General features: G+C 41.4%; 11 protein-coding genes, 3 long non-coding RNA genes and 1 other non-coding gene across 33 annotated transcripts; 5 read left to right on the forward strand and 10 right to left on the reverse strand.

The window, feature by feature from the left end:
* Window positions 1-281: 281 nt before the first annotated feature.
* slc1a4 (solute carrier family 1 member 4) lies at window positions 282-7,469 on the reverse strand. Its single transcript, XM_037271066.1, has 8 exons — window positions 6,936-7,469; window positions 4,935-4,977; window positions 3,964-4,029; window positions 3,705-3,871; window positions 3,353-3,586; window positions 3,078-3,272; window positions 2,866-3,000; window positions 282-2,560 (listed from the first exon to the last, which is right to left on the reverse strand). Exons 1-8 carry the CDS (start codon window positions 7,442-7,444, stop codon window positions 2,311-2,313), a joined length of 1,599 nt encoding a protein of 532 aa, XP_037126961.1. The 5' UTR covers window positions 7,445-7,469; the 3' UTR covers window positions 282-2,310.
* Window positions 7,090-9,398, forward strand: LOC119134439. 2 transcript variants are annotated; one of them, XR_005100333.1, is made up of 3 exons: window positions 7,090-7,231; window positions 7,463-7,639; window positions 9,159-9,398. It is a non-coding gene; the product is annotated as an uncharacterized LOC119134439 (long non-coding RNA). The 2 variants fall into 2 exon arrangements; XR_005100332.1 differs by lacking the exon at window positions 9,159-9,398 and having other exon boundaries at window positions 7,463-7,907.
* A 1,318-nt stretch (window positions 9,399-10,716) lies between these two features.
* sertad2b (SERTA domain containing 2b) lies at window positions 10,717-20,476 on the reverse strand. 3 transcript variants are annotated; one of them, XR_005100322.1, is made up of 3 exons: window positions 20,309-20,468; window positions 12,557-15,251; window positions 10,717-12,474 (listed from the first exon to the last, which is right to left on the reverse strand). XR_005100322.1 is itself a non-coding variant. In XM_037271078.1 (3 exons), exon 3 carries the CDS (start codon window positions 15,245-15,247, stop codon window positions 14,039-14,041), a length of 1,209 nt encoding a protein of 402 aa, XP_037126973.1. In that variant the 5' UTR covers window positions 15,248-15,251; window positions 19,602-19,769; window positions 20,309-20,476; the 3' UTR covers window positions 10,717-14,038. The 3 variants fall into 3 exon arrangements, 2 of the variants coding, with proteins under 2 accessions (XP_037126973.1, XP_037126972.1); XM_037271078.1 differs by adding an exon at window positions 19,602-19,769 and having other exon boundaries at window positions 10,717-15,251; window positions 20,309-20,476; XM_037271077.1 differs by having other exon boundaries at window positions 10,717-15,251.
* Window positions 20,477-28,557: 8,081 nt separating this feature from the next.
* On the forward strand, window positions 28,558-31,884 carry LOC119134408 (alpha-internexin-like). The gene is made up of 5 exons (XM_037271070.1): window positions 28,558-28,857; window positions 28,984-29,214; window positions 29,385-29,912; window positions 30,871-30,995; window positions 31,164-31,884. The coding sequence occupies exons 1-5, from the start codon at window positions 28,558-28,560 to the stop codon at window positions 31,348-31,350; spliced, it is 1,371 nt and encodes a 456-aa protein (XP_037126965.1). The 3' UTR covers window positions 31,351-31,884.
* pcgf6 (polycomb group ring finger 6) lies at window positions 29,478-35,203 on the reverse strand. Of its 3 annotated transcripts, XR_005100323.1 has the most exons (12): window positions 34,914-35,203; window positions 34,762-34,839; window positions 34,572-34,671; window positions 34,350-34,446; window positions 34,189-34,244; window positions 34,008-34,067; window positions 33,805-33,922; window positions 33,483-33,510; window positions 33,099-33,197; window positions 32,693-32,779; window positions 31,192-32,465; window positions 29,478-29,639 (listed from the first exon to the last, which is right to left on the reverse strand). XR_005100323.1 is itself a non-coding variant. In XM_037271102.1 (11 exons), the coding sequence occupies exons 2-11, from the start codon at window positions 34,813-34,815 to the stop codon at window positions 32,415-32,417; spliced, it is 750 nt and encodes a 249-aa protein (XP_037126997.1). In that variant the 5' UTR covers window positions 34,816-34,839; window positions 35,005-35,203; the 3' UTR covers window positions 31,890-32,414. The 3 variants fall into 3 exon arrangements, 2 of the variants coding, with proteins under 2 accessions (XP_037126997.1, XP_037126996.1); XM_037271102.1 differs by lacking the exon at window positions 29,478-29,639 and having other exon boundaries at window positions 31,890-32,465; window positions 35,005-35,203; XM_037271101.1 differs by lacking the exon at window positions 29,478-29,639 and having other exon boundaries at window positions 31,890-32,465; window positions 34,762-34,836; window positions 34,898-35,203.
* Window positions 35,204-35,582: 379 nt separating this feature from the next.
* LOC119134432 (RING finger protein 122-like) lies at window positions 35,583-39,912 on the reverse strand. Of its 3 annotated transcripts, none has more exons than XM_037271112.1 (7): window positions 39,695-39,912; window positions 38,993-39,580; window positions 38,423-38,579; window positions 37,495-37,537; window positions 37,372-37,413; window positions 36,675-36,757; window positions 35,583-36,089 (listed from the first exon to the last, which is right to left on the reverse strand). In XM_037271112.1, the coding sequence occupies exons 2-7, from the start codon at window positions 39,015-39,017 to the stop codon at window positions 35,951-35,953; spliced, it is 489 nt and encodes a 162-aa protein (XP_037127007.1). In that variant the 5' UTR covers window positions 39,018-39,580; window positions 39,695-39,912; the 3' UTR covers window positions 35,583-35,950. The 3 variants fall into 3 exon arrangements, with proteins under 3 accessions (XP_037127007.1, XP_037127006.1, XP_037127005.1); XM_037271111.1 differs by having other exon boundaries at window positions 38,993-39,363; window positions 39,457-39,912; XM_037271110.1 differs by having other exon boundaries at window positions 38,993-39,912.
* Window positions 39,913-40,608: 696 nt separating this feature from the next.
* Window positions 40,609-42,179, reverse strand: LOC119134438. Its single transcript, XR_005100331.1, has 2 exons — window positions 41,834-42,179; window positions 40,609-41,016 (listed from the first exon to the last, which is right to left on the reverse strand). It is a non-coding gene; the product is annotated as an uncharacterized LOC119134438 (long non-coding RNA).
* A 594-nt stretch (window positions 42,180-42,773) lies between these two features.
* On the forward strand, window positions 42,774-55,180 carry xpo1b (exportin 1 (CRM1 homolog, yeast) b). 4 transcript variants are annotated; one of them, XM_037271038.1, is made up of 25 exons: window positions 42,774-42,919; window positions 44,297-44,428; window positions 44,543-44,644; window positions 46,420-46,492; window positions 46,960-47,021; window positions 47,513-47,557; window positions 47,880-48,061; window positions 48,149-48,197; window positions 48,267-48,386; window positions 48,457-48,585; window positions 48,664-48,822; window positions 48,911-49,108; window positions 49,263-49,401; window positions 49,491-49,672; window positions 49,775-49,931; window positions 50,013-50,176; window positions 50,247-50,381; window positions 50,657-50,849; window positions 51,597-51,703; window positions 51,878-52,072; window positions 52,201-52,369; window positions 52,536-52,670; window positions 53,043-53,202; window positions 53,283-53,379; window positions 53,906-55,180. In XM_037271038.1, exons 2-25 carry the CDS (start codon window positions 44,303-44,305, stop codon window positions 54,050-54,052), a joined length of 3,225 nt encoding a protein of 1,074 aa, XP_037126933.1. In that variant the 5' UTR covers window positions 42,774-42,919; window positions 44,297-44,302; the 3' UTR covers window positions 54,053-55,180. The 4 variants fall into 4 exon arrangements, with proteins under 4 accessions (XP_037126933.1, XP_037126931.1, XP_037126934.1 ...); XM_037271036.1 differs by having other exon boundaries at window positions 42,778-43,173; XM_037271039.1 differs by having other exon boundaries at window positions 42,778-42,933.
* Window positions 47,868-50,107, reverse strand: LOC119134444. The gene is made up of 2 exons (XR_005100338.1): window positions 49,990-50,107; window positions 47,868-49,707 (listed from the first exon to the last, which is right to left on the reverse strand). It is a non-coding gene; the product is annotated as an uncharacterized LOC119134444 (long non-coding RNA).
* Window positions 55,181-55,531: 351 nt separating the features above from the next.
* Window positions 55,532-61,679, reverse strand: kiaa1841 (KIAA1841 ortholog). 4 transcript variants are annotated; one of them, XM_037271054.1, is made up of 20 exons: window positions 61,498-61,674; window positions 61,078-61,229; window positions 60,851-61,010; window positions 60,643-60,739; window positions 60,311-60,537; window positions 60,126-60,184; window positions 59,812-59,972; window positions 59,598-59,684; window positions 59,404-59,514; window positions 59,186-59,309; window positions 58,973-59,125; window positions 58,633-58,875; window positions 58,519-58,551; window positions 58,153-58,252; window positions 57,911-57,996; window positions 57,765-57,787; window positions 56,555-56,628; window positions 56,391-56,479; window positions 55,991-56,073; window positions 55,532-55,890 (listed from the first exon to the last, which is right to left on the reverse strand). In XM_037271054.1, exons 2-20 carry the CDS (start codon window positions 61,225-61,227, stop codon window positions 55,845-55,847), a joined length of 2,106 nt encoding a protein of 701 aa, XP_037126949.1. In that variant the 5' UTR covers window positions 61,228-61,229; window positions 61,498-61,674; the 3' UTR covers window positions 55,532-55,844. The 4 variants fall into 4 exon arrangements, with proteins under 4 accessions (XP_037126949.1, XP_037126948.1, XP_037126951.1 ...); XM_037271053.1 differs by having other exon boundaries at window positions 57,765-57,793; XM_037271056.1 differs by lacking the exon at window positions 59,186-59,309 and having other exon boundaries at window positions 57,765-57,793; window positions 59,358-59,514; window positions 61,498-61,679.
* Window positions 61,680-62,174: 495 nt separating this feature from the next.
* pex13 (peroxisomal biogenesis factor 13) lies at window positions 62,175-64,569 on the reverse strand. Its single transcript, XM_037271068.1, has 4 exons — window positions 64,412-64,569; window positions 63,227-63,924; window positions 63,035-63,157; window positions 62,175-62,872 (listed from the first exon to the last, which is right to left on the reverse strand). Exons 1-4 carry the CDS (start codon window positions 64,483-64,485, stop codon window positions 62,571-62,573), a joined length of 1,197 nt encoding a protein of 398 aa, XP_037126963.1. The 5' UTR covers window positions 64,486-64,569; the 3' UTR covers window positions 62,175-62,570.
* Window positions 64,570-71,009: 6,440 nt separating this feature from the next.
* rel (v-rel avian reticuloendotheliosis viral oncogene homolog) lies at window positions 71,010-80,493 on the reverse strand. The gene is given in 12 exon segments (XM_037271060.1): window positions 71,010-71,881; window positions 72,820-72,891; window positions 72,996-73,044; window positions 73,046-73,062; window positions 73,154-73,372; window positions 73,511-73,615; window positions 74,402-74,542; window positions 77,141-77,232; window positions 78,040-78,188; window positions 78,297-78,436; window positions 80,007-80,045; window positions 80,379-80,493. Coding segments are annotated over 12 exon segments (1,881 nt in total). The 5' UTR covers window positions 80,395-80,493; the 3' UTR covers window positions 71,010-71,039.
* A 675-nt stretch (window positions 80,494-81,168) lies between these two features.
* Window positions 81,169-92,324, reverse strand: papolg (poly(A) polymerase gamma). 5 transcript variants are annotated; one of them, XM_037271049.1, is made up of 24 exons: window positions 92,055-92,324; window positions 91,048-91,209; window positions 90,813-90,879; window positions 90,305-90,386; window positions 89,999-90,108; window positions 89,540-89,593; window positions 88,924-89,035; window positions 88,495-88,584; window positions 88,204-88,342; window positions 87,831-87,903; window positions 86,792-86,912; window positions 86,616-86,700; window positions 86,329-86,382; window positions 85,952-86,071; window positions 85,676-85,785; window positions 85,245-85,366; window positions 85,004-85,161; window positions 84,767-84,867; window positions 84,452-84,615; window positions 84,307-84,387; window positions 84,165-84,224; window positions 83,979-84,085; window positions 83,796-83,896; window positions 81,169-83,142 (listed from the first exon to the last, which is right to left on the reverse strand). In XM_037271049.1, the coding sequence occupies exons 1-24, from the start codon at window positions 92,069-92,071 to the stop codon at window positions 82,967-82,969; spliced, it is 2,466 nt and encodes an 821-aa protein (XP_037126944.1). In that variant the 5' UTR covers window positions 92,072-92,324; the 3' UTR covers window positions 81,169-82,966. The 5 variants fall into 5 exon arrangements, with proteins under 5 accessions (XP_037126944.1, XP_037126942.1, XP_037126943.1 ...); XM_037271047.1 differs by having other exon boundaries at window positions 84,307-84,384; window positions 84,452-84,660; XM_037271048.1 differs by having other exon boundaries at window positions 83,979-84,082; window positions 84,307-84,384; window positions 84,452-84,660; window positions 92,055-92,323.
* Window positions 92,325-92,853: 529 nt separating this feature from the next.
* Window positions 92,854-94,067, forward strand: lhb (luteinizing hormone subunit beta). 2 transcript variants are annotated; one of them, XM_037271116.1, is made up of 3 exons: window positions 92,854-93,310; window positions 93,407-93,525; window positions 93,598-94,067. In XM_037271116.1, exons 1-3 carry the CDS (start codon window positions 93,271-93,273, stop codon window positions 93,829-93,831), a joined length of 393 nt encoding a protein of 130 aa, XP_037127011.1. In that variant the 5' UTR covers window positions 92,854-93,270; the 3' UTR covers window positions 93,832-94,067. The 2 variants fall into 2 exon arrangements, with proteins under 2 accessions (XP_037127011.1, XP_037127010.1); XM_037271115.1 differs by having other exon boundaries at window positions 92,860-93,331.
* A 972-nt stretch (window positions 94,068-95,039) lies between these two features.
* On the forward strand, window positions 95,040-95,133 carry trnai-uau. Its single transcript has 2 exons — window positions 95,040-95,077; window positions 95,098-95,133. It is a non-coding gene; the product is annotated as a tRNA-Ile (tRNA).
* The last annotated feature ends 8,934 nt before the right edge of the window (window positions 95,134-104,067 follow it).

Here is a 104,067-nt window from a genome sequence, read left to right on the forward strand (position 1 = left end):
TTCAGGTGACAAAATCAGGTATAAAACTACTTATTAAGGTGTTTGACTATTGCACAGTTCTGCTATGAACAAGCCAATGATGGGACACAACTGTGAACCATTCAGAACTTCAAGCTTTTAGGTGCAATTTCAGAACAAAAATAGAATATAGCATGAATGAATGTATCTAAATTTGACCTCTAACCCTATAGATATAAAGATAGGAAGAACTTAATAGGGATAGTATGCACACAGTGACTATTAACACACACAAAAAACAGCTAGTTAGGCCTCCCATACAGTTTGTGGTCAAAAGTAACTTTACTTCTTTTTAACAGTGACAGACAGCAGAATCAAAGGTAAAAATGCAGCTTCACTGTAGAACGGGCAAAGAAGTACTGTAACTATTTATTTAAATGCACACAAGGAAAGATTGTAACAGCAGAGGCTTTCGTTTTTAGAAGGTACCGTAAATCATCAGTAGAAGCAGTAGTAGGTACGCATATGTCACATCAGCTATATTAAAAAAGATAGAAAATTCGCATTTCATGCGACAAAAGTGGTTAGTCGATTGTAAAGTAAGATGATTTTACACGTATACAGCATATTAATTCACAGCTTGCTTAAAACTAACAGTTTTAACACACATGTCAACACATAAATGAGATTCATTGCTCACACACAGACAGATTTCATCACAAAATATTGACAATGAAAAAGACAGTTCAAATTAATGGAAATGATGATATTTACACTGAAATAGGAGAAGCTCTCCAATCTCGTTGTTGGACAATTTATGTATAATGACAATAAAAGCATTTTATTCTATTCTCTACATGAGTATCTCAGCAAAGCCATATGTAAAAATATGTAAAAAGTTTAGTCCCGCTCATCACCACTAGAGAGCGTTCAGTGATTAAAGTGGACATCAATTCATGAATTTGCTATCGATTTTAAGAGATTCAAAAAAATATATATTAAAAACAAAATTAGAGGAGGCTTGAGTTCTAAAATCATCCAAAGTGAGGAAGAAATAAAAGTGACACGAAACCTGGGAGTGTGTCATACTTTTAAACAAACCAGCATGACTTTAAAAATCATATGAAAAGTTAAGCACCATGTATGTAACGTTCAGCCTGCACTATTTTGCATGTACAAAAGACGAAGCCCCGCTGCAACACAAACACAATCTTGAAAACACTATACATGCCCATGAAACACTATTATTAGAAAGCAATCAAAGATTTGGGTACATAAAAGATGTTTTCATAAAGTTTGACCACAATATACAACATCAATTTTTTCTTGAGAGAATGAGCCTCAACAAACAAGGTGCTTGCAGTACTTTAAAACCATCGCTTATACACAAGCCTTTCACAGTATCATAAATGTATCATCATTCCTTAAAGAAAAAATTGTTGGTTCATTCACTGTGTCAAATTTCAGCTTCCCTAAATGGGTATGTCCTAGGTGACTAGTGACTAGCTAGAGTGGGAAAATGGGCCAGATTCCTTCCTTCCAAAGGTTAATGTTTGACTTGTGGCTAGGCAAACAAATGTTAACATCTGTGAATAGCACAAACAACACCACCTCCTCACTCACAGTGTGTATGATCACATTTGATTTTGAGACAGAATAAACTTGTGATCCCTTTTTCTTTTCTCTTTCTTTTCTAATTCCTGTACAGCTCAGCATGGCTTATGGCTGTCAAGTTGTTGTTTGAGGTCTTTAGGTAACGTTGGTCTCATGATGAAAACAAAGAAATGCATGTGACGAACAAAGAAACATAAGTATCACATTGATGGGAATGTTTGAGGAACTTATTATAAGGGCTGTGCAATTAATCGAAATTCAATTCCGATTACATTTATTACACTTCCCGATTTCAAACATGACATAATCATAAAAAAAAATGCAATTATTATTATGCATTATTATCCAATGCACTGTGTGTTTGTATAAAACCATATATTTGCGCCTTTATTTTAAAATAACTATGATAAATTTTGTTGGGATCTACAAGGAAATCTTTCAAGGAAATTTATTTATCTTAATATTTTTTACATGTTTAAATATTTTTTTGTTTTGTACCAAAAAATAAATGATTGTTTGAATAATCATGATTTCAATTATTACCAAAATAAATGTGATTAATTATTTTCTCTAATCAAGCAGCCCAATTTATTATTATTTATTATTAGTATTGGCAAACGGTGGCCATATCTTCTTCAGTGACTTATATGAATGTTCCAACAGCAGTGACATTAACCGTGTACAAAGATCAACAGGTTTGACAATGAATAGCAAAAAAAAAAAAAACCTTGCATTAGTTCACAGGACTGACTCAACGGCTTCCGGTGTGGCTTCTGATGATTTGGTTTTGTGCATAACAAGAGGTGAGGTCTCCTCCTGCGCCTGGATGTTGGCCACCGTCTCCACCCGCACCTCAGAAAGCTCCCCTCCCTTATCCAGCTCATCCTGTTGCTGCTTCTGCTTTTTCATCTCCTGCTGGTTGATGTGATGCAAAATCCCAGCACCCAGAGCATCGCCTTCCACATTGACCACTGTGGTTGTGCGATCCCTGCACAGAAATGATACCAAGTAAACACACCTTCCAAAAACACCACTGTTTTTCAAAGCCATTTCCCACCGCATGGGTGAAACAATAAAGGTATTTCATGTCATAGTGTTGATATTTAAGCCGCTGCGACGCCTCACCGAGCAGGGCTTTATCTCCTGGACTGAAGCTCTTTCGAATGGAAAATCTCTGTTTTCCATTCAGACTTTTCAAAACAATCCCCGTTAACACAGGATGTTGAAAAAACATAAAGCATAGACGATTTTCAAAGCACAAGTGCCAAAGTTGAATTCAGCAAATGTACTCACACGATCCAGTCAACCGCCAGCATAAGAGACAGATCATTGGTCGGTAGCCCGATGGCCTCCAGAATAATGGCAATGGTGATGATGCCGCCAGCTGGGATTCCCGCAGCTCCCACGCTGGAGGCTGTCGCTGTCACCCTGGAAACAACAATGGAATGTTCCCATGTATCATGAAATTATTTCATAATTCTGTATAAACAGTAGATTGCACTTACAAGATAGTAAAGATCTGCCCGGCGTTCAGCTCGATGTTGTTAAGCTGAGCGATGAAAACGGCAGCTATGCACTGGAATATGGCCGCTCCGTCCATGTTGACTGTGGCGCCGATGGGGAGGATGAAGCGGCTGATTCGCTTATCCACACCGTTGTTCTCCTCCACACACTTTATCATAGATGGAAGAGTTGCTGAGCTATGAAAGATTTTCACAATGACAACAAACTTACATTCATTCAGATCGACATTTCCATTCCGCTGTAAGTAGAGCATTACCTGGAGCAGGTGGCGAAGGCGGTCGTGAAGGGCGTAATGAGGCCCGACAGGAAACTGAAAGGGTTCTTGCGCGTGAAGGCGAAGTAGATGAGTGGCAGGACAATGCCACCGTGGATAATATGCCCCAGAATGGAAGCAAATATGTATTTGCCCAGACTTGTGACCAGGAGGACCACATCTTCCATTTCCACAATTTTACTGCCCACCAGGAACACAATGCCAAATGGGATGTACCTGAAGGCATGCAGGAGAGGGTTCTTACTCGGAAAACATCCTATTTACAGTCTTATTGTAACAAAAAAAAACATAAGACCACTTGCATACGAGAAAACGTTCGCTTGTAAGCACTCACCACATGATCCAGGATACCAGCACCATGGTCGCCTCATTGAAAGCGTTGAAGAATCGGATTAGCTCCTCGCCCTCATCGCCGAGCTTCCTCAGTGCCACGCCGAACACCATCGCGAATAACACCAGACCCAGAATGTTCATGCCATCGTTTTCTGTTCCAAAGGGCACCTAAAATTAGAAAGAGGCAAGCTGTTATTCAGTTATGTTTTGCATTTGAAAAACTATGAAATTAAATAAGTCAATTTCAAGGGTATTGATACCTTTTGATAGACGGTGGTCCCATTGGTGTCATTGCCTGAAGCAATCATCTTGTAGTCAGTAGCATACTGCGTCACAAAAAAGAAAAAACTTCATGTCGTGAATTTGTTTCTGGACACTACCTAAATTCTAAACAGAATAATAAAAACCATTTGCCAAACATTTCAGAATGTTAGTTAATTGTAGCGCAAAGACAGACAATTATAATGTTTTTTATTGTTGATTTACAACACAATACCATTTCCATTGTAAACATCTTGGAGGAATGAATTGGAATTGACATTTGATGACTATTTGAGTGTCTTCTCATTCTTTCGAAACAACACTGGCCAAAATTTTGTGCTGGTGTGGCGATGGTCAAGCAAATGGAATTTGAATGACTTGTGAAATGTTTTCTTAAAGATCTATCCGCATGTTATTTTTGTGTCTCTCTGCTTGCTTGCTTTAACCCGCAATTGGACATGTGAACCAAGTCACTGCACTCAGTGACTTGCCTGCACTTTGGAGTCATGTTTATGATTCATTTCCCCACTTTTCGCAAGTTTGTTTGAGGGACTTTGTTCCTTGCTATGTATCTATGCGGTCCTCACATGGGCGAGCGTCTCCACCATGGACCCTTTCAGCCCCAATACAGACCGTAGCCAATTCCTTTTAAAATCTGATAGGGCAGAGATAATAATTCTAGGAAGCGGGCCACGTTCAAAGGCAATGAAGCGAGGTGGGTTGCTAGGCCGGCGTGAATGGAATGATTTCACCATGGAAACGGCTGGTGGAGACAAGCCAAAGAGTGCTCATTAAGAGGCATTATGAGACCAAGCACACCAGGAAGGATTTACAGCGACCGTAAATGAACACGGAGTGGCGGCGCTGGTATCGGAGGAATAAATTCTGCTGAATAATGTACACATGACACAGGTGCCGGTGAAAAACGGGTGACCCGTGAAGAGCAGAGCGGTCGAAGCGAGGCACTCACAGAGCGGAAAGCGGCAGCCACCAAGTTTGACGGGAATAAGTTCCTGGAATAGATAGAAAAGTCATTGCATTTACAAAAATGTTAGTTTTAATGATGCAGAAAAGAACGTTTGTCAATCTATATTGTTTTGAACTCATCCAAACTGCTCTTTAGAAGTTTATCATCACACAGTCTTTACGCAACGGCTCTATTTTATTGACGGTTCATCGGGTCCACTTCTCCTCAAATTACCTGACAAAGACATTTTTTACTCACTGTTTTGGTGCCTGATGTTCATAAAAAGAATGTATTGCTTGTGATTTTAAACAGCAAGCTCTCTTCAACAAACATTTACAAATGTACTCACAGAATGCAAGATCCAAAGACAGATTAAACAAGACCTACTGACCTAGAATGTCACTCAGATAGTTCAACTGTTCATGCAACTTAAAAAAAAAAAACATGCGTGTTTGTTGTTTGTTCAAAGTGGAAATGGTTTCTTTCAAGCAATGAAAAAAAAGTTGTCAAGAAAACATGAAACTTTTTTACTTGATGGGGGTAGTGACAACGTATAGGTTTAAAAATAGGTTTAAAAAATCTGAATAGAAAAGTGACAATGAAGGTGTTCGAAGACTCTTTCCCTTAAAGAGGGGGAAAAGCTTTCCCACCACACTTTGACAATTATAAATCTGCACGGTGTAGCCTTTCCACCACCTACGAGTATTTAAATCAAGCGACTTCACAGGGTTTACTTGGTGCATTTCAATGTGGCTGGCTCTCAGCCCATAAATCCGAAAATGATTCACTTTTGGCTTTTTCCCCCCATCTTGTTTTCCTAGTGCAGCATTACTCTGGCCTAGCTCCCTCCCAGACACCACATTGAGTCTATTTTCATTGTTATCAGTAAAGCACACAGAGGATTACTGGAAGCTGTGGGCCCTTTCCATGTGCTAGTGTGTATGGGGTCACTTCATCCCCCGGAGGTCACACTACATTGTGCAAACTTTTTCCCACATTTATTCCCACAGCGAGTACCCGTCAGAAGAGTTCAGCCCATAAAACCTTGACAACCCTTCAGCTGCTTCACATGGCAAGCCTACTGAAAAAGTGCTGAGTTTGAATCATTTTTGACTGTCACACAGTTTCCAATTCAATTTTTTCCAGTATCCTAATATTTCCTTGTTTACAGCACAGTTTCTCCATTTCATAGCCTGTTTTTTTTTTAAGATGTTACATAAGTCTTGATTCCTTAATTAATAACAGAAATGGGCCGTGCTGCAGCTATTTAAGGGGGAAGGCAACGGAATATTGTTGTTCTGTTTAAGCCAGTTGTTTGCAGCTCAATCACAAGAGAATGTAAATACCCATTTGACTTGAATGTACTGAACTTGTTTGTTGAATTATTTGAAGGCATAATATCTGTAGAACAGATGAAGCCTTCTCCTCAAAATACACTGCCCTTAATCAACAGCTGTCACCTCACTCGTACGATGAGAATTTGTTATCAGGCAACTTCTCAACCATGCAGGCCTACTAAAAACAAGAAGGCAGATTCCAACCAATGACGATTGAGCTTCGTCTTTATTAAAAATGTGTTTGTATTTAATACTGAGCATGGCTTATGTTATTATCTTTTTCCCTTTACCTTGATGGAATATGTTTGGTATTACTCCAGTTCAGAGTATATCAAAGACAAAATTGGGAAACATTTTTCCTTATAAACTCTTGTGTTGTTAAATGCAATAAGTACTTATTCTTTGGATATTGTGTCGCTAAATTTTTGTCTGTTTAGAAATTAAACACTGAAGGGCCAGGTATTTAAAAGAAAAAAAAAAAAGTCAAATATAACTTTAATTCATGTATTTGTTTGAAGTGCTGGAGGAAAAAATATATGATTATATATTCGGTATGTATTCTCACAATTAATCGGCAATGCTCCAAGCCCCAACCCGCAATGCAAAGTGTGGCAGAAGCACGACGACTTTTCACCATGCAGCGCTACAACGCACGCAAGTACGGTACCTGGCCAGGTCCAGAAAGGAATCAGTGGTCTCCTTATCGGTGCTGACGCTCTCCAGACCCAAGCTGTTGCTGTTGAGAGCGCTTGCGCCCACGCCGGGCTTGATGATGAAGGCCAATGCCACGCCAATCCCGGAGGCGATCAGGGTGGTCACCAGGAAGTAGGCGACCGCGATTCCCCCCAACTTGCCCAGGGAGCGGGTGTCCAAGCTGGCTGCGCCGGAGACGAGGCTGCACACGACCAGCGGCAGGATGATCATTTTCAGCATCCGGAGGAGCATCTCACCCGGGAAGGCAAAGTAGGTCATCTGCGCCTTGGTCAGATTCATGTTACGGACCCCCATTCCGAGCCCGACACCCACCACCACGCCGGAGACCGTCATGATCACCAGAAGGTTCCGGCTTAGAAAGCGCCCCAGCTTCTCCCGCATGCTTTTCGGGGCTCCTTTCTCTCGCAACCGTTCTGCAGAGTCGCCCATGGCGTGGCCGTTGATTTTGCTCTTTTTCTCCATCTTCCTTTTCACTCTTAGCACAGAGCAGCGTGGGAAGCTTGATCCGCGTGTGCTCAACTACAGCGTGCCTTGGACAACGAAGGCTGGAGCCGGCGTGGGGGATGACGCCTGGCGGTGATAGCCAATCGTGTTGAGGGAAACATGCGCACTAGTATGCAGACCTTAGCCCGCACGCACATGATGCAAGATGATGAAGTATTGCTCGATTGATTCTTCTTATTTGGTTAACATGCAATAATGCTGATTATTGAGAGCACCGTTTTAATGGGGAAATATACGAATGCAACCGCTCGAATTGGGTCAATTGTGAGTTAAATCAGTCACTCTGAGGGGGGCAAGAGCCATTTATGCTTCAGGGAGAAGGTGGAATCAGAGATTCTTTTTTTTTTTCTAAAGTGGCCAAGAGACGACGCAGGCGTTTAAATTCAACAGATAAATAATTAAAAGTGTTCTCAAATGCATTTAAAAATCTATATGAGGTGAGCTTAAAAGATGAGAAAACAACATGGGTTCAGCACCATGGCCAGCGCCCAGTCTTCTAGGGGGCGCTGTAACAGGTTTGAATAATAGGCACACAGTTATAGGCACGGTTGACCACTGGTTAGTATCTATCTATCTATCTATCTATCTATCTATCTATCTATCTATCTATCTATCTATCTATCTATCTATCTATCTATCTATCTATCTATCTATCTATCTATCTATCTATCTATCTATCTATCTATCTATCTATCTATCTATCTATCTATCTATCTATCTATCTATCTAGCTCGCTAGCTATCGGCCAATTGACCTCTCCAAATTTGTATGTGTGCTTGTGAGAGTATCTTCATGTGCCCTGCAATTGGCTGGCGACCAGTTCAAGGTGTACCCCGTCTATTGCCCAAAAGACTGCTGGGATAGGCTCCAGCATCTCCAGCTTGCCCACGACCCTCGTGAGGGTCAGCGGTTCAGAAAATGAATATTTAGGCACATAGCGTATTCACAGCCAAACAGAGCGGCAATGCTGCTGAAAGACAGCATATAAATACAGTCAGTGCATAAAGAAACTAAATCAACTCTGATGAAGGCGGAAGAACCCGCCGAAACATGTCAGGTAAAATGAACCTAAAGCAAATTGTTTGATATAGAAGAACCAGTGAAGTAAACTAAATCAAATTGAGTCATTTGCAACTCATGATAATGAGATGAAAACGGCCCAAATCAGTGTTCCTTATCAAGTAAGAAATGTAAAGCTGTGATGCGTCCACAAGATGGGGCTAGAATAACGCTGGAGTCATGCGCGCCTTCATGGAATCCATTAATAATCCACCACCAAGTGATGCATTCCATGCGTCCATCCATATTTCTTAATACTCTTTATTGACACTTTGACATAGGCACCAGGAATGAGGATTAACCCCCAACCTGCAAGTTGGGTGACAAACACTCCACCACTGAGCCACATAGTGGTCTTACTGATTAAAAAAAAAAACTGGTTCTTTTTTTCCTGCAATTTTTAACCATTTAATGATGAGAATGTTTGAGAGAAAAAGTGACATGAACACAAGTGACAGATAATCATGTTCATGTTTTATGGAGGTATCCTGAAAGAACGCATCTTGAGAAAACACCCTCCATGTCCTCACCTGCCTTCTGCATTGTCCTCACTGACCTTAGCTTGGCTGTTGCTAAGTTGAGCTAAACTAGCCCTCCCTTCCTTTGCCAATAGAGACAGACTGCCCCCCCCCCCCCATCCCCTCACAGCTGTGTGGCCTAAATGCTGGAAATAACCAGCAGCCCTGCGGAACAGAAGTCATGACTGTCCAACAGTGGCAGCAAATGTTGGTGCTGTGCCAGTGTCAACGAGAAGAGAAAACAAACAGAGTGGAAGACATAGCGAAAGGATCAGCTTTCTTCTGCAGACAGTCAGTGTGATATCCAGACACTTAAGATTTGGTGCAAAGACAAACAAACAAACAGATTCAAGAGTTTTATATTCGCCATGTTTGAGCGTGCCAAACAAGGAATTTGACTTCGGTAAATCACAGCCTCTGTTCAACATTTAGGTGACTAACATCACTCAGGACATGTGAAAAATGGCAAATATTCTCAAACAGCCGTGCAGTGCTGTCACAATCCAATATTATTAGAATAGATTATTATATTGATTATTCCATTGATTAATCAAATAAAAGGACAAGAGAAATCTGTGAATTATTACTTTTGACACCCTGAAATCAAAAGTTTTGCACAATCTTTAGTTAAAACACATTTTAAATGATTACCCAATTATTAAAATACGAGGCGATTAATTCCATAATCAATTTGTTGTCGATGACCTGATTAATATTGAAAAATCCTAAACTACTATTAGAACTTACCCAGCCGTAAAACTAATATTTGTGTGACGTCGACATATTGAGAATATCCTGCTCACTCACAACATCCAACAGCCATGGTGGAGAGTTGAACTTGGCTTCAGGGGATGCATCTACTTTTGATTTTCATATTATGTATTATTTGTGCCCTCTCTGCATCCATTACAACCTGGTGATCCTGAAAGGGGGATCCTTCCATCTGTGGTCCCTTCTCAAGGTTTCTCATTTTCCCCGGGCAGGGGTTTTGAGTTTTTCCTTGCCCTTTTGGGAGCTTAAGATCAGGGGATGCTTTGAGAATAATTGTCAATTTTTGTCTATGTGAAGCCCTTTGAGACTGCTTGTGATTTAGGGCTATACAAATAAACTTGACTTGACTTGGCTTCTGGGTTTCAACCGCAAGGAAAGGTCCCAGGTGGGCAACCATACCTCGCCAGGTTGATTGGCGAGGGCCTCAGTCCAGGTCCAGTTGGCAGTGGTGGCATACTGCTCGGCAGAATGGAGGGGGGCAGTTCTGGCTCGGCCCCAGGTCCACAGTAGCGAACAAACTCGCCTGTGTTTTCTTCAAGGGTGGACCACAAGAATTGCTGAATGAGGACATCTCTGGATCCCAGACGGCAAGCCAATTTGGAGGCATCTGGAGCAGGGCTCACCAAGTCCGGTCCTCAGGGGACCCATATCCAGCCTGTTTTACAAGATGCATCGCCACTGCAACGCAACCGATTCAAATCATCAGGATCGCTATCAGGCTTTTATAGAGCTTGCTGATGAGCTGATCATTTGAATCAGGTATGTTGTATCCAGCGCTCCACAACGCTGAACAGGTTACGCAGTACAGAAAATGGATAAATAAATGAAAGTGACGGCAACGTGAGTGGAAAGGTTGCTCTCGTTTTCAAAACAAACCACCAGTCATGTTCTTTTACTCTTTATTGTGTTTGTGTGTGTGTAATATATATGTATATATTTATATTTATAAAACTACAAAAGTAAGACTTTCAAATTCATAGTCAGCAGTCACTTTATCTCATATATATATATTTTTTTCTCTTACAGAGAGAGAAGAGACGGATAAGAGTGTTTTGTGTTCCATTGAATAGAACAAGGCACAACTCGAAGGTCTGTGGAAAAAAAAATCCAGCCTTTGGAGGAACTCGGCCTTGACTTGGGTCGGTCTATCCCAGGAAGTAGTGCTGTGTCGCATGCTTGCACAGCGCTGGCTGAAGAAATTCAATAAGAAAAACGGATCCGTCAAGTCCCAGGATTTGTTGTTCATCCTATGTACATAACTTTTGGCAATGAGGCATCCATGACAAGCTTTGGAATCTTGATATCTGAAGGTTGCAGATGGGTTCTTGTTTTGTTTTTTTGCTGCATAAACAGTTCAATTGGAAAACAGTGAACAAAAAAGTACAAAAGACATATAAAAGGAAGAAAAAAGACCCATGTATACAATTCAAAGAAAAAAAAAAAAACAATCCCACCCTAATTCCACACTCAGATACAATCCTATCTGGAGCAGAGTACATTCTGACTACGCAATCTGTACACGATATTTACAATCCAAAGGTTCACTTCAAATTAAAATAAATATATTTACACAGAGCAGAAAAAAAAGAATAAATAACTTCATTGACAGAGAAAAAACACCATAAAGCATCTTTAAAAAAAAAAAAAAAAAATTTTTTTTAAAAGGAAACCTGATGAAGTTGTTTATGAAAACAAGAAGTGGTGCAGATGGTTTTGAAAGTCCACGACTTGAACACCTTTCGCTTTTGGCTAACAGTAAAAATGGGCGTTCCCAGCAGGCACCACGAACACAATAGTTGGTGTCGGCATCTCCCTTAACTTCTTTTCATACTGTATGTCGATCAACATGCTTAGGTGGGTGACCAAACATCACAATGGTAAAAGTATTAAAGCGCCACTCATTCATGCGTTTTGTAGCAGTACACTAGCAAGTTATTACGTGTACAAAGGAAATTGAGCATTTGCAGAATCGCTAAGTGTTGCGTGTCTACAGGCGTTCATTCTAAAAAAATTCAAACAAGATTGGACAGTGGCACAGAAGGCTAAAAACATGGCAGCTTGCTTTCAGACAAATACTTCCTTGAGAGGTGAGCAGGGGATGAGTACAAGAAGACAAATGGATGTAGATGCATTGTGGACATCATGTTTTGGAAACTGGACTGCTTGTCTCTGGTCTCTTACCTTACCACCTGTCAGGTGAGAAATAAAACAACCAAGTTCATCTTGGTAGCTGCCTATTTGCAAAAAATGTTCTGACTCGGGTGCAATTGCTCAGACTGTGTAAACGAACGCCCTTGATACGATCCCCTGATGTGTTTCGAAACAAGCCAAGCAGCCCCGTTTGAAAAGCTATTTTGTTGGAAAATTGGAAGTTTTGTCACATAATACATTAAAACGTTGTGACTGCATTCGCTGTAGTAGACTGGACAACTTTTGGTCAGTGATAAAACTACATCAACGCGGAGCAAACTTGAGTAAAATAGGTTAAAATAAACAGATGTATGAACACAGACTATGGGATTGACTAAACTGAGTTGCTTTTTTTTTGCTACATACATATTTTGGTACACAGGAAAATACCGTATTTTCTCACATAGTGGTTAACTCAATTGCAGGAGGAGGCAGTGTCAATTTCTTATACTGCTTTTCCTCATCCTGGACTGCTTGCGTCATACTTTTAGATCAATTTGACTAACAATTATGTAATGTAATCATTTGTCACATTCAAATAATGACATGAGTAGACAGACGAAGCTGGGCGTGTGGAACGGATAATAATTTGGAGAGAAATTTCTTAAGAGTGGAGACCACCATTTAAGGAAATACGGTACAACTTTGTGCACAATTGGGCTTAATATGTGACACAGGCAAAATTGTCATTAATACAAAGGTTTTTTTTTTGCGGCCTCGATTGTGCAACAATCACTTTGATGACAGGACAGATTTTGTCCTCTAAGTATTGTGTGTATGTTTATAAAGACTCAGGGTGTTTGAGGTAAACCTCAAAATGCTGCTGCACAATATCATGACGTGAGTAAAACCCTGAGATTTTGTAAATATGGGCTTCTATTCTCAACACAAGCGTTTGTGCAAATAGACTTTGTGTAATACTGTACGCCGCGCTGTCATTTGTCAACTTACTGAATCGGTTGCACACACAAAAAATAAAAAATAAAGAAGGCATATCTAGAAATACACTCGTGTGTTCATACAATTTTAAGGAAATGATTCATGTGCCATCATGGCTTGGCTTGGCAAAATGTGATAGCTGATTTGTTTACAGTTCTTGTGCATAACTCTGTTTTGGTTGCCTGACATAAGATTCGACAACGGTTTGTAAATGTAAACAAAACAATCTCTACTCTGTAGCGGATCCGAATTCTGCTGCAAAGTTGAAAGTTTTTTTTTTTTTTTTTAAAAGCCAGTATAAAATAGCATTCCACACCGCTTTGCACCAGCATGTTGGTAAACCCGGACCTGAACTAAGATCATCATTACATGACCTCTCTGAAGAGTTTCAGAAAATGATATCAGGCTTTTTCCTTGTGAGACAAAAGATGCATATTAAACATAAAAGCGACCCGATTAAAAGACAATGAAATTATTATTATTTGATCATGAGGACATCCCTCAATAACTGAACAATACATTTTATAAATAAAACAATATTCTAAGTAACAACTCAGAGGAAACGAGGGGGGGGGGGGGACGAGAATTGAATAAGTGGTCATTTTTTAGAAGGCACTCATCTGCTCAAAGACACACGCATTTAGTGTGCACGTGTGTCTGTGTGTGTTACGTGTGTTGTGTGTCTCCACAGTCACAATTCCTGTACCAGTGAGGCTCCTCCTAGGACTGGGGGGGAAAAATGGCAATGGCTAAGGTCAATGTTACCAATTAACGTTCTTATTAGGGAATTAGTTCCTTGGAGGTCCTCACCTGTATCGAGATGTAAACTGATTTGTGTCTTTTGCTTCCCATTAGTTTCATTTCTGTGTTTGGAAAGGTGAGGACAGTCCATGCACAGTGTTGAAGTAGTAGTAGTAGGAACAGTTGTCAGAGCGTGACAGCTGAAAATTACAATTGCAATCTGTAAAAACCGCAAAATGAAAAACAACAAAACCGTCTAAAATATTCATTTCATTCTCTTGTCTGGATTGAAGTGTCTGTGTGTAAAAGGCAGGGGAGGGGCGGCACCTGGCTGTCATGAACCAACCAACACTTCCATGATGTGATCAAGTTCTGTCAGATCGATTTTGAAAGGCTGATTGGTTGAAACCTGCGGGGCGGGGCCGCTGTACGGAGACGCCAGCGATCTGAGGAGGTCGTCCGCTGTCACCACCGGCGGTATTTTGGCGAGGCTGGCGCCGGCGGTGACGCTGACCGCCCCCGCCGTCATGCAGGGATCAAAATCGTACATGGACGTGTCTATGTCGGCGAAGAGGACGTCGTCCAGCGCCAGGTCGGTGAGGAACCCGGACGATGTCGAGGGGGGCGAAGGAGAGGCGTAAATGTCACCCGGGGTAACCGCGGGCAGGGCGTCCATCGGTCGAACGTCGGCACAGGTGCCTTCTGCGAGCGAGACGCAAGCCGCTTCGGCTTTGGAGACCGACGTCGGGCAGTCTTTTGCTGGGCCCGAGGCTGCAGCTAAGTGGGAGGGCTGGGCAAGTGCGGCGGGAGAGAGGGAGGTAGTTACTGCCATTGAATTCGATGCTGCCGTCCTAGTTATGGCTGTAGGAGGACATAAATCCATGCCACCCGCGGTAACGGACGAGGCAGGAGGCGGCGGCGACGGAGAGATGGTGGCGGACGTCTGACTGAGTAATGGGGGAGGCGAGAGAGGAGGGGTGGGCGGAGACGACGCACAAAAGGAGGAATCGGCACCGTCGTCTTCCAGCAAAGAAGCTGGAGTGAGGCAGAGATCCAACGGAGGCGGGCAGGCGGGAGGCACCGACGGGTGTGGCGAAGGAGGAGGAATGATCGCAGGCATTAACAGCGCAGAAGGCGAGGGGGATACTTGGGCTGTCACCGTAGCCGACAGGACCCCGAAAGAGGGCGGGGCCTCACGGTAGCCCTCGTCCATCGGGTCGTCGGGCGGCGGCGACGGCGGCAGGAGCAACGGTCGTAAGGAGCCTTCTTGCTTGAGTTCGTCCTGGATGCGCCGCAGCATGTTGTTGATGAGGACGCGCCGCTCCAGGCTGGGCTCTCTCAGCGGCCGCTGGCTGTACAGCTTCATGAGTGAGATGTTGAAGATGGTCTGCCTCTGAAGGGTGTACGACACCTTGGACAGGCCCTCGTGGCCCAGGCCGCATCCTCCTCCCGCCGCCGGCAGTGGCGGCGATGCCTCCAGCGTTTTGCCTTCCAGCACCTCTTCATCCTCATCCAGTTTTCGCTTGGCACCTTTACTGAACATAAATCTGGAAGGCAAAGAGATAAAGAACAGATCATAGAAAATTGACTTCATTGTTATGCAAATATCAGGAACAGTCCAGGTTTTTTTTAGCTATTGAAACATGAAAAATATGAAAAATAATTACAAGCTGGAAACATTGTCGAAATTCACACGCATTTGCATTCATTCCAAAGGCAAGATACTGACTGGCGCGTCAAGTGTCAATTCCAAATTTGGGGGAAAAATGTCAAATAGAGATCGATTGTGAGGGAAGTGATTTGCGTTACTAACATTTTGCAATCTAAGAACATCAATGTTCCTGTGGAATGTTTCTAAATCGGTGAAAAAAGGTTTGTTTTTGGGGGAGGTGGGAGCAATCTGGAACAGATTAAAGGAATTTCAATTCATTTCAATGGTAAAAGTTGATTTGCGATTGGAGCGTTTCGAACAAATCAAACTCACATATCAAGCCCCCACTGTAGAGTATTTCAAGAAGCTGCTTTGAGCCAGCGGGTTTATTCAAGCATCAAATTTAATAATAAAGCAGGCATTTAAACCAAAATGCGGAAGGAATGGGAGCCTTTTTGCTACAGACTGGGGGGGGGGGGCAACACATAAACACACACGTTACGTAATAGCAGTGTTCCTTGCTGTAGCACAAGATCATAGGTCACATTTGAAGCCAAACCCCTTCCTCCCTCCCGCTATGCGAGTACAGCACAGAGCCTCTCAGTGTGCAAGACATAGCGACCAGGCGCACAATACTGCAGCCGTCGTGAAATATGCTATATCAATAAAGTTGTAGATTTATTTGCGCAACTATTCAAGCGCTTTGAAATACGTTTGCAATCTGATTGGACAAGAGCAAGAAAAAAAAAAAATGAGACAAACGAGTGAAAGAGCGAGCATCGCTGCAGTATGTTTGATTCTAATCCAGGCTGACAGGCTCATAGAGCCAGTCGCTATACACACACACACACACACACACACAGGAAGTGTGAGCTGCAGGCCCAGTCACCATGACTGGTTGGTTGCCATGACAAACAGAGTCAGCTGGGAATTCACCCAAAGAGATGACAAAGAACGAAATGGTAGTGGGGGTTGCTTCGGGGGGTATGAAGGAGGAGGGGAGAGGGAGGGGAGGTGGAAGAGGAGGAGGAAAAGAAGGTGGAGTCGGATACTCGTGTAATGTGCAACATTTCAGCGCAAGTGTCCAGTATACATGACAAAATAGTCATGCACCATGCAATACGGTTCTAGACAACAAACTCCAGATACAAAAATAAATAAATAACAATATATTGTGGTCGGGATGAACCTAATGTGAACTGTTATGACGAATGCCATAATGCAAGATGGAATGCAAGATGCAAATGGTGCTTACAAGACCTCGATTGGGAAAGCATTTCCAATATGATTCAGTCTGATTGAATTTTGCTTTTGCAACTCCTATTCAAGTACCTTGGTGCATGACCTCCTTTTGGAAAATGATTGCGCAACCTCATAGGTGTTCTGCTCAGCAAGGATCTCTAATGATCTCTGACTGACTTTTTGAGCATCTACTAGGGCTGCTCAATAAATCGAATTTGAATCGTAATTACGATTTTGGGTCCAGACGATCTCAAAATTCACATAATGGAGGACAAACGCTTATTTGGTGTTTCTACTCTGAGACGAGCATGCGCGACGCCCCCACGTGTGTGTGTGGAGATCCAGGCCATGTTTAACATGTATCTTAAAGATATTAGAGAGGATAGAATTTATTTGTTGTGTTCAATAAATGCTTGTCCAATTTCAAAAATATAATGGTGATTTCAATATTGAACAAAATAATGGCGATTTGGATTTTTACCCATGATTGAGCAGCCCCTAGCATCTTCATACGTGCCTTGCAGAAAACAGGGTCCTGGTTCGGAAGAACATTAAAGAGTGAGCGAGCGACTTTGAAAGTTGAAGCAGCTGCGTATGTGTGCCTCTCTGACTCATGTCAGGGTGTTTGGACTCCAACTCCAAACACTTATGCACACAGTGTACAGGGCTGCTGACATACCAGAGGTGCCCCACCCCTTACATTCCACTTCAGTGTCCTCCTCTTCCCTTTCCGTCTGCCCCGCCTCTCCTCTTCTCTGCTTTTCATTCTTTTTCATCCCATGACTCCTTCACCATCTCACTTTTTCCCCACGTAGAGATTTTTTCTTAATTTTTTTTTTATTCTTTCTTAATAGCAAATCACTTCATTTTCCCCAAAGAGTTTTCCATTTGGGGCATAAGTTTAAAGTTCTCTTCTAGCAGGGATGCCATCTGACAAACGTCGAATAATGTGTCATCTGCTTGTCGACAACTTGTTCCCCTTTATTTTGAAACTATAATAATTTTTTTATATATATATTGTAACAAACACATGGGGCAAACTGACATGTTTTTTGAACTAATGAAAAGAGCCATAACTCGCGGTCTCGTCATTGGTGTCGTCCTCAGCCTTAACCCGAGAACCCTCAAAAAGCCTTTTGTCCTTCTGAGGCTAAGTCATGGCTGTCTCTGCTCACAAGAAGATACACAAAATGTTCCCAATACAATGACGGCACACAACTCAAAATCACACAAATCCGTTTGTAGCTATGATGCGGCTAGCAACTGCGTTTCCGAAAACACGTCTGTTAGCGAGCCATCGCGAAATTTGCCCCACTGTGACTTAAATGACCTCATTTACATAATAACAACCCCATAAAAAAAAATTCTCTGGCCCTGTTAGGTCGTCTGGGCTCTGGGGCAAGACCGGCCATTTAATACGACGGTCGCGCACTGAAATATTACTATGTCGCGCCAACTGAGCATCTTAACCTTAAACTGATGACAATACAACCGAACCCAACATTCGGTAAATAAAAGTCATGCAAGAGTCGCAGTGAGTGCGTTTGAATTTGTTGCGCAGTAGAGCGGTGCAAGGGGATGGACTCTGCAGTGATATTATGATCCTGAAACCGGATACCCTGGTTTCCATGCCTGTGCTACACATCCACCCCTCCCCCTCGCGTTTACAGGGCTATTTCAGGTTCTGGATGCACAAAGTAAAGATAGACTACGACACGCAAACACACACACACACACACACGACGCAACTGCACGTAGATGAATGTTCCGCAACACGTGTGCTACACATTGTGGCACATTCACTCAGGACTTTGCTCAAAGTGCCCTGCTTTGCACTCAACACATCAAGTGTGTGCGTACGTGTACGTGCGAGTTTGTTTCCGTGTGCCATCATGCTATCATTCACATGACAGAGGTCAGCTGCGTATTAGACAGCAATTTCACAACACAATCATGACAAGCTTGGTTACAAAGCACTACAGTTCCTACGAGACATTCACAAGGAGACAGTGGACAGTGATGAAGTTACAAAAGAATTTGTATTAGACGATGGATGTGATTGGCTGCTGCGTGTAGCAAGCCACTCACCCAAAGTGGCTCCAGCGCATTCAGAATGTGTCCGAATGCACATGGCACACCGTGAGTTACATTAACACTGATGAATGACGAGTGTTTTCATTTACAATAATTGTATCCACAAAGACTTTCTTTCCTTAAATACACATTATGTGTAGTAAGCAAAAAGAGAGAGGAGTAGATTGAGGTCAGCAGCCGGACGGGTCTGCATGCTGTGGAGCACTCCTCTCTTCCTTGCTGGTGGGAGAAAACACAGCTCGACACGTCCAGCAACAGCCCCAGGAACCACTGAACTCTACAACCTCAATCTGTCTGGTCAATGGCTGCAGTACACCTATTTTGCTAGCAGTGAAACTTTTGGTAATATTTCAGCTACCATATTACTGCAGTATACAGATGTATCCTTCAGCAGTATAAACCTCTTTCATTATAGCAGTATATTTCCCTCTCGAGCCTCTCACTGTTATCACTACCTCAATGGTGTATCATACCTGCAGTATACTCACCTTTTAACTACCTAGCTGTCTTTTAAACTATCCCGGCATCATTACTGTTATATACCCGCTGATAGCTGCAGTATGCTCTACTTGCCTTACTACTGTAATATACATGATCTATCTTGCTATTGTAGACATGTACAGCTCGCCACCATATTACGATGTTTAATTCATTGGCAGTGGCATCAATGTGAAATTCCTGCCTGTTTTATAGAACAGGTTTATATACTCGAAGGGGGGCCGGACTTATATTGTTGTAGGATTGGCAACATGTGGATACACAGTTTTAATTCATCTGTACCTTAACCCACATGATGGAAGAACGTTCAATTATTATACTCATTATGAGTGACGAACGGATGGACAAATGAATGAATGAATGACATGAGTTATAATGCAAGTAGTAATTATAATAGCCCCGTACCACGCACCTCTCTTATGGGACATGAGAAGCATGAAGACATGCACTCCAACAGCTCTCTTGCAGCACCTCCAATTCTTTAAGTTGTCATCAGACACACACCTCCCAACCTGACTCAGTGGACTGGTGGGATTCTCCTCCAGACGGACCTAACACCACTCACACGACCTATACGACCCTTGAGAATCAGCCAGTCAGTGAAGAGGGAGCTCCAGTCATTTCTTGCAGGCTGCCGTGTTGTGGTGCATGTTACAAAACACTGCCCCCCTCTCCTCCTCCTCCAGAGACAGTCCCACTGAATGGGGTTTAAAAAAAAAAAAAAACTACACGCTACGGCAGCTTTACGGGTCAACAATGCTACAATTAGCTTTAAAAGGAGGCGCTTTTAAAAGATTGTGATTGTTAACATGTCGCTGGAACCGAAACACAAACCGTACGGAAAGTGGAAAAGTTCAAATACTTTTCGGCTATTAACTGCAAAGCGGCTCTGCTGAAGGACGATTGCTGGGTGGAGGGGGGGGAAAGTATTGTCTGAAGACATGAAATAATAACTTTCTTTCCTCACGGTCCTCCATCAACTATAACGAACACCACTGCATTCACGAGTCTGTATTCAGTCCAAAATTCTGTACTGTAACACGGCTGCGCGCTCTGGACAGCAGGTTTGCCTTGACGTGGATGTTCGAGATGAATTTTGAGTGTAATTATGTGTCTTACCAGATTCGGGTCCGTCGGAGTTTGGAAGAGAAACATGGGGGTATTTAAACAGTCCACTCGACAAGAGGAAAAACAAGGTGTCCTCGCTGCTGGAGACTCTGTCACACAATGGCGCTGATAGGAGGGAGAAACTGCCTCGCTGGTTGGAACGCTGCTGCCTTCGCGGACTGTCGGACAAACTTGCAAAAGAGTCTGCACGAACTGATTCGTGATGTTTGACGCCAAAGTGGAAAGAAGTGGGCAAAAAAAAAAAAAAGGAGCCCAGCCTGGGACATATTAAGTGAACAGTTAGCACTAAATGCAATAAATATCAACCGCATAAGACGCATAGAGGAAAAAGGTCAGCGATAAATAGGCACAAACCTTCTTCATTGTTTATTTTACGTTATCATATTGTGATGTTTGAGGGCATTATGTTGGATTTAACATTTTCCATGTGTTCAACACTTTCACTTTCGATGCACGTCAAATTTAAAAAGGAACTTGTGAAGCCATAACTCAGGGAATTATGTTTATTAGCCATATTTGATTTGATTCTACTTGTGGTTTCTTGCAAAGCATTCTGCACAACAGATCCCTGCACTGTACTTTTGTCAACAACCTGATACAAGAGGACGAAACAGCAAAGCAGCAGCAGCAGCAGCTGCCCTGACATGTGACGCCATTATATTTACTCCACCCCCCTTTCCAGCCCCCCCACACTCCACTGTGTTTTAAACTAGCTATAACTATGAATCTGGTTTTGATGTTATTGATCCGGCCAATGTGATGCCAGTAAATAACATCCCATATTAGCAGATGACAGATGAGCAGTAAACTTACAGATAGGCAAGTTGTCTGCCTGTGCAGACAAGACAGCAGTGGCGGGGCATTAGCGTGCAAAAGACAGGGCAACTGAAAGTGTTTGTGCACTTACTACCTACCCCCCACTGCACACTCAACAATGCTGTTTTCCATATTTGTTCAGACAGGGTTTCTACTCTCAGGACAGACTTTGACCAAAACTGTTGCCACAAGGGTTTGTTTTTTATTGAGCTGGATATTTGGAACCCAGTCATCTCTGTTCAGTGCCATCTGAATTATAATTACTCCTCAGAAAACTTAGAAAAATGCGGGGCTCCAGCTATCAGTATTTATACATTAGCAAAAACACACAACGGTGAAAAAAGTGACACTTTACAGTGACATTTTACAAACTATGCAGCACATGAGGATAAAAATAAAAGTTGATGAAGTTAAACAACAGTCACATTTGTGGTCATACAACATCCAAGTTCCTGCAATGGCATGCAGCCCAATGCCACAAATATTTGTAAGTTGCATAGCAACAACTTGTTATCGCTGCGATATGACTTTTAAAAATGTAAACCTTCCTTCCACACTTATTGTGAACGCCTCAACGATTGAATAATTACTCACAATCCAGCCAGTGTGAAACCTGGGCTTTTTTTGTTGAACGCAAACATTATTCACATTATCATTCATTTGTATGAATGGCAACAGGTAGATGCACAGGTTAATTAATCATTCAAAAGTATAAATATGAAAATCAGCAAGTAGGTGGAAACACTTCATAACTGTGAAACCTCATATGTACGTATTTCTAGTTCTATTATTTAAAATGGAGAAAATTTGTTTTTCTAGCCATACAAATCAGAGGTCAACCACATTCTACAATGGTTTCGTCATATAGCTTTGAAATGTTAGATATTTGTCATTAATCACTGATTAGAAAGCGTGGAAATTCAAGCAAGCAACTCTGGTCAGACAACGGCTCTAACGGCACCATACCAAATAACTAAGCCCTAAAATCTGATTTGATTTGATTTTTTTTTCATCCTTCTAGACTTGACGCCAAGTCGTGAATGCTAAGCAGTGAGGAGGAATGGTTCTAAATAAAGATTTCAGGTCAAAAACAGGAAATGGCTCACTGAGTAGAGAGGGCAGGGCCAACTGGAGAGCTGTACCCACAACATCTCTCCCTCCCTCCTTCCCTCCTTCCCTCCCTTTAGCTTGATTTCTCTCGCTCTTCTTTCATCTCCCTCTTGGTGACAAATCCGGTTGCTCCGCTTTCTTGGTTTCTCTTTTTTCTCGGTTCAAAAGTATCTGGACAATGGCCATTTTGATACATTTTCCTCTATGCACCACGACGATTAATTTGAAATAAAACGATCAAGATTTGACTGATGTGTCATAAAGGTTTCATTAATTTGACCATTTTGGGAGTACAGGCATGTTATATCTGTACCTACATTTCTTTTCAATATGTGATTGATATAACTGTAAATGTAACCATTTTTTAACACTTGGATTCAATTTCTTTGTAGTCAATGAGCAGCAGATTGAAATCACCAAATTCCTCTCTTTGCATGCTCTATTGGTTTCAGATCATGCCATTGACTCCCATCCAGCCATTTTCTATTGCTTATCATAATCAGGATAATGGGTGAGCTGGAGCCAGCTACCTGAGCTGCAGTACATCCTACATCCACCCAGTGAGAGGATTTATAACAGGGGTCCCAGTTTCGATTTGTAATTTCACATGAGATACATCAACAAGAATCAAATCAAAACTGTGTGTGCTGCAGGATTTTGGCAGCATATGTGAAGAGGACCAGATAATCATATGCTATAAAACAGGGCGTGTCACTGCTCAACATTTAGGGAGAGGCTGGGGGTGGAAAAGAGGAGGAGGAGGGGCTGGGAGTCCGGCTGGCATGAACAAGGAGTTTTTGGGGGTACCCCCCTCCCTCTCCCCCACAAACCACCCATCTGCTTTTATTCCCACTGTAACACTTATTTTCCTTTCTTATATTTTTTTCTGTCTGTACATCCCATTTTTCTACCCCAGGTACATAAACAAAGTTAACACTAGAAACTCTGTTTTTGAACATAACCGTTACATACAGCATAAGAAGATGGTAATTATAAAATACAATGAAGATCAAATAAAATTTACCTTTGTGATGATGATGTGTGCTGACATCTCATGTGACATCATACATGCAAAATTTTGGAGTTGAATTATAGTAATCATCATACTGTTTGTGATTAAAAATATGAATCAACTTTTTGAAACTACACCTTCACTGGCACACAAAACTGGAAAGCGCCTGTGACAGTTTCACCCTACACTGCCAAATACATAACATTTCCTGGAGCCTTGTAAAATACCTTGACTCACACACTTCAAAAAAGAGGATGTTGACGCCATCAAACCTTCCACATTATAGTTTCCTGCAAATGCTGCAATATGAACTTGCACACATTTTGTCCTCCATTGACCATCCTATCAAAATCCAAACAATTAGGCAATAAGCTTCTCATGTTTTGAACTAATTTCATCGTTGAATCATCAGCCAGTATTGTAATAGTGCTTATAGTAAATTCCAAGTGTTGTTATGCCAATAACCTCCAAAAGAATCACAGTAAAGCTTTATGCCAGCATTGGTCAGCCCAGATTAAATAAGCATCATTAAATAAATTGTACATACTTGTTTAGACGCCTTTGCAAACAAAGCTTGTGATTTGCTCCGGGCATTTATCAACTGCAGTCAACTTTAAAGGCAGAGTTTATGTAACATCTTGCATCAAAGCTGAATGTATATATTGCACTTCCTGTCTTATAGTGTACATGGGGGCTTAGACCGCTGACCATCTCATTCGTTTTGTTACATTCCCAACACACTTTACATTTAAACTTAGTAAATACACTTGAATTTTTTTGACAATTTTTTTTCAGCATGCCTTCTGCAACATGAATTTGATACAGGAAGTGAGCGAGCAAGAGAGAGAGAGAGGAGGTGGAGTTGCTTGAGGCAACGTGACGCCTCCATGGTCAGGTGACTTACAGGAAATAATTTGTTTTGCTCTCTTTCACTAGAAGTGACAGCTAAGTGCTTTTATTAGTGCTTGCAATGGCAGTACAAGTGAAATGTTTGCTGGTGTAAGTCCATGTGCACCCGTTTTACAGTTTCCTCCAATATATTCTGTTACATTTTGGAAGTGAACTTCAAAAAGTGTCATGCGGGAGACACTGGAGCCCAAAACAGGAAGGTCATTAATCTTGTGCCGACTCATGTCAGGAACAAGGAAGCAGCCACAGAAGTTCACGGGCCTGCAGCGACAGTCTAGCTACTTTGCCATCTTTCTCGAACTTTTCCCACCCTCTGATGGCTTCTTTTTTTCCAAACCACAAGAAGGATGCTGAACTATTCTTCTCCAGGCATTACTTTTTTTTTTCTGAATCATTATCATGAATTCAGTTTTGCATGTGTGTGTGTGTGTGTGAGAAGAATTATTTTTCCTAATAACGTTACACATTTTCAAGCTCTCAGAGCATTATGATTTTGAGACAAATTTCTACTTGCAAATGATGTGTTAAGTTTATTGCTAGTTGACCTCTGATTGATTCAAATTAGAAATATAAATAGTCTCATAGTACAATTATTTATAATGTAAAACCTTTAACTGTACAGTCATTGTTTTAAGTGATATATTAACATCATCAACATTAACAGCAGCTCCAGCCACCTATATGAGGATTTGCTTTAGATAAAATACCTTTATTGTAATCAGATTACAGTTTAATGTATTGGCCTATTAAGATGAATCGCCCAGCTCAAGGCTGCAAATGAGTTGCCCGCTCTGAGATCAATTACATTTTCTCAATCTGAATCATTTGTTAATAGTTTTAGTCATTCGATAAGAAAACACTGATCGTCACCTATGATTTGTTATCTTGATTTCATAATCAGCTATTTTTGTGGTGACCCGATTACTATAATTCAGTTAAATAGGTGGTCATCTATTACGTCTTACCTCCTACACTAAAGCAGACTGCCTGAGTCAGCTCCTCAGCTCTATCACGACTCATGGAGCTAGCGCAAGGCCTCCCCTACCTACCCCTCAGCATCACACCACTTTCCATCACCAATATCGTCATGAGCTCTCACCATCGCATTTTTTGGGAGCGCTATCACTCCCTCGCTCACATTAAAAACATCGATGTATGAAGTGTCTCTTTTCCTCGCGTTTTTTTTTTTCTTTTCCATTATTTTAGTCAGCCGACCTCTTTTCTCTCTCGCTCTCTCTCTCTTCCTGCTGGCTGCCTTCAGGGTAGCAGAAGGGATGTGAATGGCTTCAGCCCTCCCAGCTGGTCCCATCACCCAGCAACCCAGAGCAAGACAAAAGAGCACGCACACACACACGCACACACACACACACTCGCACACACAGGCCGATGAACAAGCAGCCAATGCGCACACAGACACAACATCACCGGCAGACGAGTGTGTGCATGTCCTTCTGCAGACGAATGCACACACACACACGTGCACACACACACATCGAGCACCCCCCCGCCCACCTTTGACCCCTCAAACTCACGTCCATAAACAGCAAGTCGGCCAGCCGTCCCCCTGTGGACTCTTACCCATCGTCCCCGTCTCCCCTCCTCAGCACCCTTTCCAGACACCCACTCCTTTGTCCGCAATCTGCTCCCAAAATATTTGGGGGGGGGGAAACAGATGAACATGTGTTGGTCCAAATTAGATATAAGCAGAGGCATACACTTCAAAATATACATGTGGTTTAAAAAAAGGAAAAGAAAAAGGGGGGGGGTCCATTTTTAACTTCTTGTTGGTGATTAGCGAGTGTTCTCGGGGGACAGCATTAGACATCATTTAACATCTAATGATGGGTGCCATTGACCTGCTTTATGGAGAATATAAATTCCTGCGTTTCATTGGCTTGCAATGAAATGCCTTCAGGATATTCAGACTTTGTTACACAAACATAAAGCAAAAAGAACACATTTATTTGAGTTATTATGACAGCATAGTGAAGGTTTTTATTTTAAGATATCAAAGCAATAACTTTGTTTCAAAGCAAGGTCATTTCAGACAAAGCGAGGTCCTTACAGTATGGTTTTATTTTAGGTGGCTTGACAGGTGAGAATAGGACAAGATGTGACAAAAACGTCTGAATTATAATTCAAAGTGTTTGCCCTGAGTCATGCTATAATTTTTTTTTTTACTTGAGGCCTGAAAACAAAGAAATTCAACAAATTGCCCATCTAAGTTACATTTAGAATTGTCTCAATGACTAAAGGGGGAAAGAACAACAAGGCTTATTAATATTTACTTTGACTTGCTCCTTGCATTGATCAAGAGCCAAAACAAACCTGCAAGAAAAAATGCTTGGCCTCTGAGCCTTTTTTTCTGAGCCCAAAACTACACAAACAAACACAGCAGTGACATTTTCTCTCAACATCACATTGAAGGAGGGGGATTGTAGTTATTTTCTTTTATAAACTAGACCATTTTTTTTGGGTTGCTAAATACTAATGTAACTCATTCGACAATATATAGCTAGTGTAGTTTTGGTGCTTCAAAGACAAGTAACACAAACACGTCAAAAGCAAAATGAAAGAAAAGGGAAGGAGAAGTGCTGGCAGTGTAAATAATGAAAAGAAGGTCAGTGCCTCCAGGGACGGACCGATTGTGAACACTTAGCGCAAAATAAAGGCACCGACGGGCCACTGGAAAGAGTCCGCCCAGTGTCACACCAGTGACATCATACACTGCAATGGTGGTGGATTCGTGATGGGTGGACAATGTTTAAAAAAAAAAATGAGGGGTGGACAGGTGATGATGAGATGATGCAGAAGCCCATGCGTATGATCTTTATTGTTATAATCCATTGTCCTACTAGTGAAGGCAAAGCGTGTACTATATAGGTAGATAGATAGATAGATAGATAGATAGATAGATAGATAGATAGATAGATAGATAGATAGATAGATAGATAGATAGATAGATAGATAGATAGATAGATAGATAGATAGATAGATAGATAGATAGATAGATAGATAGATAGATAGATAGATAGATAGATAGATAGATAGATAGATAGATAGATAGATAGTGAATAATTGCTTCTTGGAAAAAAGTTTGAACATTTATTCCATATCCTAGATAGCAATTTTAGGGTCGTACAAATAGGCCAAAAGTGGCATTATAGTGGTCGGGGGGAAAAGTAGGTTTTGCCTTTCTACATGATGACAAGTGAGTACAAAAAGCCTCCATGGACCTTAAGATGTATATAACGGATATCAAATAAATGCTCATACGTCTTTCCACATAAAGCGTGTTCAGCGAACGCTGAGCAAAGGATCCTGGCTTTTCTACCAACGGCACCTAAACGCAGCAGGAGCCAAGCAGTATTTGCTGCGTGTGGCGGGGCAGGCACGTCGCGTGGTGACTCACAGCTGAGTCAGAGTGTCGTGTCTTGTCGTGTCCCCGCCTACACGGCGGTGGTGGCCAATAACGCACAAGCGGCAACCGCCGCCACGGCAATGAGCTGTCAAGGCGCACAGTCAGCCGCCCATCCCCCGACTGTCTGGCTGTGTGCGGTTTCGGGGGACGCCACTGAGACTTGAGGGGTGGTTATGGAGGTTATGTAGCTCGGCCTTTGACAAACACTGCGTGTGTTCACATATGTGAAGGATGATGCTGTAGTTCATCTCTTCTAGAGGGGCTAAATTACTCCAGTTACACACTTTATGAAATGATGTATACACTTACACGTTCAGGAAGTGGCAAATAATCAATAATGGCATTTGCAGAAAACAGCTTAAATCAACTTTCTACTTATCGCAACTTTTCAACAGCGGCTATTAAACCAGAGGGTGAAAAATCTTCAGTTTCTTCCGATTATGCGGCATGATTACCACAAGAGGGCGCTAAAGCGCTACTTTATATTTAACGGTGTTTTAGCGCCGTTTTGTGGCATTTAAGGGAATTTCAGATAAGCAATTTGTAAAAATAAATAAATAAATCTCATCGATTAAAAGTGCTTTCCCACCATCTTGGTGTCTACTTAATTATCATAAACATTTTTGTGAGGGCACTATTAGGGATTTTCTGTACAAAATAGCAACCCTGACTCGAATCCGTAGGATGTTGGCCCTGAGTAATGAGTTTATAAATTGCTAGTTCACCATGGACAGCTCCATTTTTATCTGACCAAGATAACGTTTACAAATGTCTGCGCTCATCTATTTATATGTGGAATAGGTTCATTCAAACGGTATAGGTGTTTTCAACACTGGAGAACGTGAGTCAACATTTTGTTTAACAAATTTGTATCCCTATATATAAAATGGTTCGCTCCACCTGTAGCCGCCTTGCTTAAAGCTGCAGCAAATCCCTTTAGTATCTCACTTTAGGCTCTGACTCTTGGCAAAGATGAACTACAGGGACCGCTACACTTCGTCCTCCTACCGGAAGATTTTCGGGGATTCTTCCAGGTTCTCCGCCGCTTCCTCCTCATCCCGGATGAGCAGCTCCATGCCTCGGGGCTCACCGGGGCTCCGGTCCATGGCCGTGTCCCGAAACAGCACCTCTTCTATGGGCATGTACAGACGGCTGGGACAACCCCCGGCCTCCTTCTCTCTTGTGGCCACGGACTCCCTCGACCTGACCCAGACTTCAGTGGTCAACAACGAACTCAAAGTCATCAGAACCAACGAGAAAGAGCAGCTGCAGGTATGTGACGTCATTGACAAACTATGGAAACAATGTAATAATAATTACCCTGGAGAATTAAACAGTTCATAGTGAACAATGCAAAGAAAACAGCAGCTGGTTTGAGACATTTGTCTTTTTGCACAGGGTCTGAATGATCGCTTCGCCATGTTCATCGATAAAGTCAGACACCTGGAGCAGCAGAATAAAGTACTGGAGGCCGAGTTGGTGACGCTGCGGCAGAGGCAGAGTGAACCATCACGGCTAGCTCATCTCTACCAGCAGGAGATGAGGGACTTGCGGTCCCAGTTGGAGGACCTGAATAGGGACAAGAACCGCATCCTGATCGAGAGGAATAACATGGAAGATGAGTTGCAGGTACAAAAGGAACCATGACTGTATCATTAAGGATTATTAATGCCATGCTGTAATATATCAGTCAAAAAACAACTGAAAAAAAACTTTTAATGTAAGAATTTGAAATATTTATTTGGCCTATTTATTTTATTTATTACTGGTTTGGTTCATAACATGTCAAAAAATTTCAGAAACTTAATGTCAAGTATGAGGAGGAGTTGACAGTGCGTGAAGAGGCCGAACAAACTTTACGGTCCTTCCGGAAGGATGTGGATGACGCTGCGTCCGCTCGTCTTGATCTGGAGCGCCGAGTGGGATTGCTGATGGATGAAATCTCTTTTCTGAACAAAGTCCACGATGAGGAAATCCAGGAGCTGAGCAGTCTGATGGAAGCGCAGCAAGTCTCCGTGGAATTGGAAATGGCCAAACCCGACCTCACCTCGGCTCTGAAAGAGATCCGCAACCAGTACGAGTCCATTGCCTCCAAAAACCTGCAGTCGGCAGAGGAGTGGTACAAAGGGAAGTTCGCCAGCCTTAGCGAACAGGCCACCAGGAGCAACGAGGCCATGCGAGCCAGCAGGGAGGAGATGAACGAGTTCAGGAGGCAGCTGCAGGCCAAGACTTTGGAAATTGAGACACTGAGGGGAGCCAATGAGTCTCTGGAGAGACAAATCTCAGAGATGGAGGATGCTCACAATGGTGAAGTCACGGCATTGCAGGTATGCAATAGAGCCAATACATTGATTAAACATATTTTCCAAAGCACACTTTTTAAATATTCTTTGGTATCTGTTGACACACTCTCTTCAGTGATTTAAGCATATTAGACACCAAAAAGAAGCAATGGGCCATTACCAGTGTCACAGAAAGTCACTTGAACCTGAACATGCAACAGATTGGCAGTGAAGGTTACGAGCGTCTCCGACAAATAGGATTGAGAAGTTCAATCATTAATTGTGTCACAGCATGCGTTCCATAAGCTAAGAGCATCCTTCAAGGTGGCCCTGACTTGTCAATGTCACCGGCAAGTTGAGCAGAATCTATAAAAGACAATAACCTAGGATGCATGTTTACCTAATTTTCATAATTATCACTTAATGTTTGGTCCAAATTGTTCTTGTTGTTTTCCAATAAATTCAAAATACACAACGCATTCATATTTGTTAGATTAACAATGGATGGTATCTAAAGTTTGGTAATGGGCTATAATGAGGATGCTCAATTTGGCACTTCACTCTGTTAATAATTTTACCAATGAAAATGATTGGCCACTTAGACATCTATTTCATGAGAAATGTTTGCCTTATGATTTAGAAATAAATAGCGATTAATAGTGACTTTACACCAACCTGTTCCATCCAACTGCCATTAACCTTCCAGAGCAACTACAAGACTACAAATTAGTTTGTCATGTTGCTCTGGAAGGTGAATGCAGCTGGACGGGCTTTAGTGCGGAAGTCATTTGGGCTTACATAGAGAAAGTTCTTAGTGAACTGATCCTGTGTATTTAGATTAACCCAGACTGCTGCTAAATTGGATACAGGAAGGGCCATCTGTTTTCACTGGCTATTTAGAGAAGCTAAGTAAGCCTCAAAAGGTTATGCTCGTCTTTTAAAAGACAAAAGTAAGCTTTCAACTGTGTGACCTTTCACATCATGTTTGACCTCTTCAAAACAGGACACTATTGGACAATTGGATACTGAGCTGAGGAACCTCAAGGGGGAGATGGCCCAGCACCTGAGAGAATATCAGGACTTGCTTAATGTCAAAATGGCCTTGGACATCGAGATAGCTGCATACAGGTGGGTCGACATGAAACGGTATGAAAATGGATTATCACCATTGTCATGACAAAAATGATCAGATGATTACTAAAACAAATGTAAACAAAAAAAAAAAAAACTATGTCAATCGAAAGACTATTAATTTCATACAGATACTTTAATATATGTGTCCTTTCATCCTACAAGGAAGCTGCTGGAAGGAGAAGAGACTCACTTTAACTCAGGGATGTCGTTCGGAGGCGCCAGTTACAGCTACCAGCCCCGAAGCCCAGCCGGCTCCTCCAGAAGCGGTCAGCGAGACAAAGACGGAGCCAAGAAGGAAAGCCTCAAGGAGGAGGAAAAAGACGAAGCAGACATCAACTCCAACAACTGAAGTCATGGGCGCAGACAAGGAGTGAGATAAATAGCACATCCTGCATTTCCTAAGCTCTAGTCGAATACTATGCACAATTTAAAAGCCGAGAAATGATTTCTTTATTTCCATTGTGCATAAGTCTGAAACATGTTGAACATTTTTGGACTCTAAATCTATCTCAAATGATAGCTTGTATCAAAATGTAAACAAAAGGATGTTAACATAGTATTAGACAATTGATGTGCTAGAATTGTAGACATTTCTGTCAAAGTGTAGTGGCTAATTTAAATATTAATACACCAAGATATGCTTATTTGCGCATCACTTAAATTTTCAGACTAGTGCTTTTTCGCTGAATGTGAACTTACTACACTGTGTGTTTGTGTCTATAGCTGTAACTTGATGTTAATAAAGTGGTTGTGAGAACGACGGGTACTAAAAATGCTCTACATATTTAAACGACTGCATTTCATCTGGCTTTAGAACTCACTGTCAACCCAATGTGTGATTCATTTGAACTGACTGATTGAAAGAATAAAACGATTGACTAAATGCAGTCAGTTGAAAAGTACCGTTAATGGTTTTATTCAAAGCAATTGTCGTAAGACAGCAAACATTTTGTTAAACCTGATGAAAGACTTCTACCACAGAGGTCAATTTCAACTTGATCATGGTCTTTGTCCCCAAAGATGTACCCCCCAAAAAAGAATCATTCAGAGTTAGATTTGAGGGGGGCGCAACTACAAAGATTTCAATTCTAAGGCCAATGTAAATCTACGTATAGTATGCTTACAAATCTTTGGCAGTTGTCCTCCTTGAGTGACATTTTCATGATAACCTCAGCTACAGAAATCAGCAGAGAAAATGTTGCATCATCTTGGCAAAGTAAACAAAAATATAAAGTATAAGGCAAAGTATAAAAAAATATAAACTAGCTGAATCCACCATTAGACACAATAGACATGGCCCGAAAAATAGTCTTAAAAAAATCCCATCATATTGCTGATGCTAGTAACTTGCTCCAGTCATTTTGCAGTTTACAAAAGGTGTGCGACACTAGGAAGCCAAGCTACTCTAGCCTTTCAAGCCAGACAGGACAGGACCAAGCCAAAGTGCAGCACCAGAAAACCATCCTGAAGACACAAAAAAGAAAAAAGAATGAATCTTTAAAAGCTGATGACAGCAATTTAACAAATGGCTGAGTAGAGATTTTGAATCATACAGCAACACCCTCAGAAATGGAGGTAACGTTAGCATGTGTTTATTTTGGTATTCTTGGCAGTGCAACAAGCAGTGAAAAATCAAAATGGCAAGTAAAACTGTGCCAATGTGTCACACAAATGAGCTTTAGAACATTTACCTGCACAGCCTCAGCTCCCACAAAATTCTGTACATCTTTTAGCGACTGATAGTGATCCAGGAGTTGATCTCCACAAACCACATCTACCTACACAGACACAGAAACAAATACATATGCTTCCATACTTAGAAAACAATTCGTAGTCAAAATGATACAGTCGGACTGGGTGTGAATCGCACAATGCTCAAGGGGAGGGGGGGGTGAAAATCATAAGGCTATGACTTTCATTGTTATCTTCCAAGGTTTCAGCTCACTGTCAAACCCTTCTGCCATCATTGTATAAACAAGTGGTCGGTGTCCATGTGACAGTAAAGTGGATTCTGCGCTGACCTCGTCTGAAGCAACAACCAGGATCAAGGTGACTCTGCAGAACCATTAATCTCATTAGCCAGCTTGGCGGACTCACCTGGCAAGTTGGGCCGAGTTCCATCTTCTTCCTGATGAACAGCTCCACGTGGCGAATGGTGGCGTCACCGGACACACGCACGTACGGCCTCTCTAGTGGCTGGACAGCGAAGTACAACAGACTGCAAATCAACACGTTTCATGGCGGTTTCTATGGCTATGACATATCCCAAATTGTAAGAGAGTCAGAACACGCCATTCTACCCATCTGCGCAAAAAGTAATAAAACAAATCAGTATGGTTCTTTTGGAGGAAACTGATAATACATAACCTTGAATTGTCATATGACGAGGTATTTGTTTTATTTCTGCAAATTTCTGTGTGAATTGTATTTTAACACTGACTGGAATTCTCAGAAAAAGCTCTGAGGCTATAAAACAATTACCTTGTAGCTGTTTATCCCCTCTTCAGCCCTGAAAGAAAAATGACTGAGTCAATATGTTTTGTTCATAGGAGCAGCAAACATGAGAAACAGGATCATCTGCTGACATTTTAGTGCAACTTTGCCGATGGCTACAAACTACAGTGGAACCTCCAATCAAACATACAATTTCCTCCATGGCTTCAAAAATTGTTATCATTTCAAATATGCTTTTCTATCCACAATTTAAAGTAAGGTTGTTACTTTTAGGCTCAAATATGAGTCCAATCTCACTTTATGAGTGACTATAGCTACAATGCTTTGGAAGCAAGTCAAGGCGACTCACCCAACAAAGTCTAGCAAGAGCGACACGTCCAGCTCAGGCGGAATGTTGATCACGCACTGAGGCACTGGGTCCTTCTTTTGTCGTTTTGATGCCAGAGGAGCTGGTGTGGAGAACCCCACTGCCACACAGAAAATAAAGACCAGACACAAGATTATGACTGCTCTCTCACCTTTCAGTTATTTCCATTTATGGATATACTTTACCTGATTTGGGTATCACCAGCCCTCGTCTTTTGTAGAAGTTACACATCTGCTCTCTTTCGACTGCCATATAAAAACATTCATAGCTTAGGTCAGAAATTAAAACCTATATAATAAGAATGCAGCAAAAATGCGGTCACCAAAAATTTGAATCTGAAAATGGCCCCATATATAAAATGCTTACACTCCTCAAGGTAAGGAATCATCTTGTACACAATATCCTGCAGTTGTCTGTCAGGCCTGCCAGAAGACAAATTTTATACAAAAAGATGACTTATTCAACAGTGATATGCTAAACAAATCTATCAATATTTAATACACACAGAGGGAAAATATGACAAATACCTAATATTGTAAAGAGGTTGCGTTTCGTGCACTATAATGGTGCATGATGGACACCTGTTGCTGTTGAAAAAATGCTTCACGATGCAACTTTTGCAAACTAAGGAAAAACAAAAAAGACTGAATGAATGAATGAATGAATGAGTAACATAACATTACATACACAACATGATCATAACAAAGACAACAAAGTCATTTTGAATGCAGACATTTGGATCGACTTACATGTGTGTAAGCACTCTGTGATGGTGGTGGCATCAATGAGGAAGCCGCAGCACAGGCCACATCGGATGTAAGGGTAGAACTGATTGAGGGGGACCTGGGACTGCAGATATCAAAACAAAAAAAGTACAGTACTAACCCTAGGAACATTAGCTTTTAACTTATCAACTTTTACTGCATAACAAATAGTTACCTCGTCTTCGGAATCGCTCCCATATATGTTTATACCACAGGGAGGCGTTGACATTCCCAAAATCGGAGAACCACGCTAAGTAAAAATGCCAAGTTTGCAATTTTTTAAACGTAGTAGGACAAACGAGTCGCTAAGCTTTAAACTATTGTTTACTTTGCCGGTCAACTTGCACAGTGCGCTGACGTAGCCGGGCTAGCTTTAGCTTGATATGAGAGATTCAAGTCGGGCAAACGTGGTCAATTACATGTGTACGTTGGCTGTTGTTGGTAAATCATGTCAAAAGCATGCAAATCGTGTGTCGCGGCCGCTTATCGTGCTTTGTTAGTGAGATAACAGGGAGTCACGGGAAAAAAAAGTCGCGTAGTAAGTCTTCACGTGGACTTTCTATCTTGACTTGTGTTCGCGGTCTTCTGCGCGAAGTAGTTTAACAGAGCTTACTTCCGGTGTGCCCTTTCATAATAAAGTGAGATGTCCGTTTACCGTCTTTTTTTTTTTTGTCTGATGAATGGCTATAGCAGCTGTTTGCAAAAAAGCAAGCCAAATTTCTGTAACCGAATGACTCGGTGCAGCTCTGCTTACCTTTTGTGCTATATGATATGATCGTGTTTGCTCCCTGGACTCTCAGACTGCAACATGAAATATCACTTGGCGTAAACCACCAATGGTTGAATTGACCATAAATGCACCACATATTCTAATGGCAGTGGAAAACTAGGTCACCTATGAGTGCATGTTATTCTATATTCATTCATTCAGCCTCCGAACCGCTTATCTTCACGAGGGTCGAGGGCGTGCTGGAGCCGATCCGAGCAGTCTTCGGGCAGTATTTTATATATATATATTTTTTTTATTGGACTTTTATGCTATACAAATTCAAGATACAAATATTTGCACAAATGTGTGATGTGCCCACGTGACTTCATTGTGACTGACATTAGGAAAAGCACATCAGACTACCGCAGTCTTCATAGTATGTACCATAACATTTAGAAAAACGCCAGTGCTTCTCTGAAAGTTTGACGAAAATGTCTGCCCTACAATATTTTTGCTCCATAATTATAAACAGTTATTAAACATTGCACACTCACATTCGAATAAGTCCTTCCACCTTAAGATTTGTCATATAAAAATGTTCTTGTAGTACAATCCGTTTCAATGTTGTAGAAACAGCCTTGGCCGGTTTTGCGCATCATATCTGCGGTCCCTCTAGGACCTCCAGGAGACCCTGTGGCTGCTCGGCAGCTTGTGAAGGCCCAGGCTGGAGGCGGCATATTGGCTTGTTGCACATGGGGCAGACACTACGGATCTCTAACCATTTCAATAGACACCTGAGAAAAAACAGATGACAATTCAAGTACTAAACATCATTATGTCGTTTAAAGGATATTGATATAAAATGAACAATTTTACAAATTGTATTAATTCAAATTTTTGGAAACCTACACATTTATTTTATTTTCCAAATATTTGCATATTTAAATTTTAGGATTTCTTTTTTTCCGTATTCAAGGTAACTCAGCTGAATGGTGCAGTGGTGGCCCAGTGCCCTTGATTGACGAGCTGCCAATGACAAAACCCTCAAATCTATGACAATTCCAAATGTTAAGCTAAAAAAAAAAAAGTCACATTCTCAAGGCCATTCTGCATGAGTCACGTGCTTGTTCAAACATGCAAAAATGTCACACCTGAATGTGCCAATATTTGCCTCCAGCACAACCTGACAAAATAGCCAAGCTTTTGTCTGCTGGAGAACTTGAAGGCAAAAATCCACCATACTGTGAAATTCAGTCATTTCCATGAACAATTTTTTTTTTGCGTGTCGTTGGTAAATCGTGTTTTCAGGACCCCTTTGAAGATGGATTTGTATGTATGCTTGGTGTCCAATACCAATGCTTAGCAATTACAGAACTTACTTCTTATGAAAAGCATGTGAACATGGACACACTCCAAGCTCATCCCGGCTGCGAAACTCTTCTAAACACACTGCACATGTTTGCTGCAAGGGGAAAAAGAATGACAACAATCAACAACCAAACAACAGGAATTTATTGCAGTATTTGCACACATCTGGCTGCTCCATATGAACAACATGGGATAATTAGCAATTGCATGCAAAATTGTTTTTATCCAGCAAATGCTAACATAACTAGCATGTAGCAAAAAGTATAATGACAAATAAATAGTATAAAAATGACCTGAGCAACATTGCACATTGTGTTATGCTGAAAATATGTATCTTTTCTTTTCCCACAACCGCCTTGAGTATAAATTTCTTTGACATACAAACTGGCAAAGTACAGAAACCGCAAAGATGAAGCGTTGCCCGCTGCCAGTGTAGCGATGCCACAGAATGACAACAACAAGGCTCTGAACAACAATCCTGCTCCTCTCCAGTTCTACTTTTAGCCATTTCTATGATAATAACTTCTCTTGGAAAAATGTTGAAAACTTGGAAGCCCGACAAGCATCACTGAATGGATCACCTTTGACTGTACTATGAAGGTAGGCAGACCGAGGGGGCACGTTTTTCAAGACCACGCTGCCAAGTTTTGCTGTAAATCTGACCGAGTGGATTTAAGCTGGCACCCTTTCACCTCATACTGAACTTACCCCAAGAAGGCTCAGTTTCTTCCCTGCTCCTTTTAGAACAACCTGCAAGCAATGTCAAAAGGAATACTTTTAGACTTGAATAATATTGCAGTCTGGTTTAGTGCGACAGTTCGAATGAGTTACCTCATTATAGCCATAGTGTTCTCTTGCACTATGTCGCTTGAGTCTGTGAAAAACAATTATATTTTTAACGCAATTATGCAGCAATCCATAGTTGTGAAAATGACATTAAATGAACTCTGGATGCATATTGGTTCATTATCCCAGCACGTCTAGTCATGCCTCGTGGATCAGCAGCGATAGTCCTTCAACAAGTCTTGGAATTCCTACAATGGGCAATTCATGTCAGAGCTTGTCTATCCAAGCTCACCGCGTGTAGCACCTTTCAGAATTGCCCACCCCCTCTAAAGATTGGTCAGAACAGATGTTAGAACTGAATGTTTGGTGTTAGATATTTTGGAGGTTGGCAGGGAAAAAAAGTTTTCATCTTCTGCAACAGATGGCCCGGGTGAAAAGGATTATATAATGAAATGGGTTTTTCAAAATATTTGCTTGGGAGAAACCTGTTTGTTATGCCCCAAACCTTGGTTAATCACACAGATTAAATCAGACTCCAATTCCTTCAGGATTTATTCATTTTGTCATTTGTTAAACAACAGCTCCTTGTTGTAAATTGTCTGTGAAAGGCTCCAACCGCATGACCTTGAACAAAATAAGCTGTGTTGATGCTGGATTTTAAATCAGTTCTATTTAATAACAATGTGACATATTTGTGAGATGAACAATCCAAGAAGTCTATTGAGTTAGATTTTTATGCTATGTAAAAATTAAATTAGCTGTCTGGGGTTTTTTGTCTTCCTCCACAGCTTACAAATTTTCACAGATTAGCACGATAGAGAAAATGCACCATCCGTTTTTTAATGTGCACTCAAAATGAGGTAAAAACAGCTGCCAGACCTAACAGGACAAAAAACTGTGTTCCCAGATGTAACGCAGTTTGTATTTCAGTATGACAATTGCAGGTTCTTTGTGAATGGTGGCTATCACATACCTGACCAGGTAGCAGCAGAAAATGAGACTGAGCATTAGGATAAAAAGCCCGATGCCCAGAATGATGATGTAGACATTGAGCGGCAGATGGAAGACCTCTTCAGACGTCATCTTACAGGAGGGGTCCGAGTTCTGCAATGCAAGGTCACACCGACACCCTGCAAAGATGGGGGAAAGTATAACAAGTAGTTCAATACAAATATTGAAGACAATAAAGTTTCAAAGATCAAATAACCACGTATTTATTTATTGTTTTGTTTGTGGAATATGAATCAAACAGGAAAAATCATCTCAAGGGGCGGCCATTTTGCCATTTGCTGTCCACTCAAAATAACATCACCGTTGCCAGATCTCAGGTCACGAGCAATCACGGATCAGCTTCAGAAAATTGGTGAACTCATTTTCCACAAATGCAATATTTATCTGAATTTTTAATATATTTTAAAGAGTTTTTTTCAGATGAGATTGCTTTTAAGTATGCATATGTATGTATAACAACATAATACTGCATTGGTAATCAAAACAAAGTAATAGCACTGAGCAAAATTCCAAACTAGAAATTAACACTCACCGTTACACCACTGAAAAGGTTGCATCAAATTTGATAGATTGTACAGATGTCAAAAGTCTGAAAATTCTCTGGAGAGGTTGACCACTGTAAAGCCCAAAGGATGGCCTTCACAACTCGATTCCTTCCACTTCTTAGGGTCGCAGTCATTTAACCCAAAATTTGGGATGTACAATGTGTTGAATTCTTGTAGTCTGGAGGCAACCAGTTTCTCAAGTGGCCATCATGATGGGAGTAACAAGCTGCTCGTTTGTACTCCAATTACTTTGTCGAGGATGATTCACCCAAAAATGTGGGAGCAACATCCTCCTGATTTCCCATGGGATGCAAATAGAATTGTTCAACGTCTTTGTCCTGCGTCACATTACCAAAGTCTTGAAGGGTGGAAGCATGTGGAAAAACGATGTTAATATAGATCTATTAAAAAAAAAAAAAATCTCTTTCCATATGTCTTTGGTTAGCAGTACCTGCGTTGTGCTTCGTCTCCCACTCAAAACATTGTCACGAGGTTTTCTCACTCTCGCTTTCCTGTCTTCTCTCCTGTTTTAGTTATCTACGTGGCTTTCTTCCTTCCTCTCCGGGTGTGACAACCTGCCGTGGCCAATTATGGAGATACAAAGGGAAAAGGACATGGATGGCAGCAACACAGTCAGCCAAGCAAGCAACCTCGGTGATCTTGTGGAAAGCAGCTCTTCATCTCTTCACCTGCATTCCTGCTGTGAAGGCACAACACAAATGGTGGCTGGATGACATAACGAAATTCTGTAAAGTCAGGCTCCCCGTTCTTCGTTTTTCTGTCGTACTTGTGTTGATTCTCGCCGTCCTCGTTTCTCTTTTCTACTTCACGTCTATGGAGCGCTCAGTTTGTAAACAGATCCAGGCTCATGTGATTCGCTCACTGCATCACAGCTCTGCTTTCAGTGCCCCCTCCTTTCCCCCCCCCGCCTGCCTTACTGCCACCCCTTTTGGGCTTTTCTTTCCACCTCCCCCACTTCCTTCTCCATTTTTTTGGTGGGGGTGTACTTTAAAAATATGCAAATTTAAACAAAAGAATAAAACAGTATAAAGCTAAATGCTAAAAAAAAAAGAATAAAGTGAAGATAATGTGTTCTTGATAAATGTTCCAATTTAAACATATACGACATATGGTCAAATTGAAGAAAAGAAATGTAAGAAAAAAATCAGGTGTTAATGCAAAATATTGTGTTGTTGATGTTGAGCATTTTTGCCTTTTCACAGTCCATAATTTTTAGTCTGGGTTTGGATCTTACTGCAAGGTTGTGGTGGAAAGTTGCATAATAAAGAATGCAGCAAGCACATGTCAAATTTCAGGAAAATGAGAAATGTTGGTATCCCAGAAGTCTTGAGCCAAACTAAATATCTTGCATTTATTTTTGGAGTAAGACGACTTAGTTAGTTGTTTATGTAAATATGTGCCCTTGCTCTTGTCCCCTAAAATGGTACACACGCAGGTATTCTCCAAATGTGATACAGTAAGTGCTACTCATCACAAAAAGTCTTTAAAAGTTTTTAAAACAAACGTTTTTGTTTGTAACATTAATTTACAAGACTCACGAGAATCAGGATCATATTATTCATAAAAATTAATACTGGACAAGGGGGAAGATTCATTTATTGTACTTCTGCCTACCCCTTACACAGGCATGTTGAAAGGGACATATTAGTAAGGAGGTCTAATCATTTGTTTGTGTGTACCTATACTGTATTGTTGTTGATGCTGTGCAGAAAGAAAATCCATGCAAGCACACGGGGAGAACATACAAACTCAACATAACATAAAGCAACAGCCATGATGATTTGTCCGGCGTTTCAAGACAATTGCACTCTTTGTCCACCAGAGGTCAGTCAAGTTTCACGTTTGAAAGCAGTAACGTCAGGCACTGAAGGAGCAGAAGATGGCGCTGCTTTTTGTTGATATTTTTTAAGTTGTCTGAAAGCATGGACTAGAGTAGCGTGACGGGTCACGACCACAGTCCAATTTCCTGTTCTTCAGTTACAGGTAAAGTCTAAAGCGAAAGAATAAGGGTAAATTAACTTGCATTTAATATTTTTAAATAACTTTTTAAACGATTTTGCAGTCATTTATTTAGATATGTGTATATATTTACATATACATATCAGCTTGGATAACAGCACAATATTGTTTCACAATATGGTTAACCGACTTCCACATGGTGGTCAAAACAAAGTGTGGCGTCATAATATATGTAAATGTCGTGTCACGCTTCAACCAGACTAAACAAGCTATAACCAGCCTTCATCTGACCACTCCCCCAACTTCGCACATGTATAACGATACATTCCTGTCCGTTTGCTTTGAGTTGAGCTCAATTTGTAAACTGAAACACAATCGAAAGCAAGTTGGACTTGTCTATTTTTTCTTTCTTAAATCCAAATAGCCTACTTTCAAGAAACTTTTTTTTTCCTTTTACTTTTATTCTGGCGAAATCACAGCCACAACAATAAGTGGCTATTATTCACCCAATGACACAAAACGAAACGAAAAACAAAAAAACAAAAATGGGAAACAATCATTTGCATTAATTATACAGTACTATGATTTTATTGGCATAAACTTTGGCTATATTTGTCCCCTGAAAGACAATGACTTTGACATCCCTGCACCACAGTGACTGTAATCCTGATTTCTGCATTACAGTATTGTATGCTTTAAAATGCACCTGCTATACTTGACGATGCACTTGTTTGCATGTCTAATGATAATTTACCACTAAATGAATGGCATGGATATTGGACTGCATTTGAGCAAATTCTGCATGCAAATATTGCCAGAGCAGAAACGTTAACTTCAAAAGAACCTACAAAAGAGCACGGTCGATTAATTGTGGCTCACGTAGACCTAAAAACGTTGTTGCTGGGTGAAGTCCGTGACGCCCTTCGAAAAATCCTCAGTGAATGACTTTGTACTAGGTTGTGTACTGTGCTACGCTCGACACCAAATCCAGTATTTTTCCATCAAGTAGCGCGCTGGACCACGTGACTACAGAGGGTGGGTGAGAGGGGGGGGCGGGGGGTGCTGTCATGTTTGCATCCTCGTTGACAGCAATGCCCCGAGTATGGCTCGGGACGGGCTAATCCTGCAATGTTCCACTTCATGATCTATTTATGATGCTACCGACGTACTTAGTATCTTAAGTCCACCTGTCATTTTTCTACCGTTGCCCATTCTTGAAGTCAAATTCTCCTCCAGGTCGTTTTTGTAACCTCGTGCGTTCGTGATCGTGTAACCACTCCCACTCGTGGCTGGTGGAAAATTACCAGCTTACAAGCAACAGGCATATTCATGAATGGTACTTGCAGTGCAGATCATCATACAGACCAGCAAGTGTCCCTGTCGGAGGGACATGCTGATCTTTTTTTACATTTGAAAATATCTAAAATTGCTAGTTTTAGTGGATTGATTAAACAGCATCTTTTTTCTTGCTGCTTGGCACGTATGGGATGATAATGAGCTACGTAAATGACAGTGTTTTGTATTTTATGCTTCGATTACAGCAATGAAATGTGTCTTTTAGATGTTCGCTATTCCGACACAGACTCATGAAGAAATCCATTCTACATAGGAGTCTGCCCTCTTTTTCTCTCCTGGCGGAGTGGTCGCGTGGGCGCTTGAGCCAATTGAAATTGATCGACGGGTTCGCCGCAAAATGGGAGCTCAGTCGGGATTTCTCCGCCAACGCTGCAGCCAATCACGGCGCGTGATGGGCGGGACTCCAGTCCAAACTTTACGCGGCGCCATCGGCTGAAAACTAAACCGAGATGGAATCTCCCAGTCTGAACCGGTTTCAACCGGTTGCGAGTTAGTTGCTTGAGAGAGGAAAGGAGGCGCAGGCACACAACCTCCATACCGCCCCGCTGGAAATTTATTAAGAGTAACGCATTTATTAGGTTTGTGATTCAAGGTTTGTTTTGTTTCGTAAAATGTCTTTGAGCGACAGCTTGCTAGCATTGCCTTGATAGTAGTTTGGGGATCCAATCAGTGGTCATTAGCAGCCAAACATCCCTCGCTGCTGGAGCTGGAGATAGTCAACGCTGCAGAAATAGGAAAGCTTTTCTTATCAACTGTGAATCTCAAGTGCTCACTATATCTTGTACGTTCTTTTGCTAACGCCGCACTTTTCAATCAGAGCCTCGGACTATAGGTACGTAAACTGAAGTGAAGTGCAAAGCGCCAAGTTGTTGTAAGGCTGGCTGGCTGGCTGGCTTTATGTATGTTCTACATGTGCGGGGCATAGCTAGCGAATTCCTATTGTTTTATATCATGTTTGCATAGCTTTTCATTGTGCTCAGCAAACGGCTTTTGAATGACATCGATAGCATACTTTGTGTAATTAAATAGCCACGCGTGGGACTATCGTGTGCTGTGGAAGTCATGCGTGTTGTCCGAAATGTGTTTGAACTTGGTTTAAAACCAACGGTGTGAGATTCATTCCACGCCCCTCCCAGTTCACCAGCATCACTTCGTACGACGTGATGGCAGCGGATGTCAAGTTGGTGTTGCTAGGCACTCACTTGCTCGCCACTGTTAGCCTTCTCTTTGTCACGTGTCACGCGTACGCGGCCAACCATCTTAAAAGCACCAACTGTAAATTTGGTGGTAAAAACACTAAAACTCCTTTTACGTTACGCGGAGCAAATCGTTGGTGCTGTGGTGGGAGGGGTTGCTTAGACCACGCACGCCATTGCTGGACCACATGGGAACTGCTAGCCAGCCACTCCACAGCTTCACAAAATAGAGCCTAAGGGCAATTTATTGTTTGGCTTGCAGTGTGTGAATTTGTGCAGAATGAATGCTGACATGGCTACAACTGCTGCTCGGCACTGTCAACATGATCGTTAATTGCTCACTTGTCTTTTTTTTTTTTTTTTCTAGTTGGACTTTGGATGCGTTAGCTAGGTTTCTTTAAGGTGTAAACAAAGTGACGTCGACTTTTGTATCAGACACGTGGCTCGGTTCATTACTTAATAATAATGAATGCGTAACTACAAGTAACTGTCCGTATTGTAATAAATTGGATTAATAATTTCTCCTTGCCTTGGACAACACGTGACAAGAGCTTCTTTTAAACCTGAAAAGTCCTTGTACCTTTCAACGTCTTCAGACGTGTTGCCTGGTTGTTGACAATTGGTTGGTTGGGGGGGATGTTGTTGTTTCATTGTCAGCTGTTTGGAATTGTTTCAAAACGCATGGTGCACATGACTTTGCCCTGTTGAATGAATTCGGTGCTTCCATGACCCCTCCTCTCTTTCCTGTCGTTGTTGCAGAGCTCTATGCCAGCAATTATGACAATGTTAGCAGACCATGCAGCACAGCAGCTGCTGGACTTCAACCAGAAACTGGATATTAACCTGCTGGATAATGTGGTGAACTGTTTGTATCATGGGGTGGGACCACAGGTAAATGATGTTGCAAATCACTTTATAAAAAATAATTTCCATGGCATAGTAATTTTCTGAATTTCAAAGAAAAATTGTCTTAATTCTACAGTGTCTTGAATAATTCTATTGCAGCAAAGAATGGCGCAGGAAGTGTTGACGCACCTCAAAGAACACCCCGATGCCTGGACAAGAGTGGACACCATCCTGGAGTTCTCCCAGAATATGAACACCAAAGTAAGCCGAGTTCACTGATTATTTTATGTGGAAATTAGATGTGCGCCACCACTGATCTAATTAGCGAATAAACAAAGTACTATACTGTAAAATGGAAGCATAAAATCAATCCATTCCGATACATTTTCAATGAGAGGGTTGTGAAGGCAGTCCATGACAAGCAGTGTGCTTTTTCCATGTTCACAAAAATCACAAATGTAAAAAAAAAAAAAAAAAAATAGACAAATTTCAAACAAAACTACTAAAAGTGTACTTATTTTCGACAACAGTCGAATGTCATTGTGATTATCGAGGTGAGTCTCTTCACAATAAACTAAACATGGTAACATTCCGCAGAGTTCAGGCTATACTACTTTTATTGCCACTATATCTGTACAAACCAGCCAGGACAGAGAAGTGTTAAATTAGGCCTCTTTGGCACAATTAGATAATGGAACTCGGATCTGCTGCTTTGATACCTCCACTAAGAACAAAAGCCTCCATCATCCATCAATAGAATAAATTCTGAACCGTAAGGACTCTTCCAAGAACTTCTATTATGAGCAACCTGGGGAGAAGGGCCGTAGTGCATTAAGATCCTGATGGTCATTCTTTCAGAGCTCTGGTGGCCTCCTGTAGAGAGAAGAGAACCTTTTAGAAAGAATAGCATTTTTGCAGCACTCCACCAATCAGGCCTGTATGATGGAGTAGCCAAATGGAAGCAACTCAAAAGACATGTGGCAGCCAAAAAGCATCTTGATAGACTCTCGGACTATGAGAATGAAAAACCTCTGGTTTACTCAGACACCTATTAGACATTTTGGCGTAAATGCCATGCATCATGTTTGGAGGAACCAAGACACCACTCATCACCGGACCAATACCATCCCGACAGTGAAGCAGGACAACGAGCCCAAGCACACAGCAAAGACAATGATGGAGTGGCTTCAGAACAAGTCTGAATGTTCTAGAGCAGGAGTCGGGAGCCTATGGCTCACGAGCCAGATATGGCTCTTTTGGCGACGGTAAAAATGTTATTAAAAAGAATACATTAGTACATGCAAAAAAATCGTTTGTCTTAATTAAAATACATGCATTTAATTGTATTTAATTTATCTTTTTTTTTTTTTTTTTTTTAAATAGTATGGCTCTCACGGGAAGTTATTTTTGAAAAAATGGGCATTTATGGCTCTGTCCGCCAAAAAGGTTCCCGACCCCTGTTCTAGAGTGACCCAATCAGAGACCAAACCTCAATCTGATTGGACATCTCTGGAGACAATTGAAAATGGATTTGCATTGATGCTCCCCATCCAACCTGATGGATCATGAGAGGTGCCGCATAGAAGAATAGGCAAAACTGACCAACGGTCTTCCAAGCTTGTGGCGTTGTATTCAAAGACTCGATGCTGTAATTATTGCCAAAGGTGCATCAAAAAAGTAGCAAAGGCTGTGAATACTTATGTAGATGCAATATCTTTTTTTTTTTTCTTCCTCGTAACGGTATGGGGAAAAAATGCAAATGCACTCGATATGGGCTTAATGACAAAGATACAATTACTTATGAAAGGACATTACACTTAAGAACCTGACATGGATTTTTGGAGAAATTTCTGTCCATCAAAAATATTTGATGTTTCAGATTCACGTCTGTTACAAAGCAATCGTTCAATACTACACACAGAATGCTAGAAAATCTACATGAAAGATGGGGTTCTGTCAAATTGTTAGCTAGAGACTTTTCCATTTAATTCAGGATGTTTACCGAATCTTAAAGTGTCCCTCTTTCCTTGTTGCAGTACTACGCCCTTCAGATTTTGGAAACCGTTATCAAAACAAGATGGAAAATTCTTCCCCGAAATCAATGTGAAGGTATATATTTTTTTACTGTGATGCTCTCAAACCATTCAAAAAACTTTGAATCATGTCTTGGTTACACCTGTCAGACTTTTTTAATTCACTGCTTTTTCTATTGACGTTTGATGTTTTAGTCGTAGCATCTTTTCTTTTTTTGTTTTTGTCTTAATTGAGCTGTTTTGTCAGTCGCTGATCAAAGTTCTTGTTACAGCTAAAATATATATATATATATATGAATAGCAAATCGATCTTGAACCACTCAGTCTTTATATCAAACGAAACTACGTTATGCCAATGGAGACGACTATACATCAGCAAATATGGTCATGCTCTTCCGCACCAAAAAGGATGCGAACAAATCATGTGCTGGTGCAACCACCTGAAGAAGGAGATTTTGAAGAATGTCAATGGCAGGCAACTTTCATGTCAGGATATTTGGAAATCCCTTTTTATTCAATGCTTGTGTTATGTCTATTTTCCAGGGATAAAAAAGTATGTCGTCGGTCTCATTATTAAGACGTCATCTGATGCTGCAAATGTGGAGGTATGCAACAGTCATGTATCATGCATGTTGTATTGTATTAAAAGTGGAATTTAGACTAACTAAAAAGTTTAATTCAGTCTAGTAATCCTAAATGTAATAATAGAATACATTTTGGCCACCTTTTTGTTTTATTTCGTATATGTATACACAGTGGTGCCTTGAGATAAGAGTTTAATTTATTTGGTGACCAGGAATTGAAATGTCCAATGGGCTGGAAATAAAAACTTGTTTTTGTCTATGATTAGTTGACAAATATTTGACAGATTTATTGAATATTAAAATAAACATTACTTACGTCATCACTCCTACCTCAAATCGTCATATCGAAATAAATTTTTTTTTTTTCTCCCCTCTTCTAAATCATAAGTAAATAATCTTTCTTAGTGGCACCGAGAGCCTTGAATATTGCTAGTTAAAATGCCAAATATTGTCATTATTGTTGCCTTTGAAACAATCCAACAGCTCAGTTGTTTTACATTTGTACTTTTTAGAAAGAAAAGGTGTACATTGGAAAGCTGAACATGATTCTTGTTCAGGTAAGTTTATTCCATTCATTATTTCCATTCAAAATGAGATGAAAAGGCTGCCCACCGGTGTAGTGGCAAAAGCATGTCAATTAAGAGTCCAAATTGCACATCTGTTCTTAAGAGGCTGTGTTTGAAGTGTCGTTGACAAAAACAGACGCTATATAACTTTGCGATGAAGATTTACGCCATCAGAAAGTAATAGGGACACATTTTTGAGTTATTTTTAGGATGACTTATTTTTAGCAAGTGTCACAGATAGAAATTCGCTCGGTCCATAATTTTCACCGCATTTGTCACACTGTCGAAAATGTTTGAATCCTTCTGTGTGTAGATCTTGAAGCAGGAATGGCCCAAGCACTGGCCCACCTTCATCAGCGACATTGTGGGAGCAAGCCGAACCAGCGAGAGTCTTTGCCAGAACAACATGGTCATTCTCAAACTGCTGAGCGAGGAGGTCTTTGACTTTTCCAGTGGCCAGATGACCCAGGTCAAAGCTAAACATCTAAAAGACAGGTTAGTAGAGTACTCTACTTAAAAGCGCAACATTGACCAACTGCTGCGTACTGTATCGCTAATAATATGCCCTTGTGTTTCTTTCAGTATGTGCAATGAATTCTCCCAGATATTCCAGCTTTGCCAGTTTGTTATGGTATGTTCTAAATCCCAGTCCCTCGTCATCATGTTTTTTGTTTTTAAATGTCATCATGTTGTATTTTAGGAAAATTCCCAGAATGCCCCCCTGGTTCATGCCACTTTGGAGACCCTCTTACGTTTCCTTAACTGGATTCCTCTGGGCTATATCTTTGAAACCAAGCTCATCAGCACATTAGTGTATAAGGTAAGCTTGCGATAGATAGGTTGATTATATGATAAAAACGTAGTTGAGTATCTCCTCTGATTCTTTTTAGTTCCTGAACGTTCCCATGTTCCGCAATGTGACGCTCAAGTGTTTGACTGAAATTGCTGGAGTAAGCGTCAGCCAGTACGAGGACCAGTTTGTCACACTCTTCACCCTGACAATGTGTCAACTCAAGCAGGTGACCTTGATGGCAAACGCAAGTGTCCTTTTTGGCCCATGCAAAATGGAACTCTAACCCAAATTTTTTTTAATCTAGATGCTTCCCCTCAACACTAACATCCGTCTGGCTTACGCCAATGGGAAAGATGAGGAGCAGAACTTTATCCAGAATCTCAGTCTGTTCCTTTGTACTTTCCTGAAAGAGCACGGGACGCTCATTGAAACACGGCTTTACCTCAGAGAAACGTTAATGGAGGTAAGTTGCCGATCCAGAGGATGGACGGGGAAAATATTTCAGGATCGGAGCAGACAAACGGGTTTCTGATCTTCCTGTTCTGCTTCAGGCGCTTCACTACATGCTACTGGTGTCAGAAGTGGAAGAGACAGAAATCTTTAAAATTTGTTTGGAATATTGGAACCATTTGGCGGCCGAGCTGTACCGAGAGAGTCCGTTTTCCACATGCACGTCGCCGTTGCTGTCCGGAAACCAGCACTTTGATGTGCCACCGCGCAGGCAGCTCTACCTGCCCGTCCTGTCCAAGGTACCACTCCTCGCTCCCGTGGTGGCAAATAAGACACGGACGGGTCTGATAACTTGTTAAATTGTTGTGCGTGCTATTGATATGGTTTTATTATTGTACATATTTTGGATGATCTTTTCATTCAATTTTCTTTGCGCCCACGCACGCCCAATAGGTTCGACTGCTGATGGTCAGCCGGATGGCAAAACCAGAGGAAGTCCTGGTGGTGGAGAATGACCAAGGGGAGGTAGTCAGAGAGTTCATGAAGGACACCGATTCCATAAACCTCTACAAAAACATGAGAGAAACACTTGGTAGGTCTCCCATATTCTGTCCCACTTAATGGTCTACGCAAGGATTTGCTTCAGTGAAAGACTAATCATGAATGTGTGCTTCTCTGCAGTATACCTGACTCACTTGGACTATGCAGACACTGAGCGTATCATGACTGAGAAGCTTCACAACCAGGTGAACGGTACTGAGTGGTCCTGGAAGAATCTCAACACATTGTGTTGGGCCATTGGATCGATCAGCGGGGCGATGCATGAAGAGGATGAAAAGAGGTTCTTGGTCACAGTCATCAAGGTGGGCTTAATATTCCTTCTTGATGAAGAATGCGCCTAGAAAAAGATTTCAGTTAGTCGATTGTTGAAAACGTGACTTTTTTTTTTTTTTTTTTGGTCGCAGGATCTGTTAGGGCTGTGTGAACAAAAAAGGGGAAAGGACAACAAGGCCATCATAGCCTCCGACATCATGTACATCGTAGGCCAGTATCCTCGCTTTCTCAGAGCCCACTGGAAGTTCCTCAAAACGGTGGTCAACAAGCTCTTCGAATTCATGCACGGTGAGATTTTGAAAGTCGCCCATTTTCTTCGTCTTGTGTAACGTAATAATCTGCTCACCGTCAATGGTCCTTTGCCATCAGAGACCCATGATGGAGTTCAGGACATGGCGTGTGACACATTCATCAAGATTGCCCAGAAATGCCGGCGGCACTTCATCCAGGTACAGGTGGGAGAGGTGATGCCCTTTATTGACGAGATCCTCAACAACATCAACACCATCATCTGCGACCTACAGCCACAGCAGGTCAGTGCAGACAATACGGAAAAACCGTCGTCACGCTCGACTCATCCGCTCACTCTCGTTTGCATCCAAGGTGCACACCTTCTACGAAGCTGTAGGTTATATGATTGGCGCTCAGACCGACCAAGCTGTACAGGAGCATCTTATTGAGAAATACATGTTGCTGCCCAATCAAGTGTGGGACAACATCATCCAGCAGGCCACCAAGGTAACTAGAATATACTTTCATTGTCTCTTTCAGATATCTCAATACGGTGCGAGTAGGAAATATAAGTAAACCAAATACACTTTTGCATTTCACATGTATTCTTGTTCATGCGGTTTCACTCGGCGTGTTGAACACTTTGAAGTCAACTAAATGTCTGGCCTGAGGGAAACGCATTTTGTGAAACACTTTGACGACACGAGTCACGCTTATCGAGTTTCTGTTCAAATACATAACTCCAATTTCTCTGCGCTTTCTCCCGCTGCATCCACCATCAGAATGTGGACATTTTGAAGGACCCAGAGACTGTGAAACAACTTGGCAGCATCCTGAAGACCAATGTGAGAGCCTGTAAGGCTGTCGGACACCCATTTGTCATCCAACTGGGCCGGATTTACCTCGACATGCTCAATGTGTACAAGTGCCTCAGCGAGAACATATCTGCTGCCATTCAGACAAATGGTATGGGAGGTGTGTGTTCATTATGGCATTTATTGTATGTGATTATTGGACCTTTGGAGATATTTGATAAGTATTCAAACTTACTGGTATGAGTCATCATATCTTGACTATTATTTTACAGAATGGCATACTGACCTAAGCAACAGATTTGCTGTTTGTTCTCATTTTACATGAGTAATCAAACACATAGTCCATAAGTAGCTGACTTTTAAAGAGATTCACTGGTTTCTATGGTTAGACCTCAAGGCAGAGATTACCTTTAAAAATTAATTTTCTTGGGATAAAGATTTGGAGGGGTCAACAGTGTAATTCAAAGCTGTATACAAATGCAGCTTAGTGCCTTGCACCTTTTGCAAGCTAAGTGCGTAATTTAAGTGAAACACAACTAAGTGATACATTTTCCTCAATTTCCCTCTTGATGAGGATAAGTGGTTCAGAGAATGCGTGGCTGGCTTGATAAAGTACACCTAGTGTCTCATTGAACAACAAGCTTGTTTGGTTGAAGTAAATAGGACCTTTACGTATTTCCAGTAATCCATTATGCCAACTTTGCGTCTAGACAGATCGGCATCACAAACTAAAAATGATCATATCAATTCAAAGATTCAAAAACCCAAAAAAGTATTCCACGAAAAACTGAGCAACAACAACCATTTGCTGGAGTCTTAATTTGCGCTTCCATTGTACTGGTTCCACACCAAAATCGTTCCCGTTTGAATTTGCTCGTATGTTTGACATGTGGTTTTGCGTGTGCAGGAGAAATGGTAACCAAGCAGCCTCTGATCAGGAGCATGAGGACTGTCAAACGAGAGACATTGAAACTGATCTCGGGCTGGGTCAGCCGATCGAACGATCCGCAGATGGTGAGAAACCACCACACACACACACACACCCTTTCAAAATAAAACAAATCAGTCAAGTTCAAGCTTGCTGCTCCAATTGGTTGATAAACGATTCTGGTGATTAATTTGATTTTGACGTATTCTCTACCGCTTCTCTTTGTGCTCATTGTTCTGATCCATCCTGTTGTTTTGCAGGTCGGTGAGAATTTTGTTCCCCCACTGCTAGATGCCGTCCTCATTGACTACCAACGCAACGTCCCGGCTGCCCGTGAGCCTGAAGTTCTCAGCACCATGGCAACCATCGTCAACAAGCTGGGAGGGCACATCACCACTGAAATCCCCCAAATCTTTGACGCTGTCTTCGAGTGCACTCTCAACATGATCAACAAGGTATGCTTGGACTTGATATTATATGACACCACAGCCGTGCATACGAAGAAAGGTTAAATCAGTGAATGAACGAAGAAGCACTTGTATGAACTCCCGGGTGGTGTTTCCTCATTGCAACCCCACCCCAGAACTTTGAAGAGTATCCCGAGCACCGAACTCACTTCTTCTACCTGCTGCAAGCTGTCAACTCGCACTGCTTCCCCGCATTCCTCGCCATCCCCCCAGCCCAGTTCAAACTGGTGCTGGACTCCATCATCTGGGCCTTCAAACACACCATGAGGAATGTTGCTGACACGGGTAAGGACCCTGGCCCCTGCTTTGCCTGTTGAAATGTCATCGAGCAAGAATGCCAATGGGGGCACAGAATGCAGACAACAGTTCACTTCAAAAGGGCAACTCGCATCGAGACGTCGTGTGAGTTTATGTGCCTCTGCGTGTTTTTTTTTTTTTTCATTTTGATCAGGTCTGCAGATTCTCTACACAATGCTTCAGAACGTGGCTCAGGAGGAAGCCGCAGCTCAGAGCTTTTACCAGACGTACTTCTGCGATATCCTCCAACACATCTTCTCGGTGGTCACTGACACCTCTCACACTGCCGGTGAGTTTGCACGCACCATCGCTGAGGAAATTAAACGCTTTGCTGATGAATTGTGATTTATCTTTCAAATGGTTAGGCTTACTTGTTTGCATTCAATTGATGCTCACAAAGTATGACATCTCAAAATTACTTGGGGGGGGGGGGGGGGGGGTCCTCATTGAATTCACCGAATAGCAATGGTCTAAGCTAAGCTGCTCTAAGAAACGACGAGTTTATGCACAAGTGTACGAGGTGGCGTCTCACAGTATGATGTCACAAAGTGAGGAACTGGTCATTCTCTTGAATTTGTGAAGTGTAAATGACATACCTTTTCATCCCTTTTCTGTGAGTGACATTTGGTGCCCCCTTTTTTTTTTTTTTTTGTCTCTTCAGGTCTGACCATGCACGCTTCCATCCTGGCCTACATGTTCAACCTTGTGGAGGAAGGCAAGATTACCACTGCACTGAACCCCGCCTCTCCCGCCAACAACCAGGTGTTCATTCAGGAGTTCGTGGCCAACCTGCTCAAGACGGCCTTCCCTCACCTGCAGGAGTAAGTCTGCACCGCACTCAAGCGCAGCCAGCCTTCTGCTTGGCTTCTCCCATCTAATGTCACTTGCGTGTTCTCCGTAGTGCTCAGGTAAAGGTGTTTGTAACCGGACTGTTCAGCCTCAACCAGGACATTCCTGCCTTCAAGGAGCACCTTCGGGACTTCCTCGTCCAGATTAAGGTGAGACCTTGTGTATGGCTGGAGAGTGATTGAAACGGCAAAGTCAAAGTTTTGACTACAAAAATTCAGGTTGTTCAACCCCTAATCTGCACCACACAAGAACAATAAAGGTACTTGCACTAATTTATGATTATTTACTTGGAGTAATAATAAGAATGCTTACATAAAATCCCAGCCAATGTCCAGCTAATCATTTGTAAATTCAAACATTCTTTTCTGGGAAAAGAAAAACTGCTTTCTGATTTGGCCATGTTTTATAAAAACGTTGCTTTGGCACCATCTGGTGACATTATGATGCCAAGCAACTACATTTAACTGAGGAAGTGAAAACTTCATTTAGTCCAGGTTTTTGCTTTGTCTAAATACATTTACATAATGCACATATATCGCTCATTTAAAAATAAATATATACAGATGTATTAAAAAAAAATGGCAGACTATTGAGATTGTTGGCAATTGCGCACAAATAAGTGTTAAGAGCAGTTTAAAAGCAGTAAGAATAACTAACTGGTGTGTGGCTCTCCAGGAGTTTGCCGGCGAGGACACGACGGACCTGTTCCTGGAAGAGAGGGAAGCGTCGCTTCGTCAGGCTCAGGAAGAAAAACACAAAATCCAAATGTCGGTTCCAGGCATCCTCAACCCCCACGAGATCCCAGAGGAGATGTGCGACTGAGCCCCGCTTGCTCGGCCGTCTCCGTCGAACTGTCCAACTAACTCAACTAACCGCAGCAAAGACAACAAAAGCCAAGAAAGGCACTTCAGCGTAATGACGGATGAAGGCTCCGCCCCCTCTGCAGAGTGGATGCTGGTTGTGCAAAACAACGCCAATAACATGTAAATGAATCCTGGCCCTTTTTACATAATCTACGTTTTGTATGGAGACCTAACTCCCCCCCCCCCCCCCATCTCTTTCCACAACTTGCGGTTGTTTATCAGTCTGGCTTGCTGCTGAACTGCATGAACAAGTCATCCATTATGAATTTTGTTGGTTATTTTTCACCTCCCTTGCTCTTTCCGCCCCATATATTTGTTTATACATAAATATATATATATATATATGTGTGACAAATATATATATATATTTATATACAGTGAGATGTTTTTTGTTGTTGATCTGCATCAAGACTTGTAGAGTTGGAAGGTCTTTTCGAGGCACATACACCGCTTGGTGGGAGAATGAATGGAACGGCTAATGAATGAAGGCTGAAAAGATGTCAGCATCTTTTCCATTGTGACTTGTGCGGCACCTGACTAAGTTGTTTCAACACTTTTCTAAGGAACGTGACAATGTGCATATCATCCCAATTGTATAGCATCTTTAATACCATGGGAACATTTTTTTTTTCCTTTTTTCTTGTTCAATTGTTTCTTTTGGTGTGCGTGCGCGTGTGTGTGGGTACTGTCGCGTAGTCGACATCAGGCTTTTGTTTTCCTCTAAGAGGATTGTTGCTCATTTGTGAGCCTCCATGAATGGGACATTTTAAAGTGGCAGAGGTATTTATGGGTTCTTGGTTGACGGCTTTCAACGTGTTTAGTTGTGCTCATTTAGATTGTTTACCATGCAGTAGTGCTTCAAGACACTACCGATAGAGCAAAATGACAAATAATAAATCGGGTTTACATTTAATTTTGTATTTTTGCATTTATCATTCGTTCGTGTTGAGTTCTGTCCAAATAAACAATTAGGCTCAAGAATGTATAAATTCCTAGCAAGTACCCAGTCTCTAATGGTAAATATCCCTTCTCAAGGTGTTACATTTGTTGTGAATTTTTTGAACTGATTAAAACGTTTAGAGTTTTACAGACGTCTTTGCTTTCTTGGGTCCACATCATGTCATCAACTACATCATTGGAAATGGATGCATAGAATTAAAATAGTCTAAATCAAAGCAGTGTTCTATTGCTGTTTTATTATTTTAAAAAGCTATCTAATATAGCAATTCTACATCAAGATTTGCAAACTTGATGGTGAGACAACTCACAAATACGACACACTTCCTTTTCATTAACTGGAAAACTGAAGATGGGGGTCACAGAGTCAATCACACATTCTTGCATCATGCTCGCTTCTCTTGCAGTCATGCAGCACAGGTCAAACCGGAAACCGTTTTCTTAATCTAAGTGCACACTCCGTGCACCAATATGATACACATGTTTTTTTCAAGCTGCACCCTTGTCTGTGGTCCCAAAATAAATCCTCCAGCAAAACATGAGAAATGGAACTAATCAGAGCACACGCTTCCTCCAAGCTGAGCCAGGTCCAGGGAGTGCCTGTTTTTCAATGACTGACTGCAGCTGCATAAACAAATTGCAAGGCGTGCTGATCCCTGCACGGTCACCTGAGTTAAGCAGAAGATGGCCGCTTGGTGTGAAAGGAGTGGGGGTGAGTGGTAGGTCCATATTTGACCGTGGAGCAAGCAGACATGCCTGGATCACATTATTAGATTACGGTGCGGTCTAAGCCATCACTTCTCGACGTTTGTCCGGATCTGAGCATAGCGTATTTTAGTTCTACAAGGTGACACAAAGACACAGAATATATCATTGATCATTTTTTTGCCCATTTGTAACTGAGTGTGTTTAGGGTTAGGGGGTTTACTATGTAGCCCACCTTGGTGTCTTGTCAAAGGTGTGTCTGTTTTGAGTAGCATTCTTGAATTGCGCCTCCAACCTGGCGTAGATTCCACCTGCTAGCTACAACACACACACACACACACACACACACACACACACACACACACACACACACACACACACACACACACACACACACACACACACACACACACACACACACACACACACACACACACACACACACACACACACACACACACACACACACACACACACACACACACACACACACACACACACACACACACACACACACACACACACACACACACACACACACACACACACACACACACACACACACACACACACACACACACACACACAATAAATCCTGGTGAAATCAAATGGCAAGCATAGTGCTTGTCATATACTTCTTTTGTGTCCTTGGATCTGTTTTGCTCCTGGTCTCCAAAGCGCATCTTGGTGAGGTAGTCGATCATCTCGACCATGCGACGCTGATCTGTTAAGAAACGTATGAGTTGGTGTCATGTAAAGACATTTGACCGTTTTCAACCTCTCCCCAGAATCTGTTTACCTTCTTCTCTTTGAGCATCCTGGTTGTACCGCATGGAGCGAGAACTGTCCCACTTACTTTTCTGGATGGTTACTCTGCAGAGCGCAAATAACAAATGATTATTTGTTCCCTCTAATTTTTCAAGTGTCTGTGCAAACACACAAGCTCCCTGTGCACACTGGACCACTGTTTGCAACACCAGATTAAATAATAAATAAATAATTGTCAATGAGAACTTTAACTTGCTCGGGGTCTGATTTTGTTTTGTGACAGCTTGTTCCTTTTCTGTCGGTCTTTTGCACTCTCTCAGAATAATGTACCGATCCCCTGTCCCATCTTGAGTCTTTGTACAATTCCAACAGCTTTCAAATGACATTTCAGCTGAATGTATGTGACACTTGAGGTCGCCCAACTTCCATTCCTTCCATATTTTCCCCCTCCGTAAACTCGCCCGCCACATTGGTTTCACTGCATGTTTTGCAGAGAAGACCTTTCTCATTCGAAAAAAGAAAAGAAAATCACACCAAGTTTCACCGTTTCCTCTTAGACTTGCACACTCCGACAGTCATTCAATCTTAAAAGAAGTGCCGCGTCTCTTAGTTATTTGGGCTTGGCGAGTGGATGTGTCGCTGCTCATTCGTTTCGCCATGATTAGCTAATTTAGCATTCGCATCGCTTGACTCGGCCGCACTGTTGTTAGCTAGCTAACCTGCGCGGAACACATGTTCCGGCACTATCAATCCTATGATTGGCTATGTCGCGTAAGCGAACCCTATCATATCATTGGCTGGACACCTGTCAATCACTGATTTATACGACAAAAAGGCACAGAAAAAAACAACAACAATTCGTCCACTTAATTAGATTACGTCTCACATTAGATATTAATCAATCAGTTTATCCTGAATTTTATTTTGTGCGCAGCATGGAGTTTCTTGTGCGCAGAGACTGCGTGACCAGTGCGCAATTGCGCAGCTGCCCAAGTTTGGTATTAAGCAAAAGTATCTAGTGGAGTGAAATTCCAAGTTTAAGGATGAAAGTGATGCTGCTGCTCCCCTTGAATATAGTATATTGTAGACTTCGTTAGAGCAGTGATTCGATTCCTTCCATCCATTATTTTTACAGTTTGTCCACACTGGGGTCGTCGTGGGTGCAATGGAGATGGTGTTGCCTGTCCTGGACAATGTATTCAATAATTCTAATAATGTTAGTGTTTCAATGTTGAACTCACATGAAAGGAGTGTTGTCTCTGGTCTGTGACTGTAGCAAGAAAACACAAGTTTGAAAAGTCAAATGTGTCAAGTATGCTTTTCAGAGTCAATAATACTATTAAGCATTAGAGTCACGTTCATAATGAGTATCCAAACCATGACTCACTTTGTCCGGCTTGACCTTTCGCTGGAGGTTTGGCGAGGACAATTGTTTTTTAAGAACTCTGCTGTTCTTCTTGGCTTTCTTGGCAGCTGCAGACACAAAAGGAACGTGACAAGATATTTACAGGGACATCTGACACCATCTGCTGGACAAGGAAAGAAATAGTCTATGCAGTAAAAAAAAAAATGCTTTCATGCTCATGAAGATGGCGAAGGCTGCTATAGAAAAAAAGGGGGCAACATCACCTTGCTTCTTGGACGACTCCTCATCATCCCCCACCTCATCCTCCGTGACCTCTGACCCTGTGGTGTACTCCTCGTCTTCTGACAGAAGAGATTGCTGCCTCTGGCAGGACAAGTCAAGACTTTTATTTATTTATTTAACTGCATATTTGTGTGATTCACAGACACACATGTTAGCATCTAGGACCGGAGTACCTGCAACAAGCATGCAAAATTCACATCTTGGCTAATCTTTGAATGTTCTGTTGACTTACAAGGTAAGTCTAGTTAGAAATGAATATTTTCATACATACATGCAAGATCAACAAAACAACCGAATCTGCAGGTGACTGATTGGTTACTAGAATTTTTACAGATAAAAAGGCCTACCAGTTGCAGAGTCCAGTTTTTCAAAAGAGAAAACTGGTTGAAAGAGAAAGTACCAGAAGTCATAAATGACAGCAGAAAAGAAAAAGGGAGAAGAAAACAAAGAAAAAGACTTACAGTCTGGAATTCCCCACTTGGGATTCCGAGCAGAGTTGGCTGCAAGAGGGCATCACAATCTTTTGCGACATTGGTTGGCCGCTCTTCACTTCTGACGCACCTATCAGCAGGTGGCGAGTTACACGCACACACGGCATCTCTGTGCAACAGGAGGTCGTTGAGGACTCTGGTCTGAGCCGAGGTGGCCTCGTCGCAGTCCTCTTCGTTCGGCACGTTCACAATGTGGTCGCGCACTCTGCAACCCTGAAAGTACACAACGGTCAACACACATTCATGCTGTTTCTCTGGAGCGCTAACATGAAAATCACATGAAGGCAGAATCGATACGCTGTCCATTTACCTTGGGCATGCCGCTCGGGTCAAAGCGTAGTACCGTCTGGTTGCAGCAGGGGTAGACGCCCATCCCGTTGCAGCTTTTGTCCACCCCTGTGCTAAGGTACCTGACACTTTCTGGGTGGTAGCGGCAGTGGGTCAGCTCAGCACATACAAACTCCTAAACACAACACAAACATTAATAAAAAAAATACAAATTTGATGTTGTTTGTCTTTGTACCTGTTGGCAACGGGAGCAGGTCAGACAGTTGATGGTTCCCCAGATTCTCCAGTAGACCAGAACCCATGATTTTAACTCGTCGTAAAGACTACTAATGTATTCATTGGCATCCCAGTTCTTCTGTCTGCACAAACACACATAAAGATCATGTGATAATGTGTCGAGAATTCACATTCATGACTGTACGGTGAGGTGGAGTTATGCTGAGTCTTGCATACTTTGAGTGTGCGTAGACAATCTCTCCGTGAGTGTCAATGTTGATCTTTTCTGGCACACAAGAAGTCTTCTTCTGTGTATCTTTGGTCAGCATCTTCAAGCACAGACCGCACCTGAATGTAAAATCCAGCAAATGTTACCGAGAGCCAACGAAAAATGTGCAACACTGGATGGACGAAAATGTTTCTCTCTTGACCTGTAGAGAGTTGAAGCATTTCTTGGGGAATCTCGGTTCTTGTAGTTCGGGTCGAAGAGAAGCTCGATCTTCTTTTGGAACAGTTTGCTTTGTAAAGTGAGGGCAGAAGAGAAGAAGTGTTCTTCATTGCACTGCCACATTCCAAGTCCAATGTCAGTTTTGTGTTAGCTCAGTGACTGACAGGTGATCAATCCAAGGTGACAAAAACTTTTACCTCTTAAATTTATCTTTTTTGTCCCTGATGTCGTCCGCCTCGTTGTGGTTGAAGAGCTCAGCGATTCGTGACACCAAGTTGCTGTTGATGCAGTTCATGTTGCAGGGCGTGGCCACGATGGCGCTCATATGTTTGTGACAAAACTGGACACATTCCTCCACCTGTGCATCAATAGGGGAATAATGCTTCTTGGCAAATTGTTCCTTACAGTACAATTGCGAAAGAACATTCAATGAGAGACGTCTCTCATCTTGTAATTAGATCAGAAAAACAAGGTGTCCTAATAACCCAACATTGCACATCACCACACTTACTAAGGTGTCCATCTTCAAAAACTCGGAGGAGATCAGGATTGAGATCACATTGCTGGGCTCTGTAAGCGACAAACAGCAGACGTACGACCAACCCAAAACACACGAGACACACACAGCCAGTGATCCACCAACACAATAAGTCAAGCCAAATGTGTCAACTGTAAAAATTCCCTCCCACATTTTACCGAGTCGAGGTTTGTCCTTAGCTGAGTTCCTCCTGACGTACTTCATGAGCCAGTCAAAGATTTGAACGTCGCAGTGAACCGAGATGTCCACTTCTTCCCATCTCTGCGAGTCCACGGACAAATACTCAGCAAAGTAGCGCATCTCTTTGACGAGAAGATCTCTGGGACATGTGAAATCCTGCTTCAGGTTCTTGGTCTCGTCACACACATGGATGACCATGTTGGGACTGTGTGGGGACAATTATTGATTTGACACAGTTGCGCAACGATAGACAGAGTGAGTGTGCCGTGGTTTGGTCAGCACTATGGAAACAAGAAAGATGCAAACTTACTCTCTTAGTTTCGGAGGTTTGTCACCATCCTCGATCGAGACTCTTTTGTCGTTCTTCTCTAAAGTGCAAACACTTCCTGAGAGTGTTGATTGGCGGCCTGCGTGGAAACAAAACCACAGAAGAGACTGTAAAACCAATTCGAACCAACGAAACGGACCTAAACAAAACAAAGTAAAGAAGTCCAGAAGTTTTTTCGAAACTAACGTACCTTTACAGGCACTGTGATGACTTCTTCCCCCGGCAGCTTGACTCGTGTCCAGTATGGCTGACCCGCCATCCGAGGGCACTCCTGCTGTGATTGCATTACACTGATCGTCCATATGAGGAAAACCTCCACAACTTTTCAGCTCCTCAAAGCGAAGTGCGCACTGCATGAAGAAATTTGATATAACAAACCAGATGCCTGGTGACAGCTGGAGCGGTCATATACTGTACCTCTTTGGGAGTGAAGCTTGGCACGAGCTTTACCACACTGTCCCAATCTATTGGCTGGGCCAGTCCCACGAGGGAACCCAGCACCATGTCCAGAACCAGGACATTGTTGTCATAGGGAAAGTTGTTGTTATCCAAGGAGGAGCGACTCATCTCTGACAAAATGACAAGGTCACAACACCATTGCAGTTTTCACTGCCTACTAATGCAGACAAGTATCATTAATTTTTTTTTTTTTGCGACAATAATATTCAATATCTAAACATACTTGGAATTCTAACTCGTCACACGGATGTTGAAGGATGATGCTAACACGGGCCGAGTCTCAAGCTCTACGGTTCGATTCTCTAACAAATTGACCATCTTCTTCGCTAAAAGAATTCAGACAGAAAATAGTACATGTATAACACATCGGTCACATACTTATCTGTTGTCAATGAAATGTTTTATTGTAGCTTTATCGTGGAAACAAGGTCGATGTGAGTTTTGTCATTGAGAATCGGTGATGCTGATGCTGAGATGTCCTATCGGCGGCTAACGGCATTGCTAATGCTGGCTAACTTTGTGGGACAGAATTCGGTGCTTTCAAAGACCCTCGTAATTTAAAATACTTAAGACGTAAATGTCATTGCAATTGTTTTATACGTGTCTTTAATGCATATATCCTGCAAGTTGATGTATTTATCGGTGTTGTCAAGCTTGCGCGCAAAGATAAAACAATTAGGTCTCGTGAAATTATTTGTATTCTGAACGCTCCACCGACTCTCCCAAATTTACGCCGTAGTTTGGGCTTTAGCTCCGTAACACCCCCCCAAAAATTACCTAAAAGATATTCACCATACGAAAACGCGTCGATAGAAGACCTATTCTAATGTCTTGTCCATAAAATCATGCAAATGTTAAAGAAGTTTTATTTGATTCATTCGCTCAAGTTGTAAACCCAAACGGGAAGTCTAGCGTCCCGTTGCTAAGAGACGAAGGTTCCTCGTGCCAGGTAAATGTGATACCTTAGAAAAATAAGACCTGAAAGTTAAATTTGCCTTCTTTCAAGCCATTAGGTTTTAGTCATGTGAAAAACGAATCCAGGCAAAAGAACACAATTGGGATTTATCAATGGATTTATTTGACAAAATAATATTAGAATGTATTTACATTACTAATTTGTATTTTGAGAAGCAGTCCAAATTAACTGCCTCTCATTATGAACACACATAATCTAACCTAACCCTCATGATTTTAGATTAACCGTGATAAAAAGCAGAATTACACAAATAACTTTTTATAAATTACAACACATACATTTTTCATTCTTATTGTCCAAGATAAGAATTTGAACAATAGTTCTAACCAATTACAAAGAAACACAAAAATGTATGTAATGACCCTTAATGAAATATTTCCACTACTTTTACTGTTAATCATCCAACGTTTACATTCAAACAGTCAAAATTTAAAAAATGGACTTGCCTACAGGTACGTTCAAACAAACAAAAGGTTCACAAATCGTTTTTTTCTGAGATGTTAACCACTGTGTCAGAATTGGAATTTGAAAGTCCTACACTGGCGGAAGTCGGTGTTTCTTTGTACACAGACTCCAACAACTCCTCGGGTGAAGGATTCACATTTGTGACCAGGGCAGTCTGGGAGTCCCCTTGCTGCACCTGAGCCAGCCTTTCCATCTCCGCCTGCTTGTGGCCTCTCCTCTTGCCGAGGATCTTGACGTAGTTGGCGGGGACGAGGCCTGTCGTCTGACCGTCCAGGCTGGCCAGCAGCCAGCCCCGCACACGCGGCTGTTGCTCTGAACATCAAGCAAGGAGCACACTTGTCAAAAACGGGAGATAGGACTGACTGGTCGACAAACTAAAAATGAATGAAACCTGAATAAAATCAAGTAAATGGCATCTTTACAAACTGAAAACTAGGTAAGAAGAGACACTTTGTCCGACTTTTCTATACGCACCTTTTGGTGCGAGGTTGAGCATGTCGCCAGCCCGGAAAGAAATCTCCTCTTCGGAAGAAGCTGAAAAGTCATACTCTGCTCTCGCCACAACATGGTCATCCTCTCCATTGGCCCAATTAGTAGCTGCAAGACAACACGCATATGACTTTCCAGGCACATGTCTTTTATGTAAAATAAATCAATAAAACTCACCTCTATCTTCAGAGCCAGTGGCAGAGCTCAGCAGTTTCCAAACGAGGTATGGTCCACCCAGGACCACAGCAAAAAACAAAAAGATTGGCCACGACTTAACGGTCTGATCGTCCATTCCCGTTCCTCGGCCTCTGGGTGGTGCCAGGGCATCGCTTGCACTGTCTGCCCATAAATCCTCAACCTCAGCAGCGGACCCCCGACCAAGCAGTCTCTGTAAACGTCGGTAGAGGTATCTTAAAGTGCGCACCAGCGCAAAGGCTGACAAAACCCTGGTGAGATGCGCACGTAACCGCGTCAGGTGATTGGCCACGTCCAGCACGGCACGAAAGCTGTTGTAGACGGCCGAAAAGGTGGCGTCCAGCATCATGCTGACTGAGGAGAAGGCATGGACGATGCTTTCGATTGATTGGAAAGCACCGCGGCTGCTTTCCTCCGCCTGTTGCACGAAGCGACTGGGGGCGGCATCCTCCGCGTGCGGCAAGCGACTGTAACCTCCGAGGCCGTAGCCGCCGCTGTAAGGACTGTAGGGGCTGTAGCCCCCGTACATGGAGCTCCCGTAGGGGCTGTAAGAGGAGGTGAAGGAGCTGTAAGATGGACGGTAGGACTGCTGCACGGGACGTGGGGGCAGTGGAGGGGCAACTCTGGTCAGGACGGGAGGGCCAATAGAGGGGCCTGCAGAAGATCCAAAGTCTGTAGACCTGTTGGGTGATAAAACCAGATTTAAATACATTTGTTTAAATACGTTGTCTAATCTGCAAAGGCACATGAGATGTATTTTATACTTCTCAACTATTTTGCTTCCCCCCCACATCAGTCCACAATACAGCAAAACGATGAAAACAAGTTTTAAAAACATGTACTGTGATTTATAACAAGTGTTATTCAAATAAATAAGGGAAACTATGTTTGGAAGGCCATGGCAGGACTCTAGGCCAGGCTACGGAGTTAGCAAAACAAGTCGACAACTTCTCCAGGTAATGACAAAGAAATAAAGAGGAGTGTTCATAATAATTTCACAATTCACAACCCCGATTTCCCAGACGCCTAGCGTGTAACTTACATGGCCATCGAAGTCGGATTTTAGCCTAGGTAGTTAGCAAACACGCGATCTGGCTACTACGATTCCATCGACAAATGTCAACAACAAACGAAATATTACAATAGCAAAGTGCTCCGTTTATTCACCTGTAATTTATAGGTGGACCTATAGTCCCGGGAATCCGCCGTTCCCACGGTTTTGGTGGTGGTTGCGAGTCCATCGCACAAAAATGGCTCGACGCTGTCAAAAATAACCCGACACGTTTTAGACCAAACGCCCCTGAACGCCTCTCAAGATGTCTTCCCGTTCTCCTCGTAAATTTGTAAATCTCTTCTTTTGGAACTTGTGAAGTTTTAGAAGGGATTTTAAAATATATTTTAATATTAGTTTTATTGGAGTATTTGCCAGTATGTGTAGTACAAGTAGTCTGTATTTTTTGTCTCATTTCCATGCCGCACTCCGGGGAGAGGTGTAAACATGAAATGTGCTGCAACATTTTCCCCAGCAGAGGGTGCTATTGTAAAGAAAATGATGATGATGATGATGAGAGATAGATAGATAGATAGATAGATAGATAGATAGATAGATAGATAGATAGATAGATAGATAGATAGATAGATAGATAGATAGATAGATAGATAGATAGATAGATAGATAGATAGATAGATAGATACTTTATTGATTCCAAAGTGGAAATTCGTGTTAATGAATGTTTTTACATTTTTTTTACTGTAGTAATTTTCTTTCACCCCAAAGAATGCAAAAAAAAAAAAATCCAAACCTTTTTTTTCTGGGTCTCAGGACGATATAGGTAATTATGAGTTAAGTTGTTTCAATCATCTCTGACAAAACAGCTACTCTGAGGGGCAAATATCAACTCCTGTTTCGAAGTTTGATATGCACAGTCGCACTTCAGTGCAAGCCTGCAAGGTGGGATGCAACATTCCTCCGCCCTCATCTCAATGACGTCATACACGACTGTCACAGTTCGGTCTGCATAGATTTCTCATACATACGTAGATCTAGTACCAAGTGACATTGAAGAACCCTTTAAAAGAGGTTTGAATGTAATCTCAACAAGAAGTAGAAAAACACAGATTAAGATGTATTTGGTAAGTAACAAAAGCATGGTGCAGTTATGCTACACAATATTTGTACAATTACTGCAAGCGTGAAGTGCCTGTTGAGAATAATGTCATCCGTTCAGGTCATTAAGGACATTGAATTGATCTTGAGTCGTTAATAACGTGGCAATTATATCAATGACAGTTTATTTAAGATAACAATGATGCGTTATAAACCCATTATGCACAATGCTGTTGATCAGCATAATTCATATGCATTGTTGTATAACTATGCAAAAGGTAAAATTGTGTTGAAATAAATAAATGTCAATGCCTGTACTTCTGCACTTAACTATAAAGTTCCAATAATTACAATCCCTCCAAATGTGTTGGAACAGGAATTCCTTTTTTTTTTGTTCTCTACAAATATAAATATTTGTTATATAAAGGCAAACATCAGAAAAGAATTCTGAATGCCAGCTTTCATCTATCTAGACGTGTTAAGCAACACAGGACCCCACTTTTCCAGTTGGCAAAAGTATTGGAACAGACATTATTATTATTACCATGAAATAAAAAGTTTACTTCTAAACTTTGATGAGAAACCCAAATGTTTACAGTATCCAACAAAAACAAAGAATTGATATGGCTGTTCCAATACTTTTGGAGGCAACTGCAACGCGTTCTAGTGACATTGTAGTGAAATTCCCCTACGGCGCGGTGAATAGTAAAGCAAAGTCACAGTGACATTGACACCCGATTAAGGTGTGTGAGGAGGCGGCGGGCGGCTACCAGTATGAAGAAAGCTTTTCCGAAACGCCATTGTGTGATGAGGTGCATCTTGTGGTTTGACCAAACAAGCTGAGTGATGTCGACGCTGTTGAGCGGGCGTGTGCGCAGAGCCGTCACAGCAGCTTTGTGGCGGGGTGGGTGGACTGCATCAAATGTCTATGTGGCCCAACTAGTGTAGGCGTGTGAAAGTTTGGCTGTCATTTGTGAGATGATGCTGTCATTATCCTGGGAATAGAAAGTATTGGCTTGTGATGTCAAAGAGTGTGGGAAGATGCACGGGTTGATTCTTGGACCTGGTATTTGGGGTTCATGCAAAAAGGCCCGAGACCTTTTGCACTGTAGTGATTTATGAAGGTCAAAGACAATTAGACTACTTGGATTTTACCAGACATTTTACGTCAAGTCGACAAGTTTTCTTAGTTCTTTGATCAGACCCATTTCAGATTTTTTCACGACTCCTGTTATATTTATTGCATAACTTTAGCCTTTTTTTTTTTACTTGTTTATTTATCTTTTTTTTTTTTAATTAATAAGTTCAATATTTTGGATTTCCGGTCATAAGCCTTGACAAGCAGCTGAGTTATGTTTGAAATCTGTGCCGAACAAATCATGTGAGTGAATCACTGTGACGACCCCAAGCTTAAAGTCACAACAGCAACAATTCTGCATGGCCATTTTGACTTTACCACATCTACAAAATACAAATGGCACGGCCCCTGTTGATTTTAAAAATCAAACGTGACCCTTGAGCATAAAAGCCCATCACTGCACTACATGCGCATGAGGATCATCAAACTTGAGATTCTCATACTATTGCATTTCAATGAAACTGACTTTGATTCTGGTTGGAAAAATAGAGTGAGGCACGTTACTGCACGTGTCAGTATAATTTGCACACATAATCACTAAGCACTATGCCTACGTGCATGTGCATGCCCACTCTGGTGTTGTTTGTGATATGAAAATGAAGCATTCCTGCTCATTCCTCCTCTCTAATCCAAGAAAACGACGTCACAAAGTGAGGACCACCCCTGCAAACCAAACACACAACCAGTTTCTCAAAGCAGCTGTCCCTGCAACTTGAGTTGCCATGCAGCTGTTCTAATCTTGGTGCATCATTTATATTATAAAATGTTTCCATGTACCATCTGCAATGGGCTCTAGTCATTGCTATTTGGTGTCACGGAACGGAGCGGCAGTTGCGGGCTATCATAGCAATTGCTGCTGATGAGCTGTCCAGAGTACTGGACAGTTTGGTGCATTAAATAATATAAGATTATCCTTTATTTGTCCCACATTGGGAAATTAGTTTCAACATTAATTTTTACTTTTTATAATATTAGGGGAGACTAGTTGTTTTTCCACATACTTTTTGAGATGTCCTGGTCATGAGACACCTTGGTGCATTAAATATGATATTCCTTTATTTGTCCCACATGGGGAAATTTGTTTCAACATGAATCTTTAGTTTTTATAATATTAGAGGAGACTATTTTTTTCCCCCCACATACTTTTGAGATGTCCTATGTACTTTGTGAGTGATCACTGAATGCACCTACCATTGTGTGTTTGTTAATTTTATTTTTCTTGAGCACAAGTTTTACCACGCAACAAAAGTGTACCAACACATATTGTCGAATTCATAATGTTGGTGGAATTTTCCTTGCTCTGTGAGTTACTTTTTAAAGCAAGAGTCCAACTGTTAGACTATAATTGCTATAATTAAAATGTACTGCAAAAACTTTGTAAAATATGTCACTGAGATTATGTTATCTAAGTGAGACACACAATAACAGGTTTACAAGTCATGACAGAAAAAAATAATTGTCCATGATACAATGTTGAAAACAAAACAAAATTACATGCATGAAATCTCATTTGCAACAAACTCAGAAAATTAAAAAGCAGTTTCCATCTTTGACTTCTTGGGCTGATGCATTGTTTTACTATTGACAATTGACATTTGCAAATCCGGCTTTGGCGTTTTGTTTTGAGTTTGCATTTGTCATACTCTGTAATACAGAGTTTGTTTACAATTGTCCTATTGTGTTTAAATTTGGGAACCCTAGAAACACCTTGAGATACAGCTTTCAACATCTTTCAGTTCATCAGCGCCAACACAGCTGCCATGGCCGTGTTTGGAAAAAAAAACAAGTTAATAACGACTGTAATTAGATTATACAATGCCAAAATGAAACGCATTGTTTGCTTGATTGTGTGTGACAGGTAGTGGAGGCTGGCAGGCTTCGGAAAGTAAAAAGTTATACAACTAAAACCAGATGAAGCGGGCTTGACGGAAACTTGGTGGCCCAACTGGTCCAGCGTGTGTTTTTCCACTACGATGTTGATAACGTGAATGTGTAGCAGTGAGCGAGACTCAGTGACAAACATTCTTTACAGTTGCATACATCATCATTAACATCAACACGTGCGTTTGTATGGAGTACTCAAAGTGGGAAAACAGACGAAAGTGAAGACTGAATATGACAATACTGCAGGAGAGTCATTGGAAGAACCACTCTTAGCATCCTTCTTGTTGACATTCGTGAAGAAAGGAGAGAAAAAGATCCCAAACCTATTTTATGGATTATGTAAAAAGTAGGCCAGTGGGACAACATAAAATAAACTCCCGCCCATAAATTACGGTTAGATAATCTAATGAGTAATTATTCGTGTGGGAACCCAATTATGGCTAACAAGTCAGCACATTCTGAGATCTTCAATAATTATTCTCCATTTGTCATTGTCAAAGGTGTGTTAAGGAATCATGAACATTTATGCAATAGGAATGACGGCGATTTAGGCTGTCTAGTTTCGTAACAATTCCAGAAACATCACAACATGACGCACTTTACAATGTGCAGGATTTTGAGTTATCTTTATTGTCGTGGAAATTCTATATTTTGAACAATGTGGTGGAAGATTTCTGTGCATCGTGGCTTAATTGTGCTGTAACTACAAATTGAAAGAAAGTGTCAGTATACTAGAAGATCTTTTATTTATTTTGTTTGGCAATAATCAAAGGTACTTTGAACAGTGCCAGGTAAGTGCGACTCATAGTAGAAAAACGAGCTCCTTGAGTAGTAGCACCTTGGGCTCAATCCAAACCATAGCAACGTTTTTACTTTCTGGATTTCCCATCTCTGGTAGAAAGTGACAAAAGATGTTGAACAACATTGTTTATTAAGATTCAAGATCAAGAGTTTTTATTCGCCATGTTTGAGCGTGCCAAACAAGGAATTTGACTTCGGTAAAAACGGATCCTGCTGCAAAAACCCTCCAAACAACCCACGGAAAATATCATAGTCAGCAGTTGATCTTAAAGACATACAAGGAAGTAAAACATAATGAGCAAGGCTACAGGTGACAAAGCAGTTGTGCACAATCACAAGTGCTTGTCCTTAACTAACCCCCCCCCACACAAAAAAAGCCTGAGCTGAAAGACTAAAACAACAAGATATTTACATTTCTATCAGTCAAACATCTGTTTGGCTCTGAGAATAACACACGTGATCACTGGTGTGACATAGTCATTACTGAGGAAAGTCACAACTTTGCGTGCTCCCTCCAACTTCCTCATTGGAAATTTTAGTACTTTGTCAATTCATTAGCCCTTCAGCAAGTAATGAATTAGGGCGAAAATTACAACGAATGCTGCTCGACAGAAAAAAAAGAATGGACAAAAATATAAATGCACCTGCGCAATATGTGACATTCCTTTACAAAGCAATTCAAAAGGCCACAGTAAAATGAAAAATCCCAACAATCAAAGCTTCAATGCAATAACGATACATTTGCAATTTGTATTGCAACAAGGAATGAATCATGGCGGGGGGGGACCCCCTCAAAGCACATTCATGCATCCAACCATCCACTATTGCGCTTATCTTGTTATGGATCACAGGGAGGCAGAGCCTTATCTTGTTGCAGGACACAAACAAAAACAGATAACTACTCACACTCATATTCTCACTGTCACTGAGTGGAAACGGAACCCACGCGGCCTGTACCAAAGTAAGGCAAGTATACCACTAACCCACTTATATATCCTCTGTGAGCTTTTTTTAGTTGTCATCACAATCTTTGAATTGAATTCCTTTATTGTCACTTTAACGCAGTGTTAACTGTGAAAATCAGTTTGGCAGCTCCTCCTGGCAGGTCATGCACATGTATATAAAACAATATAAAATACAGATAAAATGCAATCTTAGGTCAGTTTTCGCAAGGGATGAGCAGGGGTGGGGTGATGATTTTAACAGCCTTATGGAAAAAAAAGCTGTTGCTCAATCTTGAAGTTCTCGATTTTAAAAAGCGGTCTCAAAAAAAGTCCGTGCTTGGCGGCCGCCGAATCCCCAGGGGGAATCGTGTTCCAGAGAATCAAGTTCTTTAGCGGGCAGAAGGTGTTTACTGTGACCGACGACAGTTCCGCTCTGCTGTATTGCACATGAGTACTAAAAATGTGACAAGAAAAGTTACGAAAAAAGTTACAAAACTGCCAACAGCTGAGGAGCGCCGGGCCGCTGCGTCTGTGCGCGCCGCCATCTTGCTCCGCCAATCCTAAGTGTTGCTTTGGTTTACGTGAAAGAAAGATGACAGCAAGAAAAAAAACGGCACTGGAACTGCAATATTTCCAGTCATAAACGGCCTAAAACAGAACATAATTACTCATTACCTGTTGAAAATCATCGAGTCTTGTACCATGTAAAGATTTGCATTACCAAGTGGCATGAAATCATTGCTCACTAATGAACGACGGTACTCATGCTTGTGTTCACCCGTTGATGTAATCCACAATACATTCCACGCCAAAATAAATGCCCAGTTAGCATCACAGGAATATGATCAGTTTCAGTTTGTCAATATTCAATGCAACATGAGATGATATATATATTTTTTTAGTTAATGTCATTCCTTGCGGTCACTGCTTTGAGGAATGACTTGTCTTGGGTCTGATATACTCATCCAAAGTCGAAAAGTGACTCTCGGAAGTCATGTGGTTAGTAGAATAAGGGTCTTTAACGTTTGGGTGGACGAGGTGAGGTTTCCTTCCACCGTCTTGCCTTAAAACATTCACATTGGTGCAGTTGGTCATGGAACGCGGGAGAAGGTTGGTGTACGTGTTTGCGTGGGCTTCTCTAGGAAACGGCATCATGGACTCTTGCTTCAGTTGGAACCCAGTCTGAGGTTCTCTTCCTACTTGGCCCTTCATAAATTCATTCCTTTCCAACCCCTCCAAGAGTGGGAAAGCTCCCAGCCCCTGAGCACTCTTTTCTGAAGCAGCAACAGCGTTCTGCAATGTGTCCTGAAACGCATTCAGGGCACCAAAATTGTTCCATACATTTTGGAAGCCCGGGGTCTGGCTCCCAAGGTGGTTCTGGACCCGATTATTGAAGGAAGGACCCGCCCCCTGGTGCTGCGAATGGAAGAGCGCATGGGACTGAGGCTGGCCCATCGCAGGAACTTGAAGACCTGCGTCCAAGCACTGCAAGTCGCTCATGGAGAGCTCAGGGAGGACATTGCTTTCACCGGGGAACCCAGAAGTATGGTTTTGATGCTGCGGCTGAGCGCTCTTGGGCTGGGGCAGATTGCTCATGACATTAGAAGGATTGCTGGAGGATGTCTCCATCAGAAGTACTTGGTTGGAGTTTGTCCAGGTATGGCTGACATTTGCATGGTAGGGTTGGTTGAACACAGGTTGCTGCTGTTGCTGCTGCTGCTGCTGCATCAGAGATGGAGGCTGCCTGGGGTACATGTTGTGGTCTGCAAAACAGAAAAGTGACTTCTAATACACGGCACTAGAAACAGCGTGAATGCGGATTGTATGTTCGTTTTCCAAAAAAAAATAAAAATCTAAGGATCTTTGGTCGGGCAAAGCAAAATTTGTTACAGCCAACCTTAACAAGAAAACATATTTGTAGCGAGCAGCACAAATGTAATCAGCATCGAGATAAACATTTTGGAAAACATACACAACAGGATGGTATTGTTAGGTACACTTGTATTTTTTGGCAGTGGGAAATTCTTGGCAGCCAGTGCACTGACCTTGGAACTATCAGATTACAGATTGTTTCCCGTCACAGTTTTATGGAATTATTGTCCTTCTGTTACAACGTTGGTATCAGTGTGCGGACCAGCCCTGGCCTCGCTCCCGCAGGTGTCAGGGAGTCCAGTTTACTTAACATTCTGTCTGTTATCTTGGATTGAATACTAAACGACATGTTGTTTGGCATTCTTTGGTCTCATCTTATGCACAAGAAAATTAAATACATATTTGGAACGGGTGATTGCAGCATTTTGATCAGGCAACTCAGTTACCTGTTATAATTGCTGGAATTTGTAAGTAGTTCATAACGGGAAAAAAATTGCGCGTAACTATTTGGAACAAACAAAACTTTAATTATAATGGAGAATGGCAACGGCAGTGCAGTGTCAGCAAGTCATTTTGGTTAACCTTGGAACTAGTCTGTTTGGTAAGATGATTGCCATTTTGCCTCAGGTGACATTTCTGTGGCAACTAACAACATACTGTCGCTCTAGTAGTCACTCAGGCACTTGTTTTTTTTTTTTTTACCGGCTGCCCAAATGTTCAGCAGATCATGGCGATAGAAGGCCACCAAATATTAAAAACTCTGGATTTGTCTCAGGACATCTTAAATCCCTGAGCCTCTTGTAAGGCTGTTTTTCCTGAAATACTGTACCTTGCATATGATTCCCGGTATTTTGTGGCACAGCCCTTTGCTTACTCATAGCCAGGCCAGAAAAGGGCACAGCTAGAAAAATGCAGAAACATCTCTGTCACATTCATGTATTTATGATGTATGTACTCACTTTGGATGTCAACATAAGATCATGTGTCGTCAGTGGCAAATCTTACCTGAAAATCCCCACATCTTCATTAAGTTCTCTCTGCTACGTTTTTTTTTTATTATTGCCATAAGGGTCTAAACAAAAGAAGCAGAAAATATGTATTGTAATAAATGTTGTGCGGCTTCTTCGACAAATGGCGGCCATCATCGGGTGCATACTGCTAACCTTTGTCATCAGGAAGATATCGGAAGGCCAGAGGCTCGCTGACTTCCACATCAGACGGTCGGCGTAGCTGCATGTGTACCGTCACTGACTCGGTGATCGAGGTGTTGTAAAAAGGCGGCGTCCGAAAGACGATGGCCACTTGACGATGAACGTCGGCTTGAGAGAATGAGCCTTTGGCCTCCCAACCGTCAGAGGAGAAAAATCGCACTTCGATGTCATCTAAAAAAAAAAGAGGGAAACAGAAAATGAAATGCAAAAAGTGGCCCTTCAAATAATTACTTAAAAAGAAATAAAAAAAAAAAACTAAATCACAAACACAGAAGGAAACATGACAATAGACATTTCACACCAATGTACCTTTTTGCACTTTATCACAAAGCAGGAAGATCTCGTCTCCTCCCTTGACAGAGCCACTGTTGCTGTTGATCCGGCAGATCTTCAACTCCGCCGTGTTTGGGGCCCCTGTTGTTTTAAACACGTGGAAGCGAATCGCAGGTAAACACAATGGAGTGAGACGAAAACAGAAAAGTTGAGTCACGTGTCTGTTGTCAGACGAGGAAGTACTCTATGGTAACACTCTTGTTTGAGGGTTAGTGTCTGTACAGTATACAACTTCCTCTTTCTCAGTGTGTGCGTGCGTGTGTGATAAACACTGAATTAGTTCACGAGTGACTGAAGCACTGAGGAATAATTCTTGCTGTTGGAAATGCAGCTGGACAAACAGTGCAGTGTATTATCAGAGGCATTTCTGTGCTCCAAATGAGTGGGATGTTATGTTTCTTTCTTTTTACAATTGCCCTAAGGGCATCTATAACACTGTAACATTTTGCAAAAACATACTGAACAGTCAAACAGAACACTGAAACATGGATGGAAATATTAGTTGATTAAGGCACAAATGAATGAATTAAGGTGCAAAGAGTCTCACTTGAGCGTCATTGTTTGTCAATGAATTAAACATTTTAATATTAACAGCTGTTAATGATGCACTAGCATAAGTGTTATTAATGCTAATAATAATAATAATAATAATAAATCTAAATAAAACAAAAAATCAAGTATAAATAAATATATATATTATATATAATATATATATTATAATATATATATTATTATTCTGTATAATTATAAATAAAATTAACAATTCTAAAACACTGACTGTCAAGGTACTACAGTATTTTGTGAGATATTTTGAGCCGACAATTTAATCCAATTTAAATTTAATCTAATTAAACAAAAATGACTCACTGTTGTCATAGATGGGGTTGCTGACTACAGTGTTGAGGGCTCGAGTGTAGTGGCTGTTTTCATCTTGCAGGAAAACCTGTATGCACAAGCGGACCACGTTCAAGTCGTACTCTTCCGTCTGCAGCAGCTGCTCTTGCGGCACTGTGGTCACACACATGCACAATTACAAAGATGCTTGTTACTATCATTTGAAAAACAACACAGGTCTGGCAAATAGCGAGCTCATTTATACGTGGATTAAATAGTCATAAAAGCGGAATGTTTGGGCAAGACTGAGATATGCCCAAACAATAGCTTTCAGCTCCCCACCTACAATTTGTCGCCACAGTGATGCTGAGCAACGTCACAGCAGAGTGGAAAGAGGGGCGTGCGTGAGCGTGTGCCTGTGTGCGTGTGTGTGTATAACCGAGAGCTGAGACTCCCAACGCGAGTGCCCGAAATGGCTGGTGACGTGTGTGAAAGTAATGTAGTGGGGCCAGAAAGCGTGTTAGTGAGTCTTTGACTGGGGTGGCTCTTATGTACGTATGAGATGGAAAAATGGCTTAAGTGGCATAATAGCTTGTTGCGTGTTTCCCTCCCTCCTCAAACGATACCAAACTGGCATCATCTGTGAACAGACAAGACACTGCTATTTCGGGCTCACGATTGAATATTTTTAGAATCCATTATTGTGTCCATTATCTCATCATCGAATACGATACTATTTGCGATTAAGGGTATTACAAAACAGACTTTTCCGGATAATGGTTTATTAATAAATTATTTTGGTTTATTTGGTATTGTTTAGTGATTACCAAAAACAAAAAAAACACTAAACAGCAATAAAGCACTACAGCACAAAAAGTCCAAAGTAAAAGCAGAGGTTTGCAAATGTCTTGTTCAAACAGAAGATAAATCCTTCTGTTTTCATAGAGGACTAGAGAAATATGTAGTTCATGTGTGCTCATGTGCATGATGTGGCTCTTTGCGGTAACAAAGTAAAAAAATGTGGCTCTTCGTCTCTGACTGGTTGGCCACCCCAGTTTTAAATTATTAAAATACAATAATTTGATCATTGATAAATGATTAGCTGTCGATTAATTGTGACACCTGTCCTGCTATTAGACGCTTTCTCGTGTCTGTCAGAAACGTGTGTCTGGATGAAAAGAGAGAGGAAGTAATGCCCTCTGATGGAGGAAGAAGTCAAGTTTCAGAGCAGAAGTTAGCTGATGAGAGAGAGGGATACACATTACACAAACTGTGGCAATACAGTACTGCTTTAAGTGAAATCGACTGGTGCCACTTCTGTATTCATCTGCATGCAACTGTAACGCTTAGCTCGCATTCGTGGCTGATAGTTGGAAGGGGTGACAGCCCATTTATCAAAACAGCCAACAAAATAAGCTTTATAACAATTGCCATGATGCCCTTGCACTGTTTACATCCATCTTAACCTGTCAGGTGAGGCCTATGGGCAAATTAGAGTCCTGAAGTTCACAAACTCGTTTACTCTCTGTGTACTATTTTCCTAGTGAGGATCAAAACATTGGCAAAAAAAAAAACAACGAGAGACCCGATGAATCCTCACCAGGATTTTAGGTCAGAGTTTGTCAGCAAAGCAAATAGGAAAGCAGGAGTGTTGCGAATTAAAGCTCGTCTTGAAGCCATCTCCCCACAATTTTACAACTGCATGAAGAAAATGACCCAACCCTGCTTTTAACGTCAACGCTGATAAGCACCCTCAGTTAACGACTCCCTCCTCGTTTAATGAATTCTGCATTCCAAGGCCTCACGTTCTGTATGTGCTCAATTGAGTAACTGTGCCCAAGAATGGGGAAGTAGCCTAACGCTTGTTTGCGCGACAGCACCGCTGTCTGCCTGCACAGATGGAAGAAACAGCGTTTCACTCGACACCTCAAATCAGACTTTTGGCACGAGGTGAGGAAAAATAGGTCAAGTTCTTTTGAAATGTTGAAATTGTTGCTGACAATGACAATTGTGTAACAACATAACTACATATTATTAGAAGAATCACAAAAGAAAAAAGATACTCGCCAAATAAAATGTGATTGGTAATTTGCTAATTGCCATTTGAATAGTTGCATGTCTGCTGAGACACGAGCATACCTCTTTGAGCCCAATATACAGAAAAGCAAATGACATCACATACTAAGCATCCAGTCACGTTCCTTGCGTATTTGAGAACTAGTGATTAGTATATGCTGTGCTGCATTAAGCATGGCTAGACTCCTCATTTTGCTTCTTTACTTTGTATTTTGGCTTAGCAACAGCATGGAAAAACAAAAAGAGGATTGCAGTTTGTACTTTTCCATTCAGTTTCTATAGCGTGTGTACTAAATTCAACAGATGGACCTTTTATTTTTACAACAAGAAAAAGAATAAGAACATTAATCTCAAAATTTCTAAGCATTCATGCTCAATTTCCGCGGATGGTCATTGAAAACTTGGTTATGTAGTTTGATTGCCCTTAGGTGTAAATGTCTCGCTCAAAGCCAGCTGGGACAGACCTTGGCACACCCGCGACCCAAATTAGGGAAAGTGGTTTTGAAAATAAATATATGGATGGAAACTTTAACATGGTCCCTAACGGAATAAACAGGAAGAGACCATCACTGCACAAAACCACACAACCAGACCCCCCCTCTCTTATTTTTAAATCCATTTGATTCACTTACATGACAATGTTACTGAAGATTTCATCAAATAGCAATGAAAATACTGAGATGTCAAAGGACTCACCATTGAAGGGGTTCATCCCTCTGCTAATCCTTTGTAAAATGGCATCTTTGACCTCCCGCTTCTTCACGCACCGGATACCCAGATTCTGGAAACTGAAGGAATCAAAAAATACGACATGAACACCAAAACTAGATGTACACAGAGATTGGAAAATATTTACTGTTGAAAAGTTGAAATTCTGAAGATTTGGACAATTTTTTAATAAAAATAACAACATACTACTACTAGTACTACTATTAATAACAATAATAAAAATAATAATAAAACTATGACAACTACTACTGTTTTTTTTAATAAAGGTAATGAAATGATCAATTGATGATCAAAAACCACAATCAGTGAATTTAATAATGGATTAGTTGTCAATTATTCGCTTAATTGCTGCACTTCTACTATACAGTGACGCAAAAAGTGAAAAGAAATAAATATAACATTTTTGATGGACTCTTCCTGGGCACTGAAACTTAGTCTTTGTGTAATCCTGCTCACAGCATCTGTCCATTTATTTATAGTTTTACCCTGTGTCAAAATACCATAATAAATGATCACTTAACCAACAAAGCAGATTGTGGTGGGGTAACACACTTGAATAGTGCTTTCTGCAAATGTTTACTACTGCGAGGCTCACGAGAGGTATGCAAATCAGAAACACCAAAGTATCGTGACTTCATCGCAAAAGCTCGAATTCACACACACAACCTCCGTTTTCCCTTTCTATCACACATACAGGCTGTATCAGTGATGTCACTCGGGGAATTCCCATGATGCTGTGCTTTATTCTTTTGGTGTTTGTCAGCATGCATGTTTGTATATTTGTCATGCTTAACCTATTAAAACAAAATGGACTTATGGTGATAATGACTCAGCTGGCATATTTGCAGAGGTCACATAGAACTCACGCGATTACTTTGCGATCCGGCCCAAACTCGGCCTCATAGTAGCCATCTTTGCAGTCCTTGCCCACCAGATCATGAGGATGTGGCCTGTATGGCTCATTCTTCGTCACCAAATAAACACACACTTTACCCTTGCCACTGTAATTCAAAATCTGTGGAGGAAGAAGAGAGAATGGTTGGAAATGTTAATCACAAGCATGTGCAAATAAAGTCAGTCAGTGAGCTACAGAATAGAAAAGTTCATGAACACAGTTGGTCACCTGCAGACTGGGGTACGTCCTGTTGTTGTCCGTGCTTCTCTCACCGGGGATGCTGCCAGCCGAGCGACCCTCGCACTTGTAACGGAAGCGCATTCCTCTCATCCTGGGTTGCTCAAAGATGCAGATCGCGGGCTCGCCCACTAGAGAGGGAAGATGCTCCAAACAATCAGTGACCGCAAGTGCAGAGAATGCATGTAATCATTAGTGTGAAGGCACTTTTTTGTCCTGCTACTCCTTCCACATAATTCAACCGATTCACTCCATTCCACTTTTGACGTATTCCAAATATTCACGAGATGAGCGCCTAAAATTTTTCTCATTCTGAAAATCTTCCGTTTTCGCAAAATGGAATTTTTTTTTCCCCGTTCACTCTTTATGGCACATTCAACATTCCACATTTACGTCGTTCCAGTTTGAAATTCACATCATTCAGCACATTCAAATCACATTTGGGAAGATTTTCGACATTCCCAAATCCAAAAATGTCACGTTTTCACGTTTAAAATTTCCACAAAATTTCATTTTTCACCTCTAATTTCTACATTTTTTAACCAATTCAACCCATTCCAACTTTAAACTGTTCATCTTTTGCCTACCTATTTCACAACTTCCCACTTACCAAAAGTTTTGAAATTCACACCAAATTCTACAAAATTTCATTTTTCCCTTCCAATTTCTACATTTTTCAACTAATTCAACCCGTTCTAACATCATTCTGCAGCATTCCTCAAGTATGTATTCAGCTTCTTCGCCTTCACACGCAATTTCTCCAGAAATTGCATTTTCTAGTTTATTACGTGTTGGCGACACTAGTAACAACTTGTTGGTGACACGTATGCAGATGAATTTTTTTGGTTAGTGTGTGACTTCTTAAAAACAAACTGTGGAATTGCAGTTTCCTCTTTTCAACTCTTTGGCTCTGCTTCCACTTCATTATTTGCGAAGTCTTCAGCATCCACCCTGTTGTTTACAGTCATGCTTCTCTACTCTAACAGGGCCATAGATGAGTATTTGCTATCATGCAAAAATGCAACATAGCTTTTCTGCAACTATAATAACTTTCATTCATGTTAGCATGGCGTCTAAAATCATTCTCATCACAAAAAAACCCCATAATTCATTGTGGGAGCACACTTGCATGGACTGTTTATTGAATTCAACTCACGCGACGGCGTTGAGCATCACAAAACAGTCTCCTGATTAGCATCTACTGCTCTATTTGGGATTAGCACTGCTTCTTAAACTAATATCGCGTGACTTTTCCCCACTGGGCCTGTGTGAGAGGAACGGGAAGTGAACCAGGAAGTTTCATGTGGACAAAACTTCGATGTGACAGGTGCCCCAACCAGACCCAGATACACACACTCTCTCTCTTTTTTTCCTCTCTCTCTCACTCACTCCCTACACACAGACACAATATACATCAAGGATGTCAGTATAAAACAAGCCCTGTCACATTTCTGTCCTAACTGCAGGGTGTACTGTACTGCCAAATAGAAAAATGTGACGCTCAGAGATTCAAGTGATAATGCCAGTTCCAGGACAGATAGTTTGAGTCCCAACAGCTAAAAACAGCAACGGTTAACCAAGACAAGTCACTTGATTCTTTCCCTCAAAAGACAAATGGGGAAGTGAAAGTTCACTGCTCTGCATTTTGTGATGCAGTTTGTCGTTTTTTTTGTGGTTCTTCGACTCTTGAATTGTACTTACTCAGATGTTGGTCATCCTCAAGCATGGAGGGCAAAAGAGCTGGAAGAATAGAATCACAAGGGCAGAAAAATGTGGTAAACTAGATTGATGGGTCTGCTGAATTTGACAAATACATTTGCAAAATAAACTACTGTAGCAATGACTTAACGGTGAAATAAAAGGCCATAGCTTCATAAAACTGAAAAAACTAACAAAAGAAAAAATAATTTGTCACTTGAGAGAGAGATACTGTAAAGTAAGCACTGTAGTGTTGCCATTCTGGAGCCAGGCAACTGTGATGCAAATACAACATAAAGACTGTCATTCATTCATTAAATCTCACAGTTTAAATACTGTTTTTGTCCAATAAATAAAAGCAGGATTGCTACTCACCATCCATGATGCACATGCAAACAGTGTTGATATGTCACACGCTTCTGACTTGCTCAGAGTGAGTGACAGAAGACTAGAATAGTAGAGTCGGAGAAGGAAGTGCCCGGGCGGAAATCCCCAACTAGAACGGGCCAATCAGGAGCTTGTGAGTCACTCCAGAGATTTTACACACGACGAAGAAATCCCACCATCACCTCCACAGAATAACAAATATTGTGTTGTTTTATTATTATTACCACAGGTTGAAATAGACGAGTAGTAACAGTAAGATGCATTTAAATTTTGTTTTGGCAGAATATGTGTTTGTGCAAGTGTTGGAAAAAACAAACCTTTGACACCATTCTAAGGAAGCTGGTCCTTTCTGGCATTTACACATACTGAACGTATCTGTAGAGAGAGAGATGTGAATTGTTTAGGGAAATTCCTAATGTAAGACGCAACCTCAATTTTACACATTAATGAAGGGCCACTATCAAGCCAAGCAAAACCACTTACAAACCATGAAAAAAAAAAAATGTGGCCAGTGTAAAAAAAAAAAAAGAGGAACATTTGGAAACAAGACCTAAAATCAAAACTGTAACTCTCAAACTATAAGTATTGTATATTAGCAAATCGGTGTCAGAACAAATTATTCTTGTACAATGACGCCACCTGGTGAAAGGAATAATGCAATCATAAAATAATGTAAATATGCAATAAGTATGGTCACAGCTGTCCATATCCACAATCTCCACAAGAACCTTCACAACAGTTTGTTTAGGTCTGAAATAGAAATAAGACAAAGGCTTTGTATCGTTTTGGGGGTTTAATGGTTGTACAGATTCATTTAAATGACGTGATAACACATACAAAAATACCCTTTCAATACAGTTTAGAAACAAACATCTAAATGACTTTTTTTGTTAAATTTTTCTGAACAGCAAAAACAGTTGTCTGAAACGGAGTGGCGCAGTTTTTTGTTCAAAAATACCTACCTAATATGAATTCTATTAAAAAAAAAAAATCAAATGGTACAAATATGCAAATATAAATTAATGAATAAGAAAACCCCCAATAATGAAGCATGTGATATTTTGTTGGAAAACAAACAAACAAAAAACCTGTACATCTTAGGGTATGGGAATCTGATGCTGGAACAAGAGCCTGTGACAAAACAATACCTGCTCTGTTGGTTATAAATGCCGCAGCACGAATTGTTCACGTCACATTTTGTGCTGTAATCAACCCAACATCAGATTGTGATGGCAGGGGAGGTGGGGGACAAAACCAAAAAAAGTCTCCTGATGCCTTTTAAGAACCTCCACAGGAGGCGCAGAGGGTTATTACCCAAAACAAAGGGAATTTTGTCTCTCTCCAAATCAACCATATATGCTTCCATGCATGCACGCACACATGCGTGCACACACTCAATCACACACATGCATACACGCAAACTAGCACAACAAATTGCAAAGCTTTGAACCAGTTTTCACCAAGCACCACAAACCTTTGCTTCACTGGCAGGGAAGTCAAAAGGTAGCTCCAGATTGGGGCGCTATGAAGCATTTGTGTGTGTGTGTGTGTGTGTAGCCTTCCCAAAGACCAAAAGGCCGGCTGGGATGGTGACTGAGTGCAGCACATGTTTAGGAGCAACAGTCGCTTTGTTCTGTTTAGCGCAACATCAACCCTCAGGTTGAAGCAAACCGGGGTGGGGGGGGACCCAACAAAAATAAACTCTTGTTTTTGTTCAGTTTGTGGCAAATGACAAACAGGTAACTCCCAGAGCTAAACAATTTCATCACTGCAGAAAGCCTGATCTTCCCAACTGTCATGTGTAACAACTTAGCAAGTACTTTGAAAAGCGCTGCTGGGCCCGTTTTTGGAAAACAAAAATTGCACACTTAAAAGACTGATACAAACCTGGAATCCTTTTCAGTGGTCCAAAGAACTATGGTTGGGATTTCTGTCAAATCCAAGCAAAACTCCAATAAATCACTGCTGCTTCATCTAAACTACAGTGTTTCAAAATAAATCAATCATTAGCGGCGGAAACACCTTTTGAACAAGCTACAAAGAAAAAAACTTTTTTTTTTTTTTTTTTTTAAACTTTTTCCTTTTTAGATAAAAGTGTGATCGAAGCATCGAAAGACTTAACAGTAAGCGTAGCTTTTTTTCTTTCCTTAAGACAAAGACGTTATGTACATGAACATTTACTGTACATATTTCTGTTTGAGATGAAGGAAATGAACATTCCATACATCAGCTGTGTGGTGAAGTTGGACAAAGGATTGGCGTATTTTTTCTCTTAAAACATAACTAAAAAAAATGTAAGATAAGGAATATGGGAGATGTTCCATTAAAAAAGGAAAAACACAAACTGCTGCTATCTGAGTTGAGTGTTGTGTAAAAAGCACTCCGGCTGCCGAGTGCTGACCTCTTATTTGACCAAATCACCGATTGACTGGTTTTTCAGTAACCGCTGGAGATCTGGAGGTGAGGTGCCCGTCCTTCAACGTGACAGCCATGTGAAGTCAACCTGTGTGTTGGACCTGCCTGACTATAATGCCCCCACCTGTGCGCATACATGAATCCAGATGCAATTGCGAAGTTCACGCTATGTGGATTCTGGCCTTCTCCGTTTCTTTCAACCTCTTGGCCTGCTCCTCCAGGGAGGGCGAAAGGGGTCGCTTGGAGGCTGCTCCATTCAGAGGGTCTGCTCCTCGGCTCACTAACGTGGGGATGGAACTGCCAACGGAGTGGGTCGAGTGTTTGGACGAGACATGTTCTACACAGGAAAACATGCACACAAAAGCAATCCTATTAATTCACGGGGTAGCAGATTTGAATTAAAAACTCTCCTCTGCCTTGACGACCCTGCGTTAGCCGTAGTAAGGAAAAATATGTGTTCCTACAGCAGTAATGTCAACTTGATTATGAACCTGCACCAACTCAGGATTTACAATTACATTAAATATTAGTCAGAAACACATTTCTAGTTTCAAGTTGAAAAGGTTAAATCCACTGCCATCTTAAACCATGTGTCACTTTTTTGTGTTGCTGGGCACACTAGTCCAATTCATGTATCATGCGTCTTTACATTTTCAAGTGGCAATAAGATAGTGATCTATTAATACAATTGTTATGCTTGTAAAGCCATTTGTTTTAATCTCCTAATGACAACATATACACACACAAGCATCAGCTTATTAAAACAATTTAATGGTTTAGAGGAATAAATACCAAAGACAACTGAGCTTAGTAAAGTGGCATAGCTGTCAACAATTATGCCAGTATCTCACTTGACCCATTTGGAAAATTAAATTCCCACCTGTGGTCAAAAAGTGCTTAAGTGTCAATGACCTACTATTGATTTTGACAGTAGCATTTATAAATATTCACATCTTCAGCGTTAAGCAGCGATGAAGGAGAGACACTCACTGGAACCGATAACAGGAATGAACATGCCCCTTTCTTGACTGGCAGGAGGCACCTCGGGCGTTACGGTGGCCTCAAATACTGGGGCCTTGGGAGGTGTGACGCTGCAAATCATCCAGACAGACCAGACATGAGTAGGGGTACCAAACATTATTTGAGCCAAAACTGGGCGGTCATCAAACTCACTTGTGGCGGTTAAGGGCAAGTTTGATGGAATTCTTTACAACACGACAGCTGTTGCTGGCTGGTAGCGGTGAGGATGCATCGGGCAACTCCATGCTGGGAAGTCTCTGCTGGAAGAATTGACAATTCACATTTATCTCATATGGCCCCGCTTTTTACAGACCAAACTCCCCAGAAAACGGTTGTCACCTGTGTTCTTGGAGTATCGATGGTTGGAATGGGCTTAGCCTTTGATTCACAGAGAGGGGTCTAATTGTGAAGAGGCAAAACCATAACTTTAAACCTAAGAAGTGAAATCAATCAAAAAAGGCAAACAAGAGGAAAGCGCTACCATATTAGGTTTTTCTCGAGATGCGTCTGACGATGGTGGAAACGGCTCCTTGAATGTGGACTCGTCATTGGTGGCAACCTGCTAGTTAAAGTAGGCTCATAATACCAAGTGTCTTGAAGAAGCACACATGCTGAGGTAGTCTTACCTCTGTGTCTTTGTGCCTCTTGGCCACGTCTTCCTGCACAGGCGAGTGTGGTCTCTTGGCTGCTCCGTTGACAGAGTCCTCCGGGCTGTCAGGCTCCTCTTTGGGGCTGCTTGCAGCATTGGGCGTCTCATTCCCACTTAGTGTTGTGGAGACAGAACTACTGGCTGGAAGAAGAGGAGGAGGAGGAGCATTTGCTTTGTCTGCTGGCTCTGAATGAGGAAGGCATACACGCAGGTTCGTTTAGATACATTTTTTGAGCATCATTTTTATTTACCAGAAAATAAAATATACTTCTTTATAAATATTAAGACTCACTCGGACCAAGGGTAGAGGTGGACGTGGTCTGGTCTTTAGCAGCCGGTGCCGAGCTGGCTTCAGAGGAAACCTCAAGAAGAAGCTTCTTGGGAGGGCTGACACTACAGAGCGATATGAAGCACACGGGTAATGTTTCAATGACAAATTATGTTGAATGCAAGAATAAAAAAAAAAAAAAAAAAAAAGAGATTAAGATAAATCCCAAAGACAAATTCAGCAGCTATTTTATTTTCCTACCCGTCATCTGTGTCAGATATAGGCTTGGAGGGTTTGCTGGTGGGGGAGCTGAAGGGAGTCCCCGAGTCTGTATCTCTTGAACTGTCCAGGTGACTGCTGTCCAGAGAGATCCTCTTTGAGCTCCCTCCATTCGAGCTGCGATTCAATTCTGCTATGCTCTGGAGGAGGTGATAAAGTGAGCAACGAAGAGTAAAAAAAGATAGTGTCTAAAAAAAAAAAAAAAGAAAAAAAAATGGCTCACCCTCTTTTTCCTCTGCACCAATTCAGCAGGAAGATACTGATGAAGCTGCTTCTTCTTCACATGAGTTGCTTCAATCTTCATCCCATCTTTCAACATATTGATGTTGTTGGCTTGTCTATAGACTGGAGAGAACAGCAGCAGCATTTAGGAAGAGAAAAAGTGGTCAAAACCAGTCTGCGAGACATTTTCCAAAGCTTTGGAACTTGAACAAACCACAACCACAAATGGAAAAACAGCGGTTGAACCTTCCCAGCAACAAAAACTACTTTAAAAAAAAAAAAATCAACTTATCCAAGAGATCACAATCACAACACTGGAGCATGATGGTGACCTCTGGTTTCTGATTCACAATTACAGAAAATTACAGAAATGGATTTAAGGACAAGGGCAGAGGATCAATTGAAGAAAACAACGTTTGCGAGACTACCAACCGGTGTCTGTGAATGACTGGATATCGTATGTAAGATCAATGTTAACACTGTCAGCATTCTCCACCTTCTTGAAAATGATGCCAATGAACCACATGGACACAAAGTCATTCCTGCAAGACATTTAAAGGAAAACACATTTTATTAGACATATGTTTTTTCCCCCTAGTGGTCCCCTTTACAAATGTGTTGTCAAGCTATGTTAAGTTATCGAGTTCTCGCTCGCTACATGGGCAAGGGGGAATAACAAACAAATACAAAACAACAACATGAACTTACTCATTGCGGTTCTCTTTGGATCCAGGGAAGGACTGTGGATTGACATGTGCCAAGGTAATGTATTCATTTCTCTCCAGATTTCCCACCAAAACTCGAATCTTTGACTCAACCAGTCCGATCCTGCAAGAAAAGGCATTGTGTTTTGAATAATTCTATTCTGGATTGAGGTAACCAGAGTATGTAACTCACAGGAAGGTTTGTTCCTAGAAATACTTTTATAGTATGGATTTTTCTGACTACAAGTTGCACTTTTTTTTTTTTTTGTAGTTTGGTGGGTCCTGCAATTTATAGTCAGTAAATTTACATGATTTCAAGCTGAAAATGAACATTTTAATGGAGTAATGATGCACCTGTGGACATGCAAAAATGGCACTCACCATTCTAAATGATTTTCTTCTGTGGATGCACTGGCGGTCAGCACGATGTAATGTCTGTGGACCAAATCACAAAATGTAGAGCTTCTTCGAACTTACTGCATTTGAAATGCCAACTTGAAAATTGAAGAAATTTGTTATGAGCCCAGTTTCAATTTAGAGGGAATTATATGAAATTTCATTTCATAAGAATTTTTGACTAAATTACAAAACAAATCCTATACATGATGACGTTCAGGACATCTGCTTTAACATTTCAATAAGGGCTCTTAGTCTAACTCAACACTTACTTGTATTTCTGGAAGAAATTGGGCGGCTCAAAGAGCTTTGACCATTCAGCTTTTCCCTGAAGGATCTCATCTGTGACGCTGAGGCCTGGTCACATGAATGGCAAACCAAGATTGAATACAGGAGAAAAAAGGAAGAATATGCGAGCTTGTTATGAATTAATTGTCAGAGAAATTACCATATTTAAACTCCTCGCTCATAATGGTGCGTGTTGATGTGGAAACGTTGTATGTGGAGTTTTGCTGGGGGTAGGCCGGGGTGATGATTGGCATCAGGTGATATCGGTCAGATGGGTTCACCTAAAGAAAAAACGAAAACATATGCTTTATGTTTGACTGGTGACAAAAAAAAAAATGTCATAGCCCCAGATTTGAGCAAATGGGTACATTTCAGCTTCTTCAAATGTCTGACAATAATTTACAACAGCGAGCGAAACGATTATTATTATAATGGCATCAACTGCAATATTCAAAAACAGTAGAACAAGAGTTCAAACTCATTGATGACAGTGAAAAGCGACTCTCCACAAGAGTGTAATCCAGCAACCCCCCCCCCCCCCAATTTTAAATTTATAGTGTAACTTTTGGAGCCCCCCCAGGCTGAAATTATGCATTACATCAGCAGAAAAAAAGGCAATACACATTATGTCCCTTTCTATGTGAATTGTGAGTGAATTTCATGTATTTTACATCAGGCATCTTAGAAGGCAGCTACGGGTCCTCAGGAAGTTGGACTTGTGGACTTTGCAGCAGCTATTGTTTTCTTTTTACATCAAAGCCTGTCTGTGTTTGTTCCAATGACATTAGACAGGAATATCCAAAGTAATACAGACAGTGAGTTATTCCCTATCATTCTGCGTTTGTGCTCCATGTAATTTGTCAGGCACCTCCTTGGGCAGTTGAGGACAGAGAAGACGAGTTTGTTCATGACAATTTTTATTTTTGTTTACACGGCCATTATTGCATGACTACAAAACCAATAATGAGCATTTTACAAACAGCCGAGCTCCACCTATTGCTAGGTAAATTGCACTATTTGTGCTACGTCATTTTTGGTGCGCCATTCACTGGGCCAGCATGAATATGTTGTTGGTCGACACGAAACAAAAGATAAAATGAGGTAGATACATCAAGATGTTAGATGACCTGATAGGTTTAATTAATCATGCCAGTGTTAGATCCTAAAAAAAGTTGCAAAATCATCAGTATTATACTCACTCTAGGATCCCATACAGGTAGATTCAGGTTGCTGTCCTCAGGTTGTTTCAAAAGCACAGGATTCGGCCATTCCCTGAAGCGAGAAAAACAAATCTAATATATTGTGAAGCACTATCTGTCAAGTCATAAATGTAAAACCAGTACAACTGCATTCAGGGGCTGTGAGATGCTGCCATCACAGGATAAAAAGATACAGTTGCATATTTATGTTTCATACTGTGACAGACAAAACAGAAGTGTAAATGTAATCTGAACGGAATTAGCCGGTCAGTAGACCTTCTCCAGGTAGCAGGCACAAAGAAACACTGGTACATATGGTTCAGCAGTATCTCTTGGAACAACTCTATTCGAGTGGGAACAAGAATAATCTCACCATTTAGAAAAAACTAAGAAGAACTTGTGGACGAGAGTGGCGGCAACAGCATTAGGGTAGAGTTGGCAAGTCCTCGCTACAAGCATTGCCCACGACACTCCACCGAGGAAGCCCAGCATGTTGGAATAGATCCCGCGCCCTGTTGTATAAATTGTAAATTCAAACTTCTGAAATAATGCAATGTCCGAGCAGTAAACAGTCAACTTATGAAAACGTGTTCAGATGCATGCAATGGAGTACATATGGCAAAGAAGCTGGCATACAAATAAAGATTCCACAATCAAAACTTACGTTTCGCCCAAAGTTTGATGGCTCTCAAAGTCAGCCTGAAGTTTTCTTTGTTTGGCACTAAGTACAGTATTTCATCAGTCACTCGACAACCTGTAATCACACAAGATATTGGAAATCACCACGAATAGAGGGCATCTGATCCTCATAAAAGCAACGATTTAATAGTTGGCACACCAGAGAGAGAGTGACAGAGATTTAAAGGGCAGCAAAAAAATATATAACAGTACCTTCACTTACTAAGTTTAAGTTTAAAATTTAGACCATGTTTTTAAAAAATGAAAACAATATTGTAGTGTGGAAAACCAACACGATGACATAAAACATAATGTAAAGATTCTCCAAAAACTTAGCCTGCTCATACACTGAGGTACCACTGTCCATCGCTAAAGGTTAAATGTCAAAAGGGGTATGCATGTCCATGTGGTTTACCATTAAGACTTCGAATGCAACGAATGTCTAGATTTCTTAGGATGGAATCCCCCCGAAGGTCAAGGTTGTCTGGAATGGATTGTAACGCCAGTCTGGCAAAAAGAAGGTCAATCTGATGGGAAAACAAGGAGAGTTTATATATACCGTAATTTTCGGACTATAAGTCGCACCGGAGTATAAGTCGCACCAGCCATAAAATGCCCAAAAAAGTGAAAAAAAACATATATATGTATATAAGTCGCTCCTGAGTATAAGTCGCCCCCCCACCCAAACTATGAAAAAAACCGCGACTTATAGTCCGAAAATTACGGTAATAAAAAAAAAAATTAAAAAAAAAAAAAAAGACTCTCTTGCACGCACAACAAACGTGCACCATAACATGTCTGAGAAGGAGAGCAGCATTGTGCAACTATGATTTTGTTCAGTAAATGGGAGTTACTGCGTACTCATCTATGACAACCATTGTTACATCGGGTATTGATGTCATGCGTATGTGTGTGTGGGGGACACACAATACATTAGTATTATTCCAACAATGTCAGCTTTAAAGTAAATGAAAGCAAGTCCGGCCTTGTTTTCTCAAATGCTGTTTTACTTTAGTCTTGAAGTAACTTACCTCTATTCCATCAAATTTAAATTTTATAACAGGAACAAAAGCATCCTCGACAGCCTTGAAAAACAAGCAAACAAGAAAGCCATGATCACAAAGTGATTTTAACAACTGAATCCCCGTGGTAAGCTTGGCATTTGGCACATGTCCCCTTTGTTCAGCAAAGGGGGGTTTCTCTTGTTCTTCGTTTCAATATTAAAAATGTTTAGGGGTACTTTTTTTTTTCCTGTTATTGAAAAATTAGCAGCAGGCCCAAGTGGCATTTTGTTAGCTAAATAGCATAATTGTGAAAGTTACTGTCCCAACAGCAATAATAACTACCAATGTGCTTACTAAAAATTGTGTGCGTTTGTGTAGAATTCTAGACTTCCAAGCTAGGGTACTAAAAAAAAAAAAAAAAAAACCTCTTTGATTTTTTTTTTTTTTTTTTTTAAATGTTTTTCGACAAATTACAGCATGACTTACCCTCAGGTCCTTGATCTCTTCATGCTGTTTAAATTTTTCAAAGAAAGATTGAAAAAAGTCACTCCTTTCTACATGACGAGGAGCCACACACAGGGCATCAATATCAGCTCCTGCAATGAGCACCATCTGATCAGCATCATTCGTTCCAAGTCATTTCTTATTGGTCATAAACTAAAGACATTTTCAGAAATGCTCAAAAGTTGAACAAAGAGCTTAATGGCAAATTGTAATTTGAAGCAACTTTGGAATACTTGAGCAAAATATGTCAAATAAGAGATGAGAGTCCGAGTCAAGCATTTGACATACCTTTCGTGTGCACCCCAAGACGATATGAACCAAATGTAAATATCTTGCCCCCAACGCTGCTTATAGCTGAGGGTGGAAGGTTCTGTTGAAAAGACAACAGGATTTCATTTCAATCTAATAACAAAATTGTTTTAAGGAACATCTTAAGCCCACCGCATTTAGAGTGACACCACCGAATTAGATTCAACTGGGCAATCTCAAACAAATCACAGTTGGCAATTGACCTTCACACACCAACAGATGATCTGATGCAACAAAAAGATGCGACCCTTAGCATTCGTATTGGGAAAACATTTTGACGCATCACAATCTTTAATTGCACCCCAAAGTCATATTTCTCCATCACAACACTTACAATTTGATATGTAGTATGGGAGGCAAACTAGTTGTAGATGGGTGGCAACTGACAAAATCTAGTTGCAGAACCACGCACAATGCACAAACTAATACATTATTTACGACAAGTCGCATCGGTCTGTGTACGGCGGTCTGTCGTCACCCGACTTACCTTTAATTCACTGATCTCTGCGATCCATTCTTTGACAAAGTTATTCAATTTTCCCAGAACAGCAAGTCTGAAAAGAGAGCAGGACAGCTAGTTATTATATTGGATACTTAAGATCTAATTTCCTCTAGCTCTTTAATCAAAAAGAGCAGCACCACAAAAACAAAAGAAACTCAGCAACACACACACACAGTCATACAAATAATATTCAACAGAGATGAAAATAAAATGTCCTTACCTGTGATTTAATTCCTCTTCATCTTCAAACACTCCAAATGGCTTCATAGCATCACAGAGCTTCTTGGTGTATTGGTGGTCTATGTCTCTTGGGGGTGCAAGGCTAATAGCAGATGTAATGCCATAGTGTTTCTGAGGCTGCTGCTGCCCTCCCGGCATGTTGCTGCAAAGCAACAGGAAACAGAATTTTAAAAACAGCAGCACCAGCTCGTTCTTCTTATCATCGTTGGCTGTCATTCTAAGTCTCTGTATTATTTTCCAAAAGGGTACATACACGAAAAATGAAATGACAAAGTTGGAACACAAACATTATGTGCAGATAGGAGTTCGTTATTTCGTAGGGTTGTCATGCAACTACATTGTAAAACTTTACATTTATATACACTTGCATGTGAGACGACCCAATAATTTGAATATCATTCCCATGAAACAAGCAAAGGGTTATGAACTCGCAAGTTACTCCAGAATCATTTTCGAGATGTTATTGACGACTTACAACTTCGCCAAGTTGAAGCACACTTAACGGCGATCCTCTGCCAATAAGATATAGATCTCTACTATTCTTAACGAGCCATGCAAATATCAGGCATAGCAAGGACGTTGAATTATTCAGTTTAATTGAACAATTGGGCATTTGCTTGAAAGGGAGCGAGCAAACGTTAGCAAAGAGCTCGCTAACAGGTTGGAAAAGCGAGCGGGCTAATTTAGCATGTGCTAAACGCTAGCTTCCTGTTATTGTGGAAATGATTTGTTAGCCACATTTCAGACAGACTCTAAAAGTTGACATTTTGTCCGGGCAAATTTCCAAGTGAAACCGTTCCCCCAAGTGGCCTCATTTAAACAATAGTTAGACAAACCACAACGTAACGGCCTAGCCAACAATCGATGGCTACAGGCCTTGTTATGACAGTTAGCTATGCTAACGCTAGCTTTTAGCCTATTATTCACGACTGTTAAACGGGAATAAAAAGCCCACTGCAGAGAGGTAGACTTCATAATTTGACTTACCTTGACATTTCTTTCATGACACTCAAACCAGATTCGCTCTACTACCGCTACGAAGCTGTGAGAAACTAAGAAGGTCAACAAGAAGAAATAATTAGAGATGGTAAGCTCGAGTCAGTCCGCTCCACACAGCACCGAGCTTTTTGAAGCGGAAGTGTCGCAGAGCAGTGTTTCGAGCACGCCCCCTGTCACGTGACCAATGCAAGCGAGGCCTCGGGGACGTCACGCTGCGTCACGAGCTTTGCGGGAAATTCGAAAAATCGAAAAAAGTAGGCCCTGGTGAAGACCCAGGACATGCTGGAGATGTCACTTGGCGTGGAGAATGAGCTAAAGAAACACAACTGTAAAACGGAAAGTGGATAAAGATATCAAATATCATGGAGGAAGAGGAATTAAGTGATTATAGACATAGTCCACCCATCCCATTAGTGTAATCCACATTAAATCCCAATGAAGCGAAATCTTCCGTTAATCAATGAAAGCAGATCTATGTTGCCATCCGAACACAGGCTGTCTCGGGTAAATAAATCCTTCTCAGGAGTAGACTGACCTGTTTCCTGTTTGTTACTGTTCTCATGACAGTCATGGCCTTTAGGACGCTCCACACACCGGGTCATGCTGGTAACTTGATCATGATCAAATTTATACCATTCTAGAAGAATGGGCCATTTAACCTAAAGCTTTTATCTCAGCCTACAGTTCTTGTTTGCGGGAAAGCTGATGCTACCTGTCAGCACACGCACACACACACACAAAAACACACACACACAGACACAAAAGGGCATCAAGCCAAGGCAACAAAGCAGGTGCTCCAGCCTCCTGAGCTTATAAAAATGAGCAGGTCACCAGCAAATACACAGGACACGCATAGGTAATGCATGTTTGTTTCATACTTTGCACATATGCATGTTAATTCTATCCGTGCGATCATAATGCAATGAAAAGATGTTTGCTTTTTTTCTTCATAGCATTCTCCCTTGCTGACTTTTACTTGAATTACTCAGTTAGCATCTTTGTGACAGGTTAAGTATGAGTAGTAACTTTTACTGACCGCCAATCAGTCAAGGGAGATCCCTGCCTGTCACCAAAAGTCAGCTGCATCCTCATTAGGATAAATTGCAAAAAGTGGACATCATTGTCGAGCAGGTTGTGTGGAGATCATGTTTGTGACATTTGTTGCCACTATGTGATCTTGTTTGCTGTGTAGGTCTGTCGAGTCATGGCCCTTCAGATGCTGACCTTGTTTTTGGCTGCCTACGGTTGGTGGATGCATCCTACAGGTGTTCTCTTGTTTTGTGTTGTGAGGGCAGCTCATTTTCTAGTTCATAACCATGAGTGTGCTTTATTATGTTCAGCTTCTAATAAGCTGCCAGGATGTCACCTGACCTACCAAAATGTGAGCTTGGAGAAAGAAGGATGCCTCTCGTGTAGCCTCGTGGAGACAACCATTTGTTCTGGATACTGCTCCACAGAGGTAACGTTTCTTCTCTGACGTTTCCCTCGACAGACAACTGCAACAATGTTGTATTGGTTGTCTTCCATGCAGTACCCTATCTTCTACGGCTTCCCTAGCGAAGAGCCTCAAGTGTGTATGTATGAGCGTGTGCACCACCAACAGTTTGAGCTGTCTGACTGCCTTCCAGGCGTGGACCCTGTGGTCAAGTACCCAGTGGCATTAAGCTGCAGTTGTGCAGCATGCTCCATCCTCACGTCCAACTGTAATGAGGAACCCATGGAACCTACCAAACCTGACCTCTGTGCTCAGATCCCCGCTAAGTAATTTGTGACCTTTGCATCACCTACCTTTGTGTCGTCTTTATGTTTGAGATTGTGGAATGGATAATAGTAAAGATAGCAGTTTCAACAGGAACCATGCAGGATCGTGTCTTTGCATGTTTAGACAGAATGAATAGCACATACTAAATTGTACATGGATACTTCATTTAGATTTTGTATTGTGCACTTGTGTTTGATCAGTTATGAAGGGAACTAAATAAAAGCAGTAATTCAAACTACTTCACTGGTTCTTCTATATCAAACAAATTATTTTAGGTGTATTTACCTGACATGTTTCGGCGGGTTCTTCCGCCTTCATCAGAGTGTCACTGATGTGGTTGTGACGCGTCTTAATCAGCTGATGGATGAAGGAGTGGCTCACCTGTCAGATTTGACATCATACATCGGGGAGACAGGGAGGAACTTCATCACAAGAAAAACAGAACACAAGAAGGAATGTGAGAAGGAGACAGCAACAAGACAAACAAGAGCAATAAAACTACAAGCAGAACAGGAACACTACAAGTCAGCCATTACCGACCACTGCAAAAGAGAAAACCACATCATGGACTGGAAAAAGGCCAGAGTCATCCGCACTGAAGAAAACAAACATCAGCGTTGGATCAGGGAGGCCATTGAGATCCGCAAGCGGGGCCCAAAGACCATCAACAGGGACGAGGGAGCCTACATGCTCTCTCCAACCTGGACCAGCATTTTGGAGAGGTGAACTGACAGCAGTGGGCGTGACTCACCTGTCACACGTCACAGTAACGCAGCTTAGTCGCTCTTTTTTTTCATATACAAATTATAGTAATTTTTTCGCGCATCCCAATGAGTGGAGAACTTGACTTCACTTTACTGTAGCACTGCGTGCGTCACGAGACTATAGACGTCACGTTATATTGCTTAAACGTTTTAAAAACTGTAATGTCAAAAGCATCTTGAACCCGGAAAAAAAAAGTCTGGTAATGTCAAAAGCATCTTGAACCCGGAAAAAAAAAGCCTGTAAACAAAGCTACGTCACAGCAAGGCGGTATTTCCGGTTAGATATAAAATGATGACGAACACGCAAAGACGTGTATTTTTAAGCACTGTTCACCCCATTAAGTGCACAGATTGTCTGAGTTATCGCGTTCCTACCGCGGTGAAACCGCTCTATACGTTGTGGTTTCGTAGCAGGTTATAAACCTATCTGCTGGCCGTCTATGCCAAGCTCCAGTGGCGCAATCGGTTAGCGCGCGGTACTTATATGACAGTACATTGTAGAGCAATGCCGAGGTTGTGAGTTCGAGCCTCACCTGGAGCAGAATTTTGCATAGAACCCTCTTCTTTTCTTGACTGTTAACTATGAATGTATATAGTAATCGTCTTGGTTATCGATTAATTAATGGTCTTTTTTCATCTTTTCTTGCCGTGGCAATACTGAAAACATGGAGGATCCTTTAAAGCAGCGCTTTGGTTTTGCTGCCAGTAGGGAGCAGCATTTATCCGCAAGTAACCACTGCCCTAACTCCACCATCCTTCCCATTTCAGTACAAATGAAAGCAATATATAGTTCCACCAGCAGGCGACACTGTTGTCCACAGTTTGCCTCTCTTATATTTACTGACGTTTTGCAAACTGAAGTGACTGCACGGATATGATTGGCTGTGTGTACTGTTTGAATAAAAACACTTGGCCCAGCAAGTATACCTCAAATATCTATCCATGTATCCTATTTTTTTTTTCTCCATATATCTCACATACTGTTATCCAGAAGGACTTAAAACGAAAAAACAATCTGCTTCAGACTATATTTACTATAAAAGAAAAATTGTTTAATATGAGGATCTTAATTTAGGGATATTAGACTGAAGTACCATTAGATCACACAGTTCTTTACAGACCTTGGAATATATTCTCTTAGTGATAACTCCATTCCACTGTTCACATTCTGAGTTGGAATTAGTGCAGAAAAAAAATCACCTCGAAAAGTTTACTTTTCCCTGACAATTATTTATAGCACAGGTGTCAAACTCAAGGCCCGGGGGCCAGATACGGCCCGCCACATCATTTTATGTGTCCCGCGAAGACAAATTGTGCATCAAATTCGTGTGTCATTACTGGAATTGCAAATTGTCTTCACTTTTAATCATCTTTTTTTTAAAAATATTTGACCAGTTTCTACTCGTCTGATTTGAAAACGAGTTATTTTTCAGTTTGTTTTGTAGCTTTTACTGTATATAATATGAGGTGCTCATACATTTAATTGGTTTGACAGTCATATTGGCCCTCCGAAAAAGCTATGACTACAATGCGGCCCGAGAAAAAAATGAGTTTGACACCCCTGATTTATAGTATCAGAATTTCCAATAATTTAGAAGAGTATAAGAGTATTAACGCACAAAATTCTCAAATCAAGTCTTGTTTTGCAAGGAGTTGGCCAGATTTGGTCATGAAATCACATAACAAGCTGTGCAAGAGCTATTGGTTAAGAGTTGAATACATTGTACTGTAATTTTAATGACGTGAATGTGCAAGTGCCCGTGAGTCACACTGTTCCCAGGAGAAATAAATTGGGATTGGAATGCTGGGATTTAAGAATTGATATTCAATGTTTTAAGGCTCAATCTGGCCTGGGATTTAAGATTTGATATTCAGTGTTTTATGGCTCAATCTGGCCTACAACACAATGATTGTGTCTCAGTATTTACATCATGTATGTGTTGGTTCCATTTTCTTGTTCTGAACATGTCAATCTGCGGAAAACAATCATTAACAGGTTGACCAATAATTCAAATCATTCTACACTTGGTGCCCTATAGTATATTTTAGTATGTTTTAAGACTTCTATCCAAACCTTCCTCCAACATGCCACAAACCGCAGAGCATGTGTCGCAAGTTTTATTAAGCATCTGTTGGTGATTACCAATGAATTTGCTCACTGTGTAGCAATATGACAGCTCTCAAGTTCCAGTTGTAAAGGTATAATCATCATTATTATTGTTTTGTCATTTTCTCCCCTTCCATTGCACCCTCAAGCCAAGAGAAACTTCAGCATTGCAGCATTTATCAAGTAGCCAGAAGGAAATGATGACATTCTGCTTGGCTGAACACCAACAATGTACTTATCCGTGTGCACGCATGCACGTCTATTTGTTGTAATGGCTTTGACATTACAATGTTGACAGCAAAAATGTAATTTTTAATTGAATTTGTAATGTCCAAGTATAGTCTCCTTTAAAAAAAAAAGGAAACAAATTAAATGTCTTATAAAATAATTCACTGTACACTACTACTATTGTACTATATATATATACTTACTAGTTACTACCAAGGGCGTAGTGGCCATCGGGAATTTTGGAATTTCCCCAAATGGCCGATTTATATCGGCGGATACCAGTTAGAAGTTTGCTTTGAGTTCCATATTTTACTATGGACACAGGCAGCATTATAAGGACCCTCTTCTCTCTCATGTCGAGAAATATTTTTGTACAAGCCGTCCATCATGTGTATGTGTTTGCTCATTAGTTGTGCGGATCTGTTGGCAGCCGGCCTATCGTTCCCCGTGGGCACATGAAGGGCGGGCGGCGTGGTGGCTGGGGGCAGGGAGCTGCTGACATGGCTGCCCAGTTCAAAGAGATGGCGCAGTAGATGCAGGCACACAGCGAACAGACCGGCCTTTATATCCACACTCTCTGAGCCTGGGAAAACTCTGTAGATCCCCCGTTGTCGCCTGCGGTTACAGATGGGGAGGCAAGTGGACTTACAGGTGCTGCTCAGGCTCGACCATATTCCAGAATTTGATACGTCGAAAAAAAAAATACAAGTATTCCATGTATTTCAATGAGGATAATGAATTGATGAATGACAGACGCTCTGGGGTTGCATGTGAAAATTAGCCACAACGTTTGATATCCATGTTCACTTTTTGGCTGTAAATGAAGTATAAATATTGCAGCTTTAAAATTGAATACTGTTCTGTGAAAAGCCACACACCATCATTCAATTTGTGGTATTTAGTCTGGTGTACAGAGGCTGGGTCCTTTGACATGCGCTGGACAAATCATCCTAAACTTGAAATGAGAGAAGCTGCTTTGATTGGTGTTGAATTAAGTCGGCCACTTTCACGCCCACAACGGCGCAAACCACTATTTTTAAAAGTGTCTGTGCAGTTCGGTCCTGGTCCGACCTGCCTCACCTCTTGATAGCCATGTGGTCCTCCATGTTCATCAGTTCTTTTCAATCCATTCTACTCTTCTTTTATTGTATGTACAAGATGACCAATATCAAAGTCTACTCAGACATGTGACTGACGCTGTTGTACTTATGGTTCAAATCAAACCTAGCACAAGACAGCAATCCTCCATGAATCCAACATAAAGTAGCCTTTAAAGCTGTTTTTCCTCTCTCTATTTTAAAACTGTTTTGATTGCACCTTCCAGCAGGTTGATTATGATAACACTTGTTGGATGTGAATTTAGTGTAAATTGGCAAGGTATCACTCAGCAGGTCCTTGCGGTTTTATTAATAGTGCTTTGCCTCTGAGGGCTATGAATGTGACTATTGAGCACGGAAGAAGGCTTAGTAAGCAAAGCGTAAGAATCTGTACGTGTGTGACTGGATAAGTAGAGTGGTACGTTTGGCCAGTGTCTGATGTGAGCAACCCATGCAGGGGGTGTAAGTTCAACTTGTGGCTAGAAAGAAAGGGAAAGGCTGACATCATTCTTTCCAGTGGAGAGGCTTGTTATTGTTGCCACTTAGTATTTTTGTCAAGAAGAGATGAAGTTCTTGAGGTACAACAAACAAGTCTGTGGACCGTCGTTTCCTCGTGTACACACGCACGCACGAAAAAAAAAAGAATTATATTTGCAAGGGTCTATGCATAGCCATTGCAAGCCATGCAACATTTATTTTTGCTGGGATCTTCACAGAAAGCTCCAAGCAACCCTTCAAAGCGCTAGTCGCAAACAGCTTTTAATAAATACCGCAACTTAAATTGTTGTTTGTTGTGAGCTTTCAAATGAAAAGCATAATGGGCAGGAAAGAGAACGGAAAATCTTTTTCTCTACTGTATACTCTACTCTTTGCTTTTACAATGCTGTTTGCTTTAAACCCCTTGACACAAGTAAAAACTAAAAAATCCGGACAGAAAATTATTTCGTGAAGCACTTTGAGCACCAAACTTTGGGTACTTCACGACTACTCTGTCTGTTTGTATACGTTCGTCAGTGCCTTCGCTGGAGATTAGGTGTGGTATTAGAGGGATGTCATTTGTCTTCCCTCCCTCACATTCCATTGTCCCAAACATACACCATCACATCGCAGCCTTATGAGACCCCCCCCTCGCTCTACCCTGCCCTACTTCAACACACCACTCATCCCCCTTTGGCAATGCTTCCCTCCTTCCCTCAGCCTCCCTTAAATTTGGACATCAGAGCAGGCAAGCCCAATCCCTCTTTACCAGGCACTCAGACCTGTTAAATCAACAGACGGCCGCGTCTATTGTCCTACAGCTTGATCTGGAGTGTGTGTGTTGGTTTGGCCGGGCTGGTAGGTCAGGATAAGGTTTGGACAGCATTGGATCCCCACTAATCCCACAAAAAAGCAAAGATAAAACCAAGTCCAGGACCTCCGGCGCTTTGAGTACACCCTCTTCCACCTGCATACTCACACTGACACCGTGTTGTGATTATCAGAGAAGTCCATATTCCAAAGTTACGTTTTTTAATTCAACTGACCGTGGATTTAAATGAGTTTTTTCTAGAGTTTGGTTTTGCATTGCCTAAGAAAGAGAGGAAGACTGGCGGTGTAGTAGAAAGAAAGTTCCCACTTCAACTTCTCTGCCAGCATTCATAATTCCCGAAACACTGTGAAACGTCTGCACAGTCAACATAAGCTTTGATGAAGCTCCGTGTCTTCTTGACCTTCAACTCCTTCAAACTCCTCTGTGACTATTTCAGAGGAAAGAATTAAGCCGTTGGGCGTGAGTGTAATGCACACCGCCCATGTGAATTGACTTTAAACGGGGAGGGGGACAAAGTCAGAACATGGCAAAAGGTTTTGATTTATGGGGGTAGAACTACATTTGATATTCATTTCCGCAGCGGTGGCCAGCTAAAAAAACAGCCTGTAAATAGACCCGTCCTGACAATGGTGCAGTGTGGAGAGAGAGAACGAGAGAGAGAGACAGAAACTGCATGCGTGCGTCACTCCTATTTTAGGAATGCTTCGGGGCTCTTTCAGTCAAATTCAGGCCAGATGTTTCTGATTCGCTAAACACATATAATAAGTAATTATTGAAAACACCTTTCACTCGCCCAGTGTTGTGCGGTGCTTCATTTTGTGTAATCGAAGCTGCGGTTTCTCAAACAGGCACTGGATCCAAGACTTTATTGAAAGCCAGCTAAACTGCCCTGCAGTCAGAATTTCCTGATTCAAGATGAGAGAAAAGGGAGCTTAAAGACATATTACCAGTCCCGCTTTGGTGAGAAGATGGAGTGAGAGAGGGGCGGTCTGGAGTTGTTGGAGAGAAGAAGAGGGAAAGATCAGCAGATTTCATAGCCATCCAGGTGGAACAAGATGAAAAGATTGGTTCGAGATAGAAATGATGAGGCTGCTCATTCTTGGGAGGCATGCAGAACTGCTACGGGAATATTCACGAGTTACTCTATTACAAAAAATACATAGTGGTAACATGGGTTCAGTTACCACTCAGTGATGTGAACGCATCTACCAGAATAGAAAAAGAAAATCCATGTTCATTCCATGCAAGGTTAAAATATAGTATTTCTGAAAACATTACAGTATATGGATCTCTGATACAATCGCAATTGTGGTCATCACTTGAATTATTTGTTGTGGTACAGCACGACAAAAGAATTGTTTTGCTGTTAAATATAATTATAATATACAATATAATAATATATAATAAAATATAATATAATATATACTAAATATATGATAAAATATTTTTTCTCAATGACAACTGCCACGAGTCTTGTCTTCAAAAGAAATGTATCATTTGAAAATGACAGTTTGTGATGTGGCAATATGGAGTTTGAAATGGTGATCGCCTGCGATGCAAGTGATGGCGGACTCCTCCTACAACATTTCCACACAGAAATTACCCCAGGGGGACAACTTTCTAAAGTGTACCAAAATAAATCATCAAACAACAGTCTTGTTGCCTAAATACAACATGTGAGTCATCACATGCTTGCTTGCTCATTACTAGTTATTGCTGTGTTCATGCTACAATACCTAGAACAGATTAGTCCATACATGTAGTCGGTGGGATGAATTATTCTTGTCTCTCCTTGCACTGTACTTTTGGTTATCCCCCGTACGACTACTTTTACAAGTCGCTGCCGAGCTATGTTTGCACAAGCTTACATTTCTACAAATTGGTGTCTGATTCTGTGGGGGTGTCTGGGTTCCTGTTCTCCATGTGGGTGTTTGTGCACCGTGTGTGCAAGATGGGGAGTGAGGAAGAAAGAAAGAAGGAGATGGGATGGGGGATGACAAGCTGGATCTGATTATGGCTTGGAATGACTGGGAGGCTTTGCGGTGCGGTGCTTTCTCAATAGCACATTCCTGTGAGCAAGCCGAGGCAGGATCCAAAACTCCAGACCAGCCCCTGCCAGAGGGATTGAGGAAAATGAAACGGTCAAAACTTACATTTCAAAAGGCCTAGCTAGATGGAAGGACGGGAGCCGAAATAATGATTAATCAGTGTGCTGTGCTACATCCAGGAGATATTTTTTCTTTGGTCTACATTAAGGTTGGAACAGGGGTTTATTGTTTTGGGGTTATTGGTGGAGTAAACATGGCCGCTGAAATTGTCAACAGTGAGTAGAGCGACATTTGCAAACAGAAAGCAACTTAGCAGAAGCTTACGTGTACCAATGTTGTCATTTTTGGTACGTGTGTGTTTGGCAGTGTGCCAGTTTGCTCAAGTAAGCGCTTTGCAGTGACCACTCAGTCCTGAAATGCAAAACACTCATTAGCTCTGAAATCAATTCTTAGTAGACAGGCGCCCATGTGCTCGGCCTAAAAACGAGTGCATCTTCATTTTAGTGTGGGGCAAGTCTAGTTTTGTGTTTCTGGCACCACGGTGTGTGCCTTGTTTTTTTTTTTTTTGCATCTTTGCCATTTTTAAAACTTCTCCTTTTCTGATATTTAGACAAAAAGACGGCTAACATTTGCAACATTTGGGAGAGCCAGGCAGTGGCAAGACTACCAAACATATTACTGAGTTACAGACAAGAAATCAACTGCTCCGATCATTTAGGGGAAGCCCGCAACCGCATCAAAATCTTGTTTGGTTTGATTTAGCGTGTTCCGAGTGCATGCCAATTGGATGTCTGTGTCTAAATTGCGTAACATTATTGGGAGACGGCACTACCAGTTATCTCTGTGTGATGAAATGAACCAGGCACAAGCAAAGGCAGAGCTGAAAGGAGGAATGTCAAAAGTGATATAGTATGACTCCATCTTGCAATTGGCTCAGTTTGACCTTATCAGGGGTGTCGAACTCATTTTTATTGCGGGCCACGTAGTTATGGTTTCCTTCGTGGGGTCATTAATACTTTCTTATATTATCGCATACACACAACAGAATCCAGCATAAAAAAACGTCAACAATTTTCTAATTTGTTTTGAAAGTGGGGTTTTAAATAAATGTTGCAATACCTCACTGTTATTAAAATATAAGACCATTTACAACTTTGGTATTTTAACAAGAAACATGAAGTTGACACGAGTTGTCTTTGCGGGCCACATAAAATGATGTGGCAGGCCGGATCTGGCCCGCGGGCCTTGAGTTTGACACCTAGAGGCTCCAAATTCATATTGCTGAATACACAATAGGTTGTCATCATTTTTCTTTCTGCTTTTTCAAAAATATTTACACAGGTAGAAAATATCAGTTCTCCTGCAAAATGTAGGTTTCTCACCCAACACAATGCTTAAAGATGCAAAATCACAAGGCCTCATGCCTACACGCATTCCCCGTCGATGGCTTTGGGCATGGGTAGACGGAAAACTGACATACTGACACGAGTCAGTGAAAACCAGACATCCCGTAAGGAAACCAGATAAGGAGGCCTTCCTCCCACTGCTTACTCATCTCAGTGCCAGGAAATGCGCGTGTGGAGGGAGCTGGGGGAAGACCAAAAGGGTTTTCCAGGTCTTTGCACAGGCCTTTGTTCCTTCAACTACTCCCGCCACCATCGCTGCCGACTGTTAACACCTCAACGGACTTACAAAAGAACCCCCCCCTCGACCCGACCTCACCAGTTTACCGGGAAGTCAGTGTGAAAGCAAGCTTTTGATTTACTGCAAGGAGGAAATAACATTGACTTGTCCATGCACTGCTTTTGCCCTTCCCTCCACACTTACTCTTTGTTTAAAGGTTTGTTTACTATTCTCTGTATGGAAAATCCTTCAGGAATGTGGAGGAAGTGGGAGTTTCCTCCCAGTGCAAATTTTAATAGGTTTGGGTGGAGGGGAACAAGAGAAGAAGGAGGCAACCTTTTCAATATTTCAAAATGCTTCAGGTAGCCACTGTGCAAGCAGTTGCACAATCTGAAACAGGCCAAAGTCAGAGAAGAAAGCTTAGCAGAAAAAGATCTTTTCATGGATGCTACACTTCAATATTAAGCAGCCCAATAATTCTTGTCAATTTGACACACTTTCAGAACCAAGCAGCTGAAAAAATATTTACATGGCTCTTTAATTTCACACTTGTTGGGTTGGAAGTGCCCCCAGAGAACACTATTTGTATATAAGCAATGGAAAAAAAAATGTTTTCCCTTTAGACTGGTGATGGTGCTGAGCAAGCTCAGACTATTTTTGTCTCCTCTCCCAGAAGAACATTAAGGGTTTGATTTACATATGTGCGTGTGTAAAAACAGGCATAGACCTGATTGCACATCAAAACAGATGTGAAAGTTGATCTACTAAGCAGGTGCCACTAGGATTATGTCTGCCAAACGCCTTAATTGGAGTGGCCTTGCAGACTCATCATAGGACAACTCGGTCCTTTTCTGAAGCTCTTCTTGAACTCACCATGAAAGACGGACAATAAAAACGGACCTTTCTTACCCTGATGCTTTTTTATCAACTCTTGCAATTTATGATTGAAACTGTTGTCTGCAATGCCAAACACCCACTAAAAGCCATTTCGATTTTTTTGTATAAACTCAAGTCTTAACACAACAAATTTATATGAATAAAAACATGTTTAAACTTAGCAATA

Source organism: Syngnathus acus, chromosome 15, assembly GCF_901709675.1.
Source record: "Syngnathus acus chromosome 15, fSynAcu1.2, whole genome shotgun sequence".
Lineage (NCBI taxonomy): Eukaryota > Metazoa > Chordata > Actinopteri > Syngnathiformes > Syngnathidae > Syngnathus > Syngnathus acus.

What these genes read in the sequence shown, in the direction of transcription:
- slc1a4 (XM_037271066.1), bottom strand. Translation starts at nt 7,444, where the DNA reads ATGGAGAAAAAGAGCAAAATCAACGGCCACGCCATGGGCGACTCTGCA. An exon ending in TGGCTGCCGCTTTCCGCTCT is followed by an intron (nt 4,030 to 4,934) that starts GTGAGTGCCTCG and finishes TTTGTGACGCAG; the next exon opens with TATGCTACTGACTACAAGAT. An exon ending in CTGGCGGTTGACTGGATCGT is followed by an intron (nt 2,561 to 2,865) that starts GTGAGTACATTT and finishes ATTTCTGTGCAG; the next exon opens with GGATCGCACAACCACAGTGG.
- sertad2b (XM_037271078.1), bottom strand. Translation starts at nt 15,247, where the DNA reads ATGTTCAGTAAAGGTGCCAAGCGAAAACTGGATGAGGATGAAGAGGTG.
- LOC119134408 (XM_037271070.1), top strand. Translation starts at nt 28,558, where the DNA reads ATGAACTACAGGGACCGCTACACTTCGTCCTCCTACCGGAAGATTTTC. An exon ending in ACGAGAAAGAGCAGCTGCAG is followed by an intron (nt 28,858 to 28,983) that starts GTATGTGACGTC and finishes CTTTTTGCACAG; the next exon opens with GGTCTGAATGATCGCTTCGC. An exon ending in ACATGGAAGATGAGTTGCAG is followed by an intron (nt 29,215 to 29,384) that starts GTACAAAAGGAA and finishes AAAAAATTTCAG; the next exon opens with AAACTTAATGTCAAGTATGA.
- pcgf6 (XM_037271102.1), bottom strand. Translation starts at nt 34,815, where the DNA reads ATGTCAACGCCTCCCTGTGGTATAAACATATATGGGAGCGATTCCGAA. An exon ending in CACAGAGTGCTTACACACAT is followed by an intron (nt 34,447 to 34,571) that starts GTAAGTCGATCC and finishes GTTTTTCCTTAG; the next exon opens with TTTGCAAAAGTTGCATCGTG. An exon ending in GCTGGTGATACCCAAATCAG is followed by an intron (nt 33,923 to 34,007) that starts GTAAAGTATATC and finishes TCTGTGTGGCAG; the next exon opens with TGGGGTTCTCCACACCAGCT.
- LOC119134432 (XM_037271112.1), bottom strand. Translation starts at nt 39,017, where the DNA reads ATGCAACCTTTTCAGTGGTGTAACG. An exon ending in ACCTTTTCAGTGGTGTAACG is followed by an intron (nt 38,580 to 38,992) that starts GTGAGTGTTAAT and finishes CCATCTTTGCAG; the next exon opens with GGTGTCGGTGTGACCTTGCA. An exon ending in AGAAACTGAGCCTTCTTGGG is followed by an intron (nt 36,758 to 37,371) that starts GTAAGTTCAGTA and finishes TTCCCCTTGCAG; the next exon opens with CAAACATGTGCAGTGTGTTT.
- xpo1b (XM_037271038.1), top strand. Translation starts at nt 44,303, where the DNA reads ATGCCAGCAATTATGACAATGTTAGCAGACCATGCAGCACAGCAGCTG. An exon ending in GCTCTTCGAATTCATGCACG is followed by an intron (nt 49,932 to 50,012) that starts GTGAGATTTTGA and finishes CTTTGCCATCAG; the next exon opens with AGACCCATGATGGAGTTCAG. An exon ending in ACTTCCTCGTCCAGATTAAG is followed by an intron (nt 53,380 to 53,905) that starts GTGAGACCTTGT and finishes GTGGCTCTCCAG; the next exon opens with GAGTTTGCCGGCGAGGACAC.
- kiaa1841 (XM_037271053.1), bottom strand. Translation starts at nt 61,227, where the DNA reads ATGAGTCGCTCCTCCTTGGATAACAACAACTTTCCCTATGACAACAAT. An exon ending in ATTGTCTACGCACACTCAAA is followed by an intron (nt 59,310 to 59,403) that starts GTATGCAAGACT and finishes GTGTTTGTGCAG; the next exon opens with ACAGAAGAACTGGGATGCCA. An exon ending in AGAGACAACACTCCTTTCAT is followed by an intron (nt 56,629 to 57,764) that starts GTGAGTTCAACA and finishes TGCGCTCTGCAG; the next exon opens with AGTAACCATCCAGAAAAGTA.
- pex13 (XM_037271068.1), bottom strand. Translation starts at nt 64,485, where the DNA reads ATGGACTCGCAACCACCACCAAAACCGTGGGAACGGCGGATTCCCGGG. An exon ending in GGTCCACCTATAAATTACAG is followed by an intron (nt 63,925 to 64,411) that starts GTGAATAAACGG and finishes ATCACCCAACAG; the next exon opens with GTCTACAGACTTTGGATCTT. An exon ending in GCTCAACCTCGCACCAAAAG is followed by an intron (nt 62,873 to 63,034) that starts GTGCGTATAGAA and finishes CTTGATGTTCAG; the next exon opens with AGCAACAGCCGCGTGTGCGG.
- papolg (XM_037271045.1), bottom strand. An exon ending in TCCAAAGAGAACCGCAATGA is followed by an intron (nt 85,786 to 85,951) that starts GTAAGTTCATGT and finishes AATGTCTTGCAG; the next exon opens with GAATGACTTTGTGTCCATGT. An exon ending in CTTGCCCTTAACCGCCACAA is followed by an intron (nt 83,897 to 83,978) that starts GTGAGTTTGATG and finishes GATGATTTGCAG; the next exon opens with CGTCACACCTCCCAAGGCCC.
- lhb (XM_037271115.1), top strand. Translation starts at nt 93,271, where the DNA reads ATGGCCCTTCAGATGCTGACCTTGTTTTTGGCTGCCTACGGTTGGTGG. An exon ending in TTGGTGGATGCATCCTACAG is followed by an intron (nt 93,332 to 93,406) that starts GTGTTCTCTTGT and finishes TATTATGTTCAG; the next exon opens with CTTCTAATAAGCTGCCAGGA. An exon ending in CTGGATACTGCTCCACAGAG is followed by an intron (nt 93,526 to 93,597) that starts GTAACGTTTCTT and finishes TCTTCCATGCAG; the next exon opens with TACCCTATCTTCTACGGCTT.